The following is a 137,969-nucleotide window of genomic DNA, read 5'->3' as shown; positions in this document are numbered from 1 at the left end:
AAGGCCGCAACCGCTCAGCGACATCGACAGGATCCGGCGGCGGGGGCGCTCGCGCGATACTTGCCGCGCGGGGCGGGGCGGCCGCACCTTTCCGTGCCGGTGCGGGCGGAGTCTGCCCACGGCGCGGCCTCCTCGACGGAGTGAGCGGGGTTGCGGCTGCTGCAGGCAGTGACCTGCCGGGTCGACACCACCACCAACATGGTCTGGGCCCCGGGGCGCTGGTTGGGCCTCAGCTGAGAATGGCTCCGTGGCTGAACGCACGGTTGCAAACGGCACAAAAAAAATCTTTCCAAAGGACACCTGGCACTTAGGTTTTCATAAAAATGATCAATATTAACTCTGTGATGCACTGTGTAAATGCTAAGGCAATGAAAAGAATCGGGAAGTCAATGCTCCCACCTGCGGGAGTGATGCTGAGGCTTGTTTCTAAACAAGAGCCTAAGTCATAGCTAGCTGTGCAGCCTGTTAGAATCACAAAATCAGCTAGGTTGGAAAAGACCGTTAAGATAATCAAGTCCAACCTTTACCCCAGAACTGCCAAGACCACCACTAAACCATGTCACTGATGGCCATGTCTGCATGGTTTTTGCACACTTAAGGGTCGGTTACTCCACCACTGCCCTGGGCAGCCTGTTCCAATGCTTGAGCACCCTCTCGGGGAAGAAATTTTTCCTGATACCCAATCTAAACCTCCCCTGGTGCAGCTTGAGGCCGTTACCTCTTGTCCTACCACTGGTCACTTGGAGAAGAGACTGACCCCCACCTCACTACAACCTCCTGTCTGGGAGTTGTAGAGAGTGATAAGTTCTTTTCTCCAGGCTGAACAACCCCAGTTCCTTTAGCCATTCCTCACCTAAGCTGTTAGCTCTCTGAGGATAATATTAAAGATCAATGTAAAATGATTGAATGTAATGAAGGAAAGGGAAGTGATTTGAGGTATTTGATGAGGAAAGGATGCTGTGGTGAGAAAAAAGGGAACCAAGTGTTCAGACAGAAGAGGAGCACCGTGGTGGTTCTGGCAGCTGCTGTCTTCCAGAGACCCAGCTCTAGGGTGTGTGAACCGACCTCCTGCAGCACCCATGTCTGCTGATGTCTGGGACCACACACAAGCAGACAAGTACATGTGCGGTAGTGCTTTGCCCTGGTCACAAGCACAGGCTTGAGCTGATGAGACCCTGCAGAAATTCTGGAGCTTACTAGGCAGAGGTGAGTGAATTTCTCTTCACAGATCCACCCAAGGTCTCATCAGCCATGCAACTTGCTCCACACTCCAGGACTGGAACAGGAAACACCAGATGCCGAGACATGCAAACCAGATTTAGACATGGTTTGACAATGTTCAGGCAGCACTGCCTTTCTGTTAATGAACCCCAGGTTAGTCTGTGCAGTCAGGCACATTTACTCAGAGAATCTGTCCATGGATGGTGCAGGGTGTGAAGCTGCATGTGGTTATTCAGAGCACTACAAGAATCTAGAAGCTGTCTCTTCATGCAGATATTTTGTATATAATTTCCTGTTTTACCTTACAGGAACACAACCCCTTTCCAGATCCCTGCATGAAACGATTTTAGCACCTCTGTGAATCATGAGGAGGATTAACCTACCTGCCACAGACCCACAAAGCTCTGCCATTTGAGCAAATGGCATAACTTGATGGCTGGAATTAAATTTGCTGCACAGACAAGTAATAGATGTTAAATGAAAAGTTTGCAGGTGGTGGAAGTTAATGTGCTGTAGTGTATGACAACATGCACCTACACTGTCCTTTGTCATCCCTGCAGTTTTCATCCTCCAGCTGGCTCTTGTCTTACTCGCTCAGTAGTTCTTCCCCTCCCAGAAATACTACATTTGTATTTTTGTGAGCTCTGAGAGGCCCCACGCTCTGCGGGTCTGGCAGTGAGAGCAGCAGGAGCAGGCAAGAGGGAGCCTCCCCACTCTGCATCTGCAGAAGCAGTTCTAGGGAAGTTCTTGCTCAGTCCTTGATGAAGTTGCCCAGGTCCAGCAACACCATCACACACACTGAAACCTTGTAGGGACAGGATGTGTTCAGTGCAGATTTCCACTCCAGCAGATTTCTATTGAATTCTTTTTCCTTTCTAGTTTCATTGATTAAGTCTGTGGCATTTTCCTGGAAACAGCAGTAGAGCTATTAGGACTATCTACACCAAGTGAAAAGCCAATGCTTCACAGTACATAGGGTCAACAAATTCTAAGACAAGCTTCTGTTATAATTTTAATAGGGGAAAACCAGTATGTCTGACATGATTTTCATGAAGACTTCATATGAAATTTTGCTGAACCAACCAGACAAAAATCCAAGGTGTGGAAATTTCAGCCAAACCGCAAAAATTTGTCAGTCACAAGCACCTGAAAATAAGGCATTGTGGGGAGTTTAGCAGCCACAGCTGTAAGCACTGCTAGTATCACACTATATAAATATGGCATAACTTGATGGCTTAGTTCCTTCCATCAGAATGCATTTTCATACATAAATTAAACCTCTGAAAACCAGATATGACTAAATAACATTGCTTTTCTTCCTTAAAAGACCTGTGGTTTCGTTAGATGAAGGGAAAAGGCAGAGAAAAGGAAGGATGAGCCCTTTCGTCAGTCACGTTATTAATATACTTTCTTTGCTCACTAGTTGCCAAGCAAGTTCTTCTAGAGGCTGGTTCTCAGAGCCATGATCTAAATACATTTGTTTCTGGTTCTATAAGGAATCAGAGTGAGGAATGTGAGCACTCTCGCTGGTATCTAGCAAAGCACCTTTAAGTACAATTAAGTATTTTAAGCATGTGCTCAAGTAGATTGCTGATTAGGAGTGCAACTACTCAGATGTGGAAGTACTTTTCGCACCTGGCGCTGACTATACTGTTAACATTTCAGTTAATGTAATATTAATTTGCTGACCTTTCTCTGGAACTGCTTCAAACAATTCTAGTTTAGCAATTTTTACTACAAAGAGTTTAAGTGATTTCAAGCCTTGTTTAAATCCTAGGTCATCTTCAGACGCCTTTCAACAAATGTAGCAGAGGGGGTTTCAGCAGCTATTTGTCAAGTTCTGCCAGCTCCTACCACCCTTGCAATGGATATGGCGGAACAGATCCTGTGCCATCCCCTCCATGACCATGCTCTATCCAACTAGCTTAAACCTATCCTCAGCAGAAATGTTGACAGCTTGCCTGGACTATGAACCGAAGCACCATTTTCTCCTTCATTTTTTTTGTGAGACATCCCTCCAGGAAAGGCAAACAGCAACGTAACCACGTTTGCCTGCTGCATGGACATGTTTGTGCCCCACATGCTGATACACTAGGGAGGAGGGATCTCAAATGGTTGGCAGCTGTTAGGAGGAAGCTTACCTCTGAGGCACATAGGGCATATGTTTCGCTTTAGTGCTTGGAGTCTGCACATGAGCAGTTGTATGCTGGCTCGAACTTTCTCCTGTTGGCCTATCTAAAAGCTTCATAACTGAATTATACTGTTGTACCAAGTTTGACTTAATGTAATTTAAATATTATAGATTTGCCAATTACATAGTTTGATGTTGGATGATTCAGTTATAAGGTTCATAGTGTTCTTATTATTCTGCATGTAAAACACATTATTCATAATTTGGTGAAATTTAAAAAGACTAAATAGCCAGTAGATGGCACCAGTAAATCCTGTTGCGAGACTTCAAAAGTGTAATTTTTGTTTTATTCTCAACTGCATTTTTGAAATGAAAAAAACCAAACACCCAAACTAGACAAAACAGCATTACTGATTTAATTTGTACTTATTAGTTTACAGGGAAAACCAGTTAACATTTAAGTTTGTAAACAGAATGTGTTTCCTAAGTCAAAACTCCACCATTTAATTGTACACAAAAACTCATGAGAAAGCCTTGGTAAGAACATACACAGTAATTTCCTAGTTATTTAGAAGACCGAGTCTTTGACAAGATAATGCTTTCCGAACACTTCTCCAATCTTATGCAGCTATGTCAGCTTAAACCTTTCTTTATAATCCATTTTTTTCTTTTTCATAAAGCCTTCAAACTGTAACACTCCCACCCCCCAGCCTCCCCCAACCCAAAACAGCAAAGAGAACAAGAGAAGGAAGCATACTGAGAAAGCCAGAAGGTTGATGCATTGCCATGTGCTAACTGTGTTACTGGATCCTTCCCTGAACAAAGTCTGACCTGTTTAGACATATTATAGCTATGTGGGTTGTGGTATCCACACATAAGAAGATGTTGATTTCCTTTAGGCTAAAAGGATCTCATCTTTCATTTCTCTGTAAATGACAACACTGTGCCTTCATAGCACTGCTTTAATAAAACAGTGATTATGCTAATAGTATTCCTTTCCCAACAGGTTACCTCACCTAGCCTTGGATATTAAGCATAATGTAAACTAAACAGGAGGTATGCTTGTAAAGGGTAAACTTTCCTAAGAATGATCAAGGATATTTCATTCCTTGTGGACTTTTAGCAACTGTCTTCACTCCTGATAAATTTGCAGCCCCTATTCTTGGGTGACAGTAACAGTAGCAGTGATGGTGAGTGGTTTTTCCATTGAAGCCCCTCTTATCTCACTGGTTCTGCAGCTGGGGCGGTGCTTACTTTGTGCAGTGTCACAAAGGCTGGGGGGAAAGGCAATCTGTGATACAGGGCATAAGTCATTTCTGATGGAAAAGACTGACATAAACCAAGTACTCTGTTAGAGTAGACAGCCAAGATGTAGGTGATGCTGATAGCAAAACAGAAAGTCCTGACTTAATGAAGTGTGTTGTAGTTTCATTCTTTGCTCCCTCCCAAACACTGATGCATTAACTTGAGTTGAGCTGTCCGTATCAATACACCGTGCGATTACGAAAGTGGGATTGACTTTGCACACATTTTGAATGCTGCTTATTAAATTGTAGTTTGAGATATTTGTTGAAACATGAGGATTCCAGGGACATAAGAGAACAACAGTTTGGAAGCTCAGGCGCTAACTACTACAAGGTGATTCCAAAGGTACTAATGAACATGTTAGAGGCAAACTAACGAGCATCAGTGGCACTATTGGTAATTACACCCATCCCATAGCCAGCTAATGCATACTGTCTTCCCATCATAACAATCCTGTGCTCCAAGGACTTTGCAGATTCTGGGGAACTACATAACAGTGTACCTTATACAAAAACACAGATCTGTCTGTAAGCCCATCCTCACAACTCCTCCTAATAGGATTTCTGGGGTGGCAGATTCACTATTTGCTAAAGCGTGAAGGAAGAAATTCAGATAGAAAGTACAAATTTTTGCTGTTAATTGCTTCACAATTCCAGATTTATCTTTAATTGCATTTCTTTGAAACTCTATGGAGTAAAGTTATTGTTAATGTGCAAGAATTAAATAGAAGGTACCATGATGGCTGTACGCGTCATCTTTACAAATAGAACAGCAAGTTGCTTTCTGTCAGTATTTTTGGTTAGTGTTTATGATAACAGTAAAATTATTTCAATTATGGTTTTAATACTCGGGAACAATTAATAAATCTGCTTTTCCTGAGCTTCTTCACGGGTACTCGCAAGCTATTACAAAATGGAAACACCCTGTAGAATATGATGAAAACATAAATATGTGTTCAGCTGAGACGTACAGTTCCACCTGAGATCAATGCGGAATACAAAAATGAGTCACACTTTAGATCTTAGGGTAACTGCAACCACATAGCAGCTCATTCCTCAGGTTAATAAAATCTGCTGCACTCCAGGACTTGTGTCAGCATTACTGTTTTAAACCAGGATTTGCAAAATATGCTGATGGAACCGGTTACACCACATCCAGTGAGATAGTGGTGACCACTGTTGAGACTTACAAATTATATAAACCTCGTTTTCTCTGTCTCCTTCTGTGTCTTTTCATCCTTGCTGTTTAGGATTAACCATTATATTACCAGTTAATGACTGGAAATGAAGCCTTTCCATCCACAAATTTGTAGTCAGAAAGATTGTGCAGCCAGCCATGTGTGACAGCATCTCAAATAGAGATTATGGCAGAAAAAAATGAAATATTGTTAAACAACAACAACAAAAGACAAAGCCAATAATGGATGAGAAAGGAAAGGCTTTGGGATGTGTCAGTAGTAATCTCAGTAGGTCATAAACAGAACAAAACAAAACAAATGCTTCATTAGCATGGAATTGATTTTAAGCACAAAAATACATTTTCTTGACTACATCTAGTTAACATTCAAATTTGTCTTTCCACCTGGTTCAGCAGAGCTTCAGTACTTCACAGCTGTCATCAGCTATGATTGACAGATGATTTGAGAGACGGGGAGTCAGAGAAGGGGTTAACCCCTACTCTGTTATGTATTTTTATAACAAAGTGTACTGGTTCCATACTTGCGCGTTCATTTTCTTTCTTGGACTTTCTGCCATGTAACTGGATGTGTTCAACTTGAAGGGTAAAAAAGAGGCCAAAAGCCGAAAAGTAAAACTTCAATAGAGAAAGAAGGCCAGGAAGCAAGGGGAAGGGACAGCGGGATGAGCTTCTCCAAGGCAGTGGGATGAGAAGCACAGGAGAAAGGCCAGGATGCTCTTTACTTCTCTGAGCAGGGCAGACAGGATGCTGGGCAAGAGTTTACTTGTTGGATGGAGATGGAACTTATAAAGCTTAGCTCTGGGCAATTGCTAAAAATCTTATGAAGCATCCAGAATGGCAAAGCAAAGGAAAAATGCAGTATATAAGCAATAAGAAAAGTGAACTCTGAGATGAGAGGTGGGGTTTATATGTGTCCATGACATAGGAATCCTAACCCATCTTTCTCTGAGCACTGGTTCATGAAGGTCTGTGTCCTTGGCTTCCAAACTGGGAGTATGGCTGAGAATTATCCATAAAGCATCCCTTCTTACAAAGGGAAAGCATTCATACCAGCAGCTACTGGATCCCAGAGAGCTTCTGTGAGACAGAGAGACATTTGATGTTCGTGGGAAACTTCTTTGGCCTTCTTTGCCAAGAGCAGTCTAAAGATCGTGGTTTTCTTTGTCCTCAGAGGACCCAAAGTGCCCTTGATGGATAGGGATGCCCATGTCTCCTTCTATGGAGACACTCATGTAGATTGGTACAATGTCCCTGTCCCACGGCAATGGCTAAGTGTTCATTATTGGGTTTAACTGTCTTGCAAGTCTGCCTCAGGGCCTTCATTTTAGTCCTGTGCTGCTATTAAGTTGCTTTTATACCTGTGCTGGGTCATCTGGGCACAAATAATGATTGTGAGTCATTACATGCCACCAGTGGTTACCCCATGCGCTGATGATCCTTTACTCAAGCTTTCAGGCAGCTTAAGGCCCATCTGAGAGATTCAATTGGGATCGTGATATACTAGAAGTTCACTTTCTCTGGCAGCACTGTTTTTAATGGTTGTGTTAGGGATAAGTTTGGGGTGAGATTCTATGTCTGATCCAACTCTGCAGTGGTACCATGCTGTAGGACCAATAACTTTCATAGTGAAAGTGAGATAAGCAAAACAATCCCAGCATGGTGAGGCCATAGGTCTACTGAGCATCTAGAAGGAGAGGCTGATCATGGCTGGTAGCCTATACAGACCTAAAGATACTGATAGCACTTCAGGGACTAGGCCAACTGAGCAGTTCATGCCTTTAAAAAAGGGAGCAGGGACATCTGGGGATGGCAGCATGTTTACAGAGGTCAGAAAGAGAAAGGAAATTCCATACCAGAAGTACTCTAATGCAGCTCCTGGGACCTTTTCAAAATGTCAGTAAAGCAAAATGGATTGATAGGACCAAAATCAGTTTAATTCACCCAACTCAATTTCTACTGGAAATGCAATTGGAGTAATGTAGCTAGGATTTTACAGTCTGGCACTTGGATTCATAAATCCAATTGTACTGTCTCTTCTTTGTGCATCAAATGCCATAACAGCTAGCATAGAGTAAGAACTGAAAAGAAGTATGTAGGAACTTCATTCTTCACCAGGAAGAGCAGTTATTTACTCCTGTGCAAAGGAAGGCTGAAAATAAATTCAAATTAATGATAACAGACAATGATAGTTTGTTTCTATTCTCCTTTTTGTATTTGCATTATACTAACACGTGCCTCCTATTTTGCACCAAATTAGTTCAACTTCCTTTGTAAAACTCAGATGAAGGTGTTTAAGCAAGTGGTGTGGAATAATTTATACTAAAACCAGATACTAACATTTCTAATAAAAGACAAAGAAGAAATTCTGTTATCATATCAAAAATTTTAATGTTTTCATTGATTTGCACTGATATAAATAGGTACAAGGATTTAATCAAATAGACTGACATTTTCATAATTTCATAACTCAGACATTTACCTCCTTCCATTCTCCTCTCTGTGCCTGATTTGGCAAGGTAAGTATTTCTGCATCTCTGCCAATTGCATTGCATCTTTTCTTCAGCCACTAGCAAATACAAGGTTTCTACACTCCTGGGAGCAAAGAGAATAATTCAGCTAAGCTTTTGTTTGAGCTCTATGTGAACTGTCAAATGCCAGGAAAGAATTCTCAAATTTTGACCAGTTTGGAAGACTCTAAAGCTGCTTTATATTCAGGATCTCCAGCTGTGTCAGTTCAAGTGCTGGTTTTAACCTGTTTCTGAATTTGAAAGCAATAAAGAGGGAGAAAAATCAAACCTGTGTTACTGGAGCTTTCTACCGTCATACTAATTCGTGGTAAAGCAACATGGTTTCTTCTGGATTATGAGCTATTGTGGAAAAAACAGCAGCAGCATAATACATGTTGAATTAATAAAGAGGCTGCTTTCACTGTGAACACACACAAAAGTAAATTATTTTTATATTGTATAAAATTACATAAACAGAAAACCTTGGAAAAAATACAAAACCACTGATTTTCGCCCACAGTTAGGTCACCATATACCTCATTGGCAATATAAAGGGATTCATAAGAATGTGCAATAAACACTAATTTTAAAGCCTTTATAAAGTAGACAGCATGGTATGCAGTGGTCTTAGTAGAAGTGTAGATCAGCGTCACTTGAATCAAAACTTACCTTTGGTAGTTGCAACTGAAGATGTCAGTCAATGGAGGAAAAAAGATGTCACTTAGACCTATCCTCACTGAGTTTTAAACTGCTATTTTAAATATATGGAAGAAAATCATAGAGTAGAAACAATTTATACTAAATTGCACTGGTGTGGCTAAGCAAAGCCTGTCTGTCATGTGAAGAAGGAAATCATCATTCCTTTGACCTCAAAGACACCCCAAATACCCAGCAGAAGTGGAAGGTGCTATTACTTTTTTCTAAGAGTCCAACAGGCAATCTGAGAGTAGTGTCAAGATGCATTTATTTATTGTACTACAAAAAATGGTCACCTGGGTTTACTCAAGCAGATCTCCAACAGGCGTTTGATGAGACAGAAATATATCTCAGAATTTAGAACCACTGACTGTTCAAGTATGTGGGATAAATGCCATTTGAATCTGAAGAGAAACAGTTCAAGGAAGTAAGAAGACATGAATCAGGATATCCTGAGCTAATAAGAAAAGATCATTAATTTACCGCTGACGAAGTCTGCAAGGTGACGATAAATGTGGTGAATAAGAACAAGAAGAGCTTCCTCTTAAAGAACGGCCTACCAGCTACCTCAAAAGCATCCAAAATAAAAACCCTCAGTTATTAATACCTGTAAAGTGGACTTCCAGGATACAATGTGCTTGAAACAGTAGGAAAGACTTCTCCTTTAAACTGAGCGGATAACCACAATTAATCAAATGCATTTGAGAAGTTACCACTGATTGGTTCTGAATGAGAAACCTCCCGCTTGAGACAAGGTGACTGACCATCCCCAGTCTGACTGACCATCCCCAGTCACTAGAGGAGAACAACCTCTTAGGTTGGCTTAAACCTGTTTTAGGGATAACAAAGAGAACGAACAATGAGCCTCCAACATAAGTAAAATATGCTATATAAAGCAAATTCAGACTAACATTGAATTGCAAACCAACGAGGAAAGAGCAAGTAAGCAGACTGTGTTAGAAAACATATAAAAATTACTCCAGACAGACTCACAGTGACGAGGAAAAAGCCCTCCAGCATCAGTCATACTCCTCCTGGAGAAGATGAGGTGTAAAACTATGACCATTAACATCATATTCCTCCCAGGCTCCCTCCTTTCTTCTTGGAGAAGACCAGTGCCATTGACCTAGGATGCAAGGAACCAGGCAGAATAAGGACAGCCCCAGACAACAGGGTAGGTGCTGAGAGCAGGTATCCTTTCTGGGAATGGGCTGTAATAACTGGACAATTTGGACTATTGGTATATCACTGTGTAACTGGGCTGACAGTGATTACTTTATTGGACCATTAACATTTTTATTAGGCTAATTAATTAGAATAATACATTCTTGGTTGTGTATTTTTTAGCATCTGTAAACTGTACTGACTGTCCTGGAGGACTGGCAGTTACAGTTCTGTACGCCCACCGACACAGAGAGCCCTGTGGCATTTTGTGAACAGCCCCTTGTAGGGCCAAGCCTGCAGTAATGGCACGAGATAACAACTGATTTTACCCAGACTGTAATTTCTGATGCAGTGGTGTGGTTCTTGAAACTTGGGCACAGTGACTGTGTATCTGAGAGCACCTGGGTATATAGGTGGACAGAAATGTGTGATGAAATAAAGTGGAAAGAGTGGTATATCACAGTGAAATGTGTGTGAACAAATGCAAGATGCCAGGAGGGCTGAGCTAGGGAAGAAACAAGGGATGTGTGTGGGGTTGTTCTGCTTGAAGAAGAAGGACATAAATGCTAAGAGCTTGGCCTGCTGTTGGGCTGCTCAGGTGGTGTTCCCCAGGAAGCTGGAAAGTAGGAGCTGACAGGAACTGGCTTTCACAATATATGAAAACACCTTTCTCAAAGTAATTAAAGGATAGATCTCAGAAGGTGTTTATAACATTATTCTGATGCCATGTGAGATGTGTCCTTGGGCATAACACAAGGGTGCCCATGGGTGTGCCAGGCTGGGACGCCTGTGGGGTGGTAGAGGTCTCTGTAGGGCAGAGGGAGAGACACAGCATAACCCGTGCTGCCTGCAAGGAGCAGCTCCTGGCCCAGCCTGGCTTTATCACAGAGAACTGGTTTTGTTGTTTCCCTGTTCACCGGGAGCGAACATGCACATTTGTGCGGTGCAGATGGTCTGGGACCAGCATCCAGGACCAAGAATTAGAGCTAAGTGATTTGGCAGCATAGATTCACCCTGTGATTAAAATGCATTTGTAACATGAAATACCAGTGAAAGCTTATTAGAGGAAATTGAAAAATACCTATATAGGCCATGCTTTCTTACTGTGGGTACAAGTAATTAATGCATGGCAAGAAGACACAGCATGCAGACAGGTAAGCAGTGATGACAGCAATTTCCTGCTGAGAAATGTAGCCTAGTATATATTCTGTAAGTTATTCTGTTGTATTTATTAGTTATTCTTCTAAACTGTTAAAAGATTGCCATGATATCAAGCACAGACAAGGGACAAAAAATCCTCATTTGTTAGGTGTAAAATCCCAGCTAAAGCAGTGAAGTACTGCATTCCAGAAGTGGGTGTAAAATAATTGCCTCAGCAGTGATTTTAAACATGTTAGTTCATCTGAAAGATGGTTTTGGATCAGAAACATGAATAATTGCAGAATGGTTTGGGTTGGAAGGGATCTTAAAGATCATCCAGTTCCACCCCCCTTGCCATGGGCAGGGACATCTTCCACTAGACCAGGTTGCTTAAAGCCTCATCCATCCTGGCCTTGAACTGCCAGGGATGGGGCAGTCACAGCCTCTCTGGGCAACCTGTTCCAGTGTCTCACCACCCTCACAGTAAAGAACTTTTTCCTAGTATCTAATCTAAATCTATCCTATTTAAAACCATTTCCCCATGTGCTATCACTACGGGCACTTGTAAAAAGTTCCACTCCAGCTTTCTTGTAGGGCCCCTTTAGGTACTGGGAGGCTGTTATAAGGTTTCACCTGAGTCTTCTCCAGGCTGAACAAGCCCAGCTCTCTCAGCCTGTCTCCATAGGAAAGGTGCTCCAGCCCTCTGATCATCTTGGTGGCCTTTGGACTAGCTCTAACAGGTCCACGTTCCTCTTGTGTTGAGGGCCCCAGAGATGAATGCAGTACTGCAGGTGAATAATGAGTATCATTTATGTAGAACACTATAGCTGTCCGTTAATATTGAACTCGCTATGTCCCAGCAATTCCCAGAAGTAATGATACTGCTTGCATGGGGTAGTGGCTGGACAGTGAATCAGTGAAAACTAAATTTGCTTCTGTGCTTGGCAGTTTTGATCATGAGCTTTAGCTTCCTCAAGTCCATATCTGAATCAGTAAAATTACGCTCTCTGTAACAGTGTGTCTAATATGCTGAAAAAATTATGTCAGATTAATACTCTGAAGTGGAAAAAAGGGTTCTGGAGAGGGAACTAATTTGAAGGTAAGGTAGATGCACAGCAGTGTAAAAGGGCTGGTTTAGGGGTATGGGCAAGACTCAGCACCTGAATGTTTTAGGTTAAATCAGCCCTTCAGCCCTTGCGTCAAGCAAACTAAACATTAAGCCACTTACTAAGCATGCGCTGGATAGTTCTATCTGCCATACATGAACAAGCCCAATAGGTTTACTCCCTGGTAACAGCAGATACAAATGACCATAAATATTTTCATGCCTTTTGCATTTGACAGCTCCTCATAGCTGATAAATTATAGGCTGCTGATTAGCTAAGGTGCCTTTTCTTAAGTTGCTTTTGACTGTGAGCAAATTGTTCTTTCTATGCAGTAATGCCCCAGACATATTTTCCTGTATCCAAACATGTGGGTGTTTTGCAAAGGTTAATGGAAATTAAATTAAAGCTGAATAATACTGATTATAATGCAAGAGTGTGCAAGCAAGGCTAATTAATACAACTGGCAGCACAGCACAGTCCTGACCTGTGCCACCACTCTCTTTCTTTCTCCCTCAACCCTGTTTCTTTCCTAAGCAGGCACCCACAGCAATCTAAAACTGCTTGTTTCAAACAGTCTATCAGGGACAGATTTACAGGGGCATCCCACTTTTCTCACTCAGGTCTTAAAATTATGTTAAATCATTCAGAAAGAAAAGAAAAGCCATTATATTCTCCCTTCTTCCTTTTTGCTTATGAGCATCTTAGTTCTACCATTAAGATCAGAGTATTTCCCCTGTTTCAGTGTTCAATGAACTTTTCTGTGCAAGAAGCTGTTGCAAATAAATTTGAGGTTTATCTTATTAAAGTGGCATAAGTCAACAAATGTGTTTTCTGGTGAATCACCTCACTTTTTACCCTATATTAATGGTCCAACTTTGCCACTAGTTTACTCATGAGCAGGAGAATGGCTTTTAACTCTGTATAATATGCATAGGCTACCTGAAAAATAAAATCTGAAAATCAGACTCAAGGACTTGAAAACCCCAGGATGAAAACAGGATAGATCAAGAGGTCTTGCAGCCCTGCATCTTAGACCACCACATCTTATTCTTTCCTGGTACCTATTCCACATCCCTCACTGATTAAATGTGGAAAGCAGACACCTGGAAGGCAGTAGTTCAATGGGGAATGCTTGGCCTAAGGACAACAAAGGTTTAGTTTTGAAACATTGCAGTGTATTGAGTTCTTCAAAATATGAGGCCAAATTTGCCTTCCTGTGGAATGAAAATGTACTGTGGATGCACTGTGTATCCAGTGTTGTGGATCATGTAACATCTCCTAAGCTTTAATTTGAGAAATGCCACCTCGCACATATTCCCCAGAGGTGAGAGAGGAAGAGAGTTCATCAAATCCTGATTGCTTTGTTAGCTTGGCTTGCAAAAGGTTTCCCCCCTCCATCACTGCCTGCAGCAAAAAGGGCTCTGCTTGCAAGGCAGTCTGACCTCTGAATTTGAAGCGGCCTGTTCACAAGGTCCTCATGAGATCTTACATGCCTGACTGCTGGACTGTGGCTTCCTTGGCTTCCTCATGTTCCCAAATCCTTTTTCTTTCTGGCATATCTGAAAGCCGTTCCCTAGATACTATTCTTCCTTTTCCACAGGAAACAAGCCAGTTGCCTTGTCAGCATCTTGGCCAGGAATCAAAGAGAACAAAGTACTTTTTAAACAACACCGGAGCCATAGGCAATTAGGATAGGGATGATATTTCAGCAAGAGTAACCCTTTCTGGCTCTAAGGAAAAGTTCAGTGTAATTTTGTGGAAAAAAAAAAAAAAAAACAACCAAAGAAAGAAAGAAAATATTTTTTTTCTATGGCACAGGTTCAATAACACAGCAGCTACTTTCTCCACCCTGTGCTTCTCAGTTCAGGCAGGAGCAAGGGTATTTTATTAGCAATGTATTTTAGTTGCCTCATGCATTTACAACACCTGCACCGAATAAACAGGGAGAATAAACCATGGCCCCTTTACTCCCCACCTTCACTGATTCTCTTGCTGGATGTGAACCAGGCTGCTGGCTGCTAATCCACTGCTGCTGGAATCCTGGAGACCATGGATCTTCTCAATAGGCAGTTAACAGCTTTGCTGCTAGCATTTGCCATTTTCTGTGGCATTGTGCTTGGCTGCCTTTCTTTCCGTGTACTGGATCTTTTTGCTTTTTTAATCTCTGCACAGTTACTGACTAGAATTTGTCATTATTTCACCGACTTTTTTCTTTCGGTGTCACAGAAAACTAAACACCACACATATCTTGCCTTCAATGAGGCCCCAATCACAGCCCAAAGTAAAGTCTTATCTATATTGGTATGTCAGTGGAGTACATATGAAAGAGCTGTTTGCACCTCTGTGTAGCAATGAGGCCCTCAAGCAGGATTCTCTTTGTGCTGTCTCTTATGGTACTTGTTAATCCTCCTCTCACATTTGTCTGCTTTGTAGCCCTTATTGCACCCTCTTTTTCTTTCTTTTTCTCTTCTTTTCTTTTTTTGCTGTTGGTCATACTCGGTTCCCATGTCTTGTCTCAGAGAGCACTCTGTGTCTCTCAGCCTGTGTTCATACACAGTAATCTCAGTAATGAATCTTCTGGGTGCAACTGGTAAAAATGACAAGAGAGGAAGAAGGACAAACAGGTATCATCACCACCCAAGAAGTGGGACTTTCATTATCACCACCCAAGAAATGGGGCTTTCATTATGTGGGCATGTCATGCCTGAAAGGAGCATGTCATCCCTCTTCGTTATATTTGGAGGAGCCCTGAGTAGCACGAGAGTAATACTGTATATCAAATACCTTTTTTATTCACAGGTTACCTCAGGGTCTTAGCTCTTGAAGGTAAATCAACAAAAAACACAAGAATGTAAAACGCGTGGAGTAATAAACACACACTTTAAAAATGGTCTTTATTTTCATTTTCAGGTTCAAGGTCAACCTTCAATAATTTGCAGATAAAATGAGAGTACAAAAATGCTCCTGTTAGTTTAGTTTGAATTTAGGTAGGTTATTAATTATTTCCAAAGAAAACTAAGCTTGCTTTTTCAGACATCATTTCTGTGCACAAGTTATTTAGCTCATTCTTTTCACAAGGCAGGTAAACCAGATTTCAGTTCAAACATTAAAACATTTTACACTTGGGTGTCAGAATTAAAATCACAAGTAAAATGTTCACAGAAAACCATGCCTGAACTGCAGAACAGAAGTACGCACTAAAGACATTACATTGTACACATGCAGAGACATGCGCCTGTGGATTGTATGTGTATGAACATACCAGGAAAATCAAAAATACCTGTTTTCTGGTTTGTATGCAATCTCAGTCATTTGGCTAAAACCAATGCATGTTTAACCCAATATTCATCTATTGCTTGCACAATAATTATATTTTCCTATATTTTCAGTATCATTGCTGTCACACAGTAGAATTGTGTGTCTTCCAGTCAATGTCCTGCAGAAATGGCAAAATGATGAAATACATTAAGGAAGTATAAGGGGCAAAATGAAGGAAAACTAAAAGAGAAAATTGCACTGCGTCTTGAGAAGATAAATTTGCCCAACATTGTCTGTTGGTAACTGTAAATTCTCTTCTTTAGCTAATGTCCACTTTCTTTTGAGTGATTATATTTCTCACATAGTGGAAGAAAATGTATTTTACATGTATATACACATCAGAGGAAAATCCTATCTATATGTTGGATTGGAGTTATGGAAACATGATAAAGTAAGTTTGTTTCTGATTAAAACCTGAACCCAGGTAAATGACAAAAGCTCACCGGATGCTAGCAGATCACTCCAGCAGAAAGCATGCTGTTTCAGTGTAGCTGTAGGAATCCTCATGTGCAACCAAGGGACATCGAACAAATTAAGTGGTATAATCTTTTGGGGAAAATTACATTTCAAAAATCCTGTCATATAAAAAGACAGAGATGTCTGCAAGTCCTTTATCTAAAAGTGTATGTCTCATGGTTATTTCCTGTACTTAAGCTGCTTATGTTTAAAAGATGCTACTCAAAGAACAGACCTTGTAAATAAGACTTTTCACTCTTAGGAAGGCCACCTGGAGTGAAAATGTCCAGATGATCCTTTGAGCTTGCTTCTTCCACTAAAACCAGTACAGGGATCTATTTTTAGGACTTTAAATTGTCTTAAGCAGTCTGGACTACATTCTGTCACTCTTAATTATACAGTGGTATATTATTTTATAAACAAATTGGCTGTTTCTTCTGGTGGTTTGCTCTTGCAGAAGGAAAGTAAAGGCAACATAAATATAACCCTATCTATGTATAAAGGAGCCACATCTCCCCAACATGCTCTTAGTTTTGTTAAGGTCACTGGAAGGTCACACATCAAGAACTAAGAAGCCATCTAAGAGACAATGTAATTTCTTTTCAGTTACCACCTGATGAATAAGAACAGCAATGCGTCACATGAGAAGAGTGTATAAAGTTGCTTGTCATTAGACATGGTTTGTACCAAAGAAGTTGGATCCAGCCTTTGAGTACGCTAAAGCTAGGTTTCAGGATATAGACAGGTTCAGGGGATCTTGAAGTATCTCAGAAAAGTTATCAAGAACAGAGAGAGAAGTCATACAGGGCTGGTCATTCAGAAGTCATACAGGTCATTCACTACTCCACAGTTGCCACCTTGTTGGGGAATGTGGTCAACATAAGCAAGGTCTGTAGCATTGCCCAGATAATTGTGTACCAAGGCCATCTCCTGCTAACCATCCTGTCTCATCTCGTTCTCTGGATACAAGACTCAGAAACTGCCTGTCTGCTGGCTGCTGGCATGCAGCTAGGGCTGTTTCACATACCAATGTGCTATGCAGTATTGCAGGCTTGCTTCTGTTGTGTGACCCAAGACATTGGATGCATCTGATCAGCACAACATTACAAAATTTCTTAGCTAATAAATAATCTCACCATCAGGACGTCTTTGTTCTTGCATCCAAATGCCCTAAATGTGGTATCCACCCAAGGCAACTATCTGTGGAACAGCTTTTTACACAATGAACCTTCCCTTCTGCCTTCCTTCAAAATCCCTTCTACTCTTTCATATACCAGCATCATCAATCACTTTCTGTAGCTTTCCTGTATCATACAGGTTTACACTGCACTCTCTCTGCCAGTAAATCCTTTGAAACACAAATGGGTTACAAGTCTGGCACAGATCTGAAACAGTTCCTCTTCTGTTTTATGTAAATGATGCAGGATCCTGACCATGTGCTTTCAATTAGGTCAGTACACGGCCACCAACAATGGCTATCCATTTCTAAATTAATATTGCTGAGCTGCTACAGCCACTGTTTATCGTTAGAGTGAGTCAGGTCCCTTCCTGTCCTATAATGTTGCTAGCAAGTTGGCAGAAAGCCACAAGTTGGAAGGACGAGTGCAGACCGCCATGGTCTTACCCATAGAGCACTACTTTCAACACTTGTTTAGATCTTCTATGTAGACTTACAGCACCAGATCTCTTACCATATAACACACTGACCTGCAGAAAACTTACCCAAAATTTTTGCTCCTTTTTAAGACATCTAAAAATAAATATTTCTTAGTCTATGCCATTGTATGCAGAAATCTCACTCTGACTCTGGATTTCAATTTGCGTTTTTGTTGGAATAATTAATAAACACTTCCCTGTTGCATAGATATGTTGTACTCCAAGGAAAGTATTAAGTACTCACACACCTAGCAGCAAGTTATTGAAATGATCCTAATATGGAATAAGTTAGGATTCAGGCCCACATTTCTATTTATACTTATTTACCTAGTGTGTCAAAAGGACTTTTTACAGTTCATACACGGATTTTCTTCAGCTTCTGAATAGTTATTTTAAATAGCTGTCTAAGGATATTCGTATGTCTAATGGGGGAGGCAAATAAATTTAACTCTTATCTTCATAAACATACAAACTCACTGAGAATATGTATTATTACTTCTATATTGAGAAGCAATAAGTTGAATTAATTCCTGGTCTTTACTACACTGAACATTTATATTCCTTTTAGCTGTGTATTTATGATAAACATGAAGTACTATGATACAGGTAAGTGTCTGCACAGCAAATCCACTATGTCTGATCAAGTAAAGTGAATTTTTGGAGCTGTCATTGCAATATGAATGATACTGGGTTTAAGACCTAAATCCTGTCAATACAGAAAATAAATTAAAACTAAGTAATTAAAGGATTAATATATAAAAAGGTTGTTATATGACTTAGCTATAGATAACCAATATATAGTTTAAAGGAGATTTAGTAGGAATGGCCTTTGTGTCAGTTTCTGGGTTTGAGTTTTATGATAGTGAGCAGTTTAAATGAATTTCGTGGGTTTACCTTTTACAACTAAAAATGCAGATTAATTTCTTCATTTCCTGGTTTAAATTGCAATGAACCGTACCTGTCATCCTTCAGCCTCATCCTGATAGTAACAGAACAGGATGTACAAGGAAATTACACAAGACTTAATAAAAACCAAATGGCACAAATTCTGGCACATGTCTGCGCAGTGCCACTACTTTAGGCAAATGACATCCAAACATCCTACAGTGTCTGCAGCTGGCTTCTACACGACATGCTTCTGAAGGTGCTCAGCAGCAGCAGCATCCTGCTGCATTCAACCTGGAACATCTGGAGATCTTCATATCTTCAGTGACTGATGACATTTAAATTGCAGTGAAGCCTTGTTAGGTCCATCCTCACCTGTGCTTTTCCTCATTAATTAACACAATTCTTTGTTTTCCTTCTGTCGCTTTGTCTGACGTTTTTTGTAACATTAATGGCGGCTTCTTTTGTGGCCATTTTCTGTGTGTTCCATTTACTCTGAAAGTTTTAAAGAGTACAGTGAGTTCCACTGACAGCACAAAGAGTCATTGATGATTACCTCCTAATTTATGAGAACAGGGCTACTAATCAACAGAATGCCTCCAGCTTTCTTTACACAGTATTGTGATGCAGAGCAACTTTCTCATTCAGCATGGATGCAAGCTTTTATAACTGCTATAAAGGCTGTGGATGTCAGTAACCTTTGGATCAACCCTCTTGGCTATAATCATCATCTGTGCACATGTGTATTCTAAAAGCAAATCTGGTTTTAGTCTAGAAGCAGAAATTAAAGGTTCCTTTTGATGTCATTGGGAGTTGAGCATGACTAGCCTTCTCTACTTTAAGTTTCTTAACTGAAAAGATAGTTTAAAAATAACAAAGCAGCCTGCAAGACCCAGGTAGAGTATATACCTTTCAGAGCTTCATCAGATTATTTCCAAATACTCAAAAATAGTCTGTCTGCTTGTTGCCATAAGCAATGCACTATACTGTGCACTAAAGGGCATAGGTTTAGCAAAGCACACTCAGAATCAGGCTGATGGAGACACAGAGCTAAGTTAAGTGGTTTTGATTATCGCACTTCCAGTGTTTCATATGGCAAGTTGTAAGTGTAAAGAATGCCAGGTAAATTAGGCATCATTTACATGGTAACAATGCCAGGTGGAATAATGTCTGGTAAACTTCCACTGACATAAGTGGAAGGTACATATTTATCTGAGAGCAAAACTTAGTGTTTATTTGGTGCTGTGTATTACATTTCTGCAGCCTGAATACACCTGCTCCTTTTCTGTCTGCTCCTGCAGACCTCCTGTCCACACAAGGACTCTCCAAAGACTACACAAGTCATGAAAACCAAATCAGGTTATTGTCAATCAGTGATATAATCTGGATACCACCTTTGTTTTTGGGATGCCTGACCATTCTATTGCCTTCACTGGTATTAGGAACCCTTCAGCAGCAGCATTGTTTACTTCCAAATTGTTTTGAAATTAGCCTTATGAGAGGATACTAGTTTCCCAGATGCAGCCTGTGTCAAACCCTTTCTCTTTGCATACCACAGATTGTACCTTGTCAAATAACTGATGCTAGGGGGAAGGCAATGATGAGCTTGATGCCTGAGAAAATGAGAAACAGAGAGGTAAAGCAATTTCCTCCCTACTACCCCACAGGCTGATGGCAGAACCCAAGTCTCCTGAAAGCATCATGTGCTGCACTGCATTGTATTCTACAGCATGAAGAGATAAAAGAAAAACTGTTGTCAGTGTGAATGTTCAGATGAATAAAATAGGTACATTTTGAGTTAGGAGGATAGTCACTCAACTCTAGGCACCTAAACTTTAGATGTCCAAATTGGAAACTTGCTCATCTTATGCTTCCCTGAAAAGTCAGTGGAGGAACAGCGATTCAGAATGGCAAATCAGAGCTGGAGCCTGACTTAGATACTACACTTTCACTGTATGAAAATACATTTCTTTTTTTTACTATAAGAACTTCAGACAGATTAGCTTCCTTTCTTAGACATCTGCATTAGATGCATAGAATAATGCAAATGCCCTACTTATCAGAAATTTTCTTTGCACTGGGTTGCAAAAGTACAGATATGTTACTGAATCTATCTTAGCTGGAAAAGGGCAGGAGGATACATTCAAAGCCATAGGTCCCCCAGTCAGGCACCTACACTTCATTGGAATGTCAGCAGGATCCATATCACTGAGGAATATTTCTGTATTACAGCAGTGCAGAAGATAATAGAGCGAAGGTATAAAATAGACATGTATCAATGTGTTATGTGTTAGCGAATGCAAGGTAAAGTTAAATCCAAATTCCCTTTTTCATTTACTCTGTCCCCCTGCATCTAAATTTGCCTCTCAATGATGTAATTCCCAAGAGGAGACCGCTTCTTATGGGGTGGATGTAGCAGTTCTACCGCATGCCATGCTGAGAGGTATTCGCATCTGAGAAACCAAAGAAGCAGTAAACCAACTGTAGTTTTTGGATTACTTTAATCTGCAACAGCTCAGCAGCTGTTACACAAACAGGGCAGCAGGTGGAAACATGTGAGAGACAGGCAGGTAGGCAGCTAGGATAGAATTTTGGGCTTCGGTGTATCCCAAAGCCTTGTGTGTTCATACATTATTGTTACACTGGGTGATCCTTCTACAAGATATAGAACCTACAGGTGAGGGGGACAAGGGAGGAGGATCTGATCCAAAGCCTGCTGAAGTTATGGTAAAGGCTCCCATTGACTTTTTCAGGCTTCACATCCAGCTCTAGGTGAACCAGGCAGAGTTCACACAGTGCACATAATACAAGCAAAACAGCAATTAAGGAAAAACCCGTTCTCTTTCAGGTAATCTAAAGAGTTTGCACAATACATGCCACAGCTGGACTGAGTTGGAAATGTATGTGTGGGGTTTTTTCACTGTAACAGATGCATGTATTACTTCAATTGCCGAATAAAACATCGATTCTGTGGCCATTCAGGGATGAGGTGTTGTCAGAGGTGGTAGGCTCAATCATGCTGTGGTCATGGTGCAGCCATTTTTTCTTATCCCAAGGCATTAAATACAGTTTGACTGCAGCAAGGAAGATTGTAATGAAAATAAGTTTGACCTGGTTGAAGCTACTGCTGAGTGTCAAAGAACACAATGATACTCTTACCTCTGCTGTCTTGAAGCCGTTCTGTCTCTGAGCTGTAGCTCCTGTACCATGGACCATAGGGTTCACACACTGAGAACCACAATTGTTCCTCTTCTCGGTGTTCAGTGTTCCAGCTGTGGCTGATGCTGCAGTTACAGCTGTCTGTGCTGATTTTCCATCCTCCAGAAGACCTAGGAGGTACACAGGAAATTGTGCTATTAATGCAGACAAGCAGTTTGTAACTGGCTCTGGTTTTCCCCTGTTTCAGCATGTTTTTGTGATAGCACAAGTCATGGAATGTGTGGTATGGTACTGCAGTGAGAGCAGTTTACCTCCTTTGCTTAACTTTACCCTCACGCTTTCCTTTATTTAGTTTTTCTGCTATAGTCCACTGGCCTGTGAAACACTGGCTCAGAAAACATGCAAAACTGATTAATGAGTGAAGCATTATCAGCCTTTTGGTCACTTGCAGATCTCCATTGGCTTCTCCACATACACAGCTGCTGGCATGACCAGGGTTTAACTAAAGACCCAGAGAGGCTCCCCTTTAATATGTTTCTATTCTGGGACAGATGAGACTGATATGGGTGGACATACATACTGCTCTATTTAGGGCCTTGAACATTTATTTTGATTAGAAGTTGAGGAAAGAAATTCAGAAATAATATATTTCATATGATTTCAACTATCAGTAATCAAATAAATTAGTAATTTGCTTTCTGCTCTAGCTGTGTGGATAGGGAATGCATTGCACAATATGATATTGGCCAGCCTAAAACAATTTTCTCATCTTATTGCATTAACAAAAATCAGTTGTCATTTATGGTGGGTGCAGAGCACTAAACATCTGCTAGCAATGCTGGGTCTGATATTCAAATACAATGAGCAAGCAGGATGTATGACTGTAGCTGCCTTTTTTTTTGTATTATTTATTTTGGCAAAGCTCATTTATAACAAGCTTTATGTTCAAATAGAAAAAAAAGTCAGATTTACTAACTGGCAATGCAGGTATCAAAACAGGAAGAAGCAGCAAGGAGTCACAGATACTAAGTGAAAAACAAGTATGAGTAAAACCAACAACTCATTGCTACTTGAAGTGTGCATTGTGTCATCATAACCTACCATGAGTCGGGTGGGAATTCAAGTGCAGTACTAAGAGGATTAAGAAGGAAGCGAAGTCCTGAATTATTTCCCGTAAATCTGTAAGAAAGGCTGCTTTATCAGTAGAAATCAACATCAGTAGCAGCTGGGAATGACTGAAATCACTAAAGCTTCAACCAAATATTCAAAGTCTTGATATTGAAATATCTAAAGTTGTGTAAGACTTAAAGAGTCTGAAGACAAACTAATCCCTGCATTTCCCTGAGCAGTCAGAAGATGGTGTTAGTTTCCAAAGGCAGTTTAACTTGTAGTGGTGGTAACTAATAATGCTAAGTCATCCACTTTTCGATAGAAAAAAAATGAGTTGTAACTTCAAAATATTAAATTATAGTTTATTTTTAAAAAATTTAAAAATAAATAAATAAAAAATTAAAAATTTAAAAAATACTTGTCTCTGGAAGCTGCCTTTTGTGCTAGATATAAAAAAAAATGCTGTTCTCCCACTTAAATCTACGGGCAACTTCCCTGTTGACAAGAGTAAATCTCACCTCTCTTGCATCTCCCGAAAGTCACACCTACTTTTTTGGCTCTTACTTCTTCCTAACACTCCACAGTGCCAGATGAGAGGCAGAAAAATGACTTGCTGTAGAACAGTAAGTGGCACAGATTGATACCATAGACAAAATCAGTTGTTAGGAAAGGAGATGGAGAGGCAATTACCCACGTGTGAGTCAGAGCTCTAAACCAGGAGTCACACTGTAGTCTACAGCTTCACCTTGCACTGGAGTTGTGAGAACAAGCTTGAGCACAGCTTAGAACAGGCAAAATGGTCTAGGCACTACATAGTAGTTCCATTAATTGAAACTTGGATGTTTCAAACATATACGAATTACAAGTTTTTCCTTCTGTGGACTCATCCTACAGAATTACTTTCCACCATGTGTCCATCAGTCCATCTTTGGCCATCTGGCCTCTAACTAAATTGTCTGGTGAAACAGCTGTCAGCTGAAAAGCCACTTTGTTATTAAGCAGAGTTGTTCATTTATCAGATTGTGTTTCATCTTTTGGTCTCACACAGAACAATTTTTCTTCCATCAATCCATTTCTGGAGGCTGATGGAAAATCTCAATCCTGAAAAAGGTATATCTGGTTCATTTTTTGTCCTCTGTTAGGTTGCAGCTCAAGCATCCTTGTTCCATCCTACATTGCAACGATGAGACTTCTTTTTTTTTGCAGCACTTGTCAGAAACGAATCAGGTATTGATATCTGAGCATTCAACTATCATTCTACTATATTTTTACATAGCTGACCTAGTGATCACCATTACTAGTGGAAAAAGCAGTGCTCCTGGTCTAATAGGTAGGTCCCTGAGGATTGGAGGTTGCCCAATGTGACACCTCTCTACAAAAAGCAGAGGAAGGATGACTCTGGGAACTACAGGCCTCTCAGCCTGACCTTGGTGCCAGGAGGGGTCATGGAGTAGATGGTCCTAAGTAAGATCATAAAGCACATGTAAGAAAACACAGGCATCAGGACCAGTTATCATGGGTTCATGAAGGGCAGGTCATCCTTGACCAACTTGATCTCCTTCTACAATGAGGTGACCTGCCTAGTTGATGAGAGAAAGAAAGGCTGTGGACATTGTGTATTTGGACTTTAGTAATGCATTTGACACTGCCTCCCACAGCATTCTCCTGGAGAAATTGGCTGCTCATAGACCTGGATAGGTGGATTCTTCACTGGGTTGGAAGCTGGCTGAATGGCAGAGCCCAAAGTGTCGTAGTAAATGGTATCACATCTAGTTGGCAACTGATCGCTAGTGGTGTCCCTCAGGGCTCATTGTTGGAGCCGATGTTGTTTAATGTCTTCACTGATGATCTGGATGAATGGATTGAGTGCACCCTCAGTAAATTTGTGGATGACACCAAGTTCGGCAGGAGTGTTGATCTGCTGGAGGATAGGGAAGCTCTGCAGAGGGATCTGGACAGGCTGAGTCAATGGGCTGTGGCAAATGGTGTGAGGTTCAACAACAAGGCAAAGTGCTGGGTCCTGAATTTGGGCCACAGCAACCCCATGAATGCTCCAGGCTTGGGGAAGAGTGGCTGGAAAGCTGCTCAGCAGAAAAGGACCTGGGGGTGCTGATTGATGGAGCTGAACATGAGCCAGTTTGTGCCCAAGCAGCCAAGAAGGCCAACGGCATCCTGACGTGTAGCAGCAATAGCGTGGCCAGCAGGGTCAGGGCAGTGATTGTCCCCCTGTACTCGGCACTGGTGAGGCTGCACCTCAAATCCTGTGTTCAGTTCTGGGCCCTCACTACAAGAGAGGCATTGAGGTGCTGGGAGTAGGTCCAGAAAAAGGCAGCGGAGCTGACGAAGGGCCTGGAGAATGAGTGTGATGGGGAATGGCTGAGGTTGGAGAAGAGAAGGCTCAGGGGGTACCTTACATCTCTCTACAGCTACCTGAGAGGAGGTTGCAGTGAGGTGAGGGTTGGTCTCTGCTCCAATTAACAAGTGACAGGACTAGAGGTAATGGCCTCAAGCTGTGCCAGGGAAGGTTTAGATCGGATATTGGGAAAAATTTCCTCACAGAGAGGGTAGGGTGGTCAGTCATTGGAACAGGCTGCCCAGGGCAGTGGTGGAGTCACCATCCCTGGAAGTGTTCAGAAAATGTGTAGATGAGGCCCTCAGTGACATGGTTTAGTGGTGAACTTGGCAGTTCTGGGGTAAAGGTTGGACTTGATGATCTTAAAGGTCTTTTCCAACCTGGTTGATTCTATGATTCTATGAAGAAGCTTTTTGGTTTTATTCTGAAATGTTTGGTATTCTGAAGTTAAGAAACTATTTTAGAATTCTTTTTCCTTGCCAAATAGATGATTTAGAGAGTGGGCACTAGTTTAGACTTCAGTGATTTGCTCTTGATGTATGAACACTGAGCAGAAATTACAGTGAGAATGCCTGAGCAGTGGAAGTAAGAGCACAAAATTTTTGGCAATTCATAAACTGACACCTATTTTATAGACTGTATATTTTGCAATTAGACAAAATGCTGATTGCAAAAGAGAAATGATATTAAAAAAAGGCTACAAACACATGGTTACTTTAAAAATAACAAGTATATTTGCATTGCTTTTCATGGCTTTCCGCAGTACACAGAAATAGAAGTTAACTTCAGTTCAATCTGGAATTCACAAGCTAGCAGGATGGCAATACTCAGGGTCTTGTCTCACTGTCATTTAAACCTGTTGAGATATTTTTATCATTCTCACAGCATGGGTTCAGTAAATAACCTCCTCAGTCTTTCACTGTAGAGCTTCAGTAGAAATTTAAACAAACGGGTTCAGTAATGTTGTTTCCATTCTGATGTTCTCTGCCAGGACAACCACTGCCAAAAGTCTGTGGGCCTCTTGAGGCCAGGGAAAACAGCAGATCCTATCACAATGCTCTGTCAAATACACATGCCTTATTTCCAAATGAACTGGCAAGCCTAAAATATTCCTATGGCTCAGTTCCCAAAACCTGAGTTCCCGGGTGATTATCGAACACCCACCAATGTAATGGTGACCTTTCCCTCAGGAATGGTTAGCCAGTGTCTGGGGGACTGCCAGGCTGTTCCCATTGTAGGGAGGAATGGATGACAAGAGGCAGGTATTTCATTGCTTGTAATCAGGTTTACTTATAAAGAACATTCACTAGTTGTCTCTCAGTGGACACAGGGAGAATACTCAAGCAGCAGCCCCATTACTCATAAAACCAAGCCTATCTTTCCAGAATGAAATATACCTAAAAGAATTTGTCCTCCCATGGCAGTGCTTACTGTTGCCTTCCTTTTCGCTAGCTTGCTAGGCTGTGCAGGAGAGCTAATTCTTACCTTTCTTACCAGGCCAACAGAAATCCCTTAGGCTGCAGTTTGACAAACACTTTTTTCATCAGCATCAGGGAAGGAAAGGGTTATTTTAAATTGAAATTGATCCCTCTACTTTATTCATCACCCAATGATACAAGCAGTAAAACCGGCACAACTTGGGAGGTAGCTCAGGAATTGAAACAAGCCACAGAAAGCAGCTTAGGTTGATGTGCTATCCAATGAAGCAGAACAAAACCAAACCCCACTCATCCAGCTACACTTGTTCTTCTCATTGAGTTGCCTTGCTGAGCTACCTAAATCCCTCAGAGGTATATTCACATTGCTTCCAACTACCCTTATGTCAGGGGACATGCATTTATTTTGTCCATTTAACCCAGATTCGCCAAAGATTCCTATTGTGTTACAGCAAAAACAGTGTCCTAGAGCTGCTGATCCAGCTGATCCAAAGGAGCTGACTGATACAAAGGAGTTTTTTTGTTTCCCTAAATTCTCTTTCGCTAAAAGTCTGATGATTTACACCAAATTATGGCAGTTCAAATAATCTTATTGTGTATTTTCACTTGCACTGTTTGAATAGATCTTGAAAATGCAAATTTGCCCAAGTTTAGTTGGTTGGCTGGTTGTTTTTCCCCATTAAAATGCTGGCATTAAAGTACAGCCTTTTGTTCAAACTTCTCAAAAATATGAAAATTTGGGAAAATTTGGAAAATTAAAAAATTTAACTCAAGTTATTGAATTTTACAAATCAAAACTAAGAATCAGTCCCAAAGATATCTGGGTATGTTTTAGTTGTTCCACAATTATTTTTTTAAGAACAGTTTTACAATTGTATCAATATGCAACTCACAGAAAGCTACCTAAAATCAGAGACATCTCAGAATAAGAATTAAGACCAGCAGGACAGGACAAATCTGTCTGAAACATATCCTATGTGGAGAACAACATGCATATTAAAGGCAATATAAACTAGAAGAGTACAAGGAGAATAGAACAAGACAATTGTCACTTCTAACACAAAATAAAGGCACTGGTATATTTATGATGCTCGTATACACAGTGTAAATAAAATTAACACTCCAAGAGCTGCTGCTACTCATAATTAATAGTTTATTCTAACACTGAATATTCAGACTGCCAGTAAGACTCCAAGTTTTTCCAGTGTTTCTGGGATAGCCTCCTACTCCCTTTGCTGCAAATGTAATAAAACATCCAGAGTGTCCAAGCAAACATCAAAATTAGTTTTTTAGAAGGAAGGCTGGACACACCAATGCTTCAATACCTTAATTCTCTAAAATTGTTTTTATTAATTAACCATAGTTATCATCACCATGATTTTGTGTTTCAGATTATAAAATTGTGTATTATCCCAGGTACTACACGACAATTTTGTACAGAACAGTATTCTCCACAAGAGAATCGTAGGCAGTAAACTGCCCTGTACTGTTCACAGGCATCTTTCAGTTCATAAATGCCATTTGGAAATCTGATGCAAATTCACCAGTGCATTCAGAGAATTCTGTCCATGATGCCCTTTTTTCCCTGCTGGCTGTAGCATACTTATGCCCTAACTTCTTTCTTTCAACATCTCCCTCTCTGCCTCATTTACCTTCCTGGCAGGCTGCACCTCACTTCTCTAAAAGCAAGAGTCACCAAGCCCCATCTCCCACCATGTTCTATGAGACCTCTTAGTACATGCTAACATGTTCTGTTGCTTACAGTCCTAACGATTTTTAAATTTTGACTGAGTTTTCAGAAATTCTCAGATATCGGCACCCCTCAGGTATGTTGTAATTTAAGAGCTACATACTTAAACTTGTATTTTTGCTCACAGATTTGCAAGCTTATGTCTATTCAAAATAAAGCATTCTTAAATCATGTTATAACTCTTAAAAACCCACCATTTAAATGGGGAGGGGGGAGAAGCAGTCTAAGAAAGCTTTTAAAAGAATCATTTCAGTAAACAGGATGTTCATCACAAAGAAGTCAAAGAAAATGTAAACCATGGAGTGTAAAATTTAGACATTAGACCTGTATGTCTAATATCTTCTATTATAATGGCAATCCTAGTGATAAAAATACCCCTGAGGATAAACAATGCACAGGTGCTGCTGTATTTCTTCTTACAGCCTGGTTACACCTAACACTTCAAATGATCAGAGTATCTCATGAAAAGGAGAGGAAATATTTTTTCTTAATGTTTAACTCTTTCTCACCAGATTTTAGTATGGAAATAAAGTTGGGGGGGAAAAGACCATTAATTCAGGTTGTGATAGTAAAACTGGAGTAAAAAGCAAAATAGTGTCACGGATTGACAGCTGGCACAGAGAGACAGAGGAAAAAAGGAGAACTACGGAGGCAGTTTTGTGCATGACAAAATATAATGCTATGATTTCCTCAAGGCTATTTACTAGACTTTATTTGCATATTAGAAAGCTAATATGTATTTGCTAATGACAAGGGGTAACGGGTTAAAACTTAAACAGGGGAAGTTTAGATTGGAAATAAGGAAGAAATTCTTTACTGTTAGGGTGGTGAGGCACTGGAACGGGTTGCCCAGGGAGGTTGTGAATGCTCCATCCTTGGCGGTGTTCAAGGCCAGGTTGGATGAGGCCTTGGGTGACATGGTTTAGTGTGGGGTGTCCCTGCCCATGGCAGGGGTGTTGGAACTAGATGATCTTAAGGTCCTTTCCAACCTTAACTATTCTATGATTCTATGATTAAGAATAATTTTCTGATGATTAAGAATGAGAGAAACAGACCAGATTGTGAAATTTAGAGATAGCTCTTAATTATCAGGGCTACAGGAAACTTCTCAAACCACAGACAGCATAAAGCTAGGTCTGCCTGGATCTGTTTGCATAGACCTCATCAGAAGAACATCATCAGATGAAGATTTCTGTGACTAACAAAAATTGGCAATGCTGTGAGAGCCAATGCTGTCAATAAATTTGGGAGGGGTACAAAGCCTCATAGTACAGAGGCAAAGTTAATCTTAGACAAAAGAATTAGGTCTTTGTGAAGAGAATTATTCCACATGTGCTTGCCACAGTATTCTCCTACCTGATTTTAAAGCAGCAGGTAGTGGCCAAAATTGGACATGAATTCTGACCCAAATAAGCTATAGATCTGACCTTCAACTATGGACCCTGTGCTGTCACATTGAATAAGAAGCACGTATATGTGAGTAGCTGTTGATTAATATGCTAAATATATGTCTTTGGAATTCACTACAAACAAACCAGTGAGGTTCAAGTTTCTGGTTCAGCAGCACCTTTTTTTATTTATTGTGGCTGTTATCACATGAATAATGCAGAAGATGCTGCTTTAACAAATGCCTGCATAATAAGATACTGCACTGTAAAAATGGACTCTGAGATAACTCACAGTAAAGACGAATGGAAGCCACATGCAGTTGCTCCCATATGAAATCTGTATTTGTTACCATCACTGAGTTGCTTTCAATGCTACAGAGTGATAATAAGTGTAGAGAGCACTGAAATACCTGTTTTCATTATTTGAAACTTTTCATGTTTGGGAAAGCTACAAATTGCAGGCCTGAGTGGTGGTATGTATTTCTGCTGCAGAAATAAAAACACAGCATGTATCCCATCAAAAATTAGAGTGGAGGTGGTGACAAAAGTCAAGCTTAAGTCATCTCCTCCAAAGCAGTAGCCTCAGGGATGAGTCCAGATGCTCAGGAAATCTGCAATAGCTTTTTTTTTTCCTAACAAGAAAGCATTTAGAAACTTTCAGGCATAGCAAAGAGTGGGTTTGAAAGCCAGGACGAAGAATCCAGGAGATCTATGGAGGGAGAAGGCAGGAAAATGTCATCAGAAATGATGTTCATTTATTGAAACAGTAAGTACAATAACTCAATAAGCTGTCTAGACATTCAGAGAATCCAGAGTGATTTATCTGAACTCTAGTATGATATGAGTTTTAGACAGTGAAGCAAAACAAGCTAAACGTATTTGCATCTCCTATATATTGTGTATCAGCCATCGAAACTCTGTGGAGTCTCTTTAGAGGTGCCACAGAAATGATTCCCACACAGGCTGGGGTGAAGGCAAGGGAGCACATCTGTCCTCCTTACAGGAAGTCCCCACGCAAGCACAGCAGGTGCCCCCCACAAGCTGACTCCAGCCAGGTAGGGCTGAGCCATGTCCCAGCATACAGCAGGCATGGGAGAGTGGCGAGAGCTTTGTGTGCCTGCCTCCCAGCTTCCATGGGATGCTTGTTTGAACTCAGCTCGCCCTAGGGCACAAGCAGCCTTTTCATTCTCTGTTTAGAAGGTATCTCTTTTACTTTCAGAGGTAAAAGAAGTAGGTGATAAATAAGAGGAAATTCTCTATTTATGAAAGACAGCAGGGATCAGATAATAGCTAACAGCAGAAGGCAAATCAGACTCTGAGATCCTGATCTGGCCATGGATTTCTCACATTCAGGATCCTTATGGAATTATGTTTTTCCGTAAGATTATGGTATTAAATATCTAATCCAGTACTAAAAGAACTGACTTACAACTAATATATTTAATGCTTTTAAATGCATATATGCACATTGGAGTCCTGGCAAAACTGGGAGACCAAGCACCACATCTTGTGACAGTTTTGGCTGGCAGGTTTGCTTATTTTCCTATCTCTTGCCACTTCTTTTCTGAACTTAAAACAAACAGTTCCTATAGATTTATGTATTTCAAAACTTCTTTTACCATTGTCATTTTGAAATAAGGCAAGAGGCTCCTTATGTTAGATAAAAGGAATTTCTAAAAAACTTTAAAACTGGAATTTCACAGACATAAATAAGTATACAGTAAATAGCTCTGAAAGTCTGATCAGATTTGTTATTGTAGTACGACAATTTCAACTAGAGAGTATTCAAGGGTTGTAGCAGACAAGTAGAATATAAACCAGGCAGCATTAAAGCTGCAAACCTTGATATTCCTTATATGGCCTATTTTCCCAGGTACAGGCAGATGCTAAATCTTTGCCTATTGGTATATTTTTATTTCAAATTATGATACAGAATCATGGTACAACTACCTTTAAACAGACTTAATAATGTTGCAACTGCATCTATGAAATGAAAGGTTAATATAAAATTTGTATTTATTCCAAACATTGCAACACTCTTAAACAATGTGTGATCATTCCAAAGCTCAAGACAAAGGATGCTACATGGAAAATAGACTTCAGAAGCAGAATAAGGGGGAATTGGTCTGACAATAGAGGGAAGATAGAAAAGGTAAATTTGTAATGGTGGTGCTAGGGAAGCACTTAACGGCAGAAAGACAGCGGAGTTCGGATAAAGAAAAATTTTAATAACCGGAACAGGAAAGAACCATCGAATTTTCGCTATATTGTGGAATAACAATTGGCAACATTTTGGAAGACAGTGAAGGCTGAGTATATTTTATGCTTCAGAAAATCATGAGATGGAATGGTTTAAGGAACTTACCAGTGCCACATGATGTGCCAGAAACACATCACTCATCCTTCGAAGTGAAAAAATAACCTACGAATAGCAAAACTCTGAAGTGCTTTTCATAATACTGCATTTTAGGACAGGCAGTGCAGGGATCTGCTTTTCTATGTGCAAAGATACAGGCTGTTTCAGTGCTGCCCATGAAAAATTCACGTGGAAACTGATACCCTCCAAGCGCAATACTTTCTATCATGGGTGTCCAAACTAAGTCAAGTCAGCCTGTTTTCCAAAGGTGCTTGCTTTTGGCTCAGTTCCTGTTTGACCCTTTCCTTTAGAATACAAAGAAAGACATTCCCATTACAGGAAGGCACTGTGCAAAGTGGAAAACAAGCTGGCTGTCTCTCAACCATCCTTCCCACAACTGTACCCACCCTGTCTGAAGACAGGCTCTTAGTTGTGGCTTAGATTTGTAGACATTCACATGGCCTTTCCTTCTCCTTCACGTGGTCTTTTGTTCTCATTCAGGATGTGGTTATGACACATCAGTCATGTTTTAGAATAATTTCTAATCCAGAAATGGAAAGTAGTATTATTATTCTCATTACCTAGCTAATCACACATGGAATTTTAAGATGAGCAGATAGTATCATTTCAATTAATCACACTAAGGAGCAGCAAAAATATTTAGGCAGACCAAACAGAAATCCTTATGAAAAACTCCTAAAATAAACTTGAGCTTCTGAAATGGTCCAGCAGCTGGAAATTGAAGCTAACTGTTCCAGGTAAGACATCAGACATGTATTTTAACACTGAGTGATTAGCTACTGGCCCAATTTACAAAGGTTTTGCTGAAATGTCAGCCACTGGAAAGCTGTGAGTTAAGTGTGTGAATGTCCCAAAGGTACGCTCCGTATAGGAATTAATTCAGGAAAGAATCTTTTGCATCTTTTCCGCAGGCAATGTAAACACTCAGAAAGTACTCAGACACCAGCTTTTTCCAAGTGGCAGAAATCCATGATTTTAGCACTGCAAGTGCTTGAAACAATTCTGAAGGCCCACTTGGGAAATACTAGCAGTTTACAAGAATGACGATTGGAACGTGAGAACAATATCCATATGAAACAAAGAAGAAACACAACCATATGCATTGCTAGGAAACTGGTAAAAAATTACATATATATAAAAAAAATCAGTCAATCAGTGGAGTATTGGCTGGTTATTTTGCTCTCAGTAGCTAGCATCCATCTGAACAGGCAAGCCTGAATACATGATCTTCCAGGAGGAATGAGAGACTCACTGCTACTTCTTTTTCATCTGCTGCTTAAAATTTAAGGCTCAGTCAAGCAAACAGCAATGCAGAAACAATCTGGAGAGCATTGGTGGATTCAGGAAAACCTTACAATGGAAAATCCTGCCTTGCAGCCTACCACTGCTCATGCTAGTCAGTAAAATGTCACTCCCCCTCTACCTGTTTGTTTTACTTTTAACCTGTATTTTTCCTACACAGAAGAGGAAAGGCAGTGTAACAGTCTAGGGAAGAAGTTGTGCATGTACTCATCAAATAAAATGGAGATAGGAACACATCATTTATTTGCATGCTACAAAGAACCAAGGCACTTTTTCATGCAAGGCCACTGCTAAGAAATGCACACAATCACACAGCTTTCTGAATATTATCCGCACAATCTAAAAGAGAGTGCTGCTTTATGTGAGTCAAACAAAAAGCCTTACAATGAACTCCTGGCTTCAATCATTCAGTTTCTGAATCTTAACCATTACTGCATTTTGATTTAAGACAAAACCCAAGTTTGAATCTCAGATCTTTTTCACTGCAGTCAATTTATTTCATTTTTAAACTGCAGGAATATCTGAGGAAAAAAATACCCCAAACAGTGGGACTAGATAGATCAGTTCTGATTCTATGAAAAAATGCCTGAAAGTTCTACACCTGACTACAGGTACAGAAAAGACAGATTTCTGTCACTTAAATGCTAGATTACTGCAGTATGTGCTCTGTGGAAATTTTTGATATTTTAATTAACAGGCAATGAGATAAACTGCACTCTGAACTGTGTTTCCTGTATGAAATACAGCACACCTCTACTTCACACTAGCAGGAGCCTTCACTTTAAGCTAATTCAATTTGTAAGTGTTAGTTTTGAACTCTGCATTCCTAAATTGGAAAATACAGGATTAGAACTGACCAGAAAATGTAAATTCACTCCTGAGAAAAAGAAACAAGACTTTTAAATGTCCTGAATTGGGATTTAAAGGGAAAAAAAAATAGAGCTTTTTCCACAAGAAGAATAATTTTGCAGAACAATTTATTCCTGAGCATCCTGCAGGCAGGAACTAACATTAACAAAACCCACTGCTCAGATTTCCTGCTCAAAACCTTTCAGACACCATCCCTCCTCCCCATTGCCTGCTGCCCAGGCAGAGGGCAACAGTTCTTCCTGTACTTAATGACAGCCCTTTGGCATCCAGAAAGTTTTTTCTCACAAAAGACTTCAATGCTGCAAGAAGAATGTTTCCACTGGAAACCATCTGGAGAGAAAGTTTCAAAACACCTCTCCTGCCAATCATCTCCATTGGTGCTCAACAGCCTTCCTCCTTTCTGGTCCTGTGGAACTAGGAAAGCCTTTCATCTAATTCAAGCATTAATGCACATCCTGTTGTTAGTGAATTTATTTTATCACTGGGTAAATGATTATACTAGGGGAAACCATAGCCAATCAATTCTAGTAGGTCTGCTACAGACTGCAGGAGGGTTTAGCAAGTTTGTTGCCCATTAGTCAAATGGGAATTAATCAGAGATTAAGAGGCTTTGTGGAAAAATTATTATACTATATTTTAAAATGGGGTTTTTCAGCTTTTGCAATTTTGAAGGAATCCTAGAGGCAGAAAGTGCAATGCTGAGAAAGGAGCAGGCAGCTGGACAGCCCTGCCAGTCCCTGCCCTACCCTCCTGCTGCAGGGGCTATTGGGGTAACTGCTCCCACCTGAGACATCAGGACCCTTCAGGAAGCTTTGTCCAGTACCTGAATGTCACCAATCACCTACCATTAAACAAGTTCGAAGTTTTCCCAGCAATTGAGTTTAATACATCTCACAAGACAGCAAGATGAAGGCTCATAATAGAAGAAAATATCTATCAATTATCTTATTATTATACTTTCAATAAAATTTTGCTGTGCGGCAGTTGATATTTATTACTAAAGAACTACTTTTAAAATACTTTTAGAGGTGGTGGAGAGAGGTTGCTTACTATGTTCTGATGGGCAAAATGAGCATCAGTGACATTTTTCAACTGAATCAACAAAATAAATACAACACCTACAAAGCATATAATTACACAGAATGGCCATAATGCAAAACGGCAGCAACAGTCCCATCCAAATTACTTACATTCCCTATACATTATCTCAAACAATATTTGCATTTTGTAACACTTGTACTTCCATAAATTAGGAAAAAGCTTAAGCATAGGTGGTCTCAATATCAATAGGGGTTTTTTCCATCCTTAAAAATAAGGGATGTTTAGTTTTGAGGAGTAGGATGGGAAGGGATGGGATGACTTGGGGATATGAAATGAAGTGCCAAAGTTCTCTGACAATATGTTGAAATATTTTGTTGGTTCCAATCTGTATTTCAGCTGTTGTTCTTAAATGCCATCTGTACCTATGTGAAATTAACACAGTATTGAACTGTCAAGCGACAGCAAAGAAAATGCGTGGAATGGAAGAATTAACAGCTCTGGTGAGGTTGTAATATATGGTTATTACAAAAAGCTGTATTTATCAGCTTAGTCTAATTTTTCCAATAATTTCAATGCTGTTTTGTGGTGGAGTAAATACTGGTTTAGGCCAATACTGCAATCTTTGACTGTGTTCGTGTTGAATGAGGAATGGCAATGACCAGTAGTTTTGGGTCAGAGGATTGACAACCATAATTTATTACAGAGATTATCCAATCAATTCTATTATTTTCTTCCTTTGCTATCTAGGGTTATTTATAATTCCCTGACCCATAGACTGATGCAGAAATGTCAGGGGTTTTCTGGCAAAAATGATTATTTTTCTGTTCCTGAGGCAGGCATATGGCTGCGTGGTGCATCAGTGTTATTTCCCTTCCGTCCTGCAACATTTCCCACTGCTTTCCGGCAGATGTGCTGTCATAAGATTGACTAGAAATCCCTACAGCACATGGGACTGGTTAACTCCTCTGAGGCAGCAGGGGCTCTGGCCTTTTACATTGCTTTGGCTTACCTCCACATTTGGTACTGAGTTTGTAGTTCCAGTACTGACACCAGGGTTTTCTATTTATGTAGTCTTCCAGGGTGTAGTGAGGTACGACACAAAATGAGGTGCCACTCAGAAAGAAACCCTCTGAAGAACAGCCCTACCAAGTCATGCTATTAGGAAAGTGACTTTCAGAGGGCTTTAAACCCAATCTTCTTGTGCAGATGGAAGCACCTACACAAACCCCTTCTACAGAGGCACTTTCCATGCTTAAGAAGTTTATCAAACATCCATGTAAATGTTAACACAAAAAGTTGGTGTACAAAGCAGAAAAGACACATAAGAAGGCCACTTTCTGAAAGCTAGATGGTAAAATACAGATGCAAAAGCTTTCTGTCCCTACTCTATGAAACATCCCACAAGATATTTTCCTTGTCTTCTCTTTTTGGGTGGCTTACAAAGATTTCCTTGGTACCAACTTCCATGTAGAGGCTTGTGACAAGTGAAATGGCAGAGATCACACAATTAAAATCCAGAAACGATATTAAAATGAGATGCTTCAGCAAATATCATTTCCTCAGTGTGGTGGCTTGACCCTGGCTGAACGCCAGGTGTCCACCAAAGCCACTCTATCACTGCCCTCCTCAGCAGGACAGGGGAGAGGAAAATATATCAAAGGGCTCATGGGTTGAGATAAGGACAGGGACAGATCACTCACTAACTGTCACAGACAAAACAGGCTGGACTTGGGGATATTAGTTTAAGTTACTGCCAATCAAAATCAGAGCAGGATAATGAGAAAATAACCTCCCTTAATTCTTAAAACACCTTCTCCCCACCCCTGCTTTCTTCCCGGGCTTAACTTCACTCCCTATTTTCTCTAACACCTCTCTGCAGCAGTGCAGAGGGACAGGGAACGGGGGTTGTGGTCAGCTCATCACACATTGTCTCTGCTGCTCCTCCCTCCTCAGGGAAGGACTCCTCACACTCTTCTGCTCTCACAGGAGGCAGGCGTCCATGAATGTCTTCAATGTGAATCCTTCCCATAGGCTGCAGTTCTTCATGAACTGCTCCACCGCTGGTCCCTGCAGGGCTGTTGCTCTCACATATTCTCACTCCTCTCTCCAGCTGCAGTTTCTCCTCTGCAATAACATTTCCCCCCTCTTACATACATTATCCCAGAGGTGCTACCACCATCACTGATGGGCTCGGCCTTGGCCAGCAGTGGGTTCGTCTTGGAGCCATCTAGCATTGGCTCTATCAAACATGGAGGAAGCTTCTGGCAGCTTCTCACAGAAGCCACCCTTGCTACCCAAACCTTGCCATGCAAACCCATTACATCATTATAGCCAAGGTCTGGGCTACAGTGGGATATGGAATTACTGTAATATGCCCACAGTTCAGACAGAGGCTGTATTTATCCACTTTTACTGTAATTCTGAACTGTAATAAGGCTATGTCCTGAAAATATCAGAATAACTGTTAAAATCGTTTCTTAAACATACCAGATTTAAAAGAAACCTGTTAATAAAAGAACAGTAGTAAATACACATAAGAACAGAAAGAGATCCTGATATATCAATGTTACACACTAGTAAAAGTGATCCCTCTTTGGCTCTTAACCTAAAATAGACTTTTTATTAAATACTTCTCTGCAGTCCAATTTACAAGGAGCCGTCTGCTGCACCAAGTCCTTAATTTACAACCTGATGCTTGCTTACTCATTCCTGCTAAGGTTTTACCTTTACATACACGTGGTAAACGCAAGAGCAGATGCCTGCAGCTGTGGTCCAGACCAGCACTAGTCCCCGTTGTTATGGCAACCGGTGTGCGCACAGCCCTGCTCTTCCACTGTGCTGCTCCCAGTCGTGCTACTGTGAAGAATGGAAAAGCATTCTCAAAAACTTCTCTGTGCAAGGTTACCTCTGAAACCCTGTATTCTCCATCCTGAGTCTCGGCCAGAGCCTAGCTGCAAAGATGAACCTGGACTGTAAAACTTCCCACAGCTGTCAGAGACCAGAAAAGATTAGAGCAGCAGCATAAACTGGACATGTAACCCCAGAGAAAAGAGCAAGAATTATTCATAAATGCACAACTATATTTAAATTAACTATGCAAGACAAACTGTTAGCCAGCCAGATTGCTACAACACAATAAAACTTCTCCTGTATTCTGCTAATTTTCTTTATTAATTTTACAAAGGACTTGATTCTACTCCCATTTCATAGTTATTTTGTAAATGTCTTCACTAGGGGATGAACTGATTTTAGATTACAGACTCCATTCCTGGCAGACCCCTGATTGTAGGTACATTTGCTGATGACATGAGCAAGTTTTTCTCCCAAGTCCAAGGTGAGTGTGTGAAACATGGATAACGTTTTTCCTTAATATGCTCCAAGAAAAAATACTTTACTGTAGAAATAGTGCAAATTACAAAGAATAAGCAAACAATGTTTGTTTTTAAAGCATTAGCCAATACTGAGAGTCAATGATAAAAACCAAATGTTTTATGAGCTGAGGAACTGAACAAGTGAGCCCTGAGGCAATCAATATGCAGCTTTTCAGTTCTGATTCAAAAGAATTATTTTTCACTTGGTTGCTGCACCATTTAAAACTTAATCATTATTATTTGCATTTCAGTAACAATGTCTAGCCTGTCTTACTGTGCTGGTTGCTGTTGGAGAACAGCAAGGAGAGATCCTGTCCTAAGGCATCTGCAGCCCATGAGGTAAATATGATTATAAGGTCTCTCTGACCATGAGGCAACATGCTGCTTTATCCACTGAGACAATTTCTGTATAATAATAAAAAAAAAATTGAATACACTGAAAAATAGAAAAAAATAGAAATAAAATGACCTAAAGCCTGCTTTAAAACAACATCAAAACATATTTTGTTATAGTTGATATTGAATGGGTTTGTAAAGCACTTTTACAGTACTGGTTTCTGGTAGGAAATTGTGCATCTGAAATTACACACACACACGTATATATATACATCAGCAAGTTACCCTGATGTAACACAGCAGGCTATGCAAATGTGTTCCAAAATACTTGACAGATTCTGTGCAGTTTTTGTTAATTCAGCTTTTCCCCTGCTGTTTGCTGTAACCTGTGGTGACTGCCTCGGGGACTCGCCTGCTCCTGCAGATTCTTACTTCCCCAGAAAGTCATTACTTGTGCTAACTCTTCCACTTAGCTGAATCAGACCCTCTAAAGAGAAGGCAATTTGTGCAAGGGGTTGCAAGGATCAAAGAACGGTTACTAAGCAGAAATCTAACCTATTATTTTCCCCAGCTGTAGCAGTAGCCAAATCCTGTGAAAAGTTGTTCACTCACATAGCAATGGATGTTCTTAAGAGAAATCATTCTATCATTAGGGCTCACCGTGAGTCTTTCCTTTTTTCCCTCTTCATGTAAACCACCCAGCTTAAGAACAGTACTTACACTTCTCTCCTAGATGATGTCTTTCAGTTTCATCACCAGCAGTGCTTCGTGAAGGTACATACTGCTTTTCTACCCCTCTTCATCAGGATCAATTTACCCTATTCATCACTGTCAAAGCCTCAGCAGTGTACTGCAACAAGTTGCTATCACCTATATTCACGGCTGTTAGTGACTTGTGAACCTAGGAAAAGTTGTCTGTCTATATTATACAGCTATGTTATAACAACTGATGCTGTTCTATATATCTTCCTGTAAAAAACAGGGAGCTTGCAATGCACTTCATTAAAACTGATGCAAAAAAATCAAGTAGGGAAGTGAGCAAATATTCTAAGAAAGGATCAGTTGAAACAGGAAGGAAGGAAAAGCAAAGGGAAAATTAAACAAAAAAACCAAACCAATCTCATTACCTCCTTTTCAATTTAATAACAGTTTACCTTTCAAAATGCTTTAGTAAAAATACAAACATTTGGCCACACAAATACATATAGCTCCAGTGAGCAAACACAGAAAGACAGATGCTGGCTGACAGAAAGAGAAGGTTATAATGAAATTTTGGGGTGGGATGAGATTACTAAAACTAATATACAGTAGTTATTAACACTTTATGATCCTGTACACTATACATTCTTTCATCCCCAAGTGATTTACCCCTCTTTCCATTTTGATGTCCAATGTCTGGTGGGTTTTTTTTTCCCCACTTAACTGAAAGATGTTGACAATCACAGCTTTTTCCTCAAATCTTTCCTTCATCCTGTCTCCCCCTCTCTCTCTTATCAGAATTTCACCATTTGTTCCAAGCAAAAGATGACAAAGAACAACTTTACCCCTTTTTCCCCATCTGCCTTTTGGCTGGTCGCCCCTTCCCTGGCTGCCTCCTCCCTTTCTATGTTCCAGTTACAGAAGTTTTCTACCTCCACTTATGCCAGTGTCACATTCCATCTTCTCATCTTCCCCATCCTGCTCTTACCCCTTCCTCACTCTTCCCTTTCGTCTCTCACTCTTAGGTAGTTTTAAGTTTTCCTCTTCACATCTTAAACTCATACTTGACCTTATTTGCCCCTCTATTTGCTGCTTCTTCTCTCTTTCATCTGTAAATGCACTGAACATTCTGTTTCTAGTCCCTGGAGTACCTCTCCTTATTCCTTTCCTTTCCTACCTAAAGCCTTAACCCACAGCAGCTCTCGATGAGGCACTTGATGGTACTAATCAGGACCTGTGTGCAATCCTGCCACCACAGCTGTGTTGGAGTCAGTCTCTCTTCCTGAAGTCCTACTGGTCCTTCCTTTGTTCCTCTCCTCATTCCCTTTCTCTCTAATCTCTTCTGTAAAGTTTTCTTGTGAAAAAGTTTCACTTACCCTAATCAGTCTCTATTGGACTTGAGTGTTATCTTCTTTTTAATTTCTGGTATTCTCATCTGTAAACACAAACTCAAGTATCACCTGTTTCTAGGAAGAATACTCACTGATCTACCTCTTTATCACCTCCTGTTCAATATCAAATCTTGAAATAATTGGCTTCCATTTATGTTTAGGCACCAACCCCAAGTAAATTTGGAGCAGCTAAGTAGCTAAGCAGTAATAGCTAAGTAAACTAAGGAGCACAGATAATGCTAAGTGTGGCTACAGAGATAACATTCCCTGTGTTTTGCCTTCATTGCTGGAGATTTCTAGATACCACTGCAATACATCATAATTCTAAAATATTTTAAACCCCGTATCAGTTCAGAGCTCCTCATTCCATTTCCCATTTCTGTCCCTACAATAACAGCTTAAGTGCACAGCTCAGAATGTACCACACTGAGAAAAACTGGGAAATTCCAACTTGTAGGTCAGCTGCAGGGCAGCCAACCATCTGATCAGTTTTCTGTGTAGCATCCTAATTTGAGGTAGTGTGGAAGAAGGCTGGCATATCACCACGTCTTCCTTATTCTAAACCTATTTCCAAATGACTTGGTTTGCAAAACAAGCCTTAACAAGAGCCTCAAAGACCAAGTTCCCTTCTGGTGATGTTACTGCATTGTTGATGGCATTTATATGCTCTTTGCCATGCCAAGCACCACCGGGAGAAGATCTCTAGATACTGAATGAACTCTTAGAGAAACTCCTGGGGGCTGATGGCCGGAATCCTGCCCAGAGGTTGGGGACCGGCAGAAGCCAGGGGCGCCCAGTGGTGCCGTGGGCAGCCCGCAACGTCTTTAAGCACAGACCCCAGGGCGTGCATGTTTCTTGGTTGGGATAGAAAAAGACATTCTCCGCAGAGCAGGTGAAACGCATAAGTAGGTGGACATACACACTTACATGCACTATCTATAGGTGGACATACACACCTACATGCAATATCTATAGGTGGACATACACACCTACACGCACTATCTATAGGTGGACATACACGCCTACATGCACTATCTATAGGTGGACATACACGCCTACATGCACTATCTACAGGTGGACATACACGCCTACATGCACTATCTACAGGTGAACATACACGCCTACATGCACTATCTATAGGTGGACATACACGCCTACATGCACTATCTATAGGTGGACATACACGCCTACATGCACTATCTATAGGTGGACACACACGCCTACATGCACTATCTATAGGTGGACATACACGCCTACATGCACTATCTATAGGTGGACACACACGCCTACATGCACTATCTATAGGTGGACATACACGCCTACATGCACTATCTACAGGTGGACATACACGCCTACATGCACTATCTATAGGTGGACATACACGCCTACATGCACTATCTATAGGTGGACACACACGCCTACATGCACTATCTATAGGTGGACATACACGCCTACATGCACTATCTATAGGTGGACATACACGCCTACATGCACTATCTATATATGTGTATACAGGTGTACATCACCGCCTCTCCCGCTTGGCCCACCCGAGGCGGGGCCCCACTCACCGAGGCGCGGGCCGCCCGCCTCGGCGCTGCCGCCCTCCTGCGGCGGGCTCTCGGAGTCGGTGTTGGTCAGCCAGGTGGACTCGGTCTCCCGCGTCCAGCTCTCGTAGTAGCGGGGCTCGATAGCGTCGGCTCTGCTGCCTCCGCAGCCCATGGCGCCGTCCCGCTCCCAGCTGCTGCCGCCCGGGCAGCACCGCGCCACTGGGTACGGCCCCGTCGCAGCCTTGCTCACGCCCTCCTCCCCATCGCCGCTCGCCCGGCTCCGCTCGCCTTTCTCACTCTTCTCCCCGGCTTTATCATCTCCTCAACTCCCCCTCTGCGCTCCTTCCTGACTGTCCCCTCCCCTTCTCCTCGCTTTACCCCCTTCCCTCCCCTCCCGCTTTTCCCCTCCCTCATCCCACCGGCTCCCAGCCCGTCCCCGATCTTTCCCATCCCCGCCCCCGATAGACCCTGCCATCGCTGCCCCGCTGCGGTGCTGGCTCGGCGCGCAGAGCCCCTCGGCGGGTGAGCAGCGCTGTCTCTTCCCTGCGCTGAGTATTTACACACCCAGGACTTGCACATCTATGAGTCAGCCACAGCCAGCACTGCGTAGCCGGCCTGCACACCCTTTATGTACCCTGATTGGGTCTTGTACCCCATTTCACAAAGCCATCTCCCCTTCCCTTGATTTTGCTAGGAAAGCCTGGATTCCACCTTTCTTGTTAGCTGATTTGCTGCTGTATAATTGGAAATTCAAGATGCAATACTGAATGCTCTACTCCAGAGAAACTTCCATTCTTTCCTCTTGGATATACACTTTGGGAAGTAACTGAGAACATGAAATTCCTGCAGAACACACTGTAATTTATGCTAATACAGGTAATCTAAATGACAGATGCAGATGTTTGACACTGTTTTGAGTCACATTGATGTGGCTGCAGTTTGTATTGCAACAGCTGCTTCTCAAGGTCCCAGCCAGGGCTGGAGCAAGTCTCATGAACACTATGCACTATGTGATCGTATCATGAGAGGAAGACTTCATCCCAAATAAATGTTTCTCTCCTGTCATCATTTTGTAGTAGAGCAGCAGGTATGACACTCCCCCCAAAGACAACTTACAGAGCAATACAGAGGTCATGCGTACTGCACACTTCATGCCATTATACAACACAGCTGTTGGCCAGAAAGAATGTCCCCAGTGAAACTGGGAGAAACTCAGACTGTCCTGTGCTAATAGAGTTGCAAGTAGAAGCACAACCTCTCTGGAGGTAAAAGCTCTTGTTCCTAAAGGCTGGTACAAAATCTTCAAGAGCATCCCACAGGCCTTAGCTTTGTATCCCAGCCAGTAGATCCTGCGTGCTGGCTCCAAAGTGATTCAGGCTGGGGTTGCTGAATCACCCATTATGCTTCCCAAAGCAGATGACTACCAAGAGGTTTCTAAGCAGCTTCCCAGCCAAACACTGACTCACAATGATCCTACTTTCCTACTGAGACCTGCTGAGTTCCCTCACAACACAGGAGTGCTGCTGACATTTATTGCCCACGTAATTGTGCTACCAAGGTCCCAGGATCAGTGGGGCAGTGATCTGAGAGGAAGCAGCTACTTTTTCATAGAATCATAGAGTAGTCATAAAATGCTTTGAGTTGGAAGAGACCTTAAAGGTCACCTAGTTCCAACCTCCCTGCTACAGGCAGGGACACCTTCCACTAGACCAGGTTGCTACAAGCCCTGTCCAGCCTGGCCTTGAACACTGCCAGGGATGGGGCAGCCACAACTTCTCTGGGCAACCTGTGCCAGTGCCTCACCATTTTCATCATTGTAGTGATGTTTTTGTGAATTAATAAGACTTTTTTTTAAAAAAAGAGGGTTCCAGCAGAGATTTTATTTCAGTCAGGCTGCCCACCAGCAGATAGTCCCCAGGGCAATGGGATATGGTGGTGTCTGAAGCCAACAAAGAGGTCTAACATACATCCCACTTCCAAGGAATTGTGTGTACCCGAGGTGAGCACATGGCTGGTGTCATTTTCCATTGGTTTATTAAATCAGTTGGAGAGCAGTAAGACCTGATCATTTTCATTCTCAAACGTTAAGGTTTGGCAAGGTTCAAATGAACTTTAAAAATATCTCAAAATAAAAATGTTTGCATGACTATTACAAACAAATAATTAATTCTTTTGTATCCCAATGACCATTACTGCATGTACGTTACCTTTTATATTTGCTTTCAGTGTTACAAGCAGAAGTAGCAACAGGAAGGTTTAGGCAAAAGGTGTTCTGCCTGTTTTCATCTTTTTCAGTGGTATTTCAACTTGTTCTGTAAGGTGGAGTTTAGCAAGTACACCAGTTAAATCTGAGCTTAGACTCCAGCTTTTCTCATAAACCTGTTTGCCGCACACCAGAAAGCAGAAAGGAGGTCAGTTTATTTACTTAGGGATTCCTGTGGTTCCAAGGCATCATTAGAGGGTAGAGAGGAGTTTGTATTTCAAACTTGCTCTTTCCAGTCAGGTGTTTTGTGTATCTGAGGGGAAATAAAATTAATTAACTTGTTCTACCCATTTGACATCATCACTCCAACTTGTAATAAGCCTGATAGCAAGATTGCCTCTGGAGATTTCACACTGTATATTTGAGTCAGCTTTCCTCCTGACAGCAGATATTTACTTCAGTAAATGATAAAGCATGCATCTTTTCTGTTATGAGTACTTAGAAAGTACAATTTTCTTGCCTTGATTGCTCAAATATATCTCTCAAACCATTTTCAAATGTATACCATATAATTTCCACATTGCTCTGCATTAATTATGCCTTTCTTTCTACACGGAAACGATTGCATGCATCTCATACATCTATTGAAACCAAGAAAGTTTTCAATTTAATATTCACAGCTTCCTAAACAGGTATAGGTGTTACTCAATATTAGCTACAGCTGAAGGTTTGCTAAAATGTTTCCAAACAGCTCATAAATAGGAAGAATTTAGTTAACTTACTTTTCTACTGCATCTTCTTCATGTTTGAAGAGGACTCTGAAACAGAAACTCAAATCCTAACATCCACATAGCCAGAGAGCAAGGCTTTGAATTCCCCCATCTGAATGCAATTTTAATTTTTGGATTAAAAAACCCAAAAGAAAAATTTCCAGATTCCTAATTGTAAATAATTGTGTCACAGGGAAATTTCCTGCAATGATGTACGATTGTGAAAATTTCATGGTCATTTAAGCTTTCCAGCTTTCCCAGCCTTTGAGCTACAGCTGGACTTTAATGCTGCCTTGTACTCCTCAGTGGCCCAGTCTCCTTCCTCTGTTGAATAGCAAATATTTCCTAGTGAGCCAACTGTAAGTTTTGCATGAGCAGGAGGTTTAGGATCAGTACACACATATTCACTTGGGCCAGATGTGCATGTCTGCACAGTGTCCATCCTGCTTTTTTGTGTGCTCTGTGCAAAGACATCTTCAGTATGGGTACATACTGGGCTGCATCAAAAGGAGCGTGACCAGCAGGTCGAAGGAGGTGATCCTGCCCCTCTACTTTGCTCTCGTGAGACCTCACTTGGAGTATTGTGTGCAGTTCTGGTGTCCTCAACATAAAAAGGATATGGAACTGTTGGAACAAGTCCAGAGGAGGGCCACGAGGATGATCAGGGGACTGGAGCACCTCCCGTATGGAGACAGGCTGAGAAAGTTGGGGCTGTTCAGGCTGGAGAAGAGAAGGCTGCGTGGAGACCTCACAGCAGCCTTCCAGTATCTGAAGGGGGCCTACAAGGATGCTGGGGACGGACTATTCATCAGGGACTGTAGTGACAGGACAAGGGGTAACGGGTTCGAACTTAAACGGGAAGTTTAAATTGGATCTAAGGAAGAAATTCTTTACTGAGAGGGTGGTGAGGCACTGGAATGGGTTGCCCAGGGAAGCTGTGAATGCTCCATCCTTGGCGGTGTTCAAGGCCCAATTGGACAGAGCCTTGGGTGACATGGTTTAGTGTGGGGTATCCCTGCCCATGGCAGGGGGGTTGGAACTGGATGATCTTAAGGTCCTTTCCAACCCTAACTATTCTATGATTCTACATGGAAAGACAAAATCTTAGGTTTGCCTCCATCTAGCCTCTAAAATGTCGTGAGTTCAAACGTTTTAAAGTTACACCACAATATTTGTTTCATTTGTGAAGTGAGAGTCAATACCTTCTGCTGCACTTGGAGCAGAGCATTATCCTGTTTGCAGTCAAGGATGGAAAATGGATTGCAACCACTCAATAGAGGCAGAGATGTGATGTTGGGTGATGGTGGACAGTGCTACAGGGACAGCATGCTTGCTAATGGCAAAGTATTTTTGTTCTCAGGGAAAATATCTTCTCAAATACTTCCCTGTGAGTTCAGCCAAGCTGAGATCTCCTTCTTAAAGAAGGTTGAAGGTCTTGCTTCACTTCTTCTGGGTGACCCAGACCCATCCAAATAGGCAACTTGGGAAACAGCATTATTTTCTGGGAAAAGAACATTGTCAGCTGTGCTGCACTTTATTTGAGAGTCTTTAAGTATCTATTTGCTAAGAAGCCTGAGAAGAGCAGATAAAATATAATACCCAGCAAGGATATCAAGTATAACTGCAGCAAGGATGATACAGAAAGAGGCTTGAAATTGTTCGCACAGGGAATTTGTGGGTGGCACTCCCCAGAAGAAAGAGCTGTTGAGTTTATCACTAAAAGGGTGCAAATCAGTGGCTGCCGCCTTGCAGAAGCTGGAAACCTCAGACTGCAAACTCAGTGGTAGCACTGGGTGGTGATGGATTTTTTCTCATTTACCCAAGTCTCTGCAGAGCTCCTCCGCATAAAGTCATTATCTTGTGCTCTGCTCCAAGACTACACTTTGTCCCTGATTAAGAAGGTAAATCATAAAACCCAGTTATGAAATCAGTATTTCATGTAACTAAGTATCATACTGGGTAAACATTTATCACTCAAGATGTTCCTGGCAGAGTGAGTCTGAAATTTTACAGCCCTAATACCTAGATCTTAATCAAAATAGCTTTGACTGTTTCCTTCACAGGTATTCTTCTCTCTGAGGGTATTGCAAGATTAAGCAGGTACTGATACATTTTAATTGTTTGTAGGTAATTCATTTGTTTTGTTATAGACTAGATACTCTAACAACCTAAGGCAACAGTGCAGGGAAATCTAAATGCAATGAGAAGGGAAGTAGGCAGATACTCCATTGGTAGTGTACTGCCTTAGGAAAGCTCTGCAAGTTGAAGAATTGCTAATTCTATACATACAGGGTCCATGCAGTCAACTATAAATCTGATAAAATATATTATGTTGCCCTTTTCGTAGGCTTTGTTTCCACTCCCTACCGTGCCAAGAGACTGGAAAATAAGGAGAAGGAAACTGGCAGGGTTTGATTCCTGTAGTGTTATCAGTGTGTTAAGTAAGAGTTCAATTAGGAGCAGTAATGCTGAATTCTTAAATTATGTTTAAAATATTAAAATGTTTTAAAATGAGAAATAAAGGTCTCAATTCAATAAGCACTTTTGAGTATTTCTGAGCTTCAGTACAACACTTCATATGTTTGAGTCTTCTTTTGAGCTCCAGTGCTTCAGCTGAGGTATTTTTAAATGAAATTGAAAACTTACCTCAGTGCAATTGTTCTGAATTCAACCTCGTTCTTTATAAACGATAATTCTGAAAGAGCCTGTCCTCCTGTTCATGTCCTCTTCTATTCTGTCTAAACACTGCAGAGTCTACAGCAACTTCTTCCTAAGGCTCCTCCAAAGTTTTAACTCCTTGGTAATGTGGTCAGTCCCAGGGGTGACCAAAATAACAATACCACACCAATGCCCGCTCCCAATGCCTTTTTACGCTGAGATATGAAATGCAACTGTAAATATTTTGAGGTTTCAGCGCTTTTAGGTTGGTACACAGCATCTGACTCACTGACTGCTGCACAGTGCCTGTGTTTGCTGTTGTGTGTCAGTGCAAAAGGAGAAAGCAGATGATACCGTTATTATGCAAAATCACTTCCACCCACCCTGGTGACTCACCAGCACGTCACTGAGGAGGATTTACATCAGTTTAAAAATATATTTCCGTTATCTATTCCCACCTCAGCAGATTATTTATTTCTTCCTTCCACTCCTTCTCTGAATGACGACAACACAGCTATGCATTTGCCCCTCAGAAGCAGAGTAGGGCTGGTGACTGCTCCTGGCCAATTCAGGTCTGTTTGCCAGAAGCAGTAGTTTCTTACAGATGGAGCAGAAACGCTGTGTTGCAAGGGCTGCATCTTCCCTCTCCATTGTATAACCAAGTTCTTTTCATGAGATGGAGGTTTTCTTTTTCAGCTAAGATTTTTTGCCTCTATTAAGAGCAGGTCCATTTATTTGTATCTTAAAGAGTTGACTCATCTGTGAATTAACGTAAGGTAGCACCAATCTCCACTTGCCGTGATGTGCGTGTCTGTAAATGATGATGACTCAAAGGCTGCTTAACTTAAGACAGACTGATTTGCCTTGGTTTAAATTTGCTACAGTTTTTAACACCTTAATCAAACAAACTACAGTGGGAAGTCAGTCAATCCAGGAAAGAAAAATGAAGATAATCTCTTTTAGAATAGCTAGCTATTCTTCATTGGTGACATACTACCTCTGTATTGTGGACACACTGCAACAGATTTTGACCTATTAATGGTATTAAATAATTACTTGCTTTTTTGTTTTTGTTTTTAGGAATTCTATTAAATTATTAATTTTTTGGTTCTCTGCTCTACCATACTTTGTGGCAAAATGTGAATAGATGGTGTTTAATTGTATTTGAATATTTGGGCTTAATTTAAATTGTGATAGGATGGATTTACAAATCTGAACATTTGGAGGTTTAGCTCTGTGACTCATTTCTCAAACCCACAAAAAGGGAATTCCAGCCTTTGGGTTTCTGCTAAAGTAAATATATACATATTGAATAGGATATCATGCTGGTACACAAACTAGGATGCAGTGTATAAAAGCAAAAAGGTCTATCAAGAAGAAGATCCATCCTCCAAAGGAGCCCAGCTGCTCTTGAGGAGGCAAGGGCACATGGAGCTGAAGGAGCATTGCCCTCCATGGTGGCTGCTGAGCCAGTGCCATTTGGCCTGCTCCAGGGACCTCAGGGCTCCCTGGCTGTGTTTAAATTTGCCTTCATCAGTTTTCCCTATCACTGATGGAGCTCTCAAGTCTGGCTCAGTCTGAAGGCCCAAACCTAAAGAAAACCCCACCAGAAGCAGCTTCGCTCACCTGCCCTAATAATAATAACAACAACAAAACCACCACCAACAACATTTATTGCTCTTATTTCAAGAGCTTCATCACCAGATATTACTTAGGTTATGAAAACCCATTTCAATGTAACTAACTTTATTTATTAATGAATCGTCCTGAGTTTGAAAACAATGATTTACAACTTTGTTGCCATGATGTGGTTGAATGATGTGCTGAAGTTTCTGCTTTTTTACACATGGCACCAAAATTGCAACTTAAACAGTTACCAGATTTCACTGTAAGACATTCCTAGTAAGTGCTCCTTAGAGCACCATGATACTGCTGTTCTCTTTCAAAAGCACAAATCAGAGGTGCTATACACTGAATAAAAATCCATTATTTTAAACATTGTGGTTTTCCTTTTAGGTTTTCTTCCTATCTATATTTTGCCTTTTTAACCTGGCAAATCCCATCTGATATCTTTTATGTTCATTTTTAAACAGAGAGGATGGCACTGCAATCACTGAAGTATAACTTGTTACTCTATTTAGATGTTTAAGACTATGTGTTTTACCAATAAATAAGCAGTAGATCAGTGAGGCATTTCGAGCCAGCAGCAGAAGCAAAAATTCTGTGAGCTTTGCCAAACATGCCTGTCCTGTTGGGCTTAAAGACATTCACACTCCAGTCTTCATTAAAAGAAATTTATAGTCATGATTGAATACAACATAAATGTTCTACAAAATCTTGACAGCTTTGAATTATCCATATCTTCTGTTGCTACTTGGTTTTAAGAGGGAGGCAGTTTGTGCTAGCTATGTACAAAACACTCAGAGAGCTGCCTGGGAAGAAATTGTCCCACCATGACATGAGAGTTTCGTTAGTTGATTTCCACTTTGGTTCTCCTGCTATAGTCATCTCCCTTGGTTCATGAGATGAACTCACAACACTAGAGCTCTTCCCTTGAGAGGGCATCAAGGACTCTAGATCAAAACACAATTATTATAATCTTCTTTTGAGTTATTCTATTATTCTATGACCTCCTTTGTTGCTAGCCTAGTGTGTGAGAGAAATGTAAAAGATTTGTAGAGTCTGATCAGATCCATACATCAAGGAGAGGGAGAGGGAAAAGTAAGCTCTGGTGATTTCTTCAGCGAAGATCCTCATGGAATCATAGAATGGTTTGGGTTGGGAGGGACCTTAAAAACTGTCTAGTTCCAACCCCCCTCACATGGGCAGGGACACCTTCCACTAGACCAGGTAGCTCAAAGCCCTGTCCAACCTGGCCTTGAAACTCCTCATGTGAAAATATGAAGAGTCCTGCTCAAAAATCACTACAGCTGTGAGAGGAAGTTAGTAAAGTCAATTCTGTCCCTGCTAAAGGAGTGTTTTTATTTTCCCATCCTTCAGGAAGAGAAGAGTCAGAGGTTTGTGCAAGATTGTATGCAGGTATTGCTGTGTGCAAATAGTATTCCCTTGTGAGAAATGATCCAGAAAAGGCAGGAGAAATTCACACATGACCACAGTGTTAGTCACAATTGAACAGGCTCGAGGCCTATTTTTAAACATGATCCTACGAGCATATTGTGTTGGTCAACCATATAGCTTTCTGTAACTGCAGCCTGGCTATAACCCTGTACTCACCAATGCCATTGCAAATCAGAGAATGGGAGAAGCCTAATTTCAGATAAAATCAGTATGTTTCTTCATCTTCATTGTGGAAGGAGAAAGATGGGGGTAAAGAAAGGACAGAGAACAACAACTGTCATCCCAATACAGTTACAGAAAACGTATCTCAGCAATAATTGTGAGGTTAATCAGAGCGCAGTGAGGAGACAGGTTAAACAGCTATTTTAGTGAAAGATCGGCCTTCTCCAGATGTCACCGGACGCAGGCAAAGTCCGCTCATTCACACTGAGAACGTTCACTGAATTTTGGATTTATTCAGCTGCAGTTTCCAGAAGGAGTTGTGCTACAGACCACAACACATCTGTAGAGCTTGGCTGTTAAGTCTATCCACAACATCACTTCAGCACACAGATTGTTTATTGGCAGTTTCACTCTGCACCTGAGAGTCCTCACTGTGTGCCACATCCGTGCAAGAAGAGCCTGAGTCAGCTGGCCTCAGGACCATGGACCAATAGCAAGTGGGGCATCAGCTGCTGTTTGCTCTTTGTGTTCCTGATGGTTGAGACAGTCATGAGCCCAAATCTGCTGTCGCTGACCACAGCTGTATCACTGGTACCATATCAGTGCATTCAAAGTTTGTCTGGGTTCACACACAACAGGATGGTAGCACCTTTGGTTCATGCTCCATGCAATTCATCATAGGGATAGGGATTAAAAACACAGGTGTAAAATGCTTCAAGAACATCTAAAAAGCAACAGCAAAATAGAAAGCTTGAAGCAGCCTGGTATAACACTGTGATTTGCAGAGAGCTCTGTGTAGGAACTGCAGCTCACAACGAGAGGTTTGAAACATTGTAGTATGGAAATGAAGCCCTTGGTTTTCAGTTAGAGATGAAGACATCTAACTCTGTCTATGTCCTGTTACAGTTGGTGGGGATCTAACAAATAGCTGGAAAAGCAGTTCAGCTGCCCAGCCACAAAGGGGTCAAATCAGGTAGCCAAGCAAAGCACCTAGTGACCCAGGTAAGATCCAGAAGGATATGGGCCTCCCAATGGCCCTTTGTCTTACCTGCCAGTCCTGTGGCTGGACTCAATGACCTTAAAGGTCTTTTTGAACCTGAATGATTCTATGATTCTACCAGGGTATCTCAGCTGCCTTATCTTGTGTGAAATGGCACTGGACACCTCTGTTTACACAGCTGTGGCAAACTGCATATCAGGCTGTCTATAGTGAGAGCTTAGACATCCAGCTAACATGCAGACAACATGATTTTCACTGTCTAGAGCTGAATCTCACACCTCCTCTTGCTTGCTACCTTCTGTCTGCTAACTCTGCCCCTTCAGTTCTTTTGCAGGAGATTCTCGCACATCCTGAATCCTTTGCCATCCAAAAAGGGTGGGTAGTTAAAAATTCATCGCTTTGAGATATTATCATTTGTAAAGGTCTACTTAAGATATGGCAATTTGTTAGTAATTACATGAAAAAAAGAATATAGTTAGTACTGTAAAGTAGCTGACCTGCTTCTAAAGGTTGTTTTGAAATTCACAATTATCTTCTAAAACTCAAATTTCACAGTTGTGGGGATTTTCTTGTGTATTTTTGTTCATTTTTAATTAGGAAATAGTTCAAGAGGAACAATGTTCTTGCACAGTTATTTTAAAACATAAATGGATTTTATATTATTGTTCAGGTTTGTCTATTAAGTTCTTGGGGTCAGTTGTGTGAGAGCTGATGAGAGATAAGAAGGCCTCAATGAGGAACCTGAACTGTCTTCCAGCAAAGCAGAGCAACAGGAAAATTACAGGTTTTATTCAGCACTTTGACTGTAATTGTAATTCTAGCCTGATGGAAACAAGTAACAAGACCATCGTTAACTGAAATGGGGACAGTATTTAACCCATTCATTTTAGCTTTCTCAGTTTCGAAGCTCTAAGGGTTGAAGTGCTTGTATATTTATATGGGAAAGGTAACTTTATTATTACAACAGCTTTCTTCACCCAAGCACAAGAGAATCCTTTTCTACCTGCCTTAAGTAATACCTTCTCAGAAGGTCAAAGTATTTAATGAATCTACAGCTGCTTTTTAAGAATTTAAAGGTTTGGGGCTTTTTTAAGAATGTAAAGTTATTTTTACCCAATTATCTTAATATATTTTTCCATTAGCAAAAAAATATAAAATTATTCAAAACCACAACTTTACTGTACTAACCACATTAACTATTAGAAAAATGCCAATACACATGTTGCCATCAGGCTAAGAAATAGTCCAAGAAATAGTTTTACTGATGTCTACAAACATTCACATGGATGAATTTGGCAAGTTAGGCTGTTGTTTAGCTATGGGAAATAAAGACAAGGATGCATCTGAATTCAGGGCAACCAAGTGAGGATTGCAGATACTTAATATTTCTAAGAAAACCAGACTGCTGAGAAGAGAGAAAGAATATTGCTTAGCAACATGGAAGACATTCAAAACTGCAGTCTCTGGTACAATCAGCTTATAAATCCAAGAGGAAAAAAGGAAAGGAGCAGTGGAAAAGCATAAAAGAGTGAGAGCCAGGGAAAGACGGGAAAGTCGCAGAAGGACAAAAAACTGAAGGATTCAGTAAGGAGCATAGAATGACCTGTGACAGTGATGCAACCAAGGGATATGACAGAGCAGAAGAAGACAGGGGAGCAAGCAGGGCTGAGCAATTGCCCTTAGGTGCTCTGGTGTGGGAAGCAGTTCCTTACCAAGTGAGATTGCTCTGTGTATCCCACATTGATGTTTGTTCTTGCTTTCCCCCTCATGTTTACAGGTGAGTTAAGTTGAAAACAGTTTTTCTGTTTGCCGAAGCAGGTAACTGGTACATGGGAAAAGAGGTCCTTGTCAGCTGGACCAGCTGGCAGATCTGCTTTGGACTGACACTGACACAAGAGAGAGTGAAAACAGCAGAACGTATGCCAGAATAAAGTAATCAAGTAACGATGTCCACAGAGTCTCTGCCCACAGAGATCAGGAATTTCTCCTGAAAAGTCTGGAAAGAAAAGACAAGCCTCTGGAGGCTCTATTAGAAGCTATGAAACTCCTAAATTTTGACTAGGTAACTTGAAATCTAAGTTTGTTGTAGAAGGAAAACTCCAAGAACTCCAAAAAGCTCAGGAACTACAGGAACATTTTCACACATCAAAAAAATTCAGAAACCCATTTAAAAAAGGAGAAGAGGATTAAAATGCCTGTGACAGTGTTTTATAGCCTTCAGCTGCAGGATTGCTTTATCTTTTCCCTTTGTTGCCCTTGGTTTGAAGCAGGGTCATGTACTGCAAAAGAAGACAGTACATAAGGTTGAAAGTTGCAGACTTTTGCTTTGACAAAAAAAAAAAAGCATGTGATCCCTAATAATCCTTTCATTTAAGGATTTTGGGTGGCGTGGTTTAGTGTGAGGTGTCCCTGCCAATGGCAGGGGGGTTGGAACTAGATCTTAAGGTCCTTTCCAACCCTAACTAATCTACGATTTTGTGATTCTATGACCACACTTGGAGTACTGTGTGCAGTTCTGGTGTCCTCATCATAAAACGGACATGGAACTGTTGGAACAAGTCCAGAGGAGGGCCACGAGGATGATCAGGGGACTGGAGCACCTCCCGTATGGAGACAGGCTGAGAAAGTTGGGGCTGTTCAGGCTGGAGAAGAGAAGGCTGCGTGGAGACCTCATAGCAGCCTTCCTGTATCTGAAGGGGGCCTACAAGGATGCTGGGGAGGGACTCTTCATCAGGGACTGTAGTGACAGGACAAGGGGTAACGGGTTCAAACTTAAACAGGGGAAGTTTAGATTGGATATAAGGAAGAAATTCTTTACTGAGAGGGTGGTGAGGCACTGGAATGGGTTGCCCAGGGAAGTTGTGAATCCTCCATCCCTGGCGGTGTTTAAGGCCCAGTTGGACAGAGCCTTGGGTGGGAGGTGTCCCTGCCCATGGCAGGGGGGTTGGAACTGGATGATCTTAAGGTCCTTTCCAACCCTAACTATTCTATGATTCTATGATTCTAATATGTGGTAAAATCAGCAGAAATAGGAAACAGTGTAGTCAAAGAATACACTTTTAAAATGCTGAAATCTGACAATGTACCTGAAATTAGACATATACTATTTTAAGTAGCAATTCTGAGTCCACCAGAACTCTGTTCCATTGGTCAGGACTTGTCAGTCTCTTCAGGCTCTTCAGTGAGAGGTTGAATACATACATGGCACCAACAAATCTCTATGGAGTATGGCGAAGCAAAGCGTAACACTTATGGACAATATTAAGAAATTCCTTGGTATTACGTGCCCGTGAGATGACATTATGAAAAGACGAAACATTGCAGTTGAAACGCACATCATTCAGCAAAGGCCGAGCGTTACAAACAGCAGCTTTTTGAAAGCAGCTCGAGATCGCTCTCTGGAGGTGAAAAATAAAGATTTCCGTTCTGAAGACTACAATCAACGCGTTAGAGAGCACACCACAGACACAGTGTAAGACTGGAGAGGTTGTTAATGAGCCTACATAAGACAAAAGCTGAAATCACCAAATTTTTTAGAAGAACAATATTGGGCCAATAAATATGGAACAGCTCCACAAACACTGTGCATGCTCATGCTTCTTTAACGTAAAAGTGCATTTGTCTATTCAAAGCTGGCTCTCCAATATCTACTTTCGCTTAACTTGGCTTCCTCTGTAGTTTTCCCATTGACTCTGTCCAGTGCAGGGCTCTCCAAAAGTGTCCACACAGACACAGCTTCTCAGGTGCATCACCGTCTAGCACCACCATCTAGCCCCCAAGTCTTAGGGAAAAAAAAAACATTGCAATAAGTTGCTTATGGACTCAAATGAGCCTCAGGGAAATCCAATTAAATGAAGTTGCAGGAATCCAAAGATTATGCTTGTATTCCTCCTGACCCTACAAAACGCGAGCTACTTGGTGATACACAAACCCCAGACCTTTGCAAGATGAAGTATTTACCTATTCGTGACTCTTGCACCTATTCGTGACTTAATGCCATAGTACAGAAAGTGATAGAGTTAATTTGTTTATACCGAAGCAACTCTAAAAGATCCCAGGCAGGGACCCCATCCCCACAAAGTGAAAGGTGATACCCTGTGTCTGTGACTTATCTCACGTATTATTGCACTCTTAAAGGTATTTACATCAGTATTAGCTAAACTATACACTGCCTGCCTGGAGACAAATACTAACCTGATGGCAAATCACTCTAAGAATCCAGTCCCAGTTGGGCAGAAGACAAACACTGCACTTGTTGACAGAAGCAATGAAGCAAGAATTGAAACACACCTTCTGCAGTGGGAATTCTGCTAAAAAAACCTCAAATTCATGTGCAAAAGTATCTGCAAAGAAGTTACCTTCTGAACACTTCTGCTCAGGAATCAGTCCCTGCCAGCAATGTCTTGCTATATCTAATGGTTCAGCAGAACATAGATGCATTTATCTTTCAGAAAGCTTTCAAAATTATCAGTGTCTTTGTGAAAATTAAACTTCCCCAGATGTGGTACTTCACATTTCACCCTGCTGAACTTCATGAAGTTCCCATCTGCCCATTTCTCCAGTGTACCAAGGGCCCTCTGAATGGGAGGGAGCATGTGGTGTATGAGCCACTCCTCCCAGTTTTGTATCACCAGCAAACTTGGTGAGGGTGCACTCTGTCCCATCATCCAGGCCATTAATAACAATGATAATCAATATTGGTCCCAGTATTGATCCCTGGGGTCATTCATTCATTCATTCATTCATGGCTTGACTTCGCGAACGAAGATTTGGGAAGGGCTTTACCCACACTTACTACAAGCGCACTGATGACTAAAAAGGCCAATGCGGGATAGGCAAATCTGGTTGCAAAAAGCACAGTGAAAGGTCTCCTTGGGTGGTATAGGTGAGGCATGATTCTTTCTACGTTGTCTTTTCTCCTCGAGACTAATTCTGCATGTGTTCTCAAAGGAGACAACAGCGTTATGTACGGTGTGTCTCCAAGTCTCCCGATTGGAGGCCAAGGTGGACCACTGGTGGTAGTCAATATGGCCAAGGCTGAGGTATTGTTTCAGGGAGTCCTTATATCTCTTCTTTGGGGCACTTCTCTTGTGGTAACCGGTGGCGAGTTCACCGTAAAACACAATCTCAGGGAGGCGGTGATCCTTCATCTTAGAGACGTGCCCTGCCCAGCGCAGCTGTGATTGCAGCAATAAGGCCTTGATACTGGTGACCGCTGCCTGTTCAAGGGCAGTAACATTTGACACATAGTCAGTCCAATGGATGTTTAGAATTGTACGGAGGCAGTGCTGATGGAAGCGTTCGAGGAGTTGCAGGTGATGGTGGTAGATAACCCATGATTCAGACCCATATAAAAGAGTAGTACACCACTAGTAAGTGACCTCTGGTTGGACTTTATGCCACTGATAACAGGTGGCAGCTCCTGTTTTGAGACCTTCCGTTCACCTGGATTTCAGTTGACCTCACTGTCCCCCTATCTCATCCATACTTCATCAATTTGTCACTAAGGATGCTAGAAGAGACAGTGTCAAGCACACGGCTAAGTCAAGATAAACTCCTCTCACGCACTGTGCTAATGTCATCGTAGAGGGCTATCAAGTTGGTAAGGCACAAATCCACACTGACCCCCTTTAACCACCTTCCTGTCCTTAATATAGCTTGCTCCAGCATCTTCCAGGGGTTCAAGGTAAGGATGACCAGACAGTACTTCCCCAGGCTCTCTTGTTACCCTTCTTCAAGATACAGTGGTGTTTGTTTTCTTCCAACAAGTTTGTTTGTGGTTCGTTTTAAGTTCACTGAAATTCTCTCCTGCTCTGTCCTCAGCTATGGTGACACTCCTCCATACCCCTTCCTGCTCATTAATGAGTTACTAGCTCTTTTCTGCATCTGCTTAACTGCCCCTTTTACAGTCTCCGAGCTACCACATTTCTTCTGCTTCTATCCTCTGTTCTCCACTCCTTCTTCCTTAGTCCCGGTGATCCTGGAACTCACTGCAGGTATTGCTTTGTCATATGATTTCATTATTAAGTTTTGTCAGTTTTCAAATGGCACCCATAAGCATTTCAAGATCTATGCTAAATTTACTAAAATATTTCTACACTGCTCTTTTAGATACTTGTGCTGTGCAATAGCTGTCTCCTCAGATTTTACCTACAGAAATGTAAATTGAGACAATCCAGTTATGCCTGCTTTTCCTATTAGGACTGATGTTTATTATAATAAAAATAAAATTTCCATACTCCTCACATTCCAGAGTAGACTATACTCTTCATTTCTTCCACAAATTAATTCCTATCTGAATCACCTGGCATGCTTCTCAGGGTGAAAATTTTCCATTTCTACAGTTCTAACCCTGTTCCATTTGACAGAAATCTTTTAAGAACCATAGAAATACAACAAACTGTGAAACGAGGTTTTGGTTCTAGCCTTTCTCTATAAATCAAACCTAACACAGACTAACTCCCACCCCCTGTATCCATAGTATCTCTCTTCACCCCCTAAAAAAGCCCAGCAGTATCAGACGTCAGCTATTCTAAGACTAGTCACTCCATAATCTTCATTTCCTTGTGAACAGCAGTTCTGAGTCTGTTCAGCCACAGATTATTTCCTATCAGTGATGTATCTAGACTACAATTAACAGCAGGTATCTGCCCGCAGCCCATGGAGCGGGCCACAGTGGAGCAGGTATCTTGCCGTAGGCCCTGGAGAGGTCTATGCTGGAGCAGACATCCACCACACTGTGACCTCTGGAGGACCCAAATTGGACCAGATGGACATGCCCTGAAAGAAATGTGGCCCACAGAAGACCCATGCTAGACTAGTTCACCCTGAAGGACTACAGCCTGTGGAAGGAGCCATGCTGGAACAGGCAAAATGTGTAAGAACGAAGGTGAAGCTAAGAGGAACTGTTGTAAAGTGGCCATAACCCCCCATTCCTCATCCCTCTCCTACTGGGCAGAAGGAAGGAGGTTGGGAATAAAAGAAGTGAAGTTGAGTCTCAGAAGAAAGAAGGGACATAAGGTGTTTTATTTTTCACCTGCTTCTCACCATCAAAATCTATTTTAATTGGCAATAAACTTAATCTTCCTCAAGTCAAGTCTGTTTTGCCTGTGACAGTATAATGACTGCTTCCCTCACCTTGGGTGGTGGTGTCATTCTATTGTCCAGCTGGCTTTTGCTTCCATTCTTTTGGGGAGAATCTAGTGCTGTTTTAGCAGGCACTAGGTACCTTGAACAGGGTAAAGAACACAGCAAAGCAGTTTGTGTGGTACTTACTGGAAACCTAAGCCTTTATACTGCACTTGTTCCTAGGAAGGTTTTGAAAACAAAATCCAAAAAGAGCTAAGATTAAGAACAAAGATAACAGTTTGGCCCAATTCCTTCTGTGATCAAGAAAGCAGAATTAAATGCTTCCAGGGGACCAAAAAGAAGACCTCTTTACACCTAGGTAGTTTATCTCAGTCACAGCAGGCTCAGAACCAAGATGACTATCTTTGTAGTAATAACAAAAGCCAGCAGAAGGGGCAGAGCTGAGTGATAAAGGGGAAAACCCCTTCTACTTGCTAACACACTTTAACAACTTGGCCAACACAGTTAGCAGCTGTTCTGTAAGAAAATGAGAGAGAGCTTGGGAGTGTGAGCGCAACTGAACACCTGATCTCAGACTTAATACATTGGTTCAGTTTAGACGCAGGTATCTACAGTTATATGTGGTATGAGAAAGTGACACATTTGCACAGGTATGTTTATTTTCCCCGTGTTTACAGTGCTTCAATTGTAATTTTAAACCATTCATAAAGCACAATTTCATACCAATTTTACATACTTTACATCACAGTTCAACAACATTAACACAATTGTACCAGCTAAATCAAATGAACAAAATGGCCATGAACATTTACACTATTCTGTAAACATTTTTTATAAACAATGGTAAAGGGAATTAACACAGACCACCATAAGAAAGAGGAATGAGCTTTTCCTTAAATAAATCACTCTGTTTATAAATACTTCAATTCTCTCAATATACATTTACAGACATAATCGATTAAAAGCAGATCACATACTCTGTTCTTTAAAAAGAAAATGTCTATAGAGATGGACCACTGTGTGTTAAATTCACCTAACATAAGAAGCAAGCATATGATTAGCAGAGTGTTAAAAGTATTACTGTACTTCAACCTCACTTGTGTTTGTTTACACCAACACTGAGAAGATTGTCATGTTAGGGAACTTCTACTTGAATTCCAGCAAATTACAATCAATCTTGTAGTACACATACGGGTAGTACTCCTGCTGACTGAGGTTTAAGCCTGGAATATCCATAGATGCCTGCAAATAAAGTTTTGAAACCAGTTATACTCTTATAATTCAGACTCCTATTCAGACTCCTAATTCAGACTTCAGAAGTAGGTGAAACATTCGTATGTTTTAGAAGCAAATAGGCCAGGTAAGACTTCAAGCTTAAATTTCCATGTTCAAGTGACTGTTTAAGCAATGAAGTTAGGAGTTTGACAGACAACTAACAATATTTTTCAAAGTGAAATGAAAGTGCTTTTTTCAAGAATCTAAGTAGTTGTGTATCAATATTTCATCTCTATTCCTGTAGTAAACTCACCACCACTAAATGGAAGGAAAAGTACTGCAATTGTCTTAAATTCTTCTAAACTCAGGCAGTTTATGGAAAGAACAATACAAGGTGCTGAATGATCCATCAAGTTAAATGAAGCTCAGCATCTTTAATTTCCACCTTAATTGTCTCACATTCCCTTTCTTTTTTTTTTTTTTCTCCTCCAAAAAGGCCCGGAAATACTTTGGAAAAACATTAAATATACATTAATATACATTAAAGATAATGTTAAGAAAAATTATTTTTAATCTTTGAAAATTCAGCTAAACTTGTTGTGTGGTTTCTTTTTAGTTAATTTTTAACTAAGAAAAGCACTACTTTTCAATATAAAACAAATCAGTAGATTAAGCCTCTCAGCAATGCAGTTTTAAACCCAATGAGACCTCTACAGATGGAAAGGATGACTCCATCTTGAGATCTATTCAGCCTCCTTCATCAGAGAAGGATCAAAGACAGCAATGGAACCAATACTGAAGCAATTTTTATTTCTTTTTAAAGGCCACTGTTACCACAGACTGTGGACAATTTATGTATTCCTTCTGGGCTCAAAGAAAAAGAGATGAAAAGTGTCAAAGTTCGTTAAGCCAGTTTCAGATCAAAGGTGACTTTGTTTGAATTCTCTGAGGATATGAATATGTATGGAGAGCCTGTAAGATATCTTTACACCAGTAGTAGGGAAAAATGCAGTCAGAAGAAATTACATGAGACTTTTATACCAGACAGCTCATCAAATGCACTGGTTGAAACATTAAACACCATCTGCTTTGTAAAAGTGTAAAACAGAAGTGGCATTTTTATAAGGAGAGAATTTCCTGTACTGAGAGATGATGCAGAGCATGGAGAGGTGGAGCTTTGTAATAAAGTAAATAGAACTTTTCTGTTTAAACAGATTAAACCTAATACTGAAGAGGAGCAGCAGTTACAAAAACACTTACATCAATGATAGCCGCTGCGCTGCTGTCAAGGTGCTTGTATAAGTCATACAAAACCTCCCTCAGTTTCTTCATTGTTTTCTTATTAGGCTGAAGTAGCATTGCCTGGAAATTAACTGGCAGACCATACCTGAGGAAATGAAAATGCTGAAATAAAGCCTTCTTTCAAAGCAGAATTTTATTTTATTTTGAGAAAGAAACCTGTTGTTGAAGAGGAATTCTGCTCATTTTCATTTTTGCAAGACCATTCTGTTCCTACAATTCTTAAGCTATCAATAAAATAGAACTTTTCTTAACCTTTAAAATAACAAAACAGAAGCCTAAATGCTTTTAAAATAATTTTAAATCCTTGAGTCCTTAGCACAATTCTCAAAGTTACCCGAAGTCTTGAACTAATATTTGAACATTTTAATTAGGTTACTTGCAAGGCTTTGCTTATGTCACTACGTGGAGAATCTAGTCTCTACTCAATCCTCTTTTCCTGATGTGTGGAAACATATGCCCATATACAAATCAAGTTCAGCTTTCTTCCTTACTCAAGTTTGTCTTCAGATTTCAACCCGTAGCAGTTACGAAACAGACCAGAATGCAATTTAATGTGATTTCTTTTTCTTTTCTTCTCTGGTTGTCCTTTAATAAGTCCTTTATGATTTATCCTTTATAAATTACTTACTAAAAAGGCTAAAAAAAACCCCACCCTTTCCATTTTCCAACTAAGGTAGAAGTCCTTTCAACTCTAATAATCATTCAGGTCCTTCCTTCTACAGAACAAATACAGCTCTTCTTAAGTCAACTTAGAAATTATATTTCTGGATAGTCATGAAATAAAAAAAAAAAAAAAGAGAAGTTTTGTAGTTAGGGTATTGAATGGTTTTATACCTAAAAAGTTTAGACTACAAAACTCTTCAAAAGGCACATATTAAAGAAAAAGCATACATTTCAAAATGTCAAGCTACATTACTCAAAGCCCAAATGCTTTTATTCTGAACTATTCCAATTCCCCATTTAAATAGAAGATTCACTAAGCTCTCTACACAAGCAGGTCATAAAGCAAGCTAAGAATCACCAGAAATGCCTCGGCTGCAACTTACAGAGTACCGGTAATTCCTAAAGCACTGGTAGAAAGAGGCAAGACACATAATTATCTACTCAAACATTTTACAACTGTCAACAAGAGCTATTGCCACCAGCTATTTTTACTGCCTTATTTCTTGTTTCCTCCTTCGTGGAAAAGTGGCATTCATACCCAGTTTGGAAAACCCAAGCTAAATGTAAATTCTTACAAAGTCTAGGAAGAAACACACTATTCAAGGTCTGCCTCATTACCTTAAAACAGATTCAACAAAAACTCGTAGTGCTTTCACATGAATCCATGCAATGAAAGCTTCACTGAAATTAACTTTCAGCCACCGAACCAGAGGCCCCTGTGAAAGGGAAGAGAAAAAAAATTGTTATTCAAACTCCAGAAAAAGATTAAACCCATTAATCATATTTGAGCAGATACTCAATATCTGTACCATGATAATAAAGACAACTTAAATGCAGAGTTTCACTATGACATAATGGATGAAGGCTGTTTTGATACTACAAGAAAAAATGAGACTTCCAGTATCTTTTCAGTACACAATCTCAGCTGCCATGGGCTAACTATATTGCAGACCATTTTAGTAATATCTGATTATTTCATTCAAATACTTGTCCATTTTCAAACTTCACATATGATCAGCTGCAATATCAGCACTAGGTTCAACCACAGAGAGAAGCATTTGTGTTACAGGAAACTCAATTATCCCTGAGCAGATTAGGTGGGTGGCAGTCTGACTACGTCATGTCATCTTAAGCAATGCTTTCTCAGAATCACAAGTTCATGAAATTGTTATGTAGCAATAACAAGTCTTAAGATGTCTCATGTTTCTGTAATGACTAGTTTATAGACTTACAAACTGCTTCTTCTTGTCAGTTGACAGTCTATTCATTTCTTCTTTATCTGCTTTCATCTCTTCTTCATTATACTGGAAGTCACGGACCATAAATCTGAATTTGGAAGTGAATAAAATCAAAAGTAGCTATCCAGAGATCCTTCAAAGCATGAGAGACAGAACACACACAAAATAAGCCTTACTTATATTCTCTGGCTTTATGCTTGAAGTCATCCACCGCCTTCCTGAACAAGGTGACATTACAAAGGTAACTATCTTGATCCTCAAAGAGTACACTACAAAGGAGAAAAGAAAAAAGTGTCAGAATTAATAAGATTCAGGTCACCACAGATGTGATATACAGTAGCTTAAGTTGCACTAATTGCTACTAGGCAAGAACATAACTGTAGATAATCATACAGGATTAGTTCCCAAATTAAACACCTTATACAGAAAGTAACTGAAACTTTAGCAACCGCTTTTAATTACTGCCTTCATAAAGAACAGCAGATTCCTTTTCACATTCAGAGACTTCACCACTCAAGCACTTCATACATGCCTGGATATTTGTTCAAGTTAAAATGATTTTACAGAAAAATGAACTAAAGCTTGTTTACTACTGAAAAGTTTGAACTACAGAATTAATAGAAATGCATGTTTTAAAGAAAAATTAAGTTGATTTAAAATAGAAAAGCATACATATTAAAGAGACATAGGTTAAGAAAAAAAGGGTTTCTTAGGCTGTAAAGACAATCCTTAGATTTACTATTTTATGGGTCAAGACAATACTGCTTATTTTGAGCAGAGATTTAGGCTGTCCCTCAATGCCATACTGTCTTTAATAAAAAGTTTAACAAGTCATCTCTTTTTAGGCTATCCCTAAGTTATGCTTTCCCAGTAATTAAAGAAGAATCATTAGCAGATCTCCCACTAGGCTTAAGCTGATCCAATTCAAATGTGAAGTTAGCAAGAGCAAGGTCAGATTTTATAACAAGCACAGAACTGGCAATAGCCAATCTGCCTGATCAGAACGCCACTCTGTCAGTTAAAATTAACATATAAATATTTTGTGCTACATGTTGACTCTATTTTCAATGTGGTTACAAGACTGATGAAGTGGCTTAATGAACCTACCAAATCTTGGCCTCAAGTCTTGCCTATCACAGCCAGCAAGCACCAGCTTGGTACCAAGGACATTTGTTAGCTCAAAAGAGACAAGTTACTTTTCTTTGCACACAAGAAAACCCACCACATTTCCAGTTCTTCATTCTTTAGCAGCTTTCAAAGAGTGTATGTAACTTGTTTCAAGTCCTCTGAATACAGGCATAAAGCTTACAGGCTAGCAGCTAATATTTGCTGCTAAACACCACCATGCACTAGCTTGAAGCTGAATGTACCTGATCTGAACTAGATTAACTTTTCAATTCTTTTATGCTTGCCACATAAGCTAGTTCAGTAAATTTTTTAACCCTAAAGTTCCTTTGATTTTTAACTCTACTACAACATAACAAGCTTGATCAGTTAAAGCTACAAAGCTAGACATTTTGTCAAGTTTTTGATTGATTTTAAAAATTCAAAGTCACTGCAGTTAAACATCACCTGCGAAACAGAGCACACGCAAATATGAGAATTCACTTTTAACTACTTACTTGCTGGAACGTGGTACAACCATCTCTGCTAGTGTTTCGTATTGCTTAACCCAGTCATTATAATTTGACCTGAAGAATACACAGGTTATAATTAGATTTTTAGTACTGTAGTTAAGAAATCTTAGATTAATGGATCAATTAAAAAAAATTGAAAACATTTAATCATCAAATCTTTCAACACAGGTGTAGGTTGTCAGAAATACACAAGACCTAAGGGACAGTCTTCCACATGCTGTTTTTAAGATCACTGCTAAATAAATTGTAATGATAGCAAAAGTAACGCATTTTATCTTCAGTCTTCATATAAGTCTGTAAGTGTAAAATTTCTGAAATTAAAGAACTATTAAATCAGTCATCACTGAGTACAGATCCCAGGGGACCAAACAAACTTAACGGTCAAGGTTTATCAGAAGTTCCTTATGCAAGTTTTCCACAATTACAAATGGGTTCTCCAGAGTCCTGCACTTGCCTGAAGGACTGAGAATTTTGGAAGTCCTGCCTTTCTGTAGTTGGTGGTGAAGAGGTTTCACCCTTTGAGCACCAAAGCCACATGAAAGGCAGAAGAGAGAACAGTCAAGATATACTAACCATTTGTTTTCTTCTAAAGCCACTGCAAAACTGGTTTACGTTCACCAGAGTTTTCCTGGTGACAGAGATTACTGCTTCATGTGATTAACAGCCTAGTGGCTATCTTTACAAGTTAGAAGCTTGTTCCCAGCTCCAGAATGACAGTCTAGGGCCATTTTCTCATTTTACAAGAGTCTTACGGATATCTTTACTGCCATTTCCCTTGGTCAGGGTAAAAGGTGGGGCTTTTGTTGTTTAAACATTTCAGACAGGAACAACCTGTTCCCCCAGCAAATCTTGACATGATGTAAGCAGTGTTACACTGGCAGAGACGTAAGCAAGTTAAAAAGCAACGCTCTGGCAATCTGAAAAAAATTGTAGAGCAAAGCAGTAAAGAGTTCACTTTGCTCACTAAGTGGTGAAAGCCCATAATCCTACCCAGGATAATTCCATCATTAAGCTTTCTAATGTAAAACAAGTCATGTTTTCACTCAGTATTTTCATAAGGTTACCTTCTGCAACATCACTAGTCACAGCTAATATTAGCTAAGAGACATAAATCTGATCTCCACTTTCTTAAAGAAATTCAATAGCATTCAGCATTCCTTATGATGAGTTCTCACGTACAGTGGAATGCAGGTACGCAGGCTCATTTGCCTCTACTAAGCATCCAGACATTTGTGTTCGTTCATCCAGCAAAACCCCAAACAAATTCAGATGTCCTTTCTTATAGTACTAAAGGGTTGTGGGATATATTGTTTGACTTAAATTTGTTATTTTATTGTGCTTTTCAGACAAACAACAAACTTACTTCGGTACAATCACTAATAATGTGACCAAATATTCTGAATCGAGTACAAAGTCCTCTTTCTTTACAATATCAGCAAGGCTTCTGGTTAGCAAGCTTCCCCTGCAGAAAAACAGAGTAAATACATGTTTAAGAACTGAATTTGTCTGGACAAATTCCCAGTGCTTGATGGTATAACATTTTCAAACCATATTTTACCTAAGCATTCGCTATTAGCAGAGCAAACAATATGTCTCCTTATATGTATTTTATATCTTACTGTCTAAAGTCACTGAAAGTTTTTCTAGTGGTTCCACTGATGTGCATGATTTCCATATTCCAAACACCTCACACACTTAAGAAGACAAGTTATCTTCTAAAAACATGGTTTAAAAACACTAGAACCATTAAAACCATTATTTGTGAAGTGTAGTATATAAAGCCTCAGAATTACAACTAACCCATACAGACCTATATACAGAACCTGAATAAAAATGTAAAGCAGTATATTGCCTCATATTCACAAAAGACTAAGAACATACACAGATTTAATGGGGCTTAACTGACAAATTACCATGCCTTAATGCAGAATTTATGGCTCACTCATAAAACGGCTGTCATTAGCATGACCTATGGTTCTGAATCAGGCAGCAGGCTTGTACCATTAACTGCAATGGTGGGGTTGGGTCAAATTAATCAACCATATTTACCCAGAAGTACTGCTGTACCTCAACTGTATTCCAGATAATCACCACATGTACATGATAAGAGTGCATGCAGTCCTTGTTTAATTTATTATCTTCATGTACACAACAGCTGTCACTCTGCTGGTTAATTCTGAGGGAAGAAATCCAGTAATATTGATATGCTTAAAGCACAAAATGGAGTGAAGGGACAGACTTCCTTGTTTAGATAGACACCCAAGTAGCGGTGCTATGCATCAGTTTAACAGCAAGCTTCTCTCAAAAGCTCCAGCGATTTACACTATTTGTATACGCTTTTGTGTATTTCAGAATTGCCTATCAATTGCAAAAGAGCTATTACCAGCAAGGCAGCTGGTAATAAATGTGCTTTTATGACAGCTGCTATTTAAGATTGATAAACATCTCAAAAATACATTAAGCTTAGAACCCGTGCTTCACACAGGATAAAGTTTTCATGGCTAGATAACTTTCCTGTGCTACATTAGCAAAAAAACCAATGACTTACGCATTCTTTCTTTCCAAATTCTGAAGGTTCCCTTTCAGATTATTGTATGCTGAGGCTCTTGCTTTTAGATCGTTGTCAATCTGGTTTACTCCCTTAAAGATAAAAAGAAAAGGAACAGTGTCTAAAGAACTGGAATATTTTAAAAATTATTTCTTAATTTAAAATCTTAGACCTGCCAACAAGAACTCAATAATAAAAAACCCACACAGGTTGAAATGTTTGTTTCTCTAGTGCTTGAGAAAATTCACTCAAAACTCAGAAAACTCTATGGTAGAATTCCTTTAAAGGAAAATCAGCCAATAATAAAAGTTACACATTCTCTTCAGCATCAGCTGGACATGGTACCACAACCACCTTCAGGCTACTGCCCCTTCATTCAGCTGTCAGGAGAGATCAATTGAAATTTACCTTTCTACTGCAATACCAGTACACTTGTGAACACAAGCTTCAGCTGTTACTTCTCTTCTCATTACATTTTTCCCTCATTAGTTTCAGTGACAAGAATGATGGTACAGTTTTATGGGTAGTAAATCCAAAAATTAAGTAACCCAAACCATTATCTACAACTTAAGAGGAAACTGTTGCACTGTATTTGCCTTTTGCAGTTGTGCCTTTTAAGGTGAGCAGCCTTGGGCACTGAAAGAATATCAACTGAATGCATCATCTGCCCAATTCTAAATGGCTGTTATTATTTACAGTTCTAAATATTGTTATTTTATGTCTTTTTCCCCCCAGAACTATTTCCCATGGTATGCTTGCAAATGTAAACACAATAAATTGTATCCCCATCTCCCTTCACATAATCATCTTTTATGCTGCTGTTTTACATTGGCACTGACTTACAAATATAAAGAAGAATCTGGTTTATAGAGGCTTTCTTCAATTAGTGAAAATGTATTTTTGAATGTCTGAAGTTACACAGGGCCAGTGCCAGGGTAGACAGATAAACAGTATTTCAGACTTGAATCTAACTTATTTCAGATAAATATATCTGCCTAATCAACTAGAGGCAGCATTCTACATTTAATGTCACTGGCAGCCTACAATCATCTTTAAAACTTTCATATCAAAGCTCCAACTATTTTACTGATTAGACTCAGATTCTCACATTCAGTTTGCCATTGCTGTTCCAGTAAGCCATTCTTCTCAAATCCGCCCTCCAGCATGATTGCCAAAAATAATTTGTTCCCAACTAGGTAATTTGGCAGCAAGTGGAATAACAAATTAAGCAATTAGTAGGTTTTCAGCTTCCAATCATGCTCCTATACAAAGAGTACTTTACATTCAATATACACCATAATAGCTGGATAACTGAAAGAACAAGGTACAGTATTGGTTTGGCATCGTAATGCTGCCTGTTCCCTCCTTCAGTGCTTCGTCACTATGGTATGAAGAACAAGCATATAAGGATTCCCAGGGACGAGCATCTGAACATAGTCAAGGGACTCTACCTTTATTTGGACTTTGACCACTGACAGAACATTTTGTTTTGCATACAACACTTCAGCTTGGGGATCCAAATAATGATTTTGTTTCCACAAAATAAATATAAGTAAAGTCCCTTCATTATATAGTGAGCTTGTTTACAGTAACACACAAGCTCACTTGTCTGCAGCAGGAGGAAGTCATTAAAAACCTGAACATTCTGGCAGTTTCATTTGGCAACATGTTAACAGCTTGCACCTTTAAAAGATACAGCAAAGCTTTAGACAAAATACTCTGAACCTAAGACAATTTACTTTTAAACAAAGGAGTATTTAAGTTTATTTCACTTCTTTGACTGATGCAAGTTCTAGCAAAGCACATGGAGCATTCCAAGCATCACAAAAGCACATGTCTCCATGAAACTTTTATATTACAAGAAAAAGCACTAAGCTTTTTTAAAATGTTTTGTACCACTAGAAGACAGCATTAGAGGAAAAATTAATCAGAAACTATTAAGCTATTAATCAGTGCATTTGGATTCTTCTTAAGCTATTAACTAGTGCGTTTCAATTGCAGAGGGACAATCTTTCCCTCTACATTTTCCAAGGATCAAAGCTTTCAACAACAGTCTAACTATGCAATATTTAACGGAAAAAAAAAAAAAAGCAAACACTGCCTTTACGAATCAGTTCAATTCATCAGTTCCTAACTGTCCAGACTTTAATTGCTCTCAGCTGTACAGTCAGTAACCTTTTAAAAGATAACTGCATAGACAAAAGCCTGTTACTGCTGCACTGACTGCTGTTTATTGTAAACAAGAACCAGTTTTGCTTCCTATTAAGATGTTAGAGAATGCAGAACTGCAAACCTCATTTTCACAATAGAGCTCTTGAAAATATATTTGTGTAAAACCGCCAAATGATGCAACAATACAAACTTCCTTCTGTTAGGAGAATTGGTGGATAACTCAGAAAAGTCATTGCAAAATGAGGCAGATTCATATTGCTAAAGAAAGTATCAATCTAACATAGTGGGCCTATTTCTATATGTTGTTTATAGAATAAATTACCTTACCTTTGCAATAATTTCTGAAATATTCTTCAAGGATTGCTTGATCGGGTATTTGGCCATATCCCACTGGAACCTTGTTATATAGGTGACCAAGTCAACTAAAATTTTAAAGAATAACTTTAAGACAGACAATAAAAAGACTGATATATTCCATGTAGGACTGTAACAGAAGTGTACTGTAATAGGCTGTTTGTGGACCTTCACATGTATGGACCCTGTCGCTTAAGAAATTTGAACATAAACAATCAAGTTGCAAGTTACCCGTGATCTCTGCTTTCAGACCTTGTTTCTTCTACCTCTGTAGACCCTAACTGACATTTACTACTAAGTCAATGATGGCTGGAGAAGTACAGAGAAGACCAACTATTTTTTGCTTTGTGTGAAAAATGCGTGAGAGAAAGGAGGGTTATAACAGAAAAAAAAAAAAAGTGGTAAAGATTATTTATGTTCCACCAGAGACCAGTGATGACAAAATACAGCCCTAAAGGATCAAAAGGCTTCTGTAGGAGAGTACTTAACACGTAGCTTTAATTTCTTGCCATTCTGGATCCTATAATTTATCTCAGGGCAAGTGACCCATGGAAAAACACACTTCCATGTCTAAACTAGGCTTTCAGAATGTCATACGAAGAAAGAAACAGCATTCAATATGTTTCAGGATCATTGCCTTCCCCCTAGACTTTTAGGATGCACATATCATGGTTAACACTTTACCTCCATTAGCCAGAAGATTCTCCTGAACTTTATCTTTACTGTCCTCTAGAACATCAGCCATATACTGGGCCACTTTCTTTACAACACTGAAAAATGAAAGATAAAGATATGAAAAAGAAGAATGAAAAAAATGCTATTTTGAGAAATACCATTTATGAAACTGATCTGAAATTAGATACAAAAATAGAGTTGATTGCTTTACATATAAGCTTTCCAAGACCACAAACTGGGCTCAGTATCTGAAGGCAAGCAACTAATCAAATACATGCCAGAACTTTATTTAAATCCTTCTCTAGTGTTGCCACTTATCAGTTCTCAACAAGGCGAGGCTACTCCCCTTGCCTCCAGGTAACAGTGGATAACTTCAGGTGTTATCTCCCTATATTCCAGTATTCTTTTGAAGTCTGTGCTACTTTCAAAATCCTAACCCCTTTCTAAAAAATGGACAGCAAGATAGAAATCATCAATAATCCAAATTAAACACAAGGCAACCCTGACAATGAAACACCAAAGACAACCAAAGAGCTATGGGGAAACCTCAGCCCTAAGCCCCATGAGATTCAACACTCAAGACCTGCCTTCCTCACAAGAAAAGTTATGTTTACTATTGCTCACACGTGCCATGCCAAATAGTTTTTTATTTAAAAGCAACTATTTAATACTTCTCTCCTTGAAGAAGAAGATGGCTCCACAATTCCTTTATGTGAAATTTTGCTACATTTGCTCAAAATGACTTTCAAAGGACTGTAAGTTTTTTCAAATTGAACAGGTTTTGCATTTTAATATTGATGCTGTTTAATCATATCTGTGGATTAGGAAACAATGTGGTTACCTTCTCAAGTCTGTAAATAGTACTCTCACTTGCTAAAAGAACAGTTTTTACTCATTTCATCATCAGTTCCAGCAGCTGTCAGGCTCAATTTTTACCAGTTATCCAGGACCCAGCAGCACTTAGCACTACTACAGGGAGAACCATCCTCCATCAACACATAATGTGCCACTATTCCACAAGAAGTTCAAGTTTGTTTTTCCCCAAGTACAGATACTAGGAAAACCAGCAGCTCAGATTTCTGAAATCTTAGTTTATTGACTGCCTGCAGAGGACCACTATGAAACAAAAAAAAGCTAGAAATAATCTGGGTATTATTAGGCCTCAGGAAATCATCATATTATTATCCTAATATTTTACATGATAGCAAAAATAAACTGTTACCTTTCCACAAATGCATCCAATTTAGCCAGCTCATCTGACAAACCAACCAAAACATCCAGTGTGCCAACCTAGAAGATCAAAATGCATTAGCAATTGCATATAAACATAAAAAAGATAAAAGCAAATAACAATAAAAGCTAAGTCTCCTCAACAGGTAGCTCTGTAGAACTACATGAAATGCTGTACTTTAGGATTTCAGGCTTGTTGATTTAACAAAGTCACACTGTGTTTCATTTGCTCAAAACACCCCTAAAGCACCACAGTATCAGATCTAGCTCAGTTTAGTTTGGTAGTCTCAGTCCTGCATGTCAGCAATACAAAACATCTTAAATCAACTTTTATATTATAAGTTGGCTGCATTTCCCACAAGTCTTTGTGGGAAATCAAAGTATTTGATTATTACTTTAGATCAAACCTGAAATTTCTGTGATCAGCTATCTCAGTGCTGGAGGCAACCAGAACACTGAACATACAAGAAAACTGCAACACTCAGACTGTTGGCATATCAAGTAATGGAATATCTAGCTTGTTTAGAAGCTTTTACTCTTTCTTCACTTCTCCTCCAGAAAACACTTTATTCCCTAACTTCATGTAATAATTCAGAGCAATCCATATACCAGTCTGCAGCCAGGGATGCTACTTAGCATTTTAGACTGTATAGTTCAAGCATGAAAATTACAGCACAGTAAGATACTCTGTTTAGCTCTTTCATAAGTGAGTCTCAGATGGGTCCAGAGATATCAGAAAGTATAAAAACAATACAGCTATGCTTAAGCTAAATGGCCAAAGGGTGATAATTTTTAAATAGGTCATGAAGAGAGAACCAAAGAAACACTTACAAGTATTTACATATTTGCTCATTCTGGTCAATGAAAGTAGGAGGTACCTCCAAAAAGACAATTCTTTAATATTTTAGCTACTAGTTTATATTTCATGCTGAAATACTATTAGGCATAAATTAATCTTCTGTCTAGTCAGGATGCTATTAACATTATTTTTAGTCTAGCATCCTTGTTCTAGTTCTAGTCAACAAGTTGAGACCACTCAACTTTACATTATTCCTGTTCTCTTTAGCCTTGAAGAAAAAAGGGGCACAATTACCTAAGCAACATCACAACCAAATCACTTTCCATGCCCCACCTTCTGAGCTACATGCAGAATAATGAAGCTACTGTTTTGACTAGTCACAAGCTACAGGACAAATAAGTTTTTAAGCAATAAGGCTGCTGTTCAATGGAGACTACATCACTGTTTCAGTGAGTTTTAACTAAGGAGTTTAACTCCTTAAGCAGTTTTCCTAGGTTCACAGAAGCCAGACTATTTCCCATTGTAGATAAAGTATACTCAGCTGCTGCCTCTTTTAGGAAGTAGAGTAGAAACAAATCCAATCATTTATAACCCTAATAGGCCACATCAGTTTTCAGTGATAACTCTTCTAAATGCTGTAAGCACCCTACAGTTGGAAAGCCACCCTGACTCATGTGCAAGGATCTCCTGGGAGGAGACAGACATTTGTTGTAATCCCCCTTCTTACCTCTACTAGTGTATCTCTTGAAATAACTCAAGACAATCTAAACATGAATGTAAGCTACGGCAGATTAGAAGATCCTCTTCAAAGATACACTGAACCACTTTGTGTCCTGAGCTCATTCCTTAGCAGAGACAGGAACAAGGCATCATGCCACCTGAACTTGACCCATTCTCCAGACAGAGACTGGTGGCTTTCCCCCCCCCCCCCTTTATTTTGACAGGCTTTGATGAGCTTTCACTTTCTCTCAGTTAAACTGAGCTCACGAATTTTCTTGTTCAAGAAACATTTGGGTGTTGGGATAGACCTTAATGAATACACTGGCTCATAACTTTTCCATACTCTGAAAACTGAATTGTATTAACCCAAGAGAAACTGCTTTCAGATTCTGTTTCTCTTCACTTCTCAGAATATTAGTTCAAACAGTTTTCTTCCTATTTTCTACAACACACATCCTCAGCTGGAGATAACCACTATTCACGAATGTTACTTTTGGACAGTGAAAAGGCAGCAGCTGTTTGACCCACCCTTATATTTTAAATCAAGTCTTTTCACCACATCTCAGCCAGAAAAGGAGACAATTCAGAAGTAAGAATGAAACAAAAACAAAAAAAAAAACAACAAACAGCAAAGGAAACTATCATATGAATACTGAGATCAAAAGTTTCCATTTTAATTCTCATTTTCTTCTCCAGCTAACTGCTAGCAGCATGAGGTCAAGACTACTATTGTTGGAAAAACTGCTGTCTTTCTGAAAGAACACAGCTTGTTGAATCCTTAAAACTTCCAGAGTGAGGAATTTTTAATTTAGAATTTCAGAAAAAAAGATAGATGTCTGAATTATTTTTTAGATCCACACATAATCGTCAAAAGAAGTCAACTGTTCTCTCTAAAACATCTGCAAGTATTCCTCATCTACAGTTTAAGTCCAAAGAAACAAAAATGGTGCAAAACAATCATACTTCTTGGGATGTGACATGAGGCTTACATACCTTCAAGTCTGGAATATTGAACTTCGAATTAGTAGAAAGATTGTTATTTTTTGTAGTTGCTGCATGTAGTTTCTCCCATGTCTGTTGACAGGTTTTTTCCCCAGGAGCAGAAATCAGCCAGAACTCAGTCATTTTTGTGTCTTTATCTTGATGCTTTCTGCTTCTGAAAATGGAGGCAAGATGCTAGCTAGTAGAAGGGAAGTGAGAGAGGAAGAAAGAATATCTGCCATTAGTTCAGGATTCAAAGCTTTGCCTGAAGAAAAACATCTCAGTCCATGTTATTAAAAGTGTAGTTCCAGTCACTATAAGAGATTCTACCAAAAGCATCACATGGTTCTAAATACATTTTTTCCTATCCTCCAAATCACATTTGCACAGTTGGAAAATCACTACTCATCCTGCAAGTTAAAGCAGGCTGACTTTGCAACATCAGCATCTTTCAACTGCAATTCCACAGAAAAGATTATAAGCAAACAACCTAACTGAAAATAAAACAAATAAAACCAGACCCAAATCGTATTTTCACAGCTTTATTTTCCAGCACCTCTACAACATACAACTTTTTCTGAACACATAAGAGAAAATGAAATTAAAAAATTCAACTCTGGTGTAAAAGCTTTTCCGATCACTTTCCAGATTAGGACAGCGAACAAATGTATTAAAAAAATACTTAAATGCAATAAATTTTAGTTTATTCTTTCATGCAAAGAAAGTTCTCCTGGCAGTTAAAAAATTTAACAAAAAGGAGTACACTTTCTAATCTTGGTATCTCTGTTGTCATTGCAGACCTTCAATATTACATACACTGGCATCAGTCAAGAGAGGACCAGTACTAAATACAAATCATGTTGAGCTACTTTGCCGATGAGCTCAAGAAATCTAGAGTAAATACATTATTCTGTTATTAAGAAACAAAACAAGCTGTTTAAGAGTTACTGGACATTTTTAATGAAGAAGTGAAGAACAAAATCAAATAGTACCTTGACAGAATCTAAATACATAATGTTGATATTTGAAATATCTTCTGTACAGTGTGAAAGAGTAGAGACTGACCTGCATTTCATAATGAGCAGACTGCAGCACTTTTTTTGAGAAAGAGAATAATACATTGTATTTGTAAGACTCGGGACACACTAGCAAACTTTACCCAAAACAAACTCATAGGTCCTTCATCTCTGTAATCATTCTAGGGTCAACAAGTTATCAAGGGTGTTGAAGTCAAAGATGAGCTAAAGAAAGGCGTGATAGCCGATTATTTTGTTCAGCTACTCAGCAAGCCTAAACTGAAGAAAGTTTGTCAGCCGTTAAATTAATATCATGAAGCACACCTTGGAATGGACATAACAGATAACTGCTGTCAATTAGGGGGCCTTGTTTATAGTGAGAGATGATGACACCTAGTTATCAAGGCTCTTGATGTCTAGACATCTGACACTGGAGTAATTCCAAATACAGACAATGCCAAGGCAGGAATGGATATCTGAGAAACAAGAGTATTACAAGACCAGAGACATGTTCCACTCCGCACAAGCTTGTCCAGCCTGACCCAGTCCAGTTCTGGGCACTCTCCCGTGCTGGGGCCACACACCTGCAGAGCTGGTTCTATTCAACAGCAGAAAGTCAAGAGCCTGGAAATTATCTGTGCTGTGCTCACTGGCGCTACTCTCTCTTCTCCCCTAAGAAGTTGCCAAGGCAGGCTGGAAAGGTAAGGGAAAAGTTGTTCTTTGCTTCTGGAAATAGTACGGGGGAGAAAAGGAGTCTCATCTCTGAGGGCAATGGATGAAATGACTGGGTCTACTTCCTCCCCTATGCTTCGGCCTTGACTGCTAGGGTAAAATCTGCAAGAGCAGAATGAGAGAGGACAGTGAAGCCCATGCCAACAGCCCCTCAGGCATCACTGGCCCCTCATGTTCAAAAGGGCTGTAACAATCCTTGGTCATACTGTACTGGAGTTTGGTATCAGAAGGTATAATGGAAAATTAAAGCAATATCAGTCATTGCCATGTTATAGGGCTTCTTTGCTTGGCACCAACTGGATTATCTCACATAACAGGTCTCCATGGGAGATCTAATTATCAACAATTTGGAATGAGACAAAATTTCCTCTTATTCAGACTACTTCGATGCATTACCTGCCTTAACATACACCAAACTCGGTGAATCCATTACACATTGTTTTCCTACACTTCACAGAACTCTGGCTCCATAAAAGAAACAGTCAAGTTTACAGTAAACTTCACACACGCAGGGAGACATCATTACAGCTGACACACACACTCTGAAGTGTTTAAGCTTTAAACTGTTTTTTGTTTTGATTTGACTAGACTGGGACTGGAAAAGGCTTTGGAATAAATATTGAACAACTAAACTAGTTTAGGTGGTGGCAGCAACAGTGTGCAAATATCCAAGTAAAAGACAGAAAAGATAATGCAGAAATCTAGAATCCTATTCAGTAAGACATGGAAAATGACATTCTCATATTTTCCACTAAAACATATATAGCCTCTAAAGAATATGTATAAAGTTTCCAGAGATTGTATTAGCTAAGGAAACTGTTACATATTTGCAATGACACAGTCTCATTCCCTGCATTACAGAGTGGAAAAATCAGTTCATCATTAAAAATCTAAACATCTTTTCCCAGGAGAAAAAAATATTAAACCTTTAACAGACCCACTGCAAAGAATAACTGCTTTCAGTAAGTAAAGTTCTCCAATCTTTTAGAGTTAGTTTTCAAAGACCAACTGTCCAGCCTTTATATGATGACTGCAAGTCCTCCATAAACAAGCCTAAAGTTACAAACACCTGACAGACTTGTAGCAAATCTTTTTTCATGCTTAAAACCAAATGAACTAGAGCACTTCATGATTCCTTAATACCAGTATAGTTAATCAAGCTAACATTTTCAAGGTGGTGTTTCTTCCTTAAACATTGTCCATTCAGTATCCTACCACACTATGATATTAAACAAATAGAAACTATGGTCCTAGTTCTGCAGAACGTGGGTAAAGCCACATTAAGGAGCAAAAACATTAAGAAGCAAAACTGCTTCTGAGATGCCACTGTAAACATCTTCTGGCCAACTTCAGTAAAAATTGTTTGCTATACAACTGGGAGGGAGAGGGGGATTTCCTTAGGAAAATGAGAAATAAAGTTTATAGAAAAATCTCTCTATAGACCATGCTGAACCAAAGTTCAGGACTTCAAGGAACAGGTTCTGGAATTCCAACTTTGTATACAGCACTGAGCTAGCTACCTTGGTACTTACAATTCCACAGGTCATAACATTACTATTTTTATACTGAATAACCAAACCACCCACATCTCAAAAAAACCCTCAAAACCCCACAAAACAAATTTAACCTTGTAAGACCAGCAGTGCTTCAACCCATCTTTATCTTGTTCAGTACTCATGAAGAATGCAAGTTCTCATTTATAAGGGCTTAATAAATCCTACAAGGATGCTGGGGATGGACTATTCATCAGGGACTGTAGTGACAGGACAAGGGGCAATGGGTTAAAACTTGAACAGGGGAAGTTTAGATTGGATCTAAGGAAGAAGTTCTCTACTGTGAGGGTGGTGAGGCACTGGAATGGGTTGCCCAGGGAGGTTGTGAATGCTCCATCCTTGGCGGTGTTCAAGGCCAGGTTGGATGAGGCCTTGGGTAGCATGGTTTAGTGTGGGGTGTCCCTGCCCGTGGCAGGGGGGTTGGAACTAGATGATCTTAAGGTCCTTTCCAACCCTAACTATTCTATGATTCTATAATAGTAGAAATCCATTAAAACAAACTTTTCTCATTTTAGATTCAACAATTGGGCAGCATCCCAAAAAGTCTCCCTTGACACTTCCTCATAAGCACACTCACAACATAAAACTTGGAAGTACAAGTCTTCCATGTGCTGTTACAAAGAGATTTAAGTAACATAAACATATTGCCAAGATGTTGGGCTGATAAAATGTCACAAATTTTATTATCTCTTCCTTGAGAACATGCAAGAACTCATCTATAAAATGCTTGAAATATTTCTTTCTTTGAAGCTTTCACCTGGAGTAGCTGTTTTCGAAGCCTGACTAATGCCTAAAATAAGTTTCATATATTATTTAAAATGTATTTCATATGACTATTCATAATTTAGACTGCTTAATTTTTATGTTATTAGCAAAACTGGATTTCCAAAGAAAAAATCTTTCATGCAGTATATATATAAGCAATATATTCTATTGCTTATAACCTAAGCAATAGAATCAGTGATCTGCTATTTCAGCACTGTACCTGGTAAAACATGCAGTGATATCAAAACAGAATCTCAGCTAAGACACTTTGCACATTTTTCAAAAACAATGGCTCTAGGGGGAGGAACAATTATTTCCTCTTTCCTATTTAGCTCAACAGTAAAGTTCAATTTACTAATGTGATTTAGAAGTTTCCCAATATCCAGCACGAAGTCCCCAAGACATTATTTCTTCAAGCCTGCCCTCAGAAATCACTTCTGACACCGTGTGCTCGGACATCACGTTCATAAACACAAGCGGCCACAGTGAGGAAGCGCCTGGGAGATGTCACAACAGGGAGTTCACAGGCTTCGTGCAGAGGCAAGCGGGCTGGTGCCCGGGCTGCGGGCGCCGGCCCCAACCCCACGGAGCCACCCGGGGATCACCGGGATTAGATGGCGGTTCTCATCACCCGGGCCGGCAGCAACTGCCCCGGCACAGGCTCCCCGGACCCTGCTTCACTTCGTCCTTCTAGAAATGAACCCCACAGCGGTACCTCAGTCCCGGCGCGGCAGTCCCGACCCCCAGCAGCCCCCGGGGCGGCGCCGAGGCCTGTCAGAGCCCCTGAGAGACTCAGCGGCAGCGGCGCGCCCCCGCGGTACCTTCAGTCCAGGCCCAGCGCGGCCCGCCGCCGGGGGAGGCCGGAGCGCTGCGCGAGCCGCTCGGGGCGCGGCGCTGCCTGGCCCAGCCACTCCTTCCTTCCCCTCCGCCCTCCGGGCGCGGGCCCTGGCAGCAGCTCCCAACGGCCTTTACCGGTCACTGCTCCATCCCCCGCCGGCAGCCGCGGCCACCTGCACACCCGCCAACGGATCACGTGAAGCGCCAGGTCAGCTGACGCCGCCGCAGCGTGGATCACGAGACAGCGGGGCGGGGGAGGAAGTGTGACGCAGCGGCGCAGTGACTGACAAGTCCGCTCGGGGCCCTGTGGGTCCACGGGTTCGAGACCCGGCCGGGTCGGGCACGGCGCGGTCAGCCGTTCACCTCTCTGCATGGCAGGGCTGGAGCTCCCCCGGGGCACCACTGCCATCGTGGACACCGCCAGCCTCTGCGGGACACCCAGTCGATCCTATTGTGAGCGCCTCGGGCCGGCGGGCAGCAGCTGCCTCAGCGCCTGGTCATCACTGGCCACCTCAGGGGCTCGGGAGCTCCTGCGACTCCTGATATATCTCATTTTCATAGGGAATTTGTGGGAAAACCGCATACGGATGAGAGTGACCTCGTTCACCTCGAGGAAGCAGATGTTGTTAAGGAGCTTTATGCGATTTTGCCCTCAGGGCAGAGAAGAACGGTAGGGGTTGAAAACGTGTGTTTGTTCTCCCTGCGGCTGGCTGGTTTTCCTCAGATCGGCTCTGGGGAAACTGTTGGCGAATACAGTGGTAGTTAAGTGGTCAAAACTACCTCTGTGTGTGTACTCAACTGCTGTACAGCTATCTATCTGCAGTGAAGGGCTTGGGAAAGAAGACAGCGTGCATGCAGGTGAGGGGTGGGAAAAGATGGAGCTGGAAAAAAACTCGCAATTTTACTTTGGCACCAAACCCTGTTTTTCTCACCATGCACAGTAACTGCTAAGTGGAAAATAGCAGGTTATAAATTACTCTGTTTGTAGTGAAATTTCTTTCTGAATTCCATTTATTGTGTGAAATTGCTTATCATCTTAATTCACAGCATTATCTGGAGAAAGCAGGAACCATATATGAAAAGTAGCCTATTTTGGTTTGCTGGTATTGGTGAACCGAGCAATTTGTTCTTATTTTTCTTCTTTTTTTTCAAGTAGGCAGGAGTTGGAGCCATCCTATAGTCATGGGTGGCTAGTGGGGAACTGCAGCACAGAGGAGGCAAAATGCGATCACAGATACCAGAGAGGTGACTTCACGTAGTTCCAGCCCAGCAAAGGATGTGGCTTCTTGTCTGTGGTAGTAGCTCCAGGCCTCTGCTCCAGTGCTCTTCTCCCCCTTAAGTATTTACAGCTTCAGCAGCTTCAAACTGCGTAGTCGAGTTCAAAGTGTGAATGTTGTTAACCAGCCCATAGTGTGACAGATCAGTCTTCCTTCAGCCGTTTATGTTGTTCTTCAACCACCAGAGGTTTCTGAGAATGTTCCTTTTGCTGAACTGCCCACATCCACTTATAATACTTTTGATGTGCTCCTACTGGTACAATTTTGTTAGATGCTTCTCATATCAGTACAAAAACACATCCTCCAAAATAACTTAGTAAAACAGAAACTTGGCTACCTGAAAGGTGGGCAGGCTTATTTTTAAATACCCACATTACAAATTCCAGCAAGAACAATTTCTTAGTGGCTGAATTATTAACAGTTTTCAGTGGAAATTCTTATAAAACTTCATTAGATACATATTATTATTGCAAGCCAATTCCTCAAAATGTGGCAATATATGCCAGCACTAAATAGCAAATGCAAGTCATTATCTGTGTTATTTTTGGAACAACATAAAAAATTTTTTTTGAGTGATCCATAGCTCCAAGCTATCAGACAGAAACTTGGCATTAACCTCTATAAAGTAGTTAGTAAATGATACTATAAAATCAGTACTTAGCAGAAGAATAGCCAGCGTTTCTAACCTGCACGGTGATAGCATGCTTGTAAAACCACCAGGGGATTCTGAGAACAAGGACCTATGATCTGCCCCTTAAGTCCACTGCCTAATGTTTATATATGGGTTTATAACCATATTTGCCTTTTGGTTGACTAAGATTAGTGAGGTACAAAGCAGGCCTGCAGGCAATCTACGACTCTTCACTGGAAAACTGAAAAGGCAAAAAGGATTAACACAAACTAAATAATCAGGATATTGGCACCCTCAGAATAAACGCACAGTAGCAGTGAGCTGCAGCATGGTCTTGAAGTGAGCTGTCAGTGAGAAACCCAGGCCCAAGGTGTGCAGTAGTTATAAACGGTACCATGCAGAATACTGTAAAGATTAACATTTTAAACCAGAGCTATCACAATATGAGTGGGTATATGGTAGATTAAACAGATATGTTCACTAATATTTTTATAAATGTACTTGCCTGTAACGTTGCTCCATCTGGCTTGACTGGGATATTTTTACAAAGACTTGGAGGCCTGAAGAAAATAGTACACTGTATTTATGGCTTGAGAAATGTATTTGTTGAAATTTCATTTGGGGAGGAAAATACTGTAATGTGTCTTTTCAACCTCAATTGTGTCCTGTTGTATTTTTGGAAAAAAAAAAAAAAAAAAAAAAAAGTCTCTCTTGAAATCACTGCATAGAAATCTCATTCTACAACCCAAATTTCTGTCAAAAATTACTTTGGATCAGCTCTCCATGTAGGTCTGTATTTAGCTTTAAATATCTGACAGATTTTTTTTCAGGAAAACTCATGCACAGGCTTGATACAGATTGACTTGAGTGTGCATGGGGGTGTGCAGTGATATTTGCAGGTAAAACTACTTAAGATTGAGATAGCTTACCTAGGCAAGTTAGGCAAGAGATGGCCGGGGTAGGGTTGTTCTTAGACTGATCTTGTACCAGCTGCTTGAGGTGGTTGCTCTTTTAGATTTGGAAAGTGAAAATAAGAACACTTGAGACAGGCTATGGAAGCAGCTGCTGCTGTTTGAAAACCCTGGTGATGAAAGTAACACTACCCAGGTCTAGGAGAGTCCCACAGGGCTTACATGACCCAGAGCATGTGCGATGCACCAGGCAGCAATGGGGAGTCCTCAGCTGGGGAATCCATGTCTGCTGCACAGAATCTGCAGCCAAAACGCTTGTTGCAGGCTGCTGTCAGGAGCCATCCAAGGACTCCATCCCATGAAAACCTCTTGTTTGTGAGCTGAGGTTGCCATTCCATGAATGTTTCCAAAATGAACGTGGTGAAAGGATTTTAGCTTTTCGTTCTAGTGCAGTGACTCTTGACATTTCTGAGGGAAATGCAGATTTTATTTGAATTCTGATTATTCACCCATTCTATTTTGATTTGTAGCCAAGTTTTCTGCAATGATCTCTGCAGAGCTACATGTTCTTCTTTGACATGCAACAGAGATTGGCAGAGATGGTATAGTTTCCCTCGCTTTCTGGCATTCTCTGAGCCCATGTTACCCAGGTATTATACAAACAAACACTGACAAACTGATTTCCTGAAGACATTGGGAATATTATAATGAGTTTTAAAATGATCAGAATTTTACTCACCATTTTATTAATGTGTCAGTGGGTTTTATTTAATTTTTTGTTTATTTTGGTGGTATAGGTGCTAAAATAAAGGTTCTATACAATGTGCAATGGTAGAGCCCTAAAAATGGAAAGCTCTGTTTTCTAATGCTTGAGAGTTTCTGTAGATCTAAGTTAGAAAAGAACAATATCGCTATACATATAGCCCACTATCTAGTTGCACAGGATTCAAATATCTGAAAAACAGGAAATACAATGGGGTAAGATCATGACGTTCTGTGTGACATAGGTAAGCTGCAGTATAAGACCCCATCCTCCAGCCTCCATCAGTTTGGCTGATGGGAGAACTGAATAACAATATTACTGTTTTCCCAAAGTTATTCAAAGAGAGTGGAGAGAAAATAAACTTGTATTACTTTGTTATTTACTTTTATTTTTCCTGTAGGTGGCTTTTTGAAAGGATTTTAATAAAAGATACCTATCGAAGCACATTGCATTTTAATATTTCTTGATGTTGCCTGGGAGACACAAGCCTTAAGATTGAAATTTAGGTCTATGAAAAAAGGTGTTTTTAAACTGGAGCAGAAATTGGGTATGTTCTTAAGCCAGGCTTTGTGAAGCAGACCGAATGTCTTTTTCCTAGCTGCTGCTTTGATTTAAAACTGCTTCCCTGGCTTCCAGCTTCAGATCAAGGACTTCAGGGAGGTAACAAATATGAATTTTACGAAATTTTTTAAAATCCTGAATTACCTTAACGTTGAAGTCCCCATTTGTATCTATTTATGCATGTGAGCATTTAATTATTCTATACAATGTGGGCAGCATGTTCAGGACAGGTGCAGAAAGACAAACCAGCAAGCCTATAAAGCTTTGGGGCAGGCCACACTCTGATGGACTTGACTTAAAAAACTTTTCACAATGAGAACACTCAGCCATTGGAATAACCTCCCCTGGTAAGTGGTGGACTCCCCAACAATGGACACTGGTAAGATTTGTCTGAACAGGGTGCTGGGACATCTAGTCTAGGCTATATTTTTGCTAAGAAAGGTTGGACCAGATGATCCTTGAGGCTCCTTCTATCTACTGATGCAGAACTCAGAACCAAGGCATTTGGCAGAGCATCCGATTATGAATGGGGCACATGGGAAGCTCAGTGCTGTCATGGATCTGTGTTTCAGAGCCTCTGATTTAGAGCTCTATTGTAGAGATAAGGTGACAGGGGCTTCTTGTTGGACACTAGCTCCAGGCTTAGACTGATGAAGTCCAAGAAGAAGGGACTGGGAAGGCTGTAGCCCTGTACAGTCAGCAACACCTGGGGGCACAGTCAGCCATGTACCTGTGCAGCACTTCCATCCACACGCTGCTGCGTCAGGCTGCTTATTATTCCCACTCTCAAATAATGCAAAGTCAGGCAGTGTCCTCTTTGTCCAGCACACCCGTGTGTACAGCAGAGCTCAGCTGGCCTGGCTGTGCCAGCAGAACCTTGAAGGGTGCACAGAATTTCAGACAGTTATGGACTTGTCCAGTGGAAGAAAACTCAGAGCCCAGGGGGGTCTGTCAGCAGAGTGGTTGGATGCTTGGGGAGCTGTGGGAGCAGCCACGAATAAGCTCTGCGGACACCAGTGATGCCAGATGTCACTTCACTGGAGTTAAATGCCCGAACCCCACTGTGAAGCTTCACTGAATTAAAATTCCATTTAGGTAATTTCAGTATCGTATAGTGTTCAAATGAATTATACGTCTGTATATTAAGAAAAAAGGAAGCAATGTATAATCATAGCAGTAATGGCAGTAATGGATTGGCAAATTACATTTTACAAAAGGTGATGAAGTACTAGTGCAATACAGGACTAACCATTATATCTTGGCACCCAGCTCTGCCAACCCTCATTTAACTAAGCACAACATACCTTGTGCTTTTGTAGACAGTGCCTTTGTACACAGAAGTTGCTGGCTAGACTGGAGATAATACAGGCTACTACCACAGTGGTTTTGACAGGGAAAACAAAAGCCCCATCTTAGTCCTATATAACCGCCCTAGAGACTTTTTGTTTTAAAAGTATTTAAAAAAAAATTGAATAATTCACTGTATTGATTTAAATTCACAGTTTCCTCTCATTCACATCCTTTGGTTATAATCCTGGCTAAATACTTTCCCCACCACAGCATTGTATTTGAAAAAGGTTTAGGGTATAGTTTGGTAAGAAACTATTTGACATCAGAGCCAGCTACCAAAGTCATCATCTCCCTTCTGTGTCCTTGCCTGCTGGTCCTGTCCTGCGTTACCTCCCCCTCTCCCAATGCTGCACCAGGATAAGCATTCTGCAGCAGCACAGTGGACTCATGTGGCTGAAAATTAAACTTTTTTTCCACTCCTTCTGTTATTTTTCTGTTGAATCAGTTCTTTAACCTGATCTGTTCTGTAGCTGTAAATGAGGCAGCACTTGGAGGGAGAGAGACAGTGGAAGAGTGAGAGGCTCTAAAGGTACAAAAGCACTGAGCTGTACAGCTGCTTCATGCAGCACTTCCACTGAATCATGTCCTCACATGAATAAATTGGTGTATGTGTACGGTTTATATGGTGTTATGTTTCTTGTGCTAACTACAACAAAAATATCTGCCAAATACAAACCTCATAAATCATGTAAATTTTATCTTTACTTAAAATTTCTGATAGAGGGCAATGTTGGTACAGCTCATCTTGTGCTTCCTAGTCCTGCCCTCCTTTCTCACAGGCTATAAACAATGGTATGCCTGGCTCTTCACAGACGTGCAGCAAAGCTAATATTTCACTCGGGGTTCCCAGGAGCTGAAGTCTCCTTTTGCCCAGCATACCTCCACATGGACTATAGGACACATATCACTGCCTGTTTATTTTTAATTCGCCAAAAGGGCAGTGATTTACCTCCTGGTAAATTAAGATCTTTCAGTACATTCCCCAAGTGGCAGTGCAAATTCTTCTCTCTCTTCTCAGAGTAGGGTTTTTTTTACCAATAGGCAAAAAAATTCCTTCACCAAAAAGGTTGTCAGGCATTGGAACAGGCTGCACAGGGAAGTGCTGGAGTCACCACCCCTGGAGGTATTTAAAAGATGTGTAGATGTGGCACGTGAGGACATGTTTTATTGGTGGACTTGGCAGTGCTGGGTTAATGGTTGGACTTGATGATCTTAAAGGTCTTTTCCAACCTAAATGATTCCATGTTTCTATGAAAACGCCTTGGGTTTAATCTGATGTTCAAATGAAAGTGCTGCTTCTTCTAATGTCTTTTCTTAAGTATTTGTATGGTCTTCACCAGTATAACATTCCAATTCTGGGAGTTTTTTCATGGCTGTTGAGGTTCCTTTAACTTAGGGATAGGGCTTAAAGTGACGAGTATACTATGAAATGGGAAATAGCTAAGGCTGGAAACAAACATGAAAACAAACCCGGAAACAAACCCTACTTTAGCAAATGGTGGTTGGGTCTAGGAGAAGGCTGTTGGCTTTGCTGTGTTTGAAGAAATATGAAGTTAAATCTTGCCAGACTAACTCAGCTGCAAAGCTTCCACTGAATGTGTAGAATAGGATGACACCCTGAGGAAACAATTTAAGCATATTAAAATTGCAGCCTTTGTATGTGCAAGAGGTGAATTTTAAAAGCAAGACCCAGATAAGCAAACATTTATACTGTCCAACCTGTTAACAGTTGCAGACTGTGTCATCTCAGATCTGTTTACTGCCGTGTAGCACTATATTGATTTTTCCTATGAAAAGAAGACCTGAAATGCTGCTAGGCTAGGGGTTTAGTATCATGTATTAGCCAAAGTGAAGTAAAAAAATGTTGTTTTCAAGGTGAGTAACTGCATGTTCATAGCAGAGTTTGGGAGTCTGGGTAGGCCATTTGCTTCCAGTAAAACACTGCTTATTGGAAAGATGCTCAGGTTTTTACCAGAATGAAATGACCTCACAGGAGGCACCAGAGTTTATTGCAGCGCTTACGCCTTGTTTACAAGCATAAGTGATCACCCAGCAGTGGCATTTTGGATATCTTTGAATCTATTCTGCAAGTGTATCCCAAAATTCCAACAGGGAGTACATTTTATTCTCTCTCACACCTGGAATGCAGACACACAATAAACATCTTTCAGTAAATTCACATCATTCTGCCCTTTGTTTATTCTGCAGCTGAAAATACGCAAGATCTCTCTTTTTACTGGGCTCTTCTAGACTTGGGTTAAAAAATGTGCTAGATTCTTCCATGTCAGATTCCTCTGAATCATATTTATTCTGCCTGGGTGAATTAGCAACTCGATTGACTGTGTTTCAATTACACAATTAACACAGACATGAACTGGCACTGAATTTCCTGGATTTGGAAAATACAATATGAAACATGACCTGCTTAAGATAAGGAATGCATTGAGAACAAGAGAGATAGAAGAACTGTTGACATTTGCTACATGAACTTGAGGCAGCTGTAAGATAAAGAGCCTCCTTTTCTTGCCTAAAGCACAACTTGGATGGCAAACAACCAAATTTGGTAGGTGCAGTTATGAGATTCATGTGAGGTAATGCTTAATACATTGCAGGTGAGAAAGGAGATGTAAAAGTGTGAGTAATAGTAAATTATAACAGCAGCAGCAATATCCCTCTATACCCAATTTCACTCATCAATCTCAAAGTGCTCTGTATTGCTAGTATACCTTTGTTTTATGGATGAGGAGACTGAAGCACTGGGAAAGGACCTGACTTGCTCCTGTTGAAGCAGTGTTAGAGCAAAGATTGAACACAGACTTTCAGCTGCTATCCCAGGAGGAGAATAGTCCCACTCTGGGAATGGCTGCCTTCTCCAGGCTGTTTTTTCCCATCAACAGCAGAAATCTAGATTTGTGTTTGAAATGCAGCTCTTTCCCACCATACAAAGGCTGGCTGAAAGGATGCACTTGCCAGTAAAGAAAAGGAAGAAAGTGAGCACAGAACTTCTAAAAGCTCAGAAATGGTACAGTTCAATGTGGAATCGTTATATTTGACACTAGCTTTCTAAATGTCTTAATACCTGTGGTTCCTGTTAAAATGTGCTCAGGAAGGGCATAATTGCCAATGGGAAAGAGAAGACCTTCTCTCTGGCTATGATAGAGGGGAAGGTCATCTAGCTAGACAGTAACTTTATGGGAAGCTTTGGTTCTTCACATACGAAAATTCTTTTTGGCAGACAGTACTTCTGGCAATGCAGAGCACATTGCTCACAGAAGTGCTTGGTGGATCAATTCCTCTGTAACTGAACAAGGCCCCTGTGCTAACTGCAGCAACTGCTTATAAAACAATTATTAGTAATGTAACTAATTTTTCCTTTCTTTAATGCTGTTTTGTGTGGTTTATTTCTTCTTTGAGCAAGTTAATTGCTCTTGACTTCTTCCCTCTCGTCTACTTTTCTTCTTCTCAGTATATTTTTCCCATTTGCAGATTCTTCCTCACACATTGCTCACTGATCTGCTCCTCTCCTCCATGAGCCCTCCAGGGCAATGCTGTCTTACAAGTGAGGGACTGCTCTGGTTGCTGTGCTGTGGTAGTCTGCAGATGTCCTTGAGTTTCTTTCACCCCTTGTCTTAAATAACAGGAGCTCCTGGGAGCTTTCGGCCCTGAGGATCACAGTCCAGGGTACAAGGAGCAAGAGTTCAGCTTATCCTGACCTGATCCTCTAGTTGCATCACTGAGTTTGGAGAAGCTACAAATATGTGGAATTATATTTATACAGCAGGTTGGTGGGAGCAACTGTGTGCTATGTCCATGAGGACAGAGCTCGTTGGGGAAGCCTGTATGTGTTTATGGCACATGCCCAGATGAGATGCAGCGGTCGTGCCCTGCATGTGCAGCAGCAGCACAGTGCTGCAGGGGCCAGCCAGACCTACACTGAAACTCCCTGCAGAAAAAAGGCAGCCTCACAGCAAGACCTCCTTAACCTTGCAAAGCAAAGTGCTCAGCACGGACCTGCCTCCACTCCTTGCTTCTGTGCTGTGTTGAGAAATGAAAGCTGAAGCCCGCTTAGGTATCCAGACAGAAATACTGAATAATTTTGGTTGGAAGGGACCTCTGTGAGTGCCCGGTCTGTCTCCCTGCTCAAAGCCAGTACAGGGTGAGGTGGAACAAAAGTGAGAGGCCTGGGGATCAGGGCTGGAGGTCTGCAACCAAAGGGAGGGAATTGGAGCCCCATGGCCCTTCAGCTCTCTGCAAACAGCATGGATCAGTTGGAAAGTGCCATAGTAACAAACACAGGAAGAACCCTTGGGGCTCAGTGCATTTCATCCAGGGGCTTCAGACACAATTAAGCCTGTTTAATGGAAACAATACTTTTTATAGACACAGCTGAGATAGGGAACATGAGGCCTTTCCTGAATTATTTAAGTTGCAAACATCTCACTATTAAAATCTCATGGTTTAAAATTCATCTAGTTTAAATAAGGCAGTTTTTCCATTATAGGTGTGCCCTGGGGAATGGATGGATTAACATTGCACTTCCAAATGTCTACAGCATCCACAGCTTCTGTTAATTTCATTTAAGAATAAGAATGCTTAACATTCGTGAAAATCTGGCCTTCAGCAATAAGCCTGAGGAGATGGATATTTTTTTAAGCAAACAAGTGGTAGAAATGAGAGCAGAAATCTGGGGTTTACAGCAGGGAAGGGGCTCAGGAAAGCCATCAAGCAGCTCTGTAGGATGGCTCTGCTCTCTTGCCTTCCCTTTGCTCCACAGCCAGCCACCACTGGTCATATACATAGGTATAGAGGGGTGGTCCTGTGCTAACCTCATGAAGTTCAACAAGGCCAAGTGCAAGGTCTTGCACCTGGGTCAGAGCAATCCCAAGCACAAATACAAGCTGAGGGAGAATGGACTGAGAGCAGCTCTGAGGAGAAAGACTTGGGGGTGTTGGTTGATGAGAAGCTCAACATGAACCATCAGTGTGCACCTGCAGCCCAGAAAGCCAATCATGGACTGGGCTGCATCAAAAGAAGCATGACCAGCGGGTCAAAGGAGGTGATCCTGCCCCTCTACTCTGCTCTCGTGAGATCCCACCTGGAGCACTGCATCCAGCTCTGGGGCCCGCGACACAAGAGGGACATGGACATGCTCCAGAGTCCAGAGAAGGCCATGAAGATGATCAGGGGCTGAAGCACCTCTGGTATGGAGACAGGCCAAGAGAGTTTGACTTGTTCAGCCTGGAGAAGAGAAGGCTCCAGGGAGTCCTTAGAGCAGCTCCCAGCGCCTAAAGGGGCCTACAAGAAGTCTGGAAAGGGATATTTTACAAGGGCATGTAGTGATAGGACAAGGGGAAATGGCTTTAAACTGAAAGAGGGTAGATTTCAATCAGCTATAAAGAAGAAATTCTTCACTACAAAGGTGGTGAGACACTGGCACAGGTTGCCCAGAGAAACTGTGGCTGCCCCATCCCTGGCAGTGTTCAAGGCCAGGTTGGATGGGGCTTTGAGCAACCTGGACTAGTGGGAGGTGTCCCTGCCCATGGCAGGGGGTTTTGAACTAGGTGATCTTTAAGGTTCCTTCCAACCCAGACCTGTCTATGATTTTATGACTCTATGACTCTGCATCTCTGTGGTGAAGAGGATCTCATGTCTGTGTGAAGAACACATGGCTGAGCAATGGCTGGCCAGCCAGAAAGAGCAGGGCATGTTTCTGTCTTCCGTCACTGTAAACCAAAATACTGATAGTAATGTGCAAACTGCAGCGTTGTCAGCTCCAAAAACCTCAAAATAAGTAATCTTTTAAAATCTTATTACTGCGTTTTAGAGATATTGCTCCTTTTGGATGCCACTAATGATGCCCACCTTTATGATTTTCTACACAGCCCATTCATTTTTCCTGTAACGAACATTCAGATCCCTTCACTGTGGCAACCGGGCAGAAAAGCCATGCAATATTACAGGCTCTTGCAATTCCTTAGCAAGCATTGCAACACTGTGGCTGGCTTGTTACGTTTGCAGAGAGACCTTTTGCCTCAGTAGCGTGCAAGTCTTAATGCCATGCTGCCAGCCTGATGGATTAATCCAGACATTGTGATCTGATAAGAGGTAGTGCTCGCAGGGAAACTGGAGTATCAGAGTGAGATCTAATATTCGATGTGTCCTTTACTGAGGTGGTGCTATACACAGACTGCTGGATAGTTCTGCTTGTCTGATCAGTTTTAAAATTTGACTTCTTAATACCCAGAGTAGGCTATTTTTACAGAGAGTTTGTATGTATCTAAATAGGCTTCTTAGAAGTGTTCCTCTGTAGAAAGTGTGGAGGGCTAATTGTGATTGAGAATTAGTATATATCTGAGGCCATAGTTTACCTGTCATCTAAGACATTAATCTATTTTTAAAGGGCAGTGAACAAATACCCCTGAGAGCCTCTGCCTCCCATCCAGTCACTGGGTACTTCCTTCACTAGATTTGACATTTTTTGGTTTTTCACTTTCAAGTTATTAATGATTTTATACAAGAAGTAAAATACACAACCGGGTGAGACTGCTTGAGAGGAATGCTGCTGTCACCAAGGCTGTAACTGTTACAAAGTCATACAATTTCTTAGTGTGACACCCATATGTATACCACACTAACTGTTTTGCTGGATTAGCCACATGGCTCATGTAGTTCTATATCCTTTCCCTGACAGTAGTCAGTAGAGGAAAGGGCAAGAAATGTCCTAATCTTGATTAGCTGAGTATTTGGGTAAACCCTGACTGCTTTCAAAATTTCAAAGTGTTGTAACTCTGAACACCCATGTTAGTATTCATGCCCTTACTGACTCCTACAGAGATTTCGCCTTCGGTGACAACTAGTAGCTGGGAGTCTCATGCCTGAGCTATCTGTCATGAGAAACAAGCTGACTTCTCATCTCTCCTGAATGTGTCACATTTTAATTTCTCCAACTGTTCATTTCTCCTTGCACCATGAGACAGAATGGAAATCTGTACTACCCCTTTTCTATAGTCTCATTATTTGATGCATTTCTGCACTCGTTCTGCGCTTAAGCAGACTTTTCCATCTTCAGGCTTATCCACCCTAGAAATTGCTGTTGTCAATTCAGTGTGAATTCAAAACGCAATGCAATTATGCACAAGCTTCTTGTGTGGCCACCACGGCTCCATGCTTGGAGGGCTTTTCAAAGTATGTTCCAGCTTACTTCTGCACATGGACAGCACATTGCAAAAGTCCCAGCTTGCTCCCCATAGCTCAGATCTTTTCCCACCACACCTCAAGGAGCAGGGCAGACGTGCCGAGGTGCCAATGCACAGCAACACCATCTGGGCAGGACAACCGTGTCCCCTGGCAACCTCCACCGCTATCCTTGTACAGGTGGCCTCCCCAAGAGGTTGTTAATGATCACCCCTAAAGCTTCCTTTAACCTCCTCTGACGTCATAATTCCTGAAATAGGGTTAAGTGCTGTCATTAGTGCATAGGGATGGTTGGGCATAGTGCAAAAGGAGGGGAAGAGAGGGTTGTAGAAAGATTACTTAGCTGCATTTTTACAAATTCTGGGTAATACGGAAGATTATGTTTTAAGCAATCAAAAAAGGAGAAGGTAGGATGGAAGCGTCCCTCGGTTTGTCACTTCCGCATTAGTTGTGCAGTCAAAGACTCTTTGGTACCCTGCCTGAAGGAGAATTTTATCATATGGGCAAGTTTGGAAGGAAGCTGGGTATAATTTCCTAGCTTTTAGAGCATTAGCATGTCCCAGACGGGACCCTGCAGAGCTGTCAGCTTTATCTGTTGGTTGATTGGTTTTTTTCATTTACAGATTATCCTAATATTTGAGCTATGAGAGCGATGTGGAACATTCATCCTGTAAGGACTTTCCCCTTAAAGGCAAGCTCACAGCGTAAAAGGTCTCTCAGGCTCTCCAGTGGGCTGGCAGCAATTTTTGAGTGACAGCCAAAAATATGTTCTTGCAGCAGTGTTTCCACATTGATGGCACTACAACAGAGACAGCTCTGCTAGAGACAGAGCAGGCAAACCCACGCTTTGGCAGGATACAGAGTTCTGCCTGCCTAGACGTAAGCGTAGCTGTCATCTTTGCAGTTTTATTTGTCTTTGCCTAAGGCAGCAATAGGAATTATGTTCATAGCGAAAATAAAAATAGTCATAGTAAAAATACTCTAGGTCTTTATCCTCTCACTTTTATCCTACCCAAGAGTTAGCCACATCACTTTGGAAAGCTGATACTCTCTAAACACAGCTCAAGCCCTACATAGTGTTGGGTGCTGTGACTAATTACTGAGTAGTTACAAGTGCTGAAAAGAAGAAAGAAGAGAACCCCCCTGAGCTTTCCACTGTTTCAGTCTTGCTTTAGCTGCCGTGGATCTAGCACTCTTCAGCTGGAGCCAAGAAGAGGTTTCAGATGACTCCTGCAAGCGGACTAAAGTTTCAGGGTAGCAAGTGCCTGGGAGGACATTCTCTTCTACCTAGCTAATTCCCAAAATATAATCAGCAGGCACTGGGTGAGCCGAGGGAGCCTCTCGCGTGTACAGTGCCTTACCCTGCCGGCTGACCTAGTTGTAGATGCAGGGAGTCGCACACAATGCCAAGCCTGTTAAGTGACTGCAGATTTCTCCACACAAACAAGCAAACAAGAAACTAAAGAAAAGCTTCAGCTGCGCTGATAAGCTTGTAGGGGCACATAGGGCTTGTTTTGTTTGGTTTGGCCTTTCTTTGAACCTGGTTAAGATGGAAAGCTATAGTGAGCTTCAGTGCAGTGCACGAGGCTGAAGCAGGCTGACCCACAGTTCCCTGGCCATCCTGGGCTTGCAAAAGCCTACATAGTATTAGTCCTGCTCTCTATGTCACATCCTGCAACGCCCTGGAAGTGTTTGCTCTGTCATGCTGCTGTCTTAGAGAGATAAAAGGGAAGACTGAAACCACCTGTGTTATAACACACCCCAAAGGCATCACAAGCTTTCTGTTAGATGACGTTTCCATGCCTGCCTACCCGTGATTTCCATATCACTGAACATTAAAGACACTTTGAAGAACAATAAAGAGACCTGAATTTCAGAGGAAATGTTCATAGCAGTTTGTGAGCAGTTGTTCTGTAAGGACTACATCATCTTTAAAGGATCAGCTACAAACTTACAAGTGCTGGTCTAAATCGTTTTAATTTCTAAAAGTACTCAAATACAAAAATGGTCCTGTGCTTGCAAACACAGCTTGTACAAGCCATATGTGCTTTAGGACCATGCCATGTAAGTATTTTAGGATGGCATTTAAAACTAATTTCAGTAATACTAGAAAAAATCCTTTCAGTAATAAAACTTTATTTTCAGCATCAGGCACAGTCTGCGTAGGAGCTTATGGTAATTTATGGTGATGCTGGAGAAGCAAGGCTTGCCCCTGGAGGAAGCCCTTGTTTGTAGCCTGTAACACGGATATGCAAAAACTAGTTTCATGTTCTATTTTGAAAGATTATTTGTGAATACTTTAAGAACTGAAGACAGGATTTATGCTCCTCACAGAATGAGAAGATGTTTCTTTGCTCAGTGCTATTACTGCTCAAAGAGCCAGGCACTTCAATTGTTGCCCTGACCTTTTGCAGAATATATTTATCATGTTATTTGCTTGTCTAAAATACCTCTTCAGGCAGAGGGAAGCAGCCTCATCATTTTATTTTATTAAAAAGAAGGCCCATGAATTTTCCTTCTCGGTTTGGCTATAGCTATGAGGCGAATGCTGTGTATGCCCCATGATACTGGGGAGAAGACTGAAATGCATGGCTAACATTCAGGGAAGTGATGCTTAAGATGTATAACTGCAATAAGCTGGAGGCAAATAAAGCTTATCTGCATACAAATATTCCCTTAATGAAAAGGCAGATGAAGGAAGGCAGATGAAGGAAGATTTTGATCTGTTACAGATATATTTTTCAGGATCCTAAAGAGAATCACAGGCTTTTTCCATAACATTTTCTGTGAGACATAAATGCTCTAGAAACCATTCTTTCTACAAAAGATGCCAGCATGGATGGAACTGTGGGAAGTGGGAAGAATCTCCTTGTCACCAGCAGGACAAAGGACCCACACAGAAATGCTTTTTATTTGTAATAATACACTGCGTAAACATTAATGGGCCATGGGTGCTGCAGCCAAATCTTCAGGACCAGATCCAACGACTGCAGGTGTTACCCTGATAGTGCCTCCACCAACTTCAGCGCAAAGTCTTCTACTTGAGCAGCTCCACCATGCTGGATGGGAGAGCCTGGGGCCTCGACTCATACCCACAGACCTACTTTTCCTACTCAACCAACTATTATCGTTTCATTCCTTTGCAACACAATTGCACAACCACAGCAAAGGTTTGTGCTGTCCATGACACTGCTGTCAACAAAAGGTCTTTTTGCATGGCTTGCAGGTCATATGCTCAGAGATCTTTAGTGGAACATGTCTCCAAGCCCACTGGTGGTCAAAAGGCATTGGAACAACACTTAGGTATATGGTTTAACTTTTAGGTTTCCTTGTGTGGAGTCAGGAGTTGGATTCTATGAGCCTTGTGGGTGCCTCCCAACTCAGGATATTGTGTGATTCTATGTTTCTACTTTTCCCACTTCCCAATATGTGAGTACAAGAATATTAGTGCAACAGTTTGGTGAAAACTTCAAGATCACTGGGTGCAAGAGATACGAAGAGGACTTAGGTTATTTTTTGTCTTAGCTTTTAATCATTCTCAAAATACCAAATAGCATTGCTCATTTACTATTCAACAGAAGTATCTGTTAGAAAGGAGCAAACAAAGAAGCTAATATTCAAACTCAACCTGTCTTCCTGTGCATGTTACAATGGCTGGTCAGGTTTTTTACAATATGCCTTCTCTGCTCTTGTCAGTTCATCCTGCCTTGGAGGTCTCTACTCAGTTGTGTTAGTAGCTGATCAATGGCCTGCTAGAGCCTGGATGCAAACCATTTTCAGGATGACTCCCAAAGTGCCAGCAGCAGCAGATGGCCAAGGGCCAGCAGTGAGAAGAGGTGTCCCTTTGTCTGTAAAGAAAATCATAAGGCATGAACAATGAATTAAACCAGAGCTATTATCATATCTTAGGCAATGTTTCTAGAAGAACATTTATTGTAATATGTTGAGAATATTGAGATCTCTTTTTCTTTTCCCCTCCTGAGGATGTGTGTTAAAACATACAAAAGTTGTGGCTTTTTGTATTTTTTCATTTGCAAAGTTATTCTCAGAGGAGGGCTTTTTACACATGAGCCTCTTCAGTACAAGACCTAACTAGAGGGTACTTAACTCTGCACCTCCAGTGAAGAAGGCACTGTTTGTTTTATAGGAGGATGCAACTGCATAGTTTAGATTTCTTCCTAACAACTCAGTAGCTGCATTACAAATAAGACCACCACTTATATTGCACTTATTTACATAGTCTAAATACCACCAAAGAACATAGGCTGCAAGAATCTGGGCATAAAAATGTCAGAGAAGTTCCTTTATTTCACTTTTTGCAATGCATTAGAAAAACCCAGTCATGCTAAACTGTTCTTTGTTGCATATTACATTTTAAGCACAATTAAAATTCAAGGTTCAAATCTGGAAAAGATTCAAAGAACGATTTCTGTCCTGGGCTTCTTTGAATTCATTCTTGATGCATCATCTGTAACCATTAAATCCTCAGTATTGGTCTTGTGTACGTACAAAATTGTAATTGCCCCATTGTGAGCCAAAGCAATATTTTCATACCATGTAGAGTACTGAGATGATACTCATTATCACATTAGTACTTATTGTGGATACCACTGAAATAGCTTTCATTAAATTAACCACTTGAGGAAACAAGATGTCATCAGACTTGTCAACATGAGTTATTTCTTTAGGATATGTTTGTAACCTGATGGCTTGCAAGAGATGAAGCTGAAAAACAAGAGAATTCTATCTGCTATCACCACACATCTGAAAGTATACCTTGAACTTGGGCTTCTGTCATATCTGGATCTGTTATGGCAAGTTTAACTGCACTGTGGCCTTTTGGGCCAAATCCTATTTCAGTAAAATTAGTGGCTGTTATAGTAAAATGAATGTATCTGAGTTTGAGCACCAAGGATCACCTGTGCTTGAGTATGACATTTTTTTAAAAAAAAACGTTTCTCTCTATAAGCACAAGTATTCCCATTAACTCCATCTGCAAACTTTTCTGCTTGATACTTTCCCTGAAGTGAGCTGGAGCTTTCACCTAATTGAGTGAACACATCCATATTTGTTTGCAGAGACAAATATGAGAGAGATATTGCAGAGACAGCTTATACCCCATGTTTAGAGCTTCTTAACCTAAATAACTGCAAAAGAGGAGTTTAAATGTTTCCAGTGTCAATCCCAACTGTAATTTCAGGGACCTTCCTCCAAAGGTATACAAAGCACAATGTAGCTCCTTAAAACTCAGTGTGCTTCTTTCCAAAGAGCCCACCTGGTAATGCGGGGACATGAATGACTATTAATATATTCACTGCTTCATATTTTATCTCCTGAAATACTGCATATAACTTGGTTGACTTTGCAGTTATTGTAGTGGACACTAATACTGCAGGGTTTTATTATTGTTATTTAAATCATGTTTTATGTAATGGTGTTCCAGCATGTCAAATTCTAAGCACATTCCTAGCAAGGAGCCTCTGTAGCTCATAGCTCCTCCTCTCACAGCTTAGTTGCTTCAGTTGATGCTGTGCCTGCCATTACAGTGACACTTTCAGAGCATCACTCAAGCACATTAATGCAGCTTTAATTACTGATATGGTTACTCTGCCAATATAAAAGCGCCACTGTACCATCCAGATAATTCTTCATGGGCATTTATGTTTATGTATTGTCTCACAGCACAAAATCACTTGACATTTAGTAAAGTTTGTTGTTTCATCTCTCTGTAGCACACTCTATATAGTTGTCTCAATTTATTCCTCACAGGTCTAAAAGCCATCATTTCCACTGCCTTACTATGAAAAGCTAAATGTCTGATCTGGAGTTTGGGTTTTTCATTTTTGTTTTCCCCTGCAGCTTCTTTGGAATATCAGGATTCTGATCTGCCTCCAGCCCACAAGCAGTTAAATACTACTTTGGGCAGTCTTTCTGCTTTTACGGGTATGATTTCAGTTTGCTTGTTCTGAGACTCTTGTAGCATCAGTTGTTGTCTAGTATGGGTAGATATACCTTGTATTTTCATTGGAATCTCACTCATTTATTCTCAACTCTGCAAGTACTGGAAGCTTAACATGTCATTAGTATTCTCTGAGGTCTTCTGAAAAATATCAGCTGAATTATTATAACACAAGGAAAATGGGTACCTCTCAAATTTGTCTCAAGTTTCCCTCCTATTAGGGCATGCAAACTATGTGAAAACTTCACTTTTGGCTTCAGCCAAAAGCAGTTGCACATAGAGCTAAACATTAGTGAAAACTAATTACACCGTCCTTGGCTTCCTGGCAGTGGAAGAATAGAGGAGTTATCAGAGGAGGATGAGCCAAGAGAATGACCTGGTTTTCCAACATCGTGCACAGGGAGAGACATAAGCCGTGGCTGATGAGGAATGCTAATGGTATCGTGCAGCTGGCATCTCACGCTACAGCAAGCAGCCGCAGTGACAGCTTGGTACCGCCATCGGAAGAAATCTGCACCTATCTAGTGGGAAGCAGAGCTGTGTGCTTTCTCATCAGTGTCCTAAGGGGTTTCACTGCAGCACTTTATTACCACCTTTATTTTATACTTCACTCACTGGGTCATTAAGGATGCCATGTGAATGCACAATTTAGGTCTCCCATATGAGACTCTGGCAAGTAGAAATAGTACACGGGCCCCACAGCTTTGTGGTGTCACTGTTCCATAGCTCACCTAAGGTGCGGTAGAACGAGACAACTCGATCCATGGACAGCAGCAGTAACCATGTCTGCTTCCAATGATTTATGGCTAATTTTTTATACTGCAGAAATTCTAGCTCACCTTATCACAGCACCATCTCCCTCCTTCTCCACAGCCCCAGGTTCTGTCCATATCCCCTAACACCCCTTTCCCATGGTAGCCAGCCAAGGGCTGGCTGGGGAGGAGGCAGTGCACACTGCGGCTGCTCCAAGCCATGGCTGTCTGGCTAATCAGAGCAGATGATCACTGACATCCTGCTGACACCTCATCTCGGTGCAAGCGGCCACTCTGCTTCAGAAAACAAGGATGAATCAGAATGTGAGTTTCTTCAAGTGCCCTTCCACCAAAGATGACTCTGTTTGCTAAATAAATCCTTTCTACTTGGAAGAAAAAGCCTAAAGGCAAGACCTGCTGCAGGGGGGACTTTTAACATGACTTCTGAGAAAAAGACAGGTACTACTGTGGAGAAATGCAGAGACTTTGGAGTGCTAAAACCACAGAGCTGTATCCGGCTGGAGCCAAGGGGAAGGTATAGCGGGTTTGATGGACTGCCTTTGCTGCAAGGATGAACTGCTACTGTCAGTATCAGTATCCTTCCCTCAAACTGAATAATAAGCATCTGCCTGCCACTTTCTGGTGTTTCTGCTGTAAAACTGAAGTTTAGAAATATATCATCTGTCAAAAATATTTATGAATCTTGCTGTGACAAGTGCAAGGGTGATGAATAAGTACTATGCAGTTTTGCGACAGAGAAGCTGCTTCAGGCAGCCCTAGCCCAGTCATGCAGAGTTTGTTGAGGGCTCTTTGATCTAGACAGAGAACCTCAAGGAAGTATTATCCCAGCTAAAAGATTGGCAGGAGACAGGATGTCATCTGGATGACAGAAATATTCTTCTGATTAGAATTTAGAAACCAGACAGCTTACAGAGACAACGACGAGACAGAGATTTAGAGTGAAGGCTACCAAACACAGCAGTGTCTTAACTGTGGTCCTGCAAGTGGAATTACCCATGTCAAATCTGCCTGTAGTGGTTGCTGTTTTCATTCAAGGTGAACCGGTGTATGAACACATTGTACGGACAGCAGAATAAGAAGGATGATTTGAATGTCTAGTCCATTTTTCTCCCCAGGAATCATAGAATCATAGAATAGTTAGGGTTGGAAAGGACCTTAACATCATCTAGTTCCAACTCCCCTGCCATGGGCAGGGACACCTCACACTAAACCATGTCACCCAAGGCTCTGTCCAACCTGACCTTGAACACCACCAGCAATGGAGCCTTCACAGCTTCCCTGGGCAACCCATTCCAGTGCCTCACCACCCTCTCAGTAAAGAATTTCTTCCTTAGATCCAATCTAAACTTTCCCTGTTTAAGTTTGAACCCGTTACCCCTTGTCCTATCACTACAGTCCCTAATAAAGAGTCCCTCCCCAGCACCCCTATAACCCCCCTTCAGATACTGGAAGGCTGCTATGAGGTCTCCATGCAGCCTTCTCTTCTCCAGGCTGAACAGCCCAAACTTTCTCAGCCTAAAATGCTAACATGCGCTTACATCCCCATTTCTACATAGTCCTTAGCAGGAAGGATAATACATGGTTGCAAACTTAAGATTTTACTGAGAACAATATGGTATTTGGGGTGGTATGTTTTCTGAGTTTGCCTTTGTCCCTAGTGATCACCTCTTCCTATCATCTTCAGGGATATCAAACTGTTGAGAAGAAGCACCCTCCTCACAAGAAGGAGCAAGAAAACATAAAGCTCAGAAAATGGGGGAAGGTACTAGGATTAGGAAAAAATCCATCCGGAAACAGATAAATAGAAGGAAGAAATGTTTGGGAAAGTGTAAGAAGACTTAGAGATGTGTCTGGTGGGGCTGCAGCCAGGTGCAGATGGGAGGAAGGACTGGGAGAGTGAAGGAGGTTTAGAAGGAGGTAGATGAGTGGTGGAGTGTGACTGGGACAGAGCACTCCGGTGTTAGTGGCCCAGGGCCTGGCTTGTCATTACTAAGGTAACCACAGAAAAGAGAATTGAATGCCTCCCTCTGTAACCCTTCCTGTTAAGAAAGGAAAGATTTTTTTCTAAATAACAACCAGAATTTGCTGTGTCTGCATTATCTTGAAACCAGGAAAACAATGAAACTAAGGTGGGACAGACCTGTCCTCTGATGATAGGAAGAAATTCAAATATGAATGACAAATATGAAGATATTACTTTTTTAATAAATCTTACAGTTGAATTTCTAAATTCCCTGTGGCAATTTTGTGTTGCTCCTTTTTGTTTTGTTCCTTTAAAGACTTGAGGCTGTTAGGGTAGTGTGGCATGTTAAAAAACACAATGATTTTTCCACTGTAGCAGTTAACTCTGCAGGAAGACTGCCCAGAGTCTTGGAGATCTGGTATTTTATGTGTGCCCTGCTTTTACCACCATGGAATTTCAAAATTGAAATATCAAAGCCTGACATTCACAAGGTAGCTTTAGTACCTTGCAGAAATGGTAAAATGTGGGCAAGTCATTTTTAGTTAAGTGCAGGCACTTAGGTTTTCAAGCAAAATATGATTTCTGGGATCAGATGTTCTGCTGCTACCTGTTTTCAACTTTTTATTTTGTAAGGCTTTTACATTCCTCAGCTGGATTAGGTCCATATGAAGAAGGCATACAGTGAAGGAAAGGGGTGGTAATGGAAATTCAGAGTGCAGAGCAGTTGAGTAAGCTCCACAGCAAGCAACATTGCAGTATAAAGGCTAACAATTCATAAGATCAAATATTTGTATTGTCAGGGACTACCTCTCTTAATTAATCTGCAAGTACCATGATAAGCTCATGATAATTTTTTTTTTTGGGGGGGGGAGTAATCAATGTCCTGTTAACCATTAGAAAAGGGATTATGTTAAAAACTCCATAAGAACATTTAAATTCAGACATTTTTCTTAAGATTATGTATTCATTAAGTGACTGTAAATCACTAAGAGGCAGCATAATTAAGATTTATTTAGTTATGCAATGATGAGAAATACATACAAAATTCTTACAGTTTAAGATTTCTTTGTGAAAATGATGACCTGGGCATTGACAAGGATTTATTAGATGAAAGTCATTCATGGAATGATTTTTTCTAGACTTTAATATCTCCTTTTGAAACTTATCAGTTTGGCACAGTTTAAGATATATTACACATATTAAATGCAAGAGTATTCTTATAACCATTAGCGTTGGATAATAAATGGTCTGTTGTAAGAAATAATTTAGTACATCATCAAAGCAAATAGTGGAACTAATTGCATTCCATTTATCATTGGCCATGTCAAATCTGGTGTGGCATTTAAATGCAAACTGTGTCTGAGAATTAAATGGAAGTCATTGACATTGATTATGCTTATAATTATGTTTACATGTAGCAAAATCTCAGGAACACAGTCCCTAGATATTATTATAATCATTCATTTCAACTCTGCTTCTATTACACAAAATGGTAAATATTTCTTAGGTTTCTCAGAGTAAACCTCAGCCCAAAGCCCCACTCCATAACAAGAAAAATATCAGGATGTCTTGAGTAAAGGACCATGTGGGAGGTGGTAATCTTAAGCACACACTGCTTTAGGCATAGTTTTCAAGTGATGGATGACTTGGGCAGATACCTCTCCCTCCAGCTCCAGTGGTACCTGAGCTGATGTGGGCATCCATCTCAGCCAGAGGACAGCAGCAGCTTCCCAGATGCTGTGCTGGGTTCCTGCCCCACACTGCCAGGCAGTGGAGAAGGGGAAACAAATTCTAAATTAAGTAAGAAAATTATACAAAAAAGTTATACAACAAAATTAAAACAAGAAAGTTTTATTTGGTTGGTTTGTTATTGTTTTGTTGTTTGGTGCAGGTGTTTTTTTGTGGTTGATTTGTTTGTTTTTTGTTTTTAATGAACAGCAATTATCCGCCCTTTTGGAAAACCATCTTTGACAAAAAAAAAAAAAAATAATCCAAATCCCAGTCTTGGAATGCCAGGCAAAGTTAATGGCCCATGACTATTTTCAGTGGTGTTTTTCATGAGCAGATGCAGAGTAAGTGGGCAGGGAGCAGCCACTGCAGTATGTTTACTGGTACCAGCAACTCCTCCTCAAATCAGACCATCTCTCCTTGCAATGGTTGAGCTTGCTGGGACTGGATGGTTTGCTGGTTTCCAGTCCCCTGGCCTGGAAGCTCTCTGCAGGGGCATGACCCTGGCCCGACACCATAGCTGGGACCCCCCCGAGGACTTGCCTGGGGCTGAAGTGGCTCTCAGCAGCTCAGTCCTGCTCCGTCTGCAGCCCCACACAGTGTCTTCCCTGGGATCTTGCCTTGGGGTTTAGAGATGTTAAAACGAGTTGAGATATGGCTTAGCCCTTAAGTCTTCTGGTTTGAGCGTGCACACTGGGCCGTAAGTTCTTGCTGCTGAAACCAAGCATGACAAAGAGGATCAAGTACTAACCAGAAGCCACTGCCCCAGCCTTGCCTGGTACTCACTTCATGTTCAGCTTTCACTTGCATTTTGAGCTGATTAGATCCGAAAGGTACTGACCATTTTGACCCACTGAGAGGAAATGGAGTGTAATAAAAATAACCCAGCCCCGGTTGCTTTGCTTTGCTGACCTTCCTATTGCTCCTGCAAATCTGGCTGGCAATAGCAAAGCCAAGGGATAGCACCAACATCATGTCCTGAGCAGATATCTGCAGCTACTGTTTCATTTCCCAACAATGTTATGTCTGATATTCGGGACATATCCCCACATTCTTCAGCCAGGGATGGCTAAAGTCCTAAATGAGATCAGGGATCTTAATGCCAGCAAAATTAAAAAGGGATTTTCTTCCCTGTTTCTGAGGACCACAGAAAAAGAAATTGCAAGCCACGAATCTTAGAGTCAAGAGCCAGCCCCTAGAGAGAAAGAGCTGCAGGTGCATAAACACAGTTTTCTAGAGGTGAAGCTCAGACTTGGTTGCATATAAGTAGGGTCTCAAAAGCATATTGACAGACAACCCATTTGAAGGCCCCAAGTACCAACAGCATCAGTACTGCAGTGGTCTGATGACCAAATGCAGAGGTCCAGAGCCTGTTCATTACTGTAGGTACGTGACATGGATCCTGCAGATCCTTCTGTATGATCTTAACTGTGTTACAGTGGTAATTATTCCATGCTGGTCACTACTGCCAGCATATCATCTATGGGGTTTATGGGGAAAAAAAATATTCTTCTTGAAAGAGTCTGTCAAATTCTAAGTGAAAAATGCATGTGTTAGAGAAAATGCAGAAGAAAATGAGTAGTGCATATTTTGCTCATCTTCCTCCTGCTATCATTGGCAACTCTATTAATGCAAGCAAAGTAAACAGAATTTATCTTAAATGGGTCAAATATTTTATTTCAAATGTATTGTCACTTGCTTTGAAGATAGTGAAAGAGTTTGCTAGGGTTTTGTCTAAGAGTCCTGCCCCTTTCACCCTGGTGGGAAAGGCCTCTGCCTTGACTTGTGGTTCTCTCATCCCCAAAATGTGTGAGCCAACATCATCAGTGACACAGAAAATGCAGGTGCACATTTGGAGGCATCACAGACAGTGCTGGAGTGCAAAAAGAGAGCACTTTCCTTCTCACTGCTCTTGGATGACAAGGGGAGATCACCTCCACCTCTCAGAGCTGGGAGGGTGATGAAAGACATTGACAAGTGGGAAGTGCTTCTCCAGGGGTTAGCTGGAAATCTTCCTCTTGAAGACTGACAGTCCTTACTCTTAACGAAATGCCCCACCAGCCAAGGAAGCTCAGCAAAGCTAGGGGCTGCTGGGTAACACTGTGTCTAGAAATCACCAGAATAACATGTGCGTGTTCTGGAGCTGTCCAGCTGTCCAAAGCTGGAAAGTGACTGACAAGAACAGCTAGCAAGCTAAGCAGCCTCAAAACACTCTTAATTATTGCATAGAGCTGGGACCATATTTAGGGAGGGCTACTTATGCAAGAACTACAAGGCTGAGAATAAACATCTGGAACAAAAACTCCTTGTAAATGCAACAAAAAAACAACCAAGAGAGTATTCATTTGGAAAAGTTAATAAAAAAAAGAATCTCCCTGTTTGGTAACCACCAATAACAGCACACAATATGCTTATTTTTAACCTCCTTGCATGGTACACAGACCACTTTATCCCACTTCAGTGTTTGGACTGTTGTGTTTTAAAAGTTGATAGTCTTATCACTGCTGACTAGTTCACTCTTCCGGGAACCATCACCTCCTGTTTATCCACAGAGGCAAACCCCATGCCTCTTCTCTGATCCAGAGATATTTGTAATGAGTAATGAGAACAAAATAAATACATTCCACAGAAGCCCAACCCTCAGCCTCCAGCTGATCCTTCAGGTTTTAGTGAGGAGCCATGAGACACGGGTAGCAAGAACTAGAATGGGTGTGATTAACACACAACTCAACATCTATCATGTAATGAGCCCAATTAATTTCTAACCTGGGCTGAACTTGGGCACATTTCCTAACAGTAAAAAGTCCATATCATGTTGCAGATACTTAAAACTTCCCAGTTTTCTTTACCAGTTAATGTGGAGTAGGCATGCAGGTGGCTAGACTCTCAAGTAATGCTCATACTTGAATATTCTCTTCAGTAGTCCTTATTTAGTAGCTCAGATATTTAGTTGACAGACATTTTCTTTTAGTCTCTGCCCACCCAGTCTAGATTTTTTGGAGGTGAAAACATTCTAGCATTGGATTTAAAGGAGCTTATGGTATTTTGCTGGCTACTCCTAAACCAAGACTGAATTTTTTCCTGCTTTTTCCTTCCAGCCTTGATTTTGTAAAACAACCCCAATTTAATTTTACTTACTTGTGATATCTTTAGTGTTTTGAGCTACTGATTCCATTAACTTTGTGTAAACAACTTAGCACAAGTATGAGATCTATTCTGTAACTATTCTCCATAGAAATTACACTTAAACTCACTCTTCCGAAACCAAACTAATCCATACTGGAAAGCTGGGACCTTATTTCTGCCTCAGTTGTTTTGATTCAGCAAACTGCTCAGTAAATATAGGTGAGAGGCGACTGCTCTGTATGAGTTAAGGCAGAGATGACTCTCCTCCCACCACCTCTGGGCTTTTAATAATCATGAATCATTCCTCCAGCTGGTTATCAGTATTTCTGTCAACTGGACAAGAGCAACTCCAGAGTGTGCAGCAATGAAAAAGGTCTGAAGATCAGAGTATCAACTGATATTACTTCCATGAAGTCCTATTTATACAGATTGTTTTACTAAAAAGAGGGACTATTGGAGCTCTAGTACTTCTACAGCACTGTGGGCATGAGGGGTCCAGAGCTGTCACAGCCTTCATTTTCCTCTCCTTGTGCCTCCCTGTGCACAGGCATTCCTGCCCCGAGCAGCTCAGACAGAAATACAATTTGGACTGATTCTTTCCTCGCACTGCAACAGCTGAGTGCTCTGGCTGGATGGCCACACAGCATTAACTATACTGGCACCAATTGCCACTGCATGTAAGAAGAGCCAGAACAGGGAGCATATTGTCAAGTTCAAGCATTCAGAAATGGAAACAACCTTTTCCCTACATCCACATGTGGATTGCTATTCATATTTGTCTTCTGTTGTGCTGGGTTCTCAGTAGCTAGGGACATTTTATTCTCAATGGAAGATGAAATTCCTGTGTAATCACCTAATTCCTGCACCTGAGGCATTAAGAAAAAATACTGCTGCAGGAGTTGGCAGCAGTGGGGGAAGAGGAAGAGGAGATGGGGAAGGAAATAATCTCATTCTCTCACTGCAGGAGTGGAATCCGACCCCGCTGCTGACGCCTGGTGATAGAGAGTGCATCAGAGAGGGGGAGGAAATGGGAGAACCAGAGGAGAGAAGAGGCAGCCTGTAGGAAGACATAAAAAGAAGGAAATACTTGGAATTAGCAGGAAAGGTCACTGGGCTATGCAGCTTCAGACATCTGTCCAAACCAATCTGAAACTCCTGACTGCTGGGTTGCCTCACCAGTGAGTATTTTTTGCACTCTAAAAGATGAGGTGGGGAAGAGTGTCTTTCCTGCTCCGGTTTATCTGCATCATAGGGATAACACCTGATTTTGTCTACATCCAACTGTGAACAGTGCTGAAAAGGAAGTGTGGAGGCAAAAAAAAGGAAATGTTGTAGAAGTGCCTCATAGTTGGAAGTAAGGGGAACTCAGAGCTGGATACATATTTTGTGGTCTGCTGCCTTTTTATCTTTGGACAACAAAATGCAGATTGTTACTCTAGTAATCTATGAAATGTGGGTATGGAGCTGTACAAGGTTAGGAATCCAAGTACTAAAACTGAGGGTAGAGAAACGTTAAAGAGGCATAAGAAAATTTTATGTTAGCTTTTTCACATTTTGACTCTCCAGACAAAACAGGACTGTTGTCTTGTGTAGCACTGTACTAAGAATATACATATATTGAGCTGTGGCACCAGTTTTCTAGTTCTGCATTAGTATCACTAGTGGTAATGAAAATACTGTATAAAGCATTCACCCATCAATTTGTGTTCATTTTGTGTACAGTGATTACACAGTTCAGTCTTGTACTCTCCCAAACAGTGTGCCACTCTTTTGGGGGTTTTTTCCCATTAGATTTAAGAGGATGAAGTTTATGTTTCTGTTTTCAAGTGTCGCTTCCTCCATACAAGCAGGAAATCCTTCCTCCCACCATACATTTTAAAATAGCTAACAGTGCCCCCAATTAATTGCATATCAAACTGAAGTTCTTTTTCCTGTCCTACGTGACAGTCCTCCCCTCTTAAATGGTCCACCTGTTTTCTTACTTCTGGTAAGAATATTAAAAACATCCCCTACTTACCAAAATAAAAACTCTTCTGGGAAGATAAATGTAGATGAGGAGGCAGTAACTATTGTGCCAGTTATATCACTGCTGGGATATCTTTGGATATTACCATCAGGAGATGTCTAAGAACACAGATAAAAAACAGTTCATCATAGAACCAGTACTGACTTATTCTTTGTCTTTTCCCTGATGGATCACTTTTTGGCTGCACCTAAATGCCTCCAAACTAGGCAAGTCCTTTTTCTAGTTTAAATCCCTTCAAAAAATGTGTTTTAAAAAATCTACCTTCCTAAAGAACGCAGCTTTCTGGATTGTGCCTCTGTGTATATCACTGTAACATGTGCCCTTCCCTCTAACCCTTGTCCTCCAAGGACATCCCTTCCTCCTTTCATTGCCTGTTAATGATTCACATTTATTGTGCATTGTCCAAATCTCTCTTCCTAAGTCTCCATAGCTTTTGTGGTTTGGGTTGGGGTTTTTTGGTTTAGTTTAGTTTGTTTGGTTTGGGGTATTTGTTTGTTGGTGGTTTCTTTTGTTTGTTTGGAGGGTTTGGGTTGTTTTTTTTTTAGAATACTCTGAATCTTCCTCCTGCACTTATATTCTGGAATAGGAACCCAAATGAAGAGATGAATCACCAATGAAGGGTGCTATACAGATCATACCTAAGAAAGGAGTGATGTAGACCACTCCATTTTTAGTCCTCAGTGCAAGGTTTGCTGCAAGTGTACGTGAGAAGTCTTCTGACTTTCTAATCAATGTGCCTGTTTTTACTGACTTCATCCATACCCTACTAGCATTGTTATCAGGAAAGACTGTAATGAGACTGCATATATTTATCAGTTCACTTCCTCCTCATCTAAAATTATTGGCAAAAGGGAAGGTGACAACAGATGAAAAGAGTAAACAAACTCCATCCCTGCATGCTGTGAAACCTCAGTCTCACTTTTTTTCTGGAGATGACAGGTGTGTATCTATTGTCTGTTATTCTGAATTCTGTCTGCTAGAAAATTAAACAAACCCAGCTTTGCTTTGGAAAAAATAAATACATGAACTGTATGAACACACCTTTTTAGAAATAAAATTAACGCGTCCTGAGATGAACAATTACTTTCCTGAACAAGTATATCATTTGCTGGTCTCGGTGAACTACATTACTATGTATTTTATTGTCCGGAAAGAATTGTGACTACTGGAATGAGTTCTGAAAGAGCAGCCCTGTGTGGTTTGGTAAGATTGACATGGCAGAGTGGGGCTGGCAGATCAGGGTGCATCCTCAGCCCCACCATGGCACAGTTCTGTGACCTCTGAAGCACCTGATGTCTGAGTGGCTCTTTTCTACTTGCAGCTGGCGCTTCCTCACAAAGGTGTTATGAAAGTACTAAAGGCTTTGGGAAATGCTGAAGGTGTCCCAGTGCTTCAGCAAAACTCCATGAAATATGTGGGTCAGCTAAATGCTTCAGCTCAAGTGTTTATGTAAGTACTCTAAGACACACAAAACTCACTGAGGCTGCCAGGTATGCAGTGTGATTAGAGCCTCCACTGAGCATTATTAACAGATTAGCAATGCTCAGTGAATCAGTGCAAATTATTAGGATGCTGTTAACTTGGGGAACCAGACTTCTGGCTGGCCACTAAGACCTGGCTTCTTTTCCCACCTGCTCAGCTATGTAGTGACACAGGACGATGAGTCTTGGGCTTGTGGAAGCCATCCCTGAAACACAGGTTCAAGCTGGCATATGAAGTCACGCGCAGGCAATCGCCTGCCTTGGGTCCCGAGGGATACCTTTAGTCGAACCCTGCCTGGCCCCTGCCGTCCGCCAGCACTACCGACAGACCTTGGCCTCTCCCGCCAGAGACGGCGATCCGCCTGGGACACCAGCGCCTCCGGCCCAGTCAGGTAGGGTCGGGTCGCATCCCCTGGGCACAACCCCGGCCGCAGAACTGGGAGGACCGCCGTGGTGCCTCCAGCTTGGGCAGCGTGGCCGGCGGCGATACCCTGCTGCCCGCCGGCGGCACTCGGCGCATGCCCAGTCCGCTGCCGCCGGAGGGCTGGTTTCGGCGGCGGCGCCTCCCGCCCGCGGTGTGGTGACGCGTGGCTCCGAGTCCCTCCCCACCAGCCCGCCCTATAAGAGCGTTGCCGCGGCGGCCCCCTTCTCCTCGCCCCGCCGCTCGCTTCGCAGTCTGGTGGACGCTCTCCAGCCTCTGTGCCCAGCTGCAGCAGCTCCGCGCCCCCGGCCCGCTCCAGTTCTGTCTCTCTCTGTGTCTGTGCCCTCTCGTCCGAGCGCTGCGCTGCGCTTCCCTAGTCGGTCGCCCCCGCAGCCTATGGCCCTGGAAGGCGCCGCTGCCGCCGCCTGTATTTCTGCTGTAGGTTCCCACATCCCTCTTTAAAAATTCCGCCTAAAAAGAGAAGACGATTTACCAAATCTTTCGGGCCGTTATCTCACGTGAGTACCGCTGCCGGGGTCCCAGCCGGGCTGGAGCTCGCTCCGCGGGGGGAGGCGGCGGGAGGGAGGGAAGGAAGGGGCGGTGACGCCCACCCTGGGCTCCGGAGCGGCCCGGGCTGTCCTTTGACACCGGCGGCGGGAGGCAGTGGAGGAGCTCTTCGCTCCCCGGGGCTTGGGGAGGGACAGGCCATGATTCCCCAAGCGCAAGGCGGGGAATGGGAACCGTGGCCGCAGCACCCGGGAGGGGCAGCTGGCGGGTAGCACTGCCACCGGTCGCCGTGGCGGTACCGGGCGGGGAGGGGGATGGGGATGAGGCCGGTTCCTCCTGCTGCCCTTTCTCCGGCCGGCGGCGTGGGGCGAGACCGGCTGCCACCGGCGGTGGCAGATGGAAAGCGGCAGCATGAGTCAGAGCAGAGGCTCCCCCTCTTCTCCGGCGCGCAGCGAGGCGCTGGGCGATGCGGAGCCGCCGCCCGGGGGGGAGCACACGGGCGCTGGGGTCCACAGTGCCCCGGAGTGTGTCTGTGGCGGCGGGTGGAGGGGGTCAGCGGCCGCCACGCTAACATGGCGGACAGCCCTGTGTGAGAGAGGCGGTGAGGCGGGAGCAGGAGGCCGGGAACCGGGGCGACGGCTGTGCTGGGACCGCTGCTCGTCCTTCTCCCCCAGCCCCGCAGGGCACGGGAAGGCGGCGGGGCCTCCGGTTCCGCGGAGAAAGGGGGCTCGGCGGCCGCCCTAACATGGCGGATTCCTGCGGAGGGGGGCTGTGTGGTGTCTTTCCCCCTCAGCAGCCGGGCAGTGACCCGCGGCGGGATACCCGTTCCCGCCGGGCGTTGCTACCTCTCGCGCTGCGGTTCTTCCTGTGGAGGGGGCGAGGGGCGTCCTAGCCTGGGCCCTTCAGGACAGGGGCTGCTCCGGACCTTGGCATGCCCTCATCGTGCCATATAGCAGCTGCTGGGCTCGGGAGGTCCATGCAGGTCCCGGCAGATCTCGTCCTTTCGGGTGCACCCTCACGCAGGATGCTCCTGGAGGCCGGAGGGAGTAGCAGTGTGACATGCTTCCGGGCTGGCCTGGGTGACAGGGGTAGAAAGGCTGGAGAAGTGCCTGTGGCATGGCTGCGGCGTCTCCTTGCCTGCTTCTCAGAGGCCATGTTGTGTCTGTAACCGTGACTATCCATCCGGGCTCCCGCTGTCACTCTCTTCTTTGCCCCTCGCCTGAGCAGTGCCCACACGAGGCCTCGCCCATCCTCCTCGGAACGGTGGACAGGGGAGCACACCATGGGTCAGGACCGCAGCGTGAGCTGTCAAGGCACTACACAAGCGGTGAGGGCATTGCACAAGTGATGCTTTCCGGGACAAGTGCTGGGATGACGGGGCAAATTGCCTCATGCAATGGAGCCAGGGGTCTTCCAGCCTATGAGAAGTGGAGCCCTTCCGTCCTGTTAGAAGTCCCGCCCCCGCTTTGCTGTGGGTGTTTGCTGGCCATCTCAAGGGCACGTTTTCCTCTCCACTTGGTCAGTGTGTTAGTGTAGCAGGAGCAGGTTTGGTGCTGCCAGTCCTTCTGGAAGTCTCTTTGTTAAGCCTCAACCTTCTTGGCTTGGCTGCCTTCACCAGTTCTTGTGGTCCAGTTAGCTACTGCTGTACTGGTGGCTTTCAGAAAGTATGGAGAAAAGAGTCAAGTCACTGCTCAGTTGCTGGCTCTGTGTGTGTAAAGCATGTGCACTTGGATGTCAGGGTATCCTGAGCATGTGTGTGTGTGCTTGCTGCGGTGCCATTCCCTTTTTGGTGAGAGGTTAGTGGAGGTGCCTGTTTACTGGTTGTAAGAAAGCTGGAAGTATGGTGTGGGATCGGGTGGCTCGTGCATGTGTAAGGAGCACAGTGCAAAAGCAGGAACGTGGCTGGCATGGCCCAGGAGGATGCTGTAATGACTCCTTACTAGACAGTACTGCAGGTCTTTTCCAGTCAACAGTATGGGCTCATCCAGAGCTCAGGAACTTGTATCTGTCCTGAAGGAACCCGGTTTGTGGTGAGGAGGGAAGAAAGTGAATTTAAATCATCTTTCAAGCCTTTTTGAAGTGCATCTCCTGCAGTGCAAAATCCTGCACAGCCAACACGTGCAGTAGGCAGGAGAAGCACTGCGTTTCAGACCTCTGCAGCAGTCTCCTGTGACTGAACGGGATTTGATCGTGTAGTCCCAGTGGAATGTAGCCCCCCTGAATGAAGACACAATGTGGTGTCCAGTAAAGCGAGTTAGACCTGCCAGCCCTCATAGCCAGATGCGTGGCTCCAGCATGACGTTGGGTTGGGGTGGGAATGCTGCCCCACTTCTGCCCTCACCCTGGCTGTGGGATTTTTGGCTCTGAGGACGCTGCACTTGCTCACTATTCTTCCCTGGATAAATGCGTGAGGCAGCGGTGTTGGGGGGGAGGTGGGGGGTTGTGAATAATGGTGATGGTAGGAGGGGTTTGTTCCAGTCTGGACTGGTCCAGTCTAGTTCTTTCCTTCCTGTCACCGTGTGAACAATGCTGCTGCCGCCGTGCCTGATGCTTGCGACACGGCAGCCCCCTCCCCGTGTGCTTCAGGCTGTGGTGAGCTCCTACCCTGCCTGCCGTATGCTGTCCTGTGCCCCTATCCCTCCCGCAGGGCCTTCAGTTCGGGGGGAAGCTGGTTAAATCCCAGAAAAAGAGGGGTCTTGACAGGACTTCGGGAGGGGGACGGTGTTGTTTGTTGGCAAACAGCAATGGGAATGTTTCTCCCATGGGGGCAGTCTTATCGGAGGCAAGAGGTGGGCTTACCGCCTTTCAGCACTGCAGCCTGCCCCCCAGGCAGGTGAGTTGTGTCTCTCTGTGCTGGAAGGCTGGTGCAGGTGTATGTTTGCAGCAATGCTGTGCTGTATGGTCTGGAAGTGATTTCGTCCCTCCAATTATAGGGAAGACAGAATGCTCTGGGAAGGAATTAAGGCTGTCCCTTCCTGAAAGGGAGGCTTAATTGTGTAATGGACTAATTTAGGTATAATGGCATATTTCACTTCAAAATACTGTTGATGTAGCACAGGAATGATTGTGTGGTTGATAGGAGAATTCCTCAGGGACCTGTGCTTCCTTCAGGACCTGCTTTCCCTTGGTGATCCCCTTGCCATAATGCCCTGGCCACTATTTGGAAAAGGCCTATTGTAACAGAAGAATAGCTGGAATTTTTGAGCACCACAGTAACTTTGGTGCCTCCAAGTCTGTCAGTTGGTGTAAATGTGCAAGGTCGTAATATTGCTAGATTTTTAGGGTTTGGTTCATGAGTATTTCAATCTCAGGTCACTAAAGTGTGTCCTCAGAAACAGAAAGATACAGTGGATAAGTTTCTCAAAGGAAGTGAATCAGTGCCCAGTTTTGCAGGTCTGTCTGCATCAGACATGAGGAGCTAAGCGAGCCTGGCCCTGACTGGCGGTCCTAGGGCTTGCTGCAGAATGCAGTTGGTCCGGCAAAACTGTGTGCTGTGGGTGACTGGGGGTTTATTTTCTTCTTCAGGGGACTGTTACTATTCATGTATGAAGTACAGCATGTCTGGTCAAGCTGCTGTCAAACTTGAGGCACCTGCTAGTAGAGTATACTAATAGATGATACATAAATACATACATATAGGTGTCACTGGAATATTAAAAGGCAAAGCTGCCTTGTCAATTATTCCTGCAACTCAAAGCTCACTGTTTAGCAATAGTGCTTTTATAACTACTTCAAGTCCCTTAAGCAATGAACACTTCATTGTGGCCACTCACATAAGCTATTTTTCTCAGACTGGGTTTGTCCATACAGGTTATGGACATCTAACACTTCTGCTTAAAATGGTAGTCCTGCTCTGTTGCAGTACAGCAAACCACTCTTTGTGCTGGTTATAAAGCTGAGTAAAATTACTGTGATTGGAAAGGCTCAAATCGTACAGTTTTCCTCTCTGAATATTTAATATTGGCAAATCTACATGAAAGAAGGCAGTCAGACTATTTTGGATGCATTTGTGGCTCCTTCAGATAAATAGTTCTTGTTTCAAAGAAATTCTGAAGGGCAGTCAGAACTCGGCACAGCTCATAGTTGACAGTTGCTACAGAAAATGATCAGATTTCATTCCAGCTCCACAGGAACTTTCACTGCACACTTCCTTCTTGGGACATGTGAGAATATTTACTGGAATAGTACTGCAGGTGATATTTGTCTGAAGCATGGCTTTTTAAGTTTTCATACTAAAGGTCATGCACTCTCCCTAAAAGCACCTGTTTTTAACAACTTGTTTTTCTGGGAAGGTAAACTTAATTCACAGTCACTGGAAAATTGGTATGAGTTCTTGCATATGATCAGAATAGCACTAGAAAATAGTGGAGCTACTAGTTAATTTTACAAAAGGGAAGTTTTGCTGACTTTAAATGTGTGCATGCTCTGAGAACTAAATATTACTGACTTCTTGCTTTAATGGAAGATAAAACATTGTTCTACACTAATTCTAGCTGGCAAAATTCCTTAATATCTCAATTAATTTTGAAGCAATGAGGTTTAATGTTATATGCTTCCAAATGCTAATTTATATGGTAAAGCTGAAGAGGTTGCTCTGTGGAATTGCATTCACTCTGTAATTCAGTATTTTACAGAGTACACTCATTTAGTTTTCTAATAGCAAGGACAAGTGGAAAAACAGACTTCAGCAGCTTGCTTAACTGTAATGCAGTTGAAAAGATGATCATTTGGGTTAGGTGATTCCCAGAAGCCATTTTTTGTAGACAATGCATGTCTCACTTGAATAGCGAGAGCAGCCAAGATTTATTTCTACAATAGTTGGTACATTCCACATTTTGTGCCATAGACCACAGTGATTTTGTAGAAGCTTGGTTGTATAGCGGGTTTACACATGACCAGTTCTATACTGTATTTAATTCCATGAAAATGTCAGTTCCTTTTAGAAGGAATAACTACTCAACAGGGCTGGTTAATGTTTTCTTGACTGCTCTTTATGTTCATTGTGCTGTTCTGAGTACAGTACAATGTACTGAAGGTTTTGCCTTCATTGGAGCAAGCTAGCTTTGTACTTTAAAATGCTGCTTCGATGTTGTGTGTAATAACCCTTAAGGACCAGCTGAAATGTTTCCTCATTCCTGAAGGCAAGCATAGGTTTCTTTCTTTTCAGTGTCTTGCTTGTCTCCAGATTTGTCTGTATGGTGTTCAGTTTCACTATATAAAGGAGTACTTTTCACCCACATAGCTTTTTCACCCACATGGTGTGTTCATTCACAGCAGAGGAAGAAAGAGCATGGCAAGGGAATTCTAAAATAGAAAGGAAGTGAGGAGGGAAAGAAGCACAGTGGTTACAGGGTTAAAACACTTCTGGGAGGGTAGTCCAGTATGAAAGCATATTACCCTAAAGCAGGTTCATGTACAGCTCTTTGAAAATCTTCCAGTTCAGACTTTGAAAGATAAGTACAAACAAGCACTTTCATGCGCGTAATGCATGTGTTTTAGCAGTTCTTCATATGTCTGACTTGATCTGACTCAGAGTTCACATTCAACTCTTGAAAACAGAGCATTTTGTGTGATTATAAACTTTCATGGTGGGGTGTTGCAAGCCTCCTTAAAAGCACTAGTGAAAAGGCATTTGTTACATGTTGTAAGATAAAACTTTTATTTTGCTCTGGCTGGGAAATTTATTTTTGTGTGTATTTTCTCCCACAGGGCAAAATCTCTGATCAAGTTTACAACTATCCAGAGGGCTTAGGAGAAGTGCTTTATAGAGAACAGTTCGACTTCAACGCTGAGCCACCTTGGGAACCTAGCTGATGATAGTAGGGTTCCATCTCCTAACTTGTCCATGTAAGTATCTTTCACCTTTCATCTGTATGCAGGAGTGTCGTGGTTTAAGCCCCGGCTGTAAATTAGAACCACGCAGTCTACTTCCCCCCCCCACTCCCCAGAGGGATGGGGAGGAGAATCGAAAGAATGTAACTCCCACGGGTTGAGATAAGAACAGTCCAGTAACTCAGGTATAACACAAATCACTACTGCTGCCACCAATAATAATAATGATAAGAGAAATAACAAGGGAAGAAAATATGATACCGCTCGCCGGAAAAGAGCCCGACCGAAAAGAGGACGTGCCCTTCCGGGTAGCTCCCAGTTACATCCCCGGCCATGACGTGCTGTGGTATGGAATACCTCTTTGGCTAGTTTGGGTCAGGTGTCCTGTCCCTGCTTCCTCCCGGCCCCTCCTCCTCCCTGGCAGAGCATGAGACTCACAAAATCTTTGGTCAGTCTAAACATCAGTTGTTATCAGCTTTGTTCCGAGGCTGAAAGTCAAAAACACAGTGCTGCAACAGCTACTAAAAAGGAGAAAAACTGACTGCTACTGCTGAACCCAGGACAAGGAGGATAAGCTCTTCCAAAATACAAACAGCATGTGTTGGCTTTTTGGTAAGCAAGGGTAACTGTCTCGGTCTTTCAATCATAATTAAAGATAGTGGCATGCGTATTATGTGTGACTTTCATTCAAGTGGAGTCTATAATTTTTACTCAAATAATACTTTTGTCAACAGAGTTACAAAATGAATTTGCAGGAGACTTAAACGTGCCTGAGTAAACTTTGTTAAATAGAGTTACTTTTCTGAATTAGGGCTGTTTGCTACAGAAATCCTAAAATAAAATGCTGTAACTTCAGTCTCAGTGATAATTCTGAATTCATGAATTGACACTGCATGACTGTTAACATCAAATCATTATTTGCTGTGTGATTTCTTAGGGTATTTTATGCTGAAATAGTTAAGATCTGCTATTGTAAACAGTAACTAATGCTGATCATGAAGGGTGTGCCTTCCCAAATGCCTGTCTCCATTATTTGCTAATTAGTATCCACTTCCACAAATAGTTGCAGTTGAGCTACAGTAGAATGTGGAATTGTGTTGGATGGAAGTTGTGTACCAAGTTAAATGCCTTTGCATGTTTAAGAGACAAATAATTATTCAAGAGAAACAAGACCCCTGATAACTGAAAACAAATGAGTGCACATAGCTGTCTTAAAGAGCACAGAAAACTCTGGAATATGTGTGGTTATCCTATTCTGTTAACATGAAACAATAGCTTTATGTGGTTTTAACAAGAGCCTTAAATGCATTTATATTATCTGGGTTAAGTTGATTTTATACAGTATTACTTTTTTTTCCTGTCTAGCTGAAGGCATTTTTGTTTGGCTTAGTACCTATAAATTATATAATGGTTTTTAGTGTAAAACTTGAATGAGAATGGTTATGTGCATCTGAGCCAGGTACCTTTTAAAGACCACAAAGAGTCCAAATGCTGGTTGTATTGGTATCCTTCCCAATAAGGTACTTAATATAGATGTCTGTTCTTTGAAAATACTGCAGTAAGGGAAGGATGTGGTTTATCATGATAAACCAGCTTGATCTCCAGAGGTTATGTTCTTTTTTTCGTTTGAAACTTACTGAATTAACCACATGTATCTGGTGCTATGTAGATGACCGCTGTGTTTGAGTGAATAGTCAACACTGAAAATTCTCTGAATATCACTGTTACTTTGTGTCACATGATTTTTGTAAGCAAAAGATCAGAGAAAGTTGTTCCTCTTGTTCAGTTTGAGTTCCAGGTCACTCTTGTATATGGATAGAACTCCTGCATGATGTTTACACTTCAAAAGGAATAAAGTAAAGCAGTAAAAGGGTAAGAAAGGCAGAAGAACTGTTAGGAGGAAGGAGTTAATAAAGTAGGAAATCTGAAGGCACTATAAATGCATTTTCATTTCTAAAGCTGTTCTGAAGGAATTTTGGCTTGACCAGAGTTTTTCTCTTAAAGGAGAAGGCTGTTCTGCTACCTTAATTGAGATTGTTTTTTTCTTTAAACATGCTGTGGCAAATAGTGCAAGGTATAGCTTATCCTAGAATGGAAATATCACTGGATTTACTGTATTTGTAGCTGAATGTTCAGATGAGCTGCACAGTTATTTTGAGCTTAGATCTATTATGTGTTCAGTAATAATATGCTGTATGCAAATGTAAGTAGCTCAGTATTGAATGTAGTCATGTAGCAGTAGTCTGCAGTAGTCAGACAGTCAGTCTGTCAGTACCTGTTTTAGTGTGCTGAAGCACAGGTAGTAGCCTCAAACACAGCTAAGATGTAAGTTAGCCAGCTAATTGGTAGTTTGAGTCCTGTTGGTTTGCAAAGTGATTTAATGAGGAAAAAAATCAACTGAGCTTTTAAATAGAATTTTTATGTTCCAGTGGAACTCAAGTAAAGTCTCCTGTCTGAAGATGTACTTACATTCCCACTGAACTTGCCTCCTTTTTATAATTCTCTCCCTCTCATTTTTGTTCTTGTATTACACTGGCCAAAGAAGAATATGGAATTTAGTTCTGTCTTACTTTTCAGGCTCTGGCTTCCTGAGCAATCTGGCAACTGTGGCCTGAAGTCTTGCTCCTTTTAAAATCTATTCTATTTATTGCCACATCTGGTTCATCAGAAATTGAGGGAATTGCCGTTGGAAATCTGATCTATTAATGAGCCCTTTCCCACTCTAGTGAAAGCAGTAGTTATCTGGACTGGGTAGCCTTTAAGTCTCTCTTTGTTGAAATGGGACTGAGTGGCAATCAGGGAACAGGAGAGCAATGGGGAGGCCAACATTGACTAAGCAAGTGAGAGGATGGAGAAGTAGCTGCTTGAACTGTCATGAAGTACTGAGATAGTACCACAGAACTGTCTATGCACTTACAGGACCACTCATTTTTGTAAGCTTTGCTAGCTTATTGGCTTTGAATAATGTATTCAAACTTCAGGAAAACCAAAGGAGGTTCCTGAAGGCATGGCTGCTGTAGAAAATGTCAGATTGGGCATTATTTGTTATATCTGCCCCCTTTGCTTGCTCACTTAAGCAGAGATGCTCTTGTTACATTGCTCATTTAACTGTGTGGAATATGCCTGAGAGAATGGTAGAATGCAACTAACTTGAGCTGTACAGATACTCTATGACCCTCAGTATTTGTACTTGGAGGCAACTGGGGTAATGCAAAATGTGCACCGTCATTGTGAATGAAGACTCCTACTTCAGCATTTTCAGTTGGGTAGTGGGTGCATTCAGCTAACAATGATGAGGATGTAAGTTGGTGAAATGGCATCTTGGATTAAAGATACTCCCATTATAAATAGTCATTTTCTGTGCTGAAAACAGAGGACTAGTGTTTTTACTTTTCTAGTCTACTTGTTCCGTACTTAATTGCCAGTGTTAGTGACAGAATGCTTCTATCTTTTACCCCTGAAGAATCAGTACTTTAAGGCATGCGAAATGAATGTATTTTACTTCTTCATGATTTTTGCATTAGCATAATTAATATTGTAAGTATTTTCCTTAAGACAAGTAGTTGAAAGACATTATTGGGAGCTCATTCAGTTTGCAGAGATTGCTCTTTGAAGAGGAAGTTTTAATGAAAGAACCAGACCTCAAAGGTGTGGGATTTTTTTTCAGGCCAAACAATATGTAAATCTGACAGTGTAAAGAAAAACATTGAAAAATGTTTGTTATGGATGCTTGCATATAACAAGCACATGTTTTGTTAGCCACTTTTCAGAGCATTTTATTTTCTTTTCCATCTTATTTTACTCTTCTGTTCTCTGCATTAATTGCTGTGTTTAAATATGTAAGCTTTTTATCTTCAAGTTCTTTATCTGGGAAGTCATTGTGTTAAACCCTAAAGAGCCTGAGGAACTAACTCTTACTTCAAAGAAAGCAATTGCATGCCTGTGTAGAAGTCTCATAGCACTTGACAGCTTTTGTTTGCCCTAAAATATATGTCCTGGAGCATTGTGCAGACTAATATTTCAGGTGGTAAAATGGGTGGTGTTACCACACTAAGTCTGTCAAATCATGACTTGCAGCAAGTCAGCACTTCCAGCAAGAACTGAACTCTGTACTCTAATGATTTCTGACTCGTCTTACAGGTACGGAAGTCTTAAACCATCCTCTCAATTTCCTTCTGTGTGTATTAATTTGATCTTTCACAAACTATCATTGATTCTACCCCTCCCCCAGGAGGTGGGGTAGTCAGAACAAAGTAAGGTTATAGCACAATCCCAAATCCTTCTGCAGGTGTTATCTACCCCCTTAAAGAAACATTCCTCGTGTATGCAGTGTTTTCTGGGGGTGTTGTAGCAATGCTGGTAAGAATTTCAGTTTTCTCTTTGTAGAATGTTCTATCTTGTTCTCAACAAGACTGAAAAGATGTAGTTTCTTCCAGAGCAGGAGAAACTGGAGAGAAATGGGCTGTGACTCGAAGGACAAACAGTTAGTGTTTTTTCTTTATTAGATAAATTTTGCTAAAGGAAAAAGCTTAGATCCTGTGGACATGCTTAGAAAAAGCAGTTGCTATTCAGCAGCCTGGGTGAGGTTACACTAGATTGTTTATGGCTTGCTGCAAGCTATTTTATTAAGTCTGTGCTAGCATATTCCTTTTCATCTCTGCCTCTTGACCATAAGATACCTTTGGATGAATGAGCTATAAGAGAAAGCTGTTTTAGGAAATAACCTTCATCGAAGCTAATTTACCAGATAAGTGTTCTTTTTGTTGTTTCTGGAGAGTAGTTAGTGGTAAAGAGGCCTTCTCCCATGCTTCTGTTAAAGCAGTTCTCCCACTCAGGATCTCCCTATAAGTAAAAGGGCAGCTTTTGGGGAAAAGCATTTTCCTACACCATCTCTGTTTGAAAGCTATAAACACCATAGTCATTAACTGTGGAAAAAGCTGTTCTTTTAAGAGTACTTTAAAATCTTAAATCTACTCCCTTGTAACTTAGATGAACAACAAAACTCGAAGTAAAAAAGCCTAGCTGTTGTTTAGATCCAGCTTCTTTATTTGAAATACGAGGCACAAGCAATTAGCCTGCAGGGGGGTGTGTGTCTCCTGAATCTAAAAACCTGCTCAGTGCTGTGGCTGGTTCCACTGAGACCTCTCAGCAAGGCACATCGATCAGAGGTGTTCACTAAGTGGAAGGGACTCCTGGCAATCTGCATGCTTCAGATTGTAGGAAGTTGCTTGTAGTGCAAAACAAGCCTAAACCCACCAAAACTTTAAAATCTAAGTGTATATATAGTAACTAAATCCTTAAAATGCTTCAGTTTTGTCCTAAGGCTGTTTAATAGGTTTGCACAAAATGTCAGGGAATTGCAAGCTTATGATCAGAAAGGCAGCATTTGTCCAACTTGACTAAACAGTAGAAAGAAGCTCAGATATGAGGCGTCTGCCAGCACAGTCACTTGCATGTGTTCAGTTGCAGGTATTGCAGGTTTTACTGCTTGGGTGTGAAGGGGAGGGGGAAAGAGGAAGTGGATCATGGAAGTTTATTCCCTACAGAGTTACTGTGTCAAAATGTTGCCACTGGGTTTTGTTGAACTTTTTCCAAAGTCATAGGGCAGATTCGGTGTGTCCTGAGGGTGCTATAGATCTAAATACAGCATGAACTTGAAAATTTTCCTTTAACACCGCTCTGTCACAAAAGGATTAAGAACTTGTGTGTTTTGGTCGATGGATCTGCTACATTTGAATAATCTGCTGAACATGGAAATCACTTTCTTCTCGCGTGTGTGCACCCTGGTTGGTTTACTTATTCCTCGCTTTGTGTATTGCTTTTCTTGGAAGAAGACAACAGAAGAGAAGTTTAATGTGTTTATTAACACAATCAGCAAGTTTGAGGATGCATAAAGTACTTTTAAAACTTAAACATTAGGCTGTAGTCATAGCATAAAGAAATTTATGCTAAAAGAATTAAACTTTGCTGTTAGATTTTTCTTCGTTTGATCTTTATGTTTTGAATACTCCAGAACTATATCAAATTTTCAGTACAACACTGATGCAGCTTTTCTTTCCAGGGGAAAAAAATACCCAAACCAAACCCTTTTTGGTATTCTGCTCCTGGAAATGATGGATATTTTATGGAGGTGAACGTGTTGAGGACTTTGTGCTAATCAGCTGCCAAATCAAGGATACTGATGAAGTACCCGTTCAGAGGGTGACAGTAACTACAGAAACATGATGTGGTGTTCATGCTTGTTTCACTGATTCTAAGTCAAACTTGGTTCACAAGCTTGTCTTTTGTTTGCTGGTGGGTTTTATTAACGAGTTTTAGCTGTTGCTCACAAACTTAAATTTAGATGTGGCTGGCTGAAGACATTTTTCCTGGTTATTACAGTGTCTACCACTATTCATTGTTTTTATAATTGTAATTTACTTAAATCCTTACATCAGTGTGATAATTATCTTGCTCTTTCATGATTGCTTTGAATCTTCAGAATTTGATTAAATAAGCATATGACTTACCATATGTGTGAGATGAGTTATGGTCTTACCCAACATACTTGTCTGTTATTGTTCAGCTTCTGAATAGAATGAAAGTGCTTGCTGCCAGAGTTAATTCACCTGGCAGTAAATGCTTCTTGTAAGAAACATAGGTGGCATACTTGAGTTACACAGAGCACATAAAACCGATGGCTCTTTTCCCTGTTACTTGTGTAATGACAAGCAGGAGCAACTGCTGCTTAGTTGTCTTGATATTAGCTTGAGCAAAAGTAACTTTGTTCGTATTATTAACAGTGTTAACCCAACTTATATTGCAAATTGTGAATTATTTTTTTTCTCTAAGGAGGTGGTGAAAGAAACACAAGACTGTTAATACCATGGGCTTGTGACTATTTGAAGCCAAAATTATCTTACTTCTTTGAGAGTCTTAGTGAAGCTAACACATGCTATGCAACTTCTGCTGAGAGATTGAAGAGTCTTGGGTCTTTGTGTAAGGAAGGAATGGGGTTAGCTGGCTGGCTTTGGTCAGTTGTGTTAGTCATAAAGTAACAGTTGAAACAAAGGAAGTCTGGTCAGTTGGTTGCTATAAACTAATAAACTGCTTTTAAACAAGACCTGCAGCTGTAAACTGCAGATTGCTGTATTCATCAAGTAGGGCTGATGAAGGTGTACAGTCAGCTGTTGGTGGCCTTCTGCTGTCTGATTTTTACTTGAGACCCAACTATTTAAACCATATTCTAAGTGTATATTTCACAAAGTTTTCTGTCTAGGGACTTCATTGATTCAGGTTGTCTTTTGGAGACCACTGCTTGTAAACGTCTGATTTGCAGTGAAGGTCTGAGGGTAAACAAGATGCAAATAAGGCTGGGTTATAACTGTTACTTTTAACACCACTTACTGAGATTGTCACTTTTAAAACTGCTTCTAGCTAGTGACATCTTTCTGTTAACCTTTACTGAACTGAAGACTTCCAAGTATTGTAGGTGATCTTATAAGCAGAACGACAAAACGTCTAGTAAATACAATGTATGAAGGCAATGGTTATGAATTAGCATCTAAATAAAAAATGGAATGTTAATGTAAAGATGTGAATCTCAACAAATATCAGTGTTAACATTTAATCAATAAACTACAAGTTTTCTTTAACAAATGCAGAAATATATTCAGTTTTCTAGTTGCACACTTGGATACTAATGTCACTTAAGAGGCTACACTTAAGAATAGCTGAACTGAGGGGTTTGTAGAAGTATACTATACTTCCAGTATTTTCATAGTTTGCATAAGCTCAGCACAGATCAGTGTGCGGATCATCTGGGATTCTTCTCAAGAACAGCCTTGCATCAGTGGTTTCTTATTTAAGTTCGTATCAGATTTAAAGTATGCAGCTTCTGTTTTATTCTTGGCTTCAGTAGAATTGCTCTGTCCTTATCCCTGGCAAATGGAGGGTGAGCAGAGTGGAAAAAAATATCTTTGGTCTGGGGTGTGTGTGTGTGTTAGTGTTTGTAGTACATCAGATGTAAAAAACTCTTTCTAACTTCGAAGTAATGACATAGTATGCTCTGTGCCTGTTACCTATTGTATTATGTTTTCTTTTACAGTTTGTTGCATAATTTAAGGACCCGGATATAAGGCTTGGAAGCCCATCCCTTGTGTTTCTTGGTTTATGACTGTCGGGTTTGTGGAATACGGCTGAGATGAAAGGATTTCTTGAGGATGCAAATTACTCCATTGGTCTGTTGGATGAAGGAGCAACTCTTGCAGATGTTATTGACAACTGTATTTATGAACACACTCACGTAAGTTTTGTGGTGTTTTTTTTTTTTTTTTAAGTTTTCCAAATTTTCTCATTTAGTTATCTTAAGTTTTCAAACTGAAGGTAAAGGTATCTAGAACTGACCTGACAGCAACAGAGGAACAGTTGCTAAAACTCACCTGATAAAGTAGTTTCTTCTTCTCATTCTAATTTTCTGCTGTTTGGTTGCTTCAGGCTGAATTCTTTTGGGGAAATTTGGGCAGTGATTGTTACTTGTCCGAGTTTAGCCAGCAGGAAAGTAATCTTGCTGATGTAATAAAATACGGGTTCCCACCTCATTGTTTCAAGAGACTTTGTGATCAGTGGGGTTTAGACCAGGAACTTGAAACTGGGCAAGTGAGTATCACTGAGATAAACTTTTTTTTTCTGTTTCCCTAAAAATATACCAAAGTTTAGACAAATATATATGCGGAGCCAGTTTAAAGCCATGTTTAACATTTCTGTGGTCCGTCATCATTGTATGGTTATGCATCTTCCCATGACCCTTCTCTTCATTGAAAACGAGTACAAGCATATTGTGAGGTGCTACCTTTTTTTCTTTCAAGAAACTAAACCTATTACAGTTTAGAAATCTGCTGGAAGGAAGCTTAAATAATTCTGTGTATACAATACTAGTTTTATTGAATAAAGCTACACTCACTTCTTACGAGGCAAGATGTGGTAGCCTTTGTTTTATAGGCAAGGTTATACGAAGAGTGAGCTTTACAAGTTTCAGTAAGCAAATCTTGTATCCTTAATGTGCCATACCTGTGAGTTGTTAACTTTTCCCTTGGTTTATCAGAATTAATGTTCAAAAGCAGTGCTCAACTATAGTACAGCATATAGCTAAATCCCATGGCCTTCTGAACTCAGGTGTAGGGTTCCCAAATCCTGATTCCTAATATTCTTTTTCTGTCTAGCAAATAAATAGGTAAACTACTGGCAACATGTCATGTCTTCAACCACTGACTGGCTCACAGAGGATAGCTGCCTCCTGCTGCTTTCATTTACTCCTTTAGCTCAAGGGGTAGAGGTCTGTGCCATGGATCTAAAGCTCCAGATCCCATTCCTGCTGGTGACCCGTACAGGGGGTCAGTATGCTTCCACCCGATGGAATTTCTATTTGTGTTTTTTAAACAGAAATAAAGGCATTGTATACAATAAGCCACAATTTAGTTTCATATCTGCAAAAGTCAAGTGTTAGAATTAACATTTGATGTACAGTCTTAATTCAGATTGATTGTTTATTTTGTGATGGTCTTTGTTATACTGTAGTCCCTTCATTTACAGGAACTTTACTTGGGTGCACATTGTAAACAAAGAGAATCATCTGTTTGAATTTCAATCCACTACATCCCCATCATGACTTGAGAAAGACTATGGTGGCAGATGCACAAAGGGGGCTGTTAACAACAAAAGTGTGCATTTCTTAAAGGTTATGTACTTGACTCTGCAGCCTTAACACACTGAGTTTAGTTCTTAAAATTCTGGTTGAACTTTGTGCTGGAGAACAGGCTCAAACTTGACTTCCTGAATTAAAATACTATCAAACAAATTTTCAGTAAAATGAGCTATTAGCTACCTGTTAAAATAAGGGGTAGTGCATTAGAATTTATTCCTTATATAATAAATTATTTTGATTCTGTGGAAGCTTTTGTTCCAGTGGATTTTCATCCTCCAAAAAATTGCAGACTTCTGAAATGACAAAGTTGGAAGATATTTGTAACATATTGTGCTTAGAGAAAATCAGCATTTGGCATTTAAGTAGTATCTTTTGTTCAGGAACCTCAGAATATTGTCTAAAAACATTCATAATTTCTCTGAAGTGGTAGGTATTCCCTCTTTGGTTTTTTAACTAGTTCCAATTGCTAAGTGAAATTAAAACCAAAAGCATTGTTCAAGGTCAATCCTAAAAGTTAATAGCAGGTGAAAAAATGTATGTAATCCTTTAAGACTATTTCGTGGGTTGTTTATGTTTCAACAGGAAACCACAATTTCAGACATTTTATTTTCCTGTTCTTCCTCTTTTAGACTGGAAAAAGAGCATTTTATGTTGGTGATCTTGGAAAGCTTGTAAAGAATAACATACAATGGCAGAATGTGATGGCACCAATAAAACCATTTTATCCTGTAAGATGCAATTCTACTCCAGGTGTACTCGAAATTTTGGGAACCCTTGGCATTGGATTTGCATGTTCCAGTAAAGTAAGTTTTTCTTGTCTATGTGTGTGCCTGATTTTCTTCCATATGTCTGCTGTTTTAAAATCAGCTTTTTTCTATTAAGTGTCATGGTTACAAATAATATAACTTAAATGGTGAACTCCTGTGTAACTACCTGTAGAAAATCTATACTTCTGCCCTAGAAGTGGTGGATAGTTTTTTTTCTTTAGTGTATTTTACAACTTGGTACATCTAACAAGTAATAACTTAGCACATCTAATAAAGATTCAGTGAAGATGGTGCACTGGACTGTGTCAAATGCTCTTGCTCTGGTATGCTCCTGTTTTTCAGTCTGAAATGGCATTGGTACAAGACCTGGGCATTTCTCCTGAAAACATAATATATACAAATCCTTGCAAGCAAGCTTCTCAGATAAAGTATGCAGCGAAAGCTGGGATAAACATCATGACTTGCGACAATGATAATGAGCTGAAGAAAATTGCACGTAACCATCCAAATGCTAAGTAAGTGTTGAAATTCTGGCTTTGCTGCTTATGTGGGGGGAAACATAATTTTGCCTGTATTCTGGGTGACTGGAGTTGCAAGCAAGGTACATGACTTCTTTAATACAGTTAACTTCTATCTATTTGCTCTTCTCGCTCTCCCTTTTGAAGACAGCTTTTTTGCAATTTTTTCTCTACTGGGTCTTCCTAATATGTTAGTAAAGCCCTTGTTTTGGGAGAAATACTGTATTTTTATTTCATAGGGCAATCTTCAGGTAAAGGTTTCAGTGATTAAAAGTTCAGAAGTCTGGCACCTTATCTGTGAGTACATCTTCCTGCTCTGTTGTGGCTTCAGTGTTTTCTTTCAGGGTAGTCTGGGCATTAGTGGCTTCAGCTGGAGTCAGAGCTGAGACTGTCAGCAAATGAGCATGTGCACTGGGACCTATTGGGCTTGGGCATGCTCTGCAGGTGTATTAAATACACCTTCAGGTATTTCCCCACCATTAAACAGTGAGCAATTTGAGTCCAGTTCTATTTTCAGTCACTTCAGTATTGGCCGAGGTGCTTTCTGTGGGGAAGAAATCAAAGCTGATGTTCTGGTTGTTAAATATGAGAACTGTATTTCTGCCAATGCATCCTGTCTCTTTTGGACTGACAGGTGCTTGTGTCATTAAGCATCAGATCCCTCATGTGTGAATATTTTGGCTGTGGCTACACCTGTAAGAAATGTGGAGTCAGAGCCTAAGTGAATGTTGCAGTGCTTTCCAGTGATTAATGTGATACAGTTTCCCACAAATGCCATCAGAGTGCGTCAAGAAACTGAATTCCTGACAGCCTTTATAAAGCCCTTGGTTCTAGGTGGGTCTTAAAGTGTCATGTCTTCTCCCAAAACTGGGGCTGTAGTTGTAGAATTGGGAAGATTCAACCAGGCTTGGTATCTGGAGACTGCTCAACCCACGTAGGTTGCTTTTTAACTACTGCTCTTCAGACTACTTTAAGAGTTAATATTGTTGTTACTAGTGATTACACTTCATCCTTATGGAAGCCCATCGGTGCTTTGCATACTGGGGAGTACTCCCTGTGCAAAGAATGTTATGTATAATAAATAATTCTTTGTAGAATGCTGGCCTTGATGTTCTCCATGCATCTGGAAGGCTTAGTAATGCTAAAGCTGTCTCTAATGCCACTAGTGTTCTACCAGTAATCACTGGTGTTTTCAGTGTTTTGTTAGGTTTTACGTTGAGTTAGTTCTTTAACAGCCTCTTTAGATGTTTATTGTAACATCCACAGCAGAAGTTAGGTTGCAGATTTTTCTTGAGCCAGAGAAATTGTAAAGCAGGGAGAGAATGAAGGAGTTTGAGCTGGAGAAAACCAACATGAATTTGTTACTGCTTTTCAAGGATCCTATAATCTAGTATTTGAAAAGGTTCCTGTTTACCCAGGACAAGAAACTTGGTTTCTGCCATTTGCCATCTAAATTTTAAAGAAACCCAATCTCCAGCTCTCCCACTGGGGAGAGATTTCTTTGCTTGTTTTATTACAATTCTCTTACTTGGGTCATTAACACTTTGCTGAAGTGACAGCTATTGATTTTCTTCTTTCTTTTCCTTGGTCATGGTTTCAAAAAGTCACAGAGCCTTGCTCTTCCTGTGTGTGGTTGCTACAGCTAGGTTGGCTTTTTGTAGATGAATCTAATTGTGCTTTGCCTGAGGAAATCCTGCTTAGCTGTAATTTTCCTTCTCGTTTTCTGAAAACACTTGTAACTTTCTGCATTGAACTTAGTAATGGGTGGGTCTCTTTTTATAATGGAGTTTTCTGCCTTTGGGAGACTTAGTGAGTTAAATGACTGCAATTACTTTTTTAAAGAAAGACACAAAATCTCAAAAGTCTTTAATTTCTTCATATTTGGCTTTTTCAGGCAAAATTTAACTACTGAGGTTGCTGGTGTACTAAGAGCTCTAGTAGAGGCATGGTTGTTAAAGTATCAATGCTTCCTTAAAAATTAATAGAAAAACCCCAAACACACACATCATGCTCTAGCTCTGCACTCACTGCTGAAACCTCGGAAGAAGAATCCTACTAGATTCAGATTTACTTTTTCAGTGGTTTGCACAAGAAAAGTATCTCGACTCACTTATAATGGTGCCATAAAAACTCATCAGTAAAACTCAACATTAGGTGTCTTTAAGGAATGGTTTTGTCTAATTGTAATGTGAGGTTATAAACCACAGTATTTGGGTTTGGGGGGGTGTGTGTTTTATTTGTTTTTTTTTTTTTTTTTATGTTCTAGAGTTTAACTTCTGACACTTTTTTTTTTCTTGTTATATGTAGCACTTTTTGAAAGTGTTTTACAAGACACTGACTGCAGCTTTGAACAGAATTATCTGTGCTAGTGGGAAGGCGCAGGGAGGCTGTCAGTTTCTCAAGATGAAGTGGTTAAGTTAAACTCAGCAGGATTGCTGGGCAGCCTGTGTGAGAATTTAGGATTGCTTTAGTTGCCTTTTACCAAATGATTTTTAAAACCAGCATGAGATGTTTGGAAAGGGCTTTTAGAAGTCAAGGTAGCTGTTAGGCCAGTGTAGCTGTCTCACTGCATAAGACTGTAAAAGATGGTACTTGGTGCTTTTGTGCTCCACAAGTGTCCTCATAGAAGGAGCAGGGGACAGGTTGATACCCTAACCCAACCCCCATGTGCTCAGCCAGGCGGGAGGTGAAGGGATGTGGCCAAGGTGTGCTTTCAGTGTGTCAGCCTGGTGCCCTCTGCTGAGTTTAACCAAACCTGATACCTGACTGCCTGAAGGGGAATCTCCATGCTCTGCTTTGGGCTAGGAAGGAGGACAGATGGGAAAAGCATATTACAGTCTTAACAGTTTTATGAGGAAGTATACTTTATAGAAGGTAACATTCTCTTTTATTACAGCACTCAACAGACTCTTGCAGCTGCAAAAGAGTCTTAGCTGCTGCATTTCGAAATCCCTTGTCCTTGTTGGCTCCATGTTTTAGCCCCTAATTGCTAGTTTTTTCTCTGTACAGGATTGTTTTTATTAGGTTCCCTTGACTCATCCATCGATGGAGCTGGAGTACTGACAACATAATCAACACACTTCTGATCTGACAGTCTTCAGGCTTCACATGTGCTGATGATGTAAACCAACTGCCCCAATCATCTTCCCCTTCTCTTAGGCTCTTACTGCACATTGCCACAGAAGACATTACTGCTGATGAGGAGATGAATATGAAGTTTGGCACCACCCTGAAGAACTGTAGGCACCTCATGGAATGTGCTAAGGAGTTGGGAGTCCAAATAGTTGGTGTCAAGTGAGTAACTTTATTGTTCTCTGCTTGGCTGAGCAGATGTTTGTATGATGAATTCAAGGTGCAGAATACAAAAGTGCCCCCTTGGCACTATTATACAGGGTAAAAAAGAATAAAACCATGATCTTTTGGATCATGAGCTTTTGTTTGCAAGCAGAGCACTAATATACAAGCAAAAACTAGCATGAAACAAAGTAATTATCACAGACATCAAAGCGATTTGAAATAGAGTATCAGAAATTCTCCTGTCAGCATAAAAGTGAAGTTTAGAAACCTCTCCTATTTTCTAACCATATTCTTGAATTGCCGTGGTAATTTGAGCTGTATTTTTCACCCAACAAGCAGCATAATACGTAGGTACTAGTATAGCATGGAATAGTTTGGACAGACTTTGAGATGAATGTAGGCTTGAGTTTTCTAAGAGTTAAGTCCTATGTCACTCTGATCATATCAAGAAAAAATACTCAGCTCGAAGTTTTTGAGTTGCAGATGTCAGGAATGACTCCTGGTGTTCAGAGAGCTTCCAAGTGATCTATGATATTTTAAAGTTTGATGAAGATTTTACTATATGGAAGTAAAATGCCTGTAAAAGTCTTTATTGTGTCTGCCTTCAGCTACTAATGTATCACATGCTCACGAATGTTTTAAGAAAGCAAGCAAACAAGTAAAAGAGGGTGGGTTATCAAGACAATAAAAAGTATTTAAAATGAAAGCCAGGTTTTGAGGATTTCAGACAGATTTACATCGAAACAATTCTTTAAACTGATGTTAAAGCATAAATGTACTATAAGGTTTTAAAAGCAAGTAAGCTTAAAAAGTGACCTTTGCCTCAAAATGGCGTTGCTTGAAGAAGTAGACTTGGAGTAGAGAGCATTGTGGCTCAGATGGGTGTGTGTATGCTCTGTCCCGAACCAGGAGATCATACTAGTCTTTAGGAAGCCCATGGGAATGTTAGCACTTGTTTTAGCACCTCAGTTACTACCAGTATTATGGCAGTACTTAAACCTTCTGGACAAGGAACCAGAGGGGATTCAGGAGCTTGTGGGAGGCATCAGTACTGCTTGTGGTGGCATGTTCATCACACTGTTGTGCCTTGCTGTGGAATAAGGACCTGGGCTGGGTGAAGAGGATTCAGAATAGGGTGGCAGTGGGACATACCTCACCTTCTCCTGAATACTGGAGAGAGTAAATAGTGTGCACAGGACAGCCCTAGCTTGGAGAAGAAAACTGGATAGCCTAGGAGAGAGAGAGTATACAGGCAATGCAGTACAAAGTAGGTTAAGAGAGGGGAGATTGCACACAGATACTGTATTAGCATTGACAGCCACTGAAGAGCAAATTTTAACCACTTTGATAGTGAACTCTAAGAAATAACATTTACTCGACCTTTCAAAGATGAGAATATTGTAGGACACTCAACATTAAGAGCATGTCCAGTGGTTAGAAGGTGGTAATCTTGTGAGTTTATTCTTTGCAGTTACTGTATTATCATCTGAGCTTGTCTTGAGCCACTTGGGAATGAATTGCTTTTGTCGCTGTTTTAGATGGTGAAACAGTTTGCTTGGTCTGAAAGCTGCCCTATTCAGTGTACTAACTGAGGTTTTATTTCTTTCAGATTTCATGTTTCAGGCTCTTGCAAAGAACTGCAAACGTACATTCATGCTATATCTGATGCTCGGTGTGTGTTTGACATGGCTGTAAGTAGATGCATACACAGATGCAGTTGCTGCAGTAGAGGATCCATTCTGTTCTAATCATTATTTCGAAAATATATCCATGTAGGAAATGTAACTTCTAGTGAGGGACTAAGTACTGTATTGTGAGATGTGGTAGAGGTGAATTAAAACTTCATAACCCTAATTGTGGACAAAGGTTAATGAATACTGTCCCACTGACAGGCAGTAGCCTTGTATGCTGTTTCCAAATAAAAAGTTAAGTTTCCCACTTTTGTTAAAAGATTTTCAAATTCAAATCTCAGTTCTGCAAATACACAGTTGACATTTTTAAGCTATATTAAAATATTAAGGATTTGTACATTGGCATTTATCGTGATAGAACCACTGATTTGGTGTATGTAATCTCAGATTAATAACTAAGCATCATAAGGAATAAAGGGGTCATGTTGGCAGTGGGCTATCCAAATTTGGATGGAAAGGAATGGATTTATTGGGTGTTTCAGATGACTCTTGTGAGTCTTATGTTCTATGTGTATTTCTCGTATTGCAAAATTCAAAAATCCTTTCTCTTGAACATTTGTCTTCCTCTGAGAAGCTTGTAAACTAAATGGAGAAGACTGCAAGTCTTTACCCTTGTTACTGCAGTTGGTGCATTAACTGTGACTGGTGACACACAACAGAACTGAAGTTCTCACTGATCTTTGTGCAATTTCATTGCAGCAGTTTTGTCACATCAGGACTTTCCAAAGACTTGCATTACTCATATTTGTAAATTACTAAAATGTGTTTTGTCAGAATGTCCCACCCTGCTCAGCAAATACTGTCTGAATATAACAAATACCACAATATGGGAGCTGATGTTGCTGTGGGACTTGAGAATTGTGCAGCCAGCCTCTGCTGACAAACCAGTGCTGTAACTACCAGGTTTAATGGAGCTATGCTAATTTTTATGATGTTGTTACTCCCTCATTAGATGTACTCTGTTCAAAAGTATAAATACCTAGAAAACAGCCACAGTAAGGAGCAGCAGCAAGAGAGTGTTTTTACAGTTGTAGTTGTCTGTGTACTTATGTTCTGCCTATGCATTTTAGGAAGAATTTGGCTTTAAGATGAACATGTTGGATATTGGTGGGGGCTTCACAGGTTCAGAACTTCAGCTGGAAGAGGTATGCGATGTATTGGAAGTTGGAACTCATTTTTATTTAGGAAGTTTAAGTGTTTAACCTTCAAGCTGCAACTAAGATTGATAGCTGAAACCTAGTCTAAATTCTATGTTCCAGTTTGTAAGATCCTAATAGTTGGATTTATATTCCTTATCATGGGTAGTGAAATCAGTCCTTGGAGGTCCCTGTTCACAGTGGGTGAATGCTGACTTGAACATGCCACATTTAAATTAGTATCGTAAGCCACCTTAACAATTCAACATCTTTGGCAGTTGACTGTTGTTGTCCAACTGGTTACCTTGTTTTGTGGTTTGGGCCAGGGTTGCTTAACATGCTTTGGATCAAAACTGTATTGCTGCTATATGAAAGTTGCTGGTACTTTGCTTTGGCTAGCCGTTGCTTTGGCCTAAATGGGAGCTGTTAGTATGCAGTGGCACATAAAACAATAGCCTGTTTACACTGTCATGTTGTCTTCAAGACAAACTCCTTGAATGTAGGACAGCAAAAATGATTTGGTGAAAAGTTACTAACAGCAAACAGGGCTTTTCTTTCTTAGTTTTAACTGTTCTGTTACTTGTCCAGAATGCTTGTTAATCTTCAGATATCTGTCTTAGGATTAGAGCATCAATATTAAATAATTAATTCTGTTCTAATACAACAGTATTCAGAACTGATTGGAGAAAGGCCATTTCCTTGTTCTTATGGATTACTGTGTAATTTTACACTATCTGTTGTGCTGGACAAACTTCACAATTACTTGTGGAGTCTTGCGTGTACCACAGCTTGCATTTTGTCTGGGAGCTGGGCCTGTGCAGTACTCAGTCTCGTGGTGCTCAGTGTTGACCAGAATGACCTATTTTTTAAACACTTCAGTAAATTCTGGACCTGTGCTAAGAGCATCTCTCAGAAGAGAGGAACAGCACAGGCCTGTGGTGTGCTTGCTAGAATTGTTGCTGACTGAATGTGTGTGTCTGATGCATACGTAAACTGAGTTTCTTTGGTTTTACCTTTGACTTCCGTTTCTAGGTTAATCATGTCATCAGACCATTGCTGGATGTCTACTTTCCTAAGGAATCTGGTGTTAATGTGATTGCAGAGCCCGGGTGTTACTACGTTTCATCTGTGTTTACACTGGCGGTTAACATCATTGCAAAGAAGACTGTTGAGTATGATAAGCTTCTTCCTTCTGGAGGTAAGGGTCATATTTATTTTCTACATGTTATGAATCAGTACAGAATTGCCCTCTTCTAATCAGGTTGGACTAGTTTGTCTTAGTGTGTATTTAATTCATTCCCTTATGTTTGCACTATAATCTGCCTCTGGGGTTCTGACCATACCTTATCCGTAAATGTCACTTTCTTCATTACATTTATGTAACACTTGTTTCCTTGCTAGGTTTTTTGACTTCTCAATGGTTAAACCTATATTGGGTGCTTTACAAAACATATTAGGAGGTTCTGTGGTAGAAGTACGTAGAGACAACCACTTCCACCTACAGGAGGAAAAAAATGAATTTATATTCTTAACTGATTATTAGTGACCGTATTCATTTTATTAAACCTCACACTTAACGTTGTAACTGAATTTATAATCTGGTCTCACACAGATTACTCTGCTCGTAATTCTCCCATTCCAGTATATACGGAACCCCCTTGTCAGGAAAAGCAGTTGGCTTAAGTTAGATTGCAAAAGGACTACTTATGACCAAAAATGCATGCAAGACCACTTCTTTTTTACTTCCAGTGGAGCAAACCAGGAATGATGAGGAACCAGTATTTACGTATTACATAAATGATGGTGTTTATGGTTCTTTTGCAAGTAAATTGTCTGAGAAACTGAATACTATCCCAGAGGTTCACAAGGTGAGTCCTTCTGTATTCTTCAGAGCAAGTCCTTACTATCCTTATATTTTGTTGTATATTTAACTCTTCATATGTATATAATTACTTATACTATTATAGTACTATGTATTATATTGTAGTAATATACTATTATTTATAAAATTATCCTTAAGTATATTTGAAAATTTTCTTATTCAATAAACTGAAGCCTGAATTACCTGGATCATTCCCATACAGAAATACAAGGAAGATGAGCCTCTGTTTGCAAGCAGCCTTTGGGGTCCATCCTGTGATGAGCTTGATCAAATTGTGGAAAACTGTCTTCTTCCCGAATTGAGCGTTGGAGATTGGCTGATCTTTGACAACATGGGTTCTGGTACCTTAGGTGAACAGTCTACCTTTAATGACTATCAGAGGCCACTGATTTACTACATGATGTCTTTCAGTGACTGGTAAGGAAATTGTCTTGATAGTGGCAAGATTGTTTTCACTTCCAGAGGGTATGCTTACAGCCAAATGTAAATCATATTTGATGGTGAATACAGGAAGATGGAACAGAGTACAAGGTGCATTTTTAGTTCATGGGTGTTTGGTTTTTTACTGCTGTCTGACTTTGCTAAGACTAAAGAGCTGTGATACCATGCCTGCTTTTTTCGAGGTTGACAAGGGAAAGCAAAATACCTAATGGTGACTGTGAGCACAGTGGTAATTATCAAGCCTTTTACTGTTTGACATCAATCTCTGAGCTTTCCTAATACTGGTAATTGCAACTCGTGTACACTGTTAGCACCATCATTGTAGGCAGGAAGGGCAGTGAGGCTGTTGTGGAGATGGTGAGAGTTGGGGAACCTGTTCCAATACCAAGGCAGCCAGGGCCCTGTGCTTCTGCCAGTGCAGCTGTGGCCTTCCTGTGCCTGCCAAGCATGGCTAACGGTCCCTGCTGCTGAAACTGGGGCCAACCTGCCCAGGACAGCAGACTTCAAATGCTTGTGATATGAAATTGTACATGATAACACATTATTACAACTCTCATCGTTGTCTGCTGCAGGGATGAGATGCAAGATGCTGGAATTGCTTCAGACACATTGATGAAGAACTTCTTCTTTGTGCCTTCGTGCATTCAGCTGAGCCCAGAAGACCGCTTTTCCACTGCAGCTTAAACAGGCATTAACGCTTCATTTAGACCTGCAGTTGCAAGTCTGTAGTTTGTCTGGTCAACATTCCAGTGTGGAAGAAATGGAACAATCTTGAATTCAATTCATTCTCTTCAAAACTTGAAAAAAATTAGTAATAGCTAATGGGGACCAGGCAAAACAAGCTACAGCTACAATTCATGGGGGGTGGGAGGGTTAGATAATGGTGTCCAAATTTAAAATCAAGTTCATTCAACCCCTGAGCGTTTAAATATGCAACAAAATGGATGACTTAGTGGAGATGGAAACCCATCACTTGGGTTCTTCAACAGTTTACATACAAGTACACAGTTTTTATACTAAGGATTCCTGTTAGAAAAGTCTTGTAAAGTTATTGTCTTTCGCCCAGATATATCAAATGTCAGTGGGAGACCAGTGTGATTTCATTAGATGTTTAGTGTATTTAGAATGTGTAAATTTGTGCTTTGAACTGTAGTTTAATAAATGTAAAATTGCATCATAGTATTTGTTGTATTTGACCCTTGATGTATCCCCTGTATGACTGCAATAAAACTTTGTGTAGATTTTACTGTTTTTCAGGCTAACTTTGGGAGAGGCTAGGCAGAAGAGGCAGTTACACAACAGATGTATCAGGAGTGCTTTGAGAAGCCTTCTGTGCTCTAGTCCATTATTTCAGCTTTGTATTAAACTGAAAAAAATGGAGGTTGATTAAACCTCCATGAAGTGAAAGTCATACAAGTTCCGAGAAGGCAAACAGGTCACTTGTGTGTTTTTAGTGTGTGACACTGGGTTCAGGTCTGAACACCAAACAGCAAACCTGCACTAGACATGTATGCAGGAGCGGTGCTCTTAGACAAGCCCACAAGTAGTGCCCCCAAGGCATCATGGGTTAGTTCAGCTCTGCAAGTTGGCACAGAACCTTTAGCTCTGTTCTCTTCTTATTGAAGAGTTTGGCTTTAGACTTCAGCTCATTCTGTACAGTGCTGACCCTAAAGAGATGGGCTACACCAGTCTTCAGCATGCTCTTGCACTCAATGCAAGGTATTCCCTCCACAAAGGAAAGGT

At 41.0% G+C, this 137,969-nt stretch overlaps 3 protein-coding genes across 12 annotated transcripts; 1 reads left to right on the top strand and 2 right to left on the bottom strand.

The window, feature by feature from the left end:
• Positions 1–19,172: 19,172 nt before the first annotated feature.
• On the bottom strand, positions 19,173–43,084 carry BAALC (BAALC binder of MAP3K1 and KLF4; the record flags this gene model as incomplete). The annotated part of the gene is made up of 3 exons (XM_080609860.1): positions 19,173–19,277; positions 21,942–22,111; positions 42,913–43,084. 3 exons carry the CDS (start codon positions 43,082–43,084, stop codon positions 19,173–19,175), a joined length of 447 nt encoding a protein of 148 aa, XP_080465986.1.
• Positions 43,085–60,500: 17,416 nt separating this feature from the next.
• Positions 60,501–80,496, bottom strand: ATP6V1C1 (ATPase H+ transporting V1 subunit C1). 4 transcript variants are annotated; one of them, XM_080610563.1, is made up of 13 exons: positions 80,294–80,496; positions 75,419–75,601; positions 72,899–72,966; positions 71,686–71,771; positions 70,975–71,069; positions 68,476–68,567; positions 67,291–67,389; positions 65,913–65,981; positions 64,467–64,559; positions 64,285–64,378; positions 63,671–63,768; positions 62,348–62,474; positions 60,501–61,114 (listed from the first exon to the last, which is right to left on the bottom strand). In XM_080610563.1, exons 2-13 carry the CDS (start codon positions 75,548–75,550, stop codon positions 61,019–61,021), a joined length of 1,149 nt encoding a protein of 382 aa, XP_080466689.1. In that variant the 5' UTR covers positions 75,551–75,601; positions 80,294–80,496; the 3' UTR covers positions 60,501–61,018. The 4 variants fall into 4 exon arrangements, with proteins under 4 accessions (XP_080466689.1, XP_080466688.1, XP_080466690.1 ...); XM_080610562.1 differs by having other exon boundaries at positions 75,419–75,605; positions 80,294–80,495; XM_080610564.1 differs by having other exon boundaries at positions 75,419–75,605; positions 80,445–80,495.
• A 29,899-nt stretch (positions 80,497–110,395) lies between these two features.
• On the top strand, positions 110,396–137,443 carry AZIN1 (antizyme inhibitor 1). 7 transcript variants are annotated; one of them, XM_080610556.1, is made up of 13 exons: positions 110,574–110,991; positions 116,690–116,827; positions 122,874–123,106; positions 124,899–125,096; positions 127,124–127,297; positions 127,604–127,776; positions 130,939–131,073; positions 132,686–132,767; positions 133,838–133,912; positions 134,936–135,101; positions 135,653–135,771; positions 135,988–136,202; positions 136,799–137,443. In XM_080610556.1, the coding sequence occupies exons 4-13, from the start codon at positions 124,995–124,997 to the stop codon at positions 136,908–136,910; spliced, it is 1,353 nt and encodes a 450-aa protein (XP_080466682.1). In that variant the 5' UTR covers positions 110,574–110,991; positions 116,690–116,827; positions 122,874–123,106; positions 124,899–124,994; the 3' UTR covers positions 136,911–137,443. The 7 variants fall into 7 exon arrangements, with proteins under 7 accessions (XP_080466684.1, XP_080466682.1, XP_080466681.1 ...); XM_080610558.1 differs by lacking the exons at positions 110,574–110,991; positions 122,874–123,106 and adding an exon at positions 110,396–110,444; XM_080610555.1 differs by lacking the exon at positions 122,874–123,106.
• The last annotated feature ends 526 nt before the right edge of the window (positions 137,444–137,969 follow it).

Source organism: Psittacula echo (genome assembly GCF_963264785.1).
Source record: "Psittacula echo genome assembly, chromosome: 2".
NCBI classification, from domain to species: Eukaryota; Metazoa; Chordata; class Aves; order Psittaciformes; family Psittacidae; genus Psittacula; species Psittacula echo.
This window is presented reverse-complemented; position numbering and strand designations above follow the sequence as displayed.

What these genes read in the sequence shown, in the direction of transcription:
- AZIN1 (XM_080610558.1), top strand. Translation starts at nt 124,995, where the DNA reads ATGAAAGGATTTCTTGAGGATGCAAATTACTCCATTGGTCTGTTGGAT. An exon ending in GTATTTATGAACACACTCAC is followed by an intron (nt 125,097 to 127,123) that starts GTAAGTTTTGTG and finishes TTCCTCTTTTAG; the next exon opens with ACTGGAAAAAGAGCATTTTA. An exon ending in GTCCAAATAGTTGGTGTCAA is followed by an intron (nt 131,074 to 132,685) that starts GTGAGTAACTTT and finishes TATTTCTTTCAG; the next exon opens with ATTTCATGTTTCAGGCTCTT.
- ATP6V1C1 (XM_080610563.1), bottom strand. Translation starts at nt 75,550, where the DNA reads ATGACTGAGTTCTGGCTGATTTCTGCTCCTGGGGAAAAAACCTGTCAA. An exon ending in TTTCAGAAATTATTGCAAAG is followed by an intron (nt 68,568 to 70,974) that starts GTAAGGTAATTT and finishes TTTATCTTTAAG; the next exon opens with GGAGTAAACCAGATTGACAA. An exon ending in TTATTAGTGATTGTACCGAA is followed by an intron (nt 65,982 to 67,290) that starts GTAAGTTTGTTG and finishes TGTATTCTTCAG; the next exon opens with GTCAAATTATAATGACTGGG.